This window comes from Urocitellus parryii, chromosome 1 (genome assembly GCF_045843805.1).
Source record: "Urocitellus parryii isolate mUroPar1 chromosome 1, mUroPar1.hap1, whole genome shotgun sequence".
NCBI lineage: Eukaryota > Metazoa > Chordata > Mammalia > Rodentia > Sciuridae > Urocitellus > Urocitellus parryii.
In genome coordinates, this window is record NC_135531.1 from 53,620,833 (window position 1) to 53,765,011 (window position 144,179).

General features: G+C 36.0%; 1 non-coding gene and 1 pseudogene across 1 annotated transcript; one reads left to right on the forward strand and one right to left on the reverse strand.

The window, feature by feature from the left end:
- Positions 1-57,557: 57,557 nt before the first annotated feature.
- On the reverse strand, positions 57,558-114,648 carry LOC113184237 (T-complex protein 1 subunit zeta-like; annotated as a pseudogene).
- Positions 114,649-117,971: 3,323 nt separating this feature from the next.
- On the forward strand, positions 117,972-118,079 carry LOC113184254 (U6 spliceosomal RNA). The gene has a single exon (XR_003300967.2). It is a non-coding gene; the product is annotated as a U6 spliceosomal RNA (small nuclear RNA).
- Positions 118,080-144,179: the final 26,100 nt, after the last annotated feature.

The window sequence follows — 144,179 nt, forward strand, 5'->3', positions numbered from 1 at the left end:
ATTAACTGGGCTGTAAGTGTAGGCAGGTAGGGTATGACTGGAGGAGATAAGCCACTGGAGGTATGATTTGGGGTTTATATTTTGTCCCTGGTGAGCAGAGCTTTCTCTGCTTTTTTGTTGCTCTGTCCATGTCCTGAGTTGCTTTCCTCCTCCATGCCCTTCTGTCATTTTGCCATGATGTCTTTTTTTAATGATAATTTGTTGTATTCTTATTTATGTAGTTCTATTACTATTTATATAAGTTTGAATTTTAGTGCACTAGTTTTGTTTCTGAAGGAAATTGTATAGTTACAAGTGATTTATAGATACTTGTTTTAATTTCCACATGTCTTATCAGTGTATTGTATTTGTACATAATGATGAAATTTGTTGCTACATATTCATACATGCACACAATATAACAATATAATTTGGCCAGTATTAGTCCTCAGCACCTCAGGCCCACAGCAATGAAGTTGACCATGTGTGGACTGAGAACTCTGAAATCTTGAGTGCCACATAAACTTTTCCTCCTCCGAAATTGTTCTTGTCATGTTTTTTGCTCATACCAGTAAAAAAAGCTGAATAATATATCTACTTCTTTCAGACACCCCCCACCTTCCCACAGTTACCATGCAGTCCATTTATATTATTAATCCATCAAAGGGATTAATCCTCTGACTAACTTATAATTCTCATAATCCTATCATTTATTTCTGAACATTCCTGTAATTAACACAGGAGCTTTTAAGGGATGCCTCATCTCCAAATTGTAACACTGGTCTCAGACCTGCATCACAGTTGGAATGACTTTCGGAACATCTGCAGCTCAATCAAAGCCCCTACTTTGGTTCTCTTTTCTTTTTCCTTTGCAAGTATCTTTCCCCGTAAATCTCCTGCTTATCTAATCTTGCCTTAATTTTGCCTTCCCAGTGGGCCTGCTATCTGCACTTTCTATAGCTCCACTCTTTACAGTTCTTCATGAATCTTCTGTCACTAATAGTGGGTGTGAAATACCTCTGGCCTTCATCTTCCTCCCAACTCAAATTGTCTTCCCCATGAACATCTCCTGGAGGCTTTTTAATTCCTATTTTCTTCCATCACCAGCTCATATTTTTCTTTCCAAAGCCTTGAGTTAAAGTCTATACTCTACATGCTACCATCGGCCTTTTCACTTGAAAGTCTACTCTAGAATTCTGTTTCAAAATGAATCAACATCAATGAGAAACATCTTCAAAGTGTGGCTGGTCCTGATCTGCAGATGTGTACAGATTGGCCTTGGTCAATCTCCCTAGTGTCCCTCATTAGTTGAGCACTCTCTATATAGATATTCCTAATCCTTACAACACTTCCATAAAGTGTGTAATGTTATTGTCTTCTTTTTATAGGTGAGGACAAAAGAGATAGACTATTTAAATAATATACCATGAACCTAAAGCTAGTAAATCCTATAGAATCAGGATTTGAATCAAGGCAACATGAGTAGAGAGAAAGCAGATAATAAATAGAAGAGGAGACTGGATCAAGGATGTTCTTTCATTTTAGTTGAGGAGGCTTGAGTTCTTCCTTCCTTCCTTCACCTAACTCTGGAGCTACTTTTATCCATGCATGCATTTATATTTTTATCCAACAAAGTGTGTGTGCTGGACAACATAATTTCCTATTTATTTATCTGCCTATTTGTTTGTTTGATCATAGAAAACAATCCACTGAGCTGCAGAATTCTCTGTAGCCCTTAATTTTTCTTACCTTCTCTACTCTCAGTTCTTGCATCTGAAGCATGACAGCTCCTGGACATTCTCAATTTGCAGCTGTATGAGCTCCATCTGATAACCCCTCATGATGAAAACATCTGCTTGTTTTTTATTCCCCATTCTGTGTTTTTAAACAAAAATAAAGCATATGCATAATATTAAAGCTGGGGCAGATGAATAATTTTATCACATATGTTTCTAGACACCATGCGTGAGCCCTCTGGCAGTGATGCCCATTTGCAGGGCAGGGATGGTGATGAAACACTTCAGGAAAGTCCTTTTGTGTCACCAGCCTGGGGCCCTCCTGACACCAAACACTTCAGAGCAGAGTTAGATGGAGCCTCAAGGATTTGTGCAGGTGGAGTGGAACAAAAGGACAGAAACAGCTGATCAGCTTTATATGTCTAGGCGGCTAAATCAGGATTAACCTTTTTGGCTTTTGTGCTGATGAGATTTAGAGAGCCCTGCACGTCGCCCAGCTCAGAAGCAGACATTTTGCTAAGTAAGATTTATACTGTTTCATATTTATTAGCCTAGATTTACACCATTAGTTAAAAAATAATAATGCCTCTGAATTGACATCTCTGTTAATTTCTTATTCTGTTTGAATTCATTGGATTGATTTGAAGACAAAAATCTTCATCAATTTATGTTTAAAGCTATGCATTAACTAGGAAAAATAAAGCAATACAGATTCTCCAAATTTGTTTTCCAGTTTATCTATGGATGATGCCATCCTTCTTCCCACAAGATAGTTAAGTACTGTTGGAACTTGTTTGTCCACTGTCTAGTGTGCAACAAGTGTGTACAATAGATCACAGGAATGAGGTCCTATAATTCTAAATTACTAACAATGAAGACAATATCAGGGTAATATTGGAAGTTTTACTATAAGCCAAACACTTTAATTTCCAAGCAATTGATTTAATTTTCCAAGCATCCTATATTAAAGTGAATAGTAGACAATGCAAACATGTTAGGTAACTTGACTTCAGGGAGCAGCAGAGTCAGCTTTGGATTCACATCACACATTTTGACTCCAAATTCAGTTCCTTGTTATTCTTATGTGTTTATATATTTACTCTGAAGCTTCCATTTTAAAAAGTGCAAAGACCATGAGCTCTAGAAGCAGAAATCCCCATAATCAATAGTACTACAGTTGTGTGACCCTTGGAAGTTATTTGGTCTCATTAAGCTTCTATCTCCTTATCTGTAAACAAAGGTAAATTTTTTGTATCTTTAATGCATAAAAGTTTTTATCTCCTACTTAAAAACATATTGAATTTCCCATGTAGCCATTCCTTCTGTAATCAGCTCACAAGACAATGATTTTTAACACACTGTCATTTTAGTGACCAGATGACATAGTGTCAGTAAAACAGTTAGCATGCTGCCTTCTACATGATTCTCTCTCATTTGATGGCATGGACTCTTAGCCTTTTTTCTTATTTGTTTGCTCTTTTGTTTTAGACAAGACAGTGGATGTTCTTGGTTTATAGGATTACATTTCGAAACCTATAGAAAATCATCTTTTATCTCACATTTAAAAATAACACTCTTTTAAAAAATGCCTCTTTGGATTTTGTTCTCCTACATCTTCTCTTGGAGTTCTATTATACACAAGCAAGTTCTCATAGGAAAGGAGGAAAAATGTTGATATTGGGCTGGTTGTATCTGATCAATATCCTCTAGCTGTAGGGGCAGTGGGACTTGGTTAATGGCCTTGTGTTATGTAACCAGCCTGGGGCACTTAAACCTTATACACTTATTTAAGGATTCTTTTTTGTTCCAATTTCCCAGCAGACAAAGCAGAAGTAAGCTTTGGGATGAGATTTTTAACTGTAATTTGAAAGAACTGAGTCCACTTTTGATAAGGTTCTTTGACCTGTGCTGGGGGGTTGTGGCATCAGAGAGAACTCCTTCATCATGACAGACTTAGGACTCTTGGCTGACCTGCACTTTGGAGGGGCCCTATATAGACCCATAAAATTTCTATCTGTAGGAAAAAATGTACAGCCAGTTTTCAGGCCATTTACAAATACTACGTGTGTTTCTAATGTGTCAATTTTGTGTATTTTAGTAGTTTCAGAAATAGTCCTGTCCATACTAAGGAAGCCAGCTCTCAGAAGAGCTGGTGAGTTCACACTTTGGAATATGCCCTTCCTGTCATGACTGCTAACATTGTTTTGTATTTTCTTCACATTTATTTAATGATTCTAGCTACCCCTTGTCCTAGGTAAATTAAATCTTTACTTTTCTACAAAATTATTTATGACTTTTTGCTTATATCATCTCCCTGGTAGACATCCAAGGATTGCATGTTTTTTGTTTCAAGAAAACTTGTGAATATATAACAATTGTCTGGCCTTGTAACATTACCATTGATCTTAGGAACAAATGACGCTTACAATGTCCTTTGCTCTCTGAATCAAGTCATATAATTTCCATCACTGTCAATGCAGCCCAACTGGAAGTGGAGAAAGAGAATACAACCATGTGCTGATTTGATATCATAAACATTTGGTTCTACTCACATGTCATGAATATCATCATGTTAAATATATTATTTACAAAGGCTTAGGCCCCATAGCCTGAGGATTTCTCTCTGTCCCCTTTATTCACCTTTGTGTTCTTACATGAAGGTTGGCATTTGTGCACAAATTGCTGTGAAAATGCCCATTAACACCTAGGGAAATGAGAAATGGCTTGGGCAGATGTAGGCAGCTGATGCTGATTTGGGTGAACAGCCTCTTTAAGTCAATGTCTACAGTCTGGAGCTCATTAAAAATCAGATTGTTCCATCACTCAGAACTTATCAGCTCTGTGAATATATATTTTTGTCTGAGTATATTTGAACCTTGGGAAAGATGTAAAAGGATACATAGTCAAATTTTAAGGTTCCTTATTGCAGGTGGCTGGGAAATTTTGCATATATGGTTTTATGTTGTTTGATTTGTTACACCAGAAACAAAGTACTTTATTGAAATACATATTTTAAAATACATATTTTAAAATGAAACAATGATTATGGGGTATAAGTGTGACATTTCAATATATGTATACAATGTGTAATGATCCAATCAGGGGATTTGGCATATTCATTGCCTCAGAAATTCATCATTTCTTTCTGTTGGAAGCATTGAAAATCCTTTCTATTTGATATTTTTAAATATTCAAAGATTGTCAACCATAGTTACCTTACTGTGCTATGAAGAAATGAGATCTTCCTATCCAACTGCACCTCTGTACCCATTAACTATTTTCTCTCCATCCTCCCCTCTCCCATCCCCTTCCCAGGTTCTGATAACCACTATTCTATTCTCCACTTTTATGAGATAACATTTGAGCTTCCACAAATCAATTAGACAAATACATGAGGTATCTGTCTTTCTGTTCCTGACTTATTTTTGTTTAGCATAATGTTCTCCAGTTCTATCCAATTGGTGCAAATGACAGAATTTCTCTCTTTTTTTGGTGGATAAATAATATTCTAGCATTTGGTGCATGATATTTTCTTTTATTTAAACTTCTACCATTGGACACCTAGGTTGATTCCATATCTTGGCTACTGTAAATTGTACTACAAGAAGCATGCAAATGCAGTTGTCTCTTCTACATACTGATTTGAATTTCTTTGGATATGTTCCCAACAGTGAGATTGATAGATCTGATGATTGTTCTCTTCTAATTTTTAGAGAAACCTCCATACTGTTTCCATAATATGTGTACTAATTTACACTTCCACCAAAATCATATGAAAGCTCACCTTTCTATTGTTAGATAAAGTGTATTTTTTAAAAAAACATCAATAAAATGAAACAAAATACAAAGTGCAATGCTGTAAGGAAAAAAGTTATGAAGTAAATCAGTGGCCTAAAGATTTAATGCTTCTACAATTCACCTATGGTTCTTGTTTAACTGCTTATTCCAATTCAGTAGGTCTGGGTGGAAGATCTGTTGCTGCATTTCTAACAAGCTGTCCTGTGATGCCAGTGCCACTGAGTAATCTGTGGACCAGATTTTCAATCACAAGGAATTAAACCTAAAAGTAGATAATAGGACTTGGAGTTCATCGTTAAAAACAAGTAGTGTTGCCATTATTCTTTTAATTCTGTATCAATTTCTCTTTTAAAAATTCTAGTAACTTTTCAAATTTAGACTAAATTTAAAATACTTTATCAAACCAGGCTAGAGCTAGGGTTTTGTAAGTAATTGGTTTCTGCAGCACAGCTCTAGCAAAATATTTCATATAAATGTTTCATTCTAAATTAATCAGCATGCATTCACTATAAAAGCATTTGCTTTAAAAGAATTAGATGCAGACCCTGTCCTCTGAGAATATATGCTCTTGTTACAAATAAGACTTAGAAATCACTCTTGCCTATAGAAAGTAGTGTTGTTTGTAGGTAAATGGGAGCCACGACAGCTGGAAATCAATATGACAGAAGAACAAGGGGCACACAAAAGAAGGCTGGGATTGCTAGGAGGGCAGCTGAACCTGTACTAAATGTATAGACCCAGCAGGGTTAGATGGTGTGAAAAAACAGGTTGCCTTTTAGATGAAGTCCTTGTTTCTACAAGGTGACTCCTGGGTACTTGAGAGAGGCCTAGTTTTTTCTAGCTTCAGGTTTCATGCAGCTGAAGTGGGATTAACTGCTGATTAGCCACGAATTGCTGACTAGGCTCAATTCTGTTCAGCAAAATCTCATTCTCCTCATCACATCCTCCCATTCAATTACTCAGACTAAAACAAGTATTTGGGTTGTGTCTGCCAGATGGTCAGCTTTCTTTTCTCTAGAAAAGCTGTTCATTAAAGCAGATTAAGGAGAGAAATACTTGGTAGGAAATGTATAAATAAATGAATTACTTATTATATCTTTGTGCTATTATTTGAAGATTCCATAGGGGAAATAGAAAAGCACAGAAATACTGTTCAGCCTGAATCCCTGCTGCCTTCAAAGCAGATTAGGCAGACAGTGTGCCAGACTGCCTGCATCTTTTGATACCACACTGCAAGCCTGGCTTATGGTGTATTAAGTTCTTGATTTATTTGCAGTACAGACTTGTTAGCAATATTCTATCCATTGTCATTATTCAAATGGTTAGTTTTTAAAAGTATTATCATTCTCATTTGATTTGTGAAGGTACATTTTGTTTGCACAAGACTTCATTTCAATTTAGAAGACCCAATCTTTTTTCCAATGGAAGACAAAATGTAATTTGTAAGAAATCCAACAAGAAGAAGGAATTCAATTTAGTTTTTCAGAATTGTGTTTATGCTATTAGGTTAAGGCCACTTATATTACTATATGCAATTAAAATACAACTAGTTGTCCAACAGAGAAAGGATGGATTTTTCTCATTTCCAATTAACTTAGGTGAAATGGTAACAGTTTCATTCAATAACCCAGCTAGGTTTGTAAGCAGTGACAGTGAGTATGTCAATATATGAGCATTTGCAAATCATTTATCACCTTATAAAATCAGTGAATTTGGAGTTACTTGAATTTTCCTTGAATGGCAAATTTTGATTCACTATATTTACTGATTCTATTTTCAGACTTACTTTGCCTTTTAAAATTATGTACAGGTGCAGGGTTTTGGACCATGGAGGAATGAGACTAGAGCTAGAGGTACAGATCCCAAGGGCAGAACTGCCCAGCACTAAGGAATCATCTCTGGGAGACAAAGACTTGGATTCAAATTCCATTCTATCACCCACTGTATTTTGATTGAATTGCTTAACTCAAATTTCTCACCTATAAAACAATGATCAAAACAATGTCACAATCTTAGAACAATAACTAGGTGTGAGATATGGTTTCAGACACTTTATATGGATTCCTACTTATTACTATCAATAGGAGCAACTTCATAGAACAGTTGTGGGGTGAGAGTGGGGGAAGATATCACACTTATCCAGTACCTCACAAATGTAAGTGGCTGCCAATTATGATGGTTGTTTGGTTGCTTTTATCATCAACATCATCACCATCTAAGAGTAGGTATGTTTGAAGGTGGGTGAATCCTTGCTCCTCAGTGAACAAGTCCTTCATACTGGAGCCTTCTCCAGAAGGCTCTGGCATATTTACTAGAGGGGACACTTGAACTATTTTGTATTTTAAACAGGTGATAGATGAGCCATCTGCCTTCTAATCCCTGCTACTGTGGAGGTTGAGGCAAGATCATAAATTTGAAGCCAGCTTCAGCAGCTCTTTCTCAAAACAAATAAAAGGGGTCAGGAATTGTAGCCCACTAGTATAGTGCCCTGGGTTCAACTCCCAGTATTGAACACACACACACACACACACACACACACACACACACACACACAAAGGTGGGAAGAAAAATACATGTCACCTGTCTATGCTGTTAGCATATATTTGACCTTTTGAAGAAGTGTACCAAGGTTGCCAATTTCATTGACATATTAATTCTATCTTTTTTATTGTTTCTTTTTTAGTTACACATGGCAGTAAAATCCATTATGACGTAATTATAAAAGCATGGAATATATCTTGTTCTAATTCAGTCTCCAGTGCCTCATCTTCCTCTCCCCTCCCCGACCCCTGCTCACTTCCTCTACTGATCTTTTTGCCCTCATTCTACTTTATCTCATCTTAGTAAACATTTTATCTTTTTTTTTCTTTTTAGATATACACAACAGTACAGTGCGTTTTGACATATTTGTAGATGATATGGAGTTACACTGGTTGTGTTATCTTTGTTTTGCTATACTGCATCTTTAGGTATTTGAAATGTCAACCACTGGTGAATTTTTTTGTCTTCACTTTGTAGAAGAAGCAAGAACTCATCACTCTTGAAAAATATATGTATTCCATTTTAGTTCTCTTACTTGCAGGTAAAGAAGGTCCTTTGGATAAGGTAAATCTAATTTAGGATAGAGAAAAGAGTGTGAGGAAGGACTTGGAGCTTTCTCCCACTATGAGGAAACCTGGAAATTACTCCATTAAAGACTGATTTTCCTCCTGCTGACCTAACAGCCTCAGAGGATTAAAGAACTTTACACACACACACACACACACACACACACACACACACACACAATCCAGCACTACCACCACTATAGTTAGATAGTTCACTTAATTAGCTTTTTAAAATGGGAATTTAATGGTAGAATATATTCAATATTTTCTTAAATGAAAAACCCAGTATCTCTAGAAAGGGAATATCATCAAAACAGAGAATCTTTAACATGCAGTTTCAAAATTGTTTTCTGAATAATAGAAAACAAATAAGAGATAGAAATGTTAAAAAAATCTCCTTCTTTTCACCACTTGTTTCAAAAATTTTTAGTTTTTTTCTTTTTAAATTATAATCACCCAACAGTCCTTTCAAATGTCACTTTTCAATTAGTTCTGTTGTCTCATTTATTTTCACTTTATGTTTCTATTTTAACAGTTCTATTAATAGGATCTATAGATACTTTTCAATATACAGCTGTGGGGATCTAAGTATTTTTATCTGTATTAAAACAAAAATAAGTGAGCCTGTACTTTTTTGACAAGGGATCCCTATGTCTAATTGACTTGCTGCCCATTAAAATAATGGGTTTCCTTACATGCATCCAGAGGAACTCTGCTCTTTCCCCTCTCCATTCCTGCCATCAACCTGCTCATCCATTTTTGATGTGACCATCACTTTTATGTGGAAGACTTACAAATCTACTTCTATGAACATGACTTGTCTTCTGAGCTGCAATTTCATGTCTCTCCTGCCAGATAACTTGATGGTCACATCAATGTGATACATCTAAAACTAAGCTCATTTTTTCTCTTAAAATCATGTCATAGTCTAGATTTCCATGTTTCTTTTCAATGTGTTCCCAATCACACTCTAACTTACAACTTCAGTCGTTAAGTCCTATGTCTTTCTCTCCCTCCCACCTCTTACATACCTCACAATCACCTCACAAATGCTTTTGTCCTCAACCTTCTCCTCTTCTCGTTTGTCATTTCAAACCATCATCATCCTAGACTTTGACCCTACTCTTCTCATGCCTAGATTGCTTGAATGATCTTCCAAATGAGTGATCAGCCTTCACTCATTTCTCTTTTCTCATCTCCCATTGTGTTAATGTACATGGTAAGAAGGTGACACTATACCTTGAAACTCTTGTATTCCCAGAAGTTTCCACAGTGCCACATTCAAATCTTGTTTCTTTCAAAAGAACAGCAGTTCATTTCTGATATTCACCATATGTCTCTGTTTACTAATCTGAAACTGAACATTGTTGCAGACTTCATTTAAAAATTGTATCTTAGAGTAATTAATTTTTTTTTTTTTTTTTGCAATTAGATGACTCGGAAGATAGAATTCTGAGTTTTTCCCCCAACTTCTAAATTTTTCAACTGTAAACCTCAATGATAAGCAGGTCTGTGTGTGCAGAACAATGTGGGAAAATGTATTATCTATCTACAAATACAATTTTTTACTTGAAAAACATTTAAATTGATCAAGAACATATTTTGAATTATTTTTTTCTATTTATTTAAATCATTCTAATATAGAGTTACAGATCCAACTGTAAAGAAAAATACAAACTTTTGAAGTATTTATTTTAGGCAAATATTTAAACTCAAGGAAAAAAATCATTTTGCCAAATGGTCTTTTCAAAAGTCCAGAGCAGGAATGCCTGAAGTTAGTCATAGTAGGATGCAAATAATTTACTAAGAGAAAGAATCATAGTCTAACCTTTGTCTTCTCGGTGAGAACTTGGGAAATTATTACATGTATCTTTTAAAATATTTGCCTAAAATATGTCACCTATGCTTTGGATATAAAGTAATAGATTTTATATGCCAAACATAGATGGACTTAACTTTAAAAGGCCTTTTTATTTATTAGCAAAGAACAATAACAAAAAAAACACCATCATCACTCCTAAATCAATAAATGAGAAACATCATAACTTTGTTACACTAAATTTAGATCCCAGGCTTTCCATTGCTGCTTAGACTGGTAAAGGAAAGTCAATGCTATTTTACTTTCTAGTGACTCCAGCCCCAAAAGTTATATACACATCTCATCATTGTGAAAGGAACTTTGTGAAGGTTACTGGATATATATCTTCAAAGAATACTCATTATTTATTTTTTGCACCCAGTGGAAATTTTAATTTGCATTTTATCTTCAAGATGTATGACTCTCCTGAGAATGTAGCTTACTTAAAGTAGGTAAATTTCTAGGTCATCATGGATAGCACATGTGGCCTGTTTTATCATCTAATTGAGAAGAAAAGATCTTCAAGATCTCTTTTGAATTTACTTTCAAAAGCAGAAGAATCAAGTGGAATAATAATTTTCTATCCAAGCCATGGATGCTTGGATTGTACCTCAATCTCACAGCAGAAACAATTTTCACTCAAGTTACCAACAACTTTCCAAATTGCTAAATCCTATGGACATTTTAGTCACCTTATGTGACTTCACAGTGGTTAGATATTTCCTCTCTTTGAAAAAATGTTATCTTTCGGTTTCATGTTCTCTTTCTTTTCAGTATTTCCTTTGGCTCTGACTGCTCTTTCCAATTCTTTAATGGTGTCTCCTTCTCTTACCAACCTATAATTTTTGGCTCAGTCCTGGGCCCTTTCCTGGTCTTACCCTAGGCTCTTTCTCTAGTCATTTTTATCTATTTCCTGGTTTCAGTACTAGGGATTTATAGACAAAATTTGAGCTGGGACAAAATATCATCTAGACAGTGGTTTTGTTTAATTAAACGTTTTGGGATAAGGAATCTACTCTGAGCCAGTTCTAAAGTGTAAGCAATTTGGATATTGGAAATTAACTCTCTGGTTCAAGTCCAATTAAAGAGCAAGTTTGAGTGAATCTGCTCTCTCCAGAACTGCAGAGGCATTCCAGGGCATGTTGTTGGGAAGCAAATGATATGATTTCCCCTTTTAGCTGGCCTTGGTTAATTATGCTAATTATTTAAAAAGCTGCAGGAAGGATGCAACTACTCTTCAGCAGGATGACTTAAATTTTACTCTGAGAGTGGGTTTTGAGTTGCTAAACAGAGGCAAGAAATGGGCTATTATAGCTATTTCTAAACCTATGATAGTATCCATACAAAAGAGGAGAGAAAAATTCACTGGGTGGTGCTAGAACTGGATTTAAAGTTGGAGAGAGATGTCTTTCAACTAAAGACTTAAGAAATAAGATTTAAATCAATGTAAAATGAGGTATTCATAGTTGATCTATTTTTTAGTGCTTATACCAGTACACTGAAAAATAGAATCCTCCCAAATTGATAAGTTGTACAACATTCCTCCGCTTGCTTCCCCACTCACCCATACTCTTTCCATTCTTCAATGCAACTGACTTGTGAATTTTTTTTGAGTGAATTAGTCAAAGCTAAAATATTAATTTATTAGAAACAGAAGCTGTTATTTAGATGAAACTTGTGCTGGTATGATGTTTCTGCCTATGCTGACATATAAAAATGCAGATAAAGAATTTTTTTTTCATGCTAGTAATTACAAAAGAGAGTGGCATTTCAGCCTGGGACATATGAACAGTGGACACCTGTTTTTTTATTGTGGAGATTCTCCTTGCCACAATGACCTCTGAATGCATTCTTCTTCAAGGTCGTTCCTTGTGGTTTGAAATCATGAACTTTCCAAGTTATCCTTGCAACCTTCCATCAGTGTGGTTTTTCTATTGCATTTCCTTGAAATGGCTGACTATATTAGCTTCAGTATTTGTTAAGGAACCTTTTAGGGGACTACCCTGAATACCTAAATGCTATTTTTAACATTGTTTCAAGAGGAAAACTTAGCTTAACTTTCAAGATCCAGTGTACAAATAAAATTTTAGGAGACAAAACCTTTTGAAACTCTGGATTGCTACACACACACACACACAAAGTTGCTCTGTATTCAATTCCTACTGAACCCCTATGATGGGCAAAGCATATCAGGAAGAAACAAAATAACTAGCCTGCGGGAACACATACTCTGTCAAGGAACTTATAATTTAGTGAAACCCTTAATAAGATCAAACAATATACATTTGAGTGCTAAATAGGTGGTGTCAAGTATACATGTTATTATAGGTCAAAACCTGTGAAATTATTCAACTGAAAGAATACACTTTAGTCTGTCCAGACTTGTCTGTGCTTAAACCATTTGCCATGTTCTCTCGTGTATCAGTGAGGAGGTGTACCTAGGAAATGTTTAACCATGATTTTCCCATACTGATACTGTGCCAAGTCCTTCTGGGAAGGTAAAAACGTGAGCTGCAAGTCTAAAATGTTTATGCTATTACAATTTTATATATTTACATATTGCATGTAACCAGTGTTTATTGATTGGTAGTAGTAGAAAAGGGTACCTTATGAACACTTTTTTTTTAGTGATAGATTTTTTTTTAAAAATGTCATTTGGATCTGTATTGATGACTTGCATTGGATAGAAGTGCACACAGTTATTAAGCACTAGTGGTCAGAGGTTTACTCCAGAGAATTTTCTCCAGGCTAACTACATTCTTCTTTTCTTCTTGTTCCTCTTTAAGGGGATATATAGCTTGCCTTTCTATAGCAGGGCCATGTGACAACAGGTTCATTATTATGGACTCTGGCAGGGCTGCCTAGAGGAAAAATCTCAAAATGGGTCAAAGAGATTGCCTCAATAGTTCCTCTTTGGAGTGCTCTTCCGAACTTTCAGAACATTTCTTGTTGGCATTTTCCACTGTGAATGTACAGGGGCAGGATCTATGTATTTAGGTCCTGCTTGGCTCTGCTGTCTTCCCCATAACTCTTTCGTAGTCACCATTCATTCTCTTTGCCTTTTTCTGACCTAAGAAAGTCCTGATTTGGCTCAGTCAGCCCTTACCCTTTTTTCTATGCCCACTTTCTTTGGCAGAGACTGTCCCATTTCCAGTCTCATAGAGAAGACTCTGGTTGGTTTAACCAGTCGTGGCAATCCCAGTTTGCTTCCCGGTGGCGAACAGCATCAGCTTGTGATATGTTTTGGACTAAGGCTATGTGAATGAAAGCATTCTGTATGCTTGCGGGAAAATCCTCCTTATTCTCACAGAAAGACACCAGAAAACATGACTTATTTATTCTCTAGGAATATTATCATACTTGTAGGTGATCTTTTTAAACTGGAGTGGGAATAGTCTGAGCATAAAGCCAATATGTGGACAAGAGCAGAGCTGAGAGAACCTCAAGAAACATAAAGGTAGAGCAGGGGTCATCAATGTTTTCTCTGGGAGGATCCGTATAACAATTATCTTAGTTTTTGTGGGCCATATGAACAGTGTTACAGCTACTCACCTTTTCTGTTGCAGCACAAAAGTGGCCACAGACAATAAATGAATGACCTTAGATTATTCCGAGAAAACTTTATTTATAAATAAACAAAAGGCAGCAGGCCAGGTTGACCTATGGGGATGTGGTTTGCTGAGCCTTGAACTGGAACTCAGCTTGGAAAGTGTCTTGAGCACCCCTATATTGTTATTCCTTTATATGCAAGAATAACATTTTCTAATTGATCAAGACAGTTGCATCTATGGCTTTTCTTATCACTTGAAGTCAAAGCATCCTCAAAATCTTAATATTGGACATTAAAATAAAAATTTTCTCCTCTGCTCCTAAGAATTGCCTGCATTGCAAAAGATGTCTTCTGAAAACAATGTCATCATCCTTGCTCTTTATTTCTGTTTCTCATGTCTCAGATCTTAGGATTGATGAGAGGCAAGCAGAACCTTAGGTGGTAGGAAGTCAATTATTCTAGGGTAAAGAAGGAGAATCCTAAATGCCATGTGTTAAAAGTTGCCTATATTGTTGATGCAACCAGACAGAGTGTGCTTGCTGGATGTGTCCCTGGTTGGTGTTTTGATTATCCTTCATGTGTATGTTTCCATTACCTTTCCTCAGGGAAAAACTGGCTGGAATTGCCTCAGCATTCCCCACTTGTGTCTCTCTTGAATTTCACAGGGTATTTGAAAAAGTTAATGCTTTTTCATTGGTGAAAAAATGCTTCTTTGAAGGAAGAATACTAGTGATTTCTTGGGAGAGACATCATTATGATGCTCTGTGATTTAAGTCCTTCTTGGATCGGTCAATTCTTGCCTCTTGCCTTTGTGTAAATTTTCATAAAGCAACTATAAAGTTTGTAATTAAATTCTTCTGAATACTTTGGAGTATACCAGGAATGGTTTAATTGCTTTTTATGGGTTATTGTTATACATTTCTTCAGGGGTTGCCTTTTTTGTGTAATTCCATTCTTTGGATTACATGTTATTTTTCTTAAAATAACACTTATTTTGGACTTAGATTTCTCTTTCTCTTATTGCATTTTAATCTAAAACGAGTGCATAATTTCCTTGAAGATTATTGTGTAGGAAGTCACACTACTAGTAATGCTTTTGATGAAAAGCTAGAAGAAAGGAAAACTAATATAGACATGATGAAAGAAACCTAGTAGAACTTTCAAAACTCTACAAATGTCTGCTTGAATTAAAGGTCTGAGAATATATTATTTTAAAACCCTGACTAATCTTCCATTCCAAGACTCTGGCTTCAGATTTCTTCACTCACCACTTCTCTACTTTTATTCTGCTCTTTAAGTCTTTCTTTGGCCCACTAGCTATTTGGTTATCTTGTTTTCTTGGATATAGTGTATCTCAGATTAAAAAGAAAATAAATGATTTTAGGCTCTGCTCAGAGCATGCCTAGCAAACAGCATATCCTTTTATAAGAATGAAAATTTTGCCAAGGTGTCTTCTCTCATGGGACTTGCAAAATTTTAGTTAACAGTTACTAGAAGTCCAGAAACAACAATCTGAAGACAAAGTGCTTAAGAATCTCTAGCATATCTTCCAATAACTTTAGAAGAGCACATACTTCTGCAATGAAACTGAGAATTCTTTTTTGATTTCATCTAGCTGAAGCCTTATTGTTGTCTCTCTGTTTATCCCATCTTAGAAACACATTTCTGCATTGACCAGGCAGATGGCGTAGCTTCAGTGCAGGGTGTGACTCAAAAATATAAAACAATAACCAAACTTCAAGTGTTATTCAATAATTGACTCCATATTTAAATCTGCAGTGAAGTCTATTTGAAAGATGACAACTTAATGAATTTGAATTTGGCCCATATTTTACCATGTCTTCATGTATACTTACACTTTCTTCAGTGTCACCTGTGTAACCCGTCTAATCACCTGTTAATCCTATACAGTTTACTTCTCACCTCAGACTTTCATTTGACTCTAGAAGTTCAATTTGGGTATTTAAAAGATATTTTTTTTGTGTCCATACTTGGTATGCTCAAGCATTCCTTTACTTCTTCAACATAGGAATATTTGAAATATTGTTTTGATTTATGATGAACTTCTCTACCAATTCTACAATCATTGTCACTTCTGGGTGTTTATATTGATTGAGTTTTCTCTTCATTATGGGTTACATCTTCCTTCTCCTGTGCTAAACTCTAAAACTTCTCCTTCCACAAGGATCTGGGCAGTCAGAGGGTTCAGTTCATTTTTCCCCTCTTAGTCGTCACTGTCTGGCTCTGTCTGTTATGAATCTCTAAAAACTTTGGTACATATATTTTGTCTGGTATTTAAAAAAAATTTTTTTTCAGTTAGAAAGTTGAATGTGGTATTCCTATTATCCCTTTTTGGCCTAAGACTAAAGTTTTCCACCCTGCCCCACCTCTAGCAAATACTTCTATGGTTTGAATATGAAGTGTCCCTCAAAGCATCATGTGTTCATGCTTTAGGAATATTCAGAGATAAAATGATCAGACTGTAAAAGCTGTGACCTAATCAGTGCATCCTAGCTTGAAAGGCTGAGTGGTTGTAGGCAGGTGGGGTGTGGTTGAAGGAGGTGTGTCACTGGGGACATGTTCTGAAAGTGCATTTCCCTGACATCCCTTCCTTCTCTCTCTCTCTCTCTGCTTCCCTCCTGTCATGACGGAAGCTGTTTTCCTCCTTCACAGCCATTTGTGCTGACTCATCTTAGCCCCCAAATAATAGAGTCAATCAACCATGGACTGAGACTTCTGAAACCATGAGCCAAAATAAACTTTTCTTCCTTTAACTTGATAGGTATTCTGGTCACAGTGACAAAAACTTAACATGTTATGCACCTATAATCAAGGTCAACCACAGTAAACTGGAAGACACCACCCTATTGTTTGATTATTTTAATTTTTTCCCTTCTTTGTGCATACCACTTTTCTTTTTTAGGCTGATGAAATCTTACCTACTCCACAATATAACTTTTATACCGTTTCCTCCCCTACTCTTCGTAGAGGAAAATAACCGACTTCTCCCTCTCTAGGATATTTCTGATTCATCTAGAGTCAGAATTTAAAAAAGTATGTATTCTGTAAACACCAGATGGTAAATCTTTTATACTTTGGGGGCTATTGTAGATTTTTGTTACATATTCTTATGTACTTATTTTTTAACCCTTTAAAAAATATAAAAATCTTTCTTAAGCGGGGTGCCAAACAAAAGCATGCTGTGATAGTCTACGGTTTGCTGATCTGTGCTTGGAGATGGAGATTCTTTCATTCAAGAGAATGCCTGAGTCTTTGAAGCAGCTCAATAATGATTTGCAATTCTTTAATAATGAATGTAAAGTCATCTGTAATTTGAATGCTTACTGTGTAATCGTGACTCTTCTAAGAATTAAGTAGGTTGTATCATTTGGTTTGCACAAAATCCTGTTGTATGGTTAGCACAATTCCATGAATGTGGCAGTGGAGGCATGGAGAAACTGGATTTTTCAGAGATGGTGAAGTTATATCACTTCAAGAAGTTAGGAAAGGAGTAGGACTGGGACAGAGGAAATATTATATGTTCTTTTCCTGGAGTATGCTCCCAGGAGGACAGTGTCTCTGAGATGGATGTACTCCACATCCCTGTTTCTGGGGGAAAGCAAATATAGATCCCACACATTGACACATACCTACTGTCTTTGACCTAAAAATTGGACAAGTTTCAAGAATAAGTAAATATAGCTGGTCACTTTTATGTTTCTCATGTATTTTGGAAAAAGTAACAAAATTGGATGATAGATTTTACTGTCTGAAAAATGAAGGGTCTTGGATGTATTATCATAATTTTTTTTCTTTTAAAATCTAAAGAACTCCTGTTCCTCTTTAAATAAAACAATCTCCTTTAAACAAAATACTTTGTCTTAGTTTTCTTCAAACATTACTTGTTTTAAGTAAGAAGCTGAGGGAACAGTATTTGAAGCCATACACAAATGCTTTGATTCCTCTTTTAGTATTTTGACTCCCCCCCAAAAGATGATTATCTTCATGATTTATGGAAAACATTACTTCATGGCCAACAGTTTGTGACAGAGTGAGCTAATATGAATTGATATTAAATTTTTTTGATGATGTCTTTTAGAAATCCTAACAGGCCAGACTCCCCAGTATAGTGCAATGATAACTCCAATAATCAATTAAACCATCATCATGAATGAAAATACACTCAAAGCAGCTGCCATTTACAATTAAATGATAATGATCTTTATAGGAAAAATTACAGTGGCATAGAAAGCACCTGCTGTCAAAATTAGCTTTTCAAAAAGCAGAAGCTATTTTATTGCCATAACTTTAAGCAATAATAATTATTAGGCAAATTTAAAGCAAATTAGTAGGTGTTTGGAATTTGATATACAATATATTTACATCAACAACAGTATTGTGAAGGCAGTTAATTTTTCCTGCTGAGAATTAAATGTGTTTCATCACATTTAATTAGACAACTAGGCTCTTCCCTGCACTGAACTCCACCAGCTAGAACACAGATGTGACATAGCTTCTGGGAGCAGGGCACCTGCCAAGCCAAGGGCCAAAGCTTTGAAATTATATAGCTGGCATTTTTTTCAGTCTCTAGAAATGATTATCCTTGACTTTTCAAGGTCAAGACGACATTACTCTTTCTTTCTAGCATTTCCTATTTCTTAAGTTATTGTAATTTTAAGCATTGTTGTGACTGCCAAATAAACAAAAAGAAATAAATTGAATGATAAAGAGAATGGTATAGTAGCAGCATAAATATGAACTACAAATAGGTTATTCCTCATTGGACACTGACATTTCTCACAAATATTAGGATATCTCTAAGAATTAGGGAAATTAAGTTGTAGATGTAGTTGTACATTCCTTCAAATACAGGCTCCTACAGAATGTCCTTTTCTGAAGACATGTTATTCCTAGTTAGTGGTTCAGCTTATGTCAGGTCTTCTAGCTGAAAGCTGAGAGGATTGTGTCTAAGTTGGTTTGGTAGAGAGAAACTTGGGAGGAGTTTGTGTTGGGTCCACATGTTTGGTTTACTGGGTATAAAGCATATACATTTCCATACATATGCCAAAGTTAGCCATCATGGTTGGGAAAAGGATGAGAACTCTTGTCCCTTCTTAAATTCAAAAAGGAATTACTCACTTATTTCATGCATATGCAGTAGCAGGTGAGCTGAGAGCAATTACACTTTTATCAGTGGAGTTGATCATTTGGTAACTAATGCATCTCTAAAGAGTTGAGAAAATGTGATAGGTAAGCTGGGTATAGTTATTTTACCTATTACATATTTTATTTGCCTACTTATTTTTCTGTTACACAAACATGTAGTGGCTCTCTGAAAGGGTCATCAATCAATGTCCATGTAATCTCAATCTTATTTCTTCAGACAGCAATGTTCCAGAATAGATAAATAATGGGACTCTAGAAGCAGAGAATGTATCTGTAACTGGGTGACCTTATGCAATTTTTAAACTTTCTGTGACTCACTTTCTGCCTCTGTAAAACTGAAATAATGAAACTTACCTCATAGGATTATCGTGAAGACTTAGTGAGCTAATCACTTATCCTTTGAACAATTCAAGGTTCATAATAAATACCTAATAGATGTTAGTCATTATTGTGATCAGTATGATTTATTTTGCATCTGCTCCCTTCCTCTATTCTCATAGTAATTACACAATCCAGGTGCCTGATAATTCTAGGTGGGTCTTTGGAGTAGTTCTAATGGACTTTCCCCTATCCAGGATCTTTTCAGCACAATTTACCTTACATTGGTGAAGAGTTTTAATATCTCCTTCAATAAAATTGAATTTAGAAAATAAAGTTTGTTTTTTTTTCCTCTTTCAATAATGGGATCAGACTTAAGGCCTCATACATGATAGGCAAGTGCTCTACCACTAAGCCACATCCCCCTTCCTAGAAATTTAAGCCTTTTACTCCTTTGGCATTTAAGACTACTGTTTTTCTTTTTCTTTTTCTTTTCTTTTTTTTTTTTTTTGGTACCAGGGATGGAACCCAGGGACACTTAACCACCAAGCCACATCTCCAGCCCTTTCTATATTTTGTCAGAGACAGGGTCTCATTGTGTTGCTTATGACCTCACTAAGTTGCTGAGGTTAGGTTTGAACCATCCTTCTCCCTCAGCCTCCCAATTCACTGGAATTATAAGTGTGTGCCACCACTGTGCCTGGCTGCAAGACCCTACTGTTTTTCCACTTCTGGGTCCATTGGCTCAATCCAAATTCACTTTTTGCTCTTCTCACTAATGGTCTTGCTTTCCCACCTCCTTGCTTTGGTGACGTACATGGTTCCACCGAAGGTACTATGCCCTTCTTACCTTCCACAGAAATTGATGTGTATAACTTTTATGATTATTTTTCCTTTCTGCTGTATATTTTAGTTACTTGTCTATATTCTTTAGTACTTATTGTAAATATATGCTTGATACTACTTTAAATTCCCTTCACATCTACACAGTACTTTGTTTATAGCCACTGCTTGGTACAAACACATTGACTGAATGAATGGTTCTCTGTGGGTCTCTGGACCCAGCCAGTGGCTTTCAGGTAGTAGATGCTCAACAAGTCTTAAAATGTCTTTAAGTTTTGGAAAAAAGAAACAAAGAAAAGTCTTATTTTTGTTTATAGTTAGGCTTAACATAATAAATTTATAGTTAGGCTTAACATAATAAATTTATAACTAATTTATAGTTAGGCTTAACATAATAAATCCTAACTGACTTTTTTCCAGTTAAAATTTTAAAAATCTAGTTTCAAGCTTGTACCAATCACAGCATTTGGGAGTCTGCATGGAGGGATGGGTCCAAATCCCCATGGCTTCAAAAATGAAGGTCCAGAGGGAAAGAGTGACTAATCCAACTTGCCCTTCAAGGTATTGAGAAAGCCAATAAAGAGTCTGTATTCTTGGGCTTGCATGTTTTCCTCTTGATTGTTCTAAAATAATTTCTTTGTGGTCTAGGAGGAGTAATCAGAGAGTTTGAATAAAGTCTTTCAAGTTTTAGCTTAATTTCTAAGGGGGAAAATGATTCACGATTTATAAGAGGTTAATTAGCATAATGGCACATCTTGAAGAATGAGACAATTCAGACTGCAGAATATTTGTGATACTTTAAAGTGGGAAACATTGGGAATGCTAGAAGGAGTGGGATAGGAGGATACTGTGTGCATAGGTTCTTCCTGGGGAGCAATCGCCCACACACTGCAAGAGTGAGAAAGACCACTGAACACCCACCACTTTCCTCTCTCATTATTACCTGTTTCTTTCCCTCTTTCTACAAGCGGCAACCAGTTACTTGCTCAGAGAAGGATTTCCTCATCTCTAAAATGTGGCTTATAAATTTTAGCTCATTGGATTTTTTAGGATTTAATAACAGACTGTGTGTGAAGCACCTGATGCAGAGAAGTGCTTGGTGATTATCAGCCCCGCTTCTTCTTCGCCCTCAGCCAACAGACAGTAAATGCATATGTTGTCATTGTCTGTTTTATGCCCAAAATGTATACGTTAGTAGTCTTCATGGCACTGAGTTCAAAGAGCCCTAGAATCCCTCTCAGTACAATTTCCAGGCAGCTACTTTCAATGAGGTAGAATTTACACATGAGACACAACTTATTTTTAATCTAGACCATAAGCTCTCTGAAAGGATAAAGGAGAGATGATTTTTTTTTCTACATGATTCACTACATCTGTTTGTTTAGTTTCTACTGCATCCAGTCTACCCCTTTGCCTTTCAACTTTTTCTTTACTTCCTATTTTAGCCATGCTTGTGATTTCTGTTTCTTTCCCCATATTCTAAAAAAGTGCCAAGAAACCAAAAATGTGGCTTACTGTGGTTTAGATGTAAACTTAAACTCTTCTGGAATGACTACCAATTTTGTTACTTTGGCTATTCTATTTTATCAATAACAAATAAAGCATTTTTCTTTTGTTCTAGAAAAAAATTAATGCATAACATATTTTTTCAAAGTGCAAAGACTGAAAAACAATTAGAAATTGAACATGATGTTGTGTGGACATCTTTTTTTAAAAATCAGAAATACTAGTTTAAACATATTCTTCTGAACTTTGGAAATTCCTTGTAATTTCTAATTACTAATAGTTATTCTAAACATATAATTTAATATTGCTTAAAATGAGGGCCAAGGGTCACTAGCTAGAATTTATTTGTAAAACTGGTACTTGAACCCTGTTTTGGATGGACCCAGAGTCCCAAGCTGTTAAATGACACATGGTAGGGCTTCCCCAGACCAGTTTCCTCTCAGTGCTGGCCCTGCCACTTACTGTGTGCCCCAGGTGTTAGTATCAAATTTTTCAATCTTCAGTTTTCTGATATGTAAAACTAAAGTAAACTTTTCTGCTTGTTAGAAAGATTTTGGGGAGATAATTCATAATCAGTTCTTACTGAACACAAATTCTGTGGCTGGGTAAAGGCTTAATCACAGAACTTAGCATTAATTTGTCCAAGGGGGGGAAAAACCAAGGAAAATAATTATGCAAATTTCTACTTGGTAAATAACATCTTATTTCCTTCTTCTGAAAGAATGTATGACCTTTGAAAACAATCTCAAAATAAACAAAAATTGCTTACTAAGCCAGTTTTTCAGATTCAGACAGCAATGAGAGCTTTCCTGTTATAAGTTGCTTCCAAAATGAATGACCACATTCAAGCTTTCTGCAACCCCTTTATGTGCAATATGCCTGAACTTGTCGGATGTATGACCTTCTTGGGGTGGCAGTGGTAGTGAGCAAGTCCATCATCTTTTGCAAGTAGAACACAGATGGACCTAAAGTGCATGATCAGAACATCGTGAAAGTACAAACCTGGTTACAGAGAGCAAAGAACTGACAAGAGGTTAATGGAAACCCTGGTATCATGTGCAATATCTGATTATGCACCTGCATGAGCCCTGGCTTTTGGGTTATGTAAGCTTTACTTTTGAATCCCCTAGAAGCAATCCCAGAACTCTATTCCATGTGCAGTCTCCCTTATGCTGAAGCATAAGCCTTATAAGGTCTCATTTGGATAGTATTGCTTCTTGCCTCGTCAAAGTTTCTCTTTCCAAATGAGCAGTAGAACTCAAGGCTGAGCTGGTAACATACAAGCTGGCAAGTCTGATAGCAAGATTTAGTGAGAGATGTAATGATTGATATTTTTACATTTGAATCCTCCTTTTCTATTTTTTTTCAATAATATAATTGCCTTTAAATATTTTATAAAAATCCAGGATTGTTGTTGAAAATTAACCCTAACCTGAGTAAACAATGGAATTGCTATAAACGTTTTACTTCATGTACCATTAGGGACATGCTTTAAATTAAACTGTCAGAGTACAAGGATATACATTAAATTGTTAAAATCATATATCTGGATGGAATTAGGATAAAATTAGAAGTGGAGTGAAGGTTTTATTTCTTTATATTACTTCAATCATTGTAGCAAGCGTATGCTATTATTTTTCATAGTGAAATTTTAAAAGGCCACTAAATTTTTAATATCAGTTATTTTTAGTTTTGAACCTTCATAAAATTATGATGCAGCTGAAGTGTGTAGTCTGTCTCCTGCTACCTTATTCTGTAAGATAGTATTCCATTTTCTTTTCACTTTACTGCTATTTTTCTATCAAAGTTTACTGCCAAAAAGGATATGAGAAATGCATGTACTCTTAAAAATAAAAAAAATATCAAACAGCATGCATTTTTGCTCCTCTAAAAGACATTTGTTACCCAATAAAGATTAAAGTCATAAGGTCAGACATGAAGAACTTCTTGCTTGAATTTCTGTTATCCATCAGTAAGAGGATGACAGGCATTTGGAAGTGAGGGAGGATTTCTGGTTCTATGAGGGTATATTATGTAGATCTTGAGGGTAGCCTGTTCTGCCCTGCACATAAACAGACTGCTTACTGGACTATGTGGTAGGATGATGCAAATGGTCATTCACTAGACCACACACACCTTTATGAAAAATTGTTGTAGTTGCTGTAAATGAAAAGTCATTGCAGAGATTTAAGCCAATGGGTGCCAAGGTATGCCTGAGTTTTATAATTATTACTCCAGCTTTTGGGTTGAACCTCCATTGCTGATAAGTAAGGATAGAAAACAGGTCACTTAGGAGGCTATTGAACAAATGTACTTAAGAGATGATGGTTGGGTTAGCAAGCTTTTTGTTTCTATGAACAAAATACATGACACGAACATCTTGAGAGAGAAAGAATTCTTTTGGTTCATGGTTTTAGAGGTTTCAGTCCTTGGTTGGCTGGCTCCAATGCTCTGGACCTGATGTGAGGCAGAACATTATGGCAGAAGGGCACAGTGGAGGAAAGCTGCTCAGCTTATGGCAGCTGGAAGACAGGAGAAACAGGGAGAGAAGTTGGGAAGAAGATAAATTCTTCCAGGGTACTCCACCAGTGACCTGCTTCCTGCAACCAGGTTTGACCTCCCAATAGTCTATTCAGCTATCAAAGGATACAGGCATCCATTTGCAGGGAGGTCAGAGCCCACAGAACCAATAGGATTTCCAAGAGCAATTATCAACATGATACTGAAGTTTCTGGCTTAGGCAGTTAGAAGGATGAAGTTGCCAGCAGCTGCCATAGTAACTGGCCTTTAACATTAAATCTCAACAGGGCATAGGTGAAAAGTTGGAAGGGGCCAAAAGTATTGGTTGAAAAAAAAGATGGTTTCCTGTTTCTTTTCCTGGTTCTGAGACATTACCCAGTTTCTTCCAATTTGTATTGATTTAGGTCAAATGAATAACTGTCTTGTCCCAGAATTAAAATACTGATGAAAATTTATCACCCTCTTTAATTGCTGAAAGTTAAAATTTTGCATACAGAGTCTTCAGAAGTTGTCTAATAAAACTATAGTATTTTGTATTCTGATGAGTATTCATACATGCACATGGACTAGAATTTAAGAGATTTAAGAGATGCTTTTTGCTCTCTAATATCTGCACTCAAGCAAATGTCTTCATCAGGCCTCAGAAGTTTAGGACTGCCTGTTCTTACCATTGTAGTCCATTAGCATTGCATTACTAATGGCTTCCCCTTGGTCCAAACTGTGTCAGTGTTTTTCCCATTTAAGTATCTCCTGACCAATTATGTATGGATGGCATCAAACTCACTGTAAGGTTTTATGTGTCATTATTTACTTTTATTACCTATAAAATGAACATTGCCTGTTTCTTGTCCACCTAATTAAAAAGAACATAGAAGATATTTGTTCCCTTCTTCTTTAAAAATTTTTCTTATCTGGTCATGGCTATAGGATAAATAAGTTAAAAATTTTTTTTTTCAAGAACATTATTGTACTTTCTCCTCAAAAGTCCAATGGCAGGAGAACATTTTGTGATCATTTTCTCTCCTCTCAGTCAGAGAAATCAATGGGAACCTTTGAATGGCTGTAAAATTTTCTGGAACAACTGTTAAATAGAATCAAGGGACCAGGGGAAGAGAATTGGGGAGGTTTTATGTTGCAAACATGTTAAAAACAGAATATGGATAAAGTATTTTTTAAGAATTGGTATAAAGCTGTTCTCTTTAACAGACTATTGCTTTTAGCCACTAAGTGATCTTCCTTCCTTTTCTTCTTCAACTATTACTATTCATACTAATTTCAATGAAATAAATAATCCTTACTAATTAACAATTTTTACTTTCAAGCATTCACAAGTTCTCTTAATGAATCACTGCAATATAAGAGATGATGGAATTGGTCTACTAGGATCTGAACACCATGTTGCCAAGGGAAAGGATGAAGTCAGCTTACTGTGCCTGTCAAGAAAAGTTGCAGATCATATTTGTCATTTCTTGCTCTCCTTTCTCTCCCTGTCCCTCTTCTTATCCATCACACACACATGAAGTATATACTCAATGGTAATTCCAAAAGGTAGAGTGAAGGGCCTTTTGAACGATGAGAGGAATACACCAAAGGAAGGCAAAGTGAGAAAAGGTTACTTGAAAGTGGTAGAACTAGAAACCTCCTCAGGTGCCTGTTTTTTCTGTGATAGTAGGAGCAAATGTGACTCCATTTTGTTTTATGACTTCATCCTGTAAAACAACCATGCCAAGTAGAAGAGTCATGACTGGAGCAAGATGTTCTTTTCCTTTTGCAATAGAAACCTTTAAGAACACAAAACTACTTAATGGGGTATTGTTTCTGTAACTAGGGTAACGGGGCTCTGTTTCTGTAACTGGGGTGACTGGGGTAACTGAGATTGGTTAGGCTTCCCTCCACTTGACTGCACTGTCCGGCATCTGTAACCTGGCTTGCTTGCATTGGCTAGACCCCCTGAACATCCCTTTTGCGGTTTTCAGGCTTATAAGGAGTGCCCTTGCAATTGTTCGGGGCTGATCAGGGGAACAGCTTTATGTTCTGGTCAGCCACCACCGGTGTGCTTTAATAAAGGCTTGATTCGATTATACGTGAGTGGTCTGGAAGTTAGTTTATGAAGCCCTGGGACGAAGCTTTAACTATAACACTTCAAAGAGCAAAGTGAGTAACAGACTTTCCCTTGACATGTGAGTATAAGAAGTTTAAAGAAGTACTAGAATATTTTACTTTCTTACCTGACAGTTTTAGGCAGGAGACCATTTTGTGACTATTTCCTCACCAATACAACATGAGTTGAGTGTCTGTGGGTCCCAGTCATGGTGCACGACTCTATTATTTTGTCATCATTAAAACTGTCAAAGCTTCTCAGTTTAGATAATGCATCATATGATTACTCTAACCGTAGACAGTCTGATCTTCAAAGAAGTTGAACTTTGATGCAATGAATAGGTTAAAAGTTACCTTAAGATAAAAGTTGCTAGAGACAGTTCCTGTGCAGCTGATAATTAGGCACAGGAACAAATTTTGACTAATGCAATGGTCAAATGTCTATAATCTTCTGACTTACAAAGCTACCTTACCAGGTATAGTTTGATTCTTTTTGTTTTTCTTCTCAATTTCCCCAAACAAAGTAAGAAGTGTGGTTATGAGTAAATGCATGTTTTATAGGCTGAAGTGGGGTGGTGTTATTTAATTATGATTGGAAGTGTGGATATTAGATTTCAGATATCAAAAGTTTTGGGCAACCAAGAGTCAGTCTCTCTCTCTCTCTCTCTCTCTCTCTCTCTCTCTCTCTCTCTCTCTCTCTCTCTCTGTGTGTGTGCATGCACATTTATTTCCCTCTATTTGAAATAAGAGGAGTATACAACCTCTAGCAATGGCTTATATTTCCATATTCAATACAGAGAGATGATTATTAAACTTACCTTCCTTCCATTAACAAGTATAAACTGGATAAAATATTTGAAGCAAGCTTTTCAAGCACTGGAAAACAGATAGTGCTAGTCTGTGATTCCTGAGAGAAGGAAAGATGAGTTCCATGTTTACTTTGGCTTTTAGTCGAGGGCACTTTCCAAATGATATAAAGGAGGAGCTCAGATAGAAAACAGCTGTTTTACTCGACAAAGGAAATTGCTTCAACATTTGGGGGTGTTGAAATAGGGTAGAATGTATGATGCTATTTAGAAAAGAAATTTCAGAAATCTGAATATGAATTTGAGCCTGTGGTTTACCACTGGTGTGCAGGTGAGACTTTACTAAACTTTGCAGAAATTGGTTGCTGATGACTCTTTCTTAGCTGAATTGGCATTCAGGAAATAGCATAGGGTTGAGAGATTCAGGATTGCTAACAATCAGACTGTAGAGACCTTACTGAACATAGCAAATGTTCAGTTGAGATGTTAGGAAGGCCAAGAAGGAGGGTGTTATAGTAACCCTAGATAGAGAAGGATCTCCTCTATTCCTGCCCTAAAAAAGCCTTTAGCAAATATCTTGGTAGGATAAAACCAGTTTACTTTCAACTAACTATCTTCCAAAAAATTAATTTGATCATCTTTAAGAGAGAACAACAAGATCTAGACTCCCAACAATGTAGCATCTACATTGTCCAACAAAAAATAGACATTATTTGACAAGTGAAAAAGCAAGAAAATTTAAATCATAACCAGTTGATAACAACAGACCAAAAGATGACACATATATTAGATTATTAAGCAAAGTTTTGATCTAAAAGACAAAAAAAACCACTTAATAAGTCAACATGTAAAAAATCAGCAGAGAAACAGAATTATAAAAATAACCAAATAAAAATACTAGTTCTAAAAAATTATATTGTATGAAAAGAAAAATTCACCGGATAGGCTTAGCAGTAGATTGAATTACTAGGTTATGAATTTGATGACAGGACACTAGAAAAGATCTAAACTGAAATACAAAATGATGAAAACTTTAAAAATGGACTTAGTCTTAATTACTTGTGGGAAAATATCAAGCAATATAATAATATGTATTCAAAGTCTCAGAAAAGAGGATGGTAAGGTCGAGGAAGAAAAATATTTGAATAAAACATGAACAAAAGGTTTTCAAATTTAATGAAAAATGTCAACATACAGATATAATAATTATGCAAACCCTATGTAAGGTACACATAAATAAAATAAAATTTTAAAACACCTTAACTAGTTGCTGAAAGTAAAAATAAACAATACATTTTTATCCAGAGGAGAAAAGACACATTATATAAATGAGAACAATGTTCAAAATGTTTGCCTTTTTTTTCCTGAAATACAGTGCAAGCCAAAATTACTTTAAATTAATAAAAGAGAAAAATTCAGCCTAGAATTATTTATGCAATAAAATTATCCTTCAGAAATTAAGGTGAAACATTTAAAAATAAAAGCTAAGAGAATGTGTCACCAGCAGACATTTAACCAAAAATGTAACAAGTAGTTGTTAGGCCCAAGGGAAATGATGTTAGTAAAAAAACCTCAGATATTTATGAAGGTATATATGATACCAGAAAAGGTAAATATAAACTATATTTTTCTTCATTTCTTACTTTATTTAAAATATAAATGATTAAAATAAAAGCATTAATGATGAATTTTAGGTTATAACATACAATGGTAAGATATAGGACAATAATAGTACAAAGAGCACAAATCATTTGTGTGGATGTGCATGATTTGAACAAAATCACCAGCCACCTTAAACAAACTGACATGTATGGATTTTTTGATGGTATATGTATCTAGCAACTTCACAGTAAACATTTTTTTTTGCAACAGTGATCAGAACATTTACCAAGAGAGCATATGTGAGTCATAACATAATTAATAAGAAATATCAAAAATTGACAATTTACTGACTACAACCAGCATTATATTAGAAATCAAAACTATATGATACTTAGGAAAATCCTTAGTAATTAGAAATTAGACAGCATACTTGTAAAGTGGTCAAAGAAAAATAAGGGATATTTTAATATAATCTTCTTACTTATATACAAACCAAACCAAACAAACAAACAAAAACCCAGTGGGATGCAGATAAACCAGTGATTACACTAAAATGTAAGGATTTTAATTCTTATTTTAGAGAACAAAAACTAGAGTAAATATATAAAAGATAGTATGTATAGTTGGTCCTTTTTTGTACATATGGATTCTTCATCCATAAATCCAACAAATCATAAATCAAAAAATATTTGAAAAATTGCATCTGTATGGAACATTCACAAACCCTTTTCCTTGTCATTATTCTCTAAATAATAGCATGCAACTATCTGTTTAGCATTTACATTGTATTAGGTATTATCAGCAATCTAAAGATATTTAAGTGGGAAGGTGTGCTTAAGTGTAGTACAAATACTACACCATTTTATCTAAGAGACTTGAGCTTCCTCAGATTTTGGACACTGGAGCACAGATATATGTGCATTATTCTGCATTTTCCAGAAAGACAGAAACATCAAGATATTATCCTCCCTCCTTCCCTCCCTCCCTTTCTCACTCTTTCTCTCTCTCTCTCTCCCTCCATCTATTTTCATATTGAAAAATTGGTAGAAACTGGGTGAGTAGGTACACACCTGTAATCCCAATGACTTGTATGGCTCAGGCAGGAATATTGCAAGTTTGAGGTCAGTCTCAGCAATTTAGTGAGACTCTCTCTCAAACCGAAAAAGACTAGGGATGAACTCAGGGGTTAAGTGCCCCCGGGTTCCATACTAGTACCAATAAATAAAATTAAAACATAGATATACGACAGAGGAATATTAGGAGAATTGGCTCATGTGATGATGGATTCTGAGAATTCTACCATATCTGTCTGTAAACTGAAGAACCAGGAAAACCCATAGAGTGACTTAGCTCAAATCTGATGCCCCCAGAACTAGAAAAGTCAATGATGTAACTCTCAGTCCAAGGCTGAATGTTTGAAGAATGGGAATGCTACTGGTACAAGTCACAGAGTCCAGAGGATGGAGAATCTGGAATTTGGATGTCCAGAGATAGGAGAAGAAGAATATATCAGCTCCAGGGGAGAGAATGTTTTCGCCTTTCTTCTGGCTTTTTGTTCTATCCAGGCTATCAGCTGATTGAATGGTACCACTCATATTAGGTGAAGATAGATCTTTCTTAGTCCATGGATTCAAATATTAATCTTTTATAGAAACTTCTTCTCAGACATACCTAGAAATAATGCTCTACTAGATATGCGGGTATTCCTTAATCTAGTCAAGTTTACAACTAAAGCTTACCATAATAGATATGCAAATATACAGATATAGGATATGGTATATATTATATGGTATGAACCTGGTTTGTCTCCTCCAAACTCATGTTGGAGTTTAATTCCCATTATGGGATTCTAAGAGGGTGGATAAACTATGGTTTATAGATGATAGGTCTGTGGGAGGTGATTAGAATTTGATAACATCACCAGGGTGGAGCTGCCATGATTGAATACTGATTGTTTTATAAGAAAAGAGATGGACCAGGGAGTATATATACCCATTATTTTTCCTCCTCCTCCTCCTCCTCCTCCTCCTCCTCCTCCTCCTCGTGCCAGGGATTGAAGCCAGGGGCACTCAGCCACTGAGTCACATCCCTTGTCCTATTATATATTTTATTTGGAGGCAGGGTCTCACTGAGTTGCTTAGCATCTTGCTTTTGCTGAAGTTGACTTTGAACTCCCAATCCTCTTGCCTTAGCCACTGGGATTACAGGTGTATGCTACTGAGCCCAGTTGTATATGCTTCTTATCTCTTGCCATGTGATGTCTTGTGCCACCTTGGGATTCTGCCAGCAAGAAGGCCATCATTACATGTGGCTTTCTGACTTTGGACAGAAACCACAAGCCAAAATCAACCTCTTATCTTTATGGCTTAGTTTGTGGTATTGTGTTATTAGCAACAGAAAACAACAGACTAATATGGTATGATATAATGGTATTATTTATATATATACACATACATATACACACACCCATACATATACATACACATAGATATTATATAAAAATCATTGTTCATGACAGGTGGAATTTGCAAGAATAATGCAAGGTTGGTTTATTATAGGAAGGCAGTAATGTTTACCACTATACCACTAATGTTTCCTCAAGGTTGGTTTATTATTGGAAAATCAATCAATGTAGTTCATCTTAATAAAAGACTAAAGAGAAAAATCATATATCCAATCTCAATATACTGAGTAAATGCATTTGACATATTCAATATCTATTCAAGATAAAAGTCCTCAGAAAAGTAAGAATTGTAGCACACTTCCTCAAATCTATAAAATTCAGCCATGAAGAACCTGCAGATAACCTCACACTTAATGAAGAAAGACTAAGTGCTTTTTCTCTCACTACTTCCACTCAGCACTGTCCTGTGGGCCCTAACCAGTGAAATCAGGAAAGAAAAAAAAATCATATGGATGGGGAAGAAGGTAATAGAAAATCTTTGTTAACAGATAAATTAATTTTCTGATAATCATTTGGAAATTTTAAAAATAATCACTGAACTAATGAGCGAATTTGGCAAAAATACATGATAGAATACTCACATTGTAAAAATGTCAACTTGACTTAAATTGTTGCATACATTCAATACAGTCCTAATTAAAAATCCTGGCAAGACTTTTTAATTGATGTTGAAATTGACAAGCCACTTCTAATATTTAGATAGAAATTAAAGCACTTAGAATAAAGAGAAAAGTTGGAAAACTGACATGATCTCATTTCAAGACTTCCCATAAAGATACAATAAATAAGACAATGTGATACTGAATTAAATTTAGACAAATATATTGATGGAACAAATAAAATTCAGGAATAGACTTGGAGTTCTATAATTAATTTATTTCCTCTTCTTGTTTATTTTTGGTACTGGGGATTGAACTCAGGGGCAATCAACAACCACTCAACCATATTCCCAGCCCTATTTTGTATTTTACTTAGAGACAGGGTCTCACTGAGTTGCTTAGCATCTCGCTTTTGCTGAGGCTGGCCTGACCTCCCAATCCTCCTGCCTCAGCCTCCTGAGCTGCTGGGATTACAGGCATGCACCAACACAGTTGGCCGAATTAATTGAATTTTAACAAATATTTCAAAGTAAGTCAGTATAGAAAGTGTTTTCAGCAAATGGTGTAGAATAATTAGATATCAGTAGGGAAAAATGAAATTCATATCATAAACAGGAGTCACACTGAAAATTAAAGAAGCAAGTCACAGACTGGCAGATGATATTCACCAAATGTGTATCTGACCAAGGTCTTCAATTCAGAATATATAAAGAATTTCTTTGATTTGAAAAGACATACAACCCAATTTAAAATTGGTCAAGAGATTTGAACAGACATTTTACAAAGGAAAATAAATGCGGCTTTTTCATATATAAATATATATATATATATATATATATAAATTTTTTGAAAAAGCCATCAATACAATTAGTCATCAGGGAAAGTCAGAGTAAAACAACAATAAGATACCACTATAACTATTAGATAGGCTAAAATTAAAAAGATTGATTATGGCCAGTTTTGCTGATAATGTGACATAAGTTACTTCTCATGCATTTCTGGTGGGAAAGTAAAATGCTGTCACCTCCAAAGGAAAAAAATGTTGCAGTTTTATAATATTTTTAATAAAGTTAAACATAGTTACTCTATGATCCTTTTTAGTATTGACCAGAGACTAATTAAAAGAATCATACCCCAAAAAGTGTTGTTCATGTATATTTCTAGCAGCTTTATGTTTAATAGCCTACTTCTGAGAATAAGCCAAATACCCATCAACAGCAGAATGGCTAACAAATTGTGGTATATTCATACAGTGTAACACTACTAAACACACACACACACACACATGCATGCTCATGAGAGAGAGAGAAAGTATCCAACTTTTCCAGAACATGGTGGAAAATATGTTGAAGCAAAGAAGCCAGAAACAACAACAATAACAACAACAACAAAGATAGAAAGAAAGAAAGAAAGAAAGAAAGAAAGAAAGAAAGAAAGAAAGAAAGAAAGAAAGAAAGAAAAGTACATATGAGTGGACTTTTTTAAAATTCTTAGTTCAGGCTAAATATTCTATGGACTTTGAAATTGGTGCTGTGCTTGCTGTGTTAAAGATGGAGATTTGGCTGAAATTGGGTATTAGGGAATTCTCAGGTGATGCACAAGATGGAAATCTGTATCTTTATAGGAGAAATAATTACATGAAATTATACACTTGTCAAAACTCACCAAATGTACAATTAGTGATAAAAAATGAATAAGTATCAACTAGTAATAGAAAAAAGTGGTCACAAGATTCTTCTGCATTCTTACCAAGTGTAGCAGAAAGAAAGGGCCCATCCTACATTAGGAGGGATGGGAAGAGAGAAGAGGGGATTTCTCGGCAATTGTAAGCAAAACGTCACTAGTTCAGCATGAAATACATGGGATCTATGAGATTTCTTGGCTGTTGGTCACTCCAAGTTGGCTGGAGTGGTGACACTGATTTGAGGTGTTTTGGATCAGTTGCAAGGTGACTTGGAGTTCATTTCCTCTCTGATTTACAGCTCATTTAGAAAAATGTTGTCCGGAACTAGTTTAAAGCCAAATGGTAGATTGAGCATTGGCCTTAAACCAAGCATCATCTCTCATATCCTGAGTTAATGTATTTGTGTCATATCCTTAACCTGTCTAGACTTCAGTTGTGGAATAATATAAATTCCACCAGATGATACTTGTCAAGAATATTGGCACATAGGAATGAAAAGGTGATGGGGGAAACACTGATTATTATTTCATGTGTATGAAAGTGAGTGCTGCCTCTCTCAATGAAATAAGATCTTCAAGTAATGGATTCATCCTGTATATCCACAGGTAATATTTGCTGGTGATTCTGGCTGGGTTTGGTGGAGTAACTGTATACCTGTTAAAACATTCCTATATTCTGATGCTTCCTCCGCATTTGTTCTTAGGATTTAGAGTTGGCCTTCCCTTCCAGAGAAGACATGTTCTTCACCAGGAATGCTTTCATCAGCCTTGAAATATACTGTAGATGAGATCTCCAGGAGGGTTTGATTTAGAAAGAACACTCAGTGTCTACAGTGTTTTCTATTTTTAGCCTCTTCTTATCAAAATACACCAAGACTCCCAGGATAAGAAGTATTTTTAAGTTTATATGGAACTAAACCAAACTGTAAACATAAAATTTCTTACTTGCTCTTCCCATCAGCCTCTGGGCTTTCTTCCTTTAGCTATTGTCTTGGCCTGGCATACTCATGGTTACCTTTTTGAGTAAATGCTGTTGTCTTTCTTTAAGATTCATCTATTCTGGAGCCATGTGGTTAAGCCCTGTGTAGGGCAGGGGCACTGTGTTTGATTCATGTTTGAAACCATAAGTATAGTATCTAGCACACTATGCTAAATGTGTGCTAAATGAAAAAAAAAAAACAGTGAACACATGAAGTAAGCACATTAATTTTTGAAGTTAATTTAGGCTTTCAGAAAAACATGAGTTTTTTTTTTTAAATTGACACATAATAATTATACATATCCATGGGCTACAGTGTAGAGTGTTTTATTTTAAAGAAAATACTATAATCATGCTATAAAGAAATTTTCAGTTTATACAGAGTCCTGTAGATTTTAAGCTATCTATTAGTAGTTTTGCTTTTGTATTTAAGAAGAAAGAACAAACATTTCTGCTTATGTGACATAACAGAAGTCACCTTTTATTACCTGCCACTGGGGCTGTGTGTCTAGCTGAGTTCGACTACCCAACAGAAGGGCATTTTCATCGACAAGCTAAGGAGCTTACTATGAGCACATAATGTTTATCTAGCTTTTGTAAAGAGGATTATCATGTCTAATTGAGACACATTGCCTAGTATGTAGTCTCAAGCCACATTCACGCTCAGCTGAATGACCATGTTTGGATACCCTAATTTTTTTTTCCCAGTAGGAATGGAGTTTTGAGGTTGATAAAACACCAACACTGTCTGTGGTTCACAAGTGTAATAGTTAGACATTTTGTGTAATAGTTAGACATTTTCAACCTCCCAGCACATTCTGGGTTCCTGGCTAGAAAAGGGGGAGCATGAGGTGGCTTATGGAGCCCTGGAAATGAAGACTGCTGGAACATTCATTGCCAGGTTAGGAGACACAGTTCTAGTGCTCTTCAATTGCACAGGTGTGCTTTCCTGATGAGATTCAGAGCTACACAGGGACTAGAACACTGTGTGTTTTTTCACTACTGTCTTCCCCACACCCTTGCACTTTGTAGGTAACAAGTAATTGTCCAGTGAATGTGAATTAATTGGAATAGGTGATGCACATTAAAAGCTACTTCCTTAATCTCGTCTTCCAATGCTACTCCTTGGCACTAAGAGATTTCTCTCATATTAAAAATGCTAAATATGTCGCATTTTATCTGGACAGTTCTTGAATCATTTACTTTTCATTTATTTTGTAGTTATTTTTAGAGTGTATTTAACCATATTACTAGATTGTCGATTTCTCATCCAGAGGAAATGTTCCCAATTTACCTTTAGTTTTTTTCTACAGTGCCTCTGCATGTTCAGCAGTCAGTTGGGTAGCTTGTTAAATGAATGAATTATAAGGAACCTTGTAAAACTTTAGGGGATATTACTGAGCCCTACTTATTAATAGTCAATAAATATTTTATTGAGAAAGCAAGGAATTTTACCTCCATTTGTGTCAAGTCAATCAAACATATAGTTAATAACTATTGCTTTTCTCCCTGGCTGTGGGTCATGTGGAGTTGAGGATGCCTTGTTTAAGTAGGATACACTGTAGGTAAACACATCCCTTTGTGAAATCCTGATTTCATTATTCAGAACTTCATTAATTGCACTGCCCTTCTATTAGACAAACATGCTGATTCTCACGGAGTGCCAGCAGGCAAAAGATTATTTTAATTACATGTCAATTTAGCTTTTGACTGATCAGCAAAAAGATTCCATTATTGAAGAATCAAATTAAGCATGTCGTCCAATGGACTTTGAGTCCTTGGCATCTGGCCTATCAGTGATGTAGGTTAAAAAGTTTTAGTATTGGCTACCACTCTGGAGAAGACTTTGGCAGAGAGTCCTATGAGCTTTCACTGATTCCTTGGACAGCCTCATTTAGCATAAAATTATGCATGCCTCAACCCTAAGAAAATTCATGGTGATCCATGTCTTCCTTGAGTCTTTTCTAAGTGAAACCTTGCAACACCTTACATTTGCAAGTAGGAGCAAGTGGTTTATCTTTCAGTTGTGGTCAAGTGGTGGGAATGGTCAGGACACATGGGTTTTGAATCATTTTTATTATTGTTATGGCAATAAGAATGAGATAAAAGATCTAAACATGAGAAGGAATAGATTTACCAGAATTCTTTTAAGTAGAACCAAAGCATAGAGAAAGTAGCAAAAGAGAAATGGGGTGAAACCAGAATTATGGTACCTCCTAAAGGCCAAAGGTACAGAGGATTTTAGGAAGAGACAGTCAATAGAGTAAAGGATTGCCAAATTAGTCCACTAAGACTTCCATAATAAAACGCCATAAACTGAATGGTTATAGGCAACAGTCATTTGTTTCTCACAGTTCTAAATGCAGGCAAGTCCAAGATCAAGCCACTGGTGCAGTAAAGGCCTGCATTTTGGTTTCTAAGTGGTCCTTGTTGCTGTGTCCTCCCATGGTGGAAAGAGCAAGGTGGTTCTCTAGTATCGTTTATTATATAGATATATAGATATATATATATGTATATAGATATAGATATATATTTAGTAGTAAATGTACACCATGCCCTTGTTTTATTTTTATTTATTTTTATATGCTGTTGAGGATCTAATCCAGTGCCTTACACATGCCAGGCAAGCACTCTATCATTGAGCCACGGCCACAGCTCCTGGTATCTTTGTATAAGGACACTGATCCCATTTTTGAGGCCTCTGTCTTCATGGCCTAATCATCTTGCTCCTTCTTGCAAATGTAAGGCGTTTCAAAGTTTTGCTTGAAAAGACTCAGGGAAGGCATGGATCACTGTCCAATGCTATCACCTGGGAGGTGAGGGTTTCAACATATAAATTTGGAGGAGACAAACATTCAGACCATACCAGTGACTTAAAGAATGCCAAGGATAAGGACAGAGAAAAGGAGCTGTTTGACTTGTCAAAAGGGGGTCATTGAAGGCCCTAAACTGTGCCACTTCAGCTGGGTGGTGAGGAGCAAGCTGGTTGTCAAAAGGTAATAAAGAAACAAGGGGTGAAAACATGGAAGCTGCGATGACAACCTACTCTTTCTAGAAACGTGGCCATGTTCTCTGGAAATCGTTTTTCATGTCTGTGACCTTTCCTTTTCCATTCAGATGGTCCTGCTTGAGTCATAAAAACTTTTCTTTTTTGTAAGGAACAGGAGATAACGTCCTGTATGTGGAAAATTAGGGCAAAGTTGGCAAGCTCTCCTCTTCCACCATCTTCACATTCCATTTCTTTATTTTGATGGTCCTGGATGATGATGGGCAGCTCTCTTTGGACACTAGAGCAACTTTATGGTTTCCACATGAAATGAAATATGATCTGAGTCCTTAAGTGAGCCAATTTTTTAAAATACCAAAATGACTATAAATAAGGGTTGGGTAAAGGTTGTGGAATCCAATTGAAAGAGCCAAGATTTGGGGGATGTGGTGGTGGAGGCAGAGGATAGTGGTTTATTTTAGAGCAGAAAGTGTATTGGTGCTGGTATTGACCTTGGTTAGATGGATGGCTTGTTTGTTGATACTCTCATAATACAAGAGGAAATATTATGATGGTGGTTTTGCTCCCGTTGAGCTCCTGGGCCTGTTGCCACACTGATGTAGCTAAGGGGGGCCGCCCAGTGCAGTTTTTATAATAATAACCTGGTGTTATGTTGCTGAGAGAGGGTTGTTCAACCTTTGCCCCTCAGATGCTTTAAGGATGCAGTAAGGGCAAGGCTGCCAAGTGGGGGGTCAGGAATCCTGGGGTCTGGTGACCATTCTGTATTATTTGCTTTATAACCCTCATCAAGCCACCCAAAATTTCTTCATCTTAGTTTTGTTGTTGTTGTTGTTTATAAAAACAAAAAATAATACATCCCTTTAAAAATACATCCCTATGTTTATACAGTGGTTGTATGATCAGATACAATATGTTAAAAAACCTTTGAAGGCCAAGAGAGATTCCATTCTTCAAGTCACTAAAAAGTGAAAGTGGAAGATAAGGAGGAGCTAAAGCAGGAATGACATTCCTTGTCCTTTCATTATCCTTTGTCCCCATAGGGGTAGCTGTGAGCCAGTCTTTATGGTGGGCTCCTAATTCAGGTGAAATGACTTCCAAATCTGGAAATTGAAATTCTGGGATTTTGTTTGATTTGTATAAAATGCCTTTCATGTGACCTAGCACAGAATCCAGGAAGAAGAAACCAAGGGTTGTAGTACTTGAATAATTTTTCTGCAAAGTAATCACTACCAACAGTTTTCTCAAATTTCAGTCATTTTTAGACCTTAACATTTCACTACTACTTTTTTCCTTTAAAACTCATTATTAGTAAATTTATGTTTCAAAATGTTTTTGTGCTTAAAAAATAGGGTCGGATATTTATGGTTGAATATGAGTTTGTTTACATCTCTAGTTTTTTATCACAGAATTGTCAAAATTTTATTGTTTGAAACTTAAAATAGGGCTGGGGACGTGGCTCAAGCGGTAGCGTGTTCGCCTGGCATGTGTGCAGCCCGGGTTCGATCTTCAGCACCACATACAAACAAAGATGTTGTGTCCGCCGAAAACTAATAAATAAATATTAAAATTCTCTCTCTCTCTCTCTCTCTCTCTCTCTCTTTCTCTCTCTCTCTCTCTCTCTCTCTCTCTTTAAAAAAAAGAAACTTAAAATAGATGACTATTAATAAGCACAAATTGAAAGTACATAGAGAAACATAATCCCAGTTCATGGTGTTTTACATTATCTTTTTTAATTTGAAACATCTCTTCAGAATAATATTGTTTGCTGCAAAGAAATATTTACCTGATTTTCAGCAATTCTTTAAATTTCAGGATAGTTACTTTTCTTTCACTAATTTCAAGGAAAACTGAAAGAAGTAATTCTATCTTAAAATCAGATATGACACATTCTTAAAAATTATTTTTCTCAGTGTAGTTAAATATATTCGTAGAAGTGTCTGTGATGTTTGCCAAATGTTAATGGTTATGTCTGGGTGATAGAATTTTAGATTACTTTTTTTTTCATTCTTCTCCTACTGTTCTTTACTTTTTAACACCAACTAGGTGTTACTTTTAACAAAACCATTAAATTATGTAAAAAGCATTTTATCAGTTTATGCTTCTACTATCATTGTGTGGGAGCACAGACCCTCTTATAATTTCACCATGTTTTTTAAATTTTTAATATTATCACTTGATGGCTGAAAATGATAATTTACTGTTTTAATTTATATGTCCCTAACTATTAGCTTGATTGGATATTTTTGCTGTCTTGATTAACATCCTTCTTTGGTTAACACAATCTTTTTCAACTTTTTTAGTTGTTTGTGGTGCGCAAGCTGATAGTGTGCTGGTAATTGAACTTAGGGCCTCATTCATACCAGGCAGGGACTCTATCACTAAGCCATATCCCCAGTTGCTTTTCTAAAATTTATCCTTTCAAAATGCCATGTAAATAGAATTGTATAGTATGTAATATGCACATTTTGTGATGTGGAAGAAACTTGAACTTCATGTCACAGCATTGGTTTTCTTTTTCTCCTCTCATATCCAATAACAGTATTCTACCTCCTTACCTTCAGTTTTCCCCTCTGAAGCTATTGGCTTCTAGAAACTCATTCTCATTTGAGTGACTGTAGATTTTGAAGTATACTAAGAGCATGGAAGGGCTATGGCCAGCATTGAGCAGGAAAGAAAATGAGCCTTTGTCTCAAGAGATGGGAGCAAAGAACCTCCAGAGCAGCATGGATGAGATTACCATTTCAATACCATCACAATCCTGCTCTAGAGTGTATGCGTGCCCAGAGACACATTCAGAAGTCAACTCCTCCCCAAGGCTCTTCATGACCAAACAACATGGCAAAGTTGGCAGAAACTTGAAGAAATGATTTCTTTCTTTCTTTCTTTCTTTCTTTCTTTCTTTCTTTCTTTCTTTCTTTCTTTCTTCTCTTTGATAAGGAAAGGAATAAAGGGTCCTATAGATATACCAGTTTTGTTTTGTTTTGTTTTGTTTTCCACCTGTGTTCAGGTGCTTGGTGTCCCTCAGTTCCATGATTGCTACTATGGAATAGTTCCTGCAATGACTCCAGGCCAGGGATGCCCACCTATGTCAAGGCTCTAGTTAGTTTACTTCCTTATGATTGTCATATGTTGAGAAATTGTCATTTTGCCATGTTAGATTTGGAGCTTTTTAAATGTAAACAAGCCCAAATCAGTTCATAGGAAATAGTTGCAGAATACAACTCAAATAATGAGTTTATAGGAGAGGATTGGGTAAATGTTAATATTAGGACACTGTTATAAAAGGTATCATCAAATTGTCTCACAAAATTAGGCTGTGCATCAAATATACTTTTTGATAACATTTTTTCTCATTTGAAACTTCCTCAATAATACTCCACAAGCATAAGAATTAAAATCAAGAATCAATAAATGGGATGGTATCAAAATAATAAGCCTCTTTACTACAAAGGAAACAATCAAGATCATGAAGAGAGGGCCAATAGAATGGGAGAAAATCTCTACGACCTGCCCTTTAGATAGAGCATTAATCTCCAGGTTATACAAATAACTCAAAAACCTTAAAACACACCCACACACAAACACAACATCATCATCATCATCATCAACATCATCATCATAATGCAATCAACACATGGACAAAGGAACTGAACAGGTACTTCACAGAAGAAGAAATATGAGTGGTCAAATATATATGAAAAAATATTCAACATCTCTAGCAATTACAGAAATGAAAATTAAAACTTCACTGAGATTCCATCTCACTCCAATTAAAATGACAATTATAAAGAACACAAGTAACAAAATAAATATTGGAGAGGATTCAAGGAGAAAGGTACTTTCATACATTGCTGGTAAGATTGCAAATTGGTGCAACCACTCTTAAAAGCACTGTGGAGATTCCGCAAAAAAAAAAAAAAGACTTCAAATGGATATATAATTTGACCCAGTTATCCCACTCCTCAGTATATACCCAAAGGTCTTAAAATTAGCATACTACAGTAACACAACCACATCGATGTGCATAACAGCTCAATTCACAATAGCCAAGCTATGGAAACAACCTAGGTGTTCTTCAACAGATGAATGGATAAAGATGAATGGATAAATGCTAAGTGAAAGAAGCTAGTCCCAGAAAATTGAAGGCTGAATGTTATCTTTGATATATGGATGTTAACCTACAACAAGAGGGGGAGAAGAGATGAAGAATAGAAGTCCATGAATTAGACAAAGGGGAATGAAGGGAAGGAATGGGAGAGAGGGATAGGAATACAGACATAACTGTCCTAGCCTTGTATTTGAATACATGAGCAATGTAACTCTGTATCATGTACAACAAAAAGAATTGGAATCTAATTAGAATAAGTCGTACTCCATGTATATAAAGTATGCTAAAATACAGTCCCTGTCATGTATAACTAAAAAAAAAAACAAATAAAAAATAAATAAAGATAATGGCACTTCTTGGGAACCAGCCCCGCCCCCAACAAAAAAGAAAAAAGCAAACACAAACAAGCAAATATAATTCCTCAAAACAAATCAGCAATATAAACAAAAAAGGAAGAAGCTAAGTTATCCATCTTCAGATGGCATGATCTTATACATCGAAATCCCTAAACACTCTGTAAAGAATCTCCCACAAATAGTCATCACACTTAAGAAAGTTGCAGGATACAAATTCAACATACAAAAATCTGTGGCACTTCTACACACTGTTAAGTAACTACGTGAAGAAGAAATGACACACAGAAAAAAAATAACATTTACAATGAAATTTTAAAAATTCTTAGAAATAATTTTAACAAGGTGTGAAAGATTTTAATACTAAACCATAAAATAAGTATTGATGAAATAAATCAAAGAAGACAGAAATAAATGAAAAGATGTTCTGTGTTCATGAATTGAATTATTATTGTTAAAATTTCCATATTACCCAAAGTGATGTACAGATTCAATCACTACCATAACTCCAATATCATTTTTTGCAGAATAGAAATACAATTGAAAAATGGTTAAGGAACTATTAAAGACCCTAAATATTAGCCAAAGGAATCTTAAGCAAACCAAACATACAAACAAACAAAAAAAGAAAACAAACCTGGAGACATCATACTATCTGAATGGAGAAACTAGAAATAAATCCACACATTTATAGCTAAATTATTATTGACAAACCTGCCAAAAACACACAATGGGGAAATGACTATTTCTTTAGTAGTTTGGGGTAAACTAGAATTATACACATAGAAGAAAGAAAATTGGACTCTCACAACATATACAAAACTTTAGTCAAAATAGATTAAAGGCTCAAATAGAGTACCCCAAACAGCAAAACAGCTAGAAGAAAGCCAAGGGTTAAAACTTCTTGATCCACACAATGATTATTTGCATATCACTCCAAAAGCACAAGCAAGAAAAGCAAAAATGGACAAATGGGTTTGTATCAAGCTGAAAATCTTCTGCACAGCAGAGTCAAACAAAATGCAACCTACAGAATAGAAGAATATATTTGCAAACCATTCACCTAATAAGAGGTTATTATCTGAATTATATAAGTAACTTAGACAACTCAATAGCAAGAAAAATTTTAAAAACCTGATTAAAAATGGACAAAGAACATGAATAGATATTTTTTCAAAAACAGACATACAAATTGTCAACAGGAATATTACAAAATGCTTAATGTCACTAGTTATTAGAGAAATGCAAATTAAAATAATGATGCAATATCATATCACACCTGTTAGAATGGCTATTATCCAAAAGTCTAAGGAGGGCTGGGAATTATAACCCAGAGGTAGAGCACTTGCCTACCATGCATAGGACCCTGAGTTTAATCTCCAGCACACAAAGATTAAAAATTAAGTAATATGTGGTGAGTTTGTGAAGAAGGGGTCTCTAATACACTGTTGATAGGATGTTATGGAAAACAAAATGAAGGTTTCTCAAAATTTAAGATAGAACTAAGTACAAAACTATCATATAATCCAGCAATACTACCCTGGGGTACATATCTAAAGGAAATGAAATTAGTATGTCAAAGAGGTATCTGCATTCCAAGTTTATTGTAACATTATTCACAATAGACAAGATATGAACTCAACCAAAGTATCCATTAATGAACGTATGGATAAAGAAAATATGAAAAAACACCCATACATGCAGTGGAATACTATACAGTCTAAAATGAAAGAAATCCTGTCACTTGGAACAACATGGACTAGCCTGCAGGACATTATGTTAAATGAAATAAGGCAGGCACAGAAAGACAAATACTATATAATCTCACTTTCTTGTAGAATCTTAAAAGGAATTCATAGAAGCAAAGAATAGAATGGAACTTTCCAGGGTCTGTGAGGGGAGTGGGGGAGATGTAAGATGAGGGTCAAAGAACACAAAGTGTTGGTTAGGCAGGATGAAAAAGTTCTGGAGATTTATTTATACAGCATGATTACTGCAGATGATAATAATAATAATAATAATAATATATGCTTGAAAATTGCTTAGGGAGTAGATCTCAATTTTTCAGCTTTACTGAGATACAATTGACAACAATTTAATGCATTTACTATATACAATGCCATTTTTTTGATATACCTATATATTCTGAAACGATTATCCTAAACCTGCTATTTAGCCTATCTAATACCTCCTAGTTGCTCTATTATTATTATTTTTGTGTGTATGTGTGTGGTAAGAACTTTTGAGATCTACTTTTCTTAACAAATTTCAAGTATTACATATAATACAATATTGTTGACTGTAGTCACCATGCTGTGTTCCCTAGGATTTATACATGTTATAATTGAAAACTAGTATACTTTGACCAACATATGCCCATGTCTCTGTTCCCCCAGCCCCTGATGATATTTTAAAAATTTTAATTCTGAGAGTGGACACTAAATACACTCACCACATACTAAATAATGTCACTATGTGAGGTGATATATATGCTAATTATCTTGATTGTGAGAATGATTTTACAATGCGTATGTATATCAAAACATCATGCTTTTACAATGTGAAATATACAATTATTTGTTAATTGTAACTGAATAAAGAAAAAAAAAACAAGATTCCAAAAAGACACAAAAACCTTAAGCAGCTCATGCTCAGTCCTTTCCCTATTAGTCTTCATTTCTCCCATTCCTACAAATATTTTCTTTTCTCCAAAGCTTTGATCTCAAATACATACTAAGAGGAAATAAGTGAATGGAAAGTAACATATGTAGAGCAGGTACTATGCCAGACATTCTCCCTGGTCTATTTTCTCCAATCCCTCAGCAAATTCTGTCCCTTCTTCCTTCCCAGTGTCTTCAGAATTCAGCCAATTCTCCCCATCTTCCTACCACCACCCTGGGCCAAGCCAGCACCATGTCCCTTTTAGATTACTGCTTTGGCTGCCCTAGGATGCCCTGCTTCCCTTTGTCTTCAGTTTAACCACAGGATGGGAACTAGTGGTTCATTTACAATAGAAGTCAGGCCACGCCTGCCTGCAATAAGAATCTGAGGAGGCTCCCACCACAGAGTAAATCACAAACCCCCTATATTGGGCTTAGAGGTCCTGCAAAATCTGCAGCCCTCCTATTTCTCTGACTTTATCCCCCAGAATCACTCCTTTGCCCACTCTGCTCCAGCCAGGTGGTGTCTTCCCTGTTGTGTGAAAAAGGCAAACAGGTATCTACCTCAGAACATTTGCACCTGCTCTTCTCTCTGCCAGAAAGGCTCTTCCATCAAGAACCTTCATGGTCATTTAGAGGTGTTGCTAATTACCTTATATAAAAATGAGTGCTTTGTAGCTCTTACCACCAGAGAATTTTGTATGTATTTATTTTCTGTTTCCTCACACTTGGCCTGCCCACTATTGTTTAATCTAAGAGGGTGGAAATATTGCTTATTCTGCACACTGCTGTGTTCCCAGCTGTTGGAAGAATGTTAGAAACAGAGTAGGTCTCAAACTGGCTATTTAACCTATAAATAGCTGTGGAATGAATGAATGAATCTGTACAAGCATAAAGAAAGGTAAACGTTTTCTCCTATTTTTACAAATGAGGTCAACATTGATCAGAAAGATACAGTACTCTGTGTACAGTCACACAACTACTAAGAGAAAGAAAAACCGACCCCAGGAAACTTTTGCAGTCAGGAAAGAAAAGACCTAGAACAATAGTGACAGAATGGTCTTACAAATGTATCATATATTATTGCCACATCTTCCCTAACATCTAGATTAATTTAAAAATCTTAATTAGGGTCAGGTAGTATATTACCCTGGAAGGACTGTTTCTAATGGAATTTCAGATGCATTGATGATTCTGCTGTGTGGCATCTTGGGGCAGGAAATAGCTATGCCCCTGGTCCTAGGATTAGACTTTCTGCTGTCTTCTACCTGTGAATTCTGGAAGAATAGATTATTAGTCAAACTCACTTGAATATAAAATCAGCTTATATGGCATTCCAGCTCTGAATCTTCTTTCATCTAGCTTTATAAAAAATATTTGCAGATGAACATTTTGTAGGCACCCTAAGTGATGGCTAATTTTGATTTTCAACTTGACTGGTTTCTTTGATGCTTGCCTAAGAAATTAGTAAAGCACTTCATTGTTTTAAATTTGTTCCCCCCCATTTTTATTGGTGCATTTAGTTGTACATGATGATGGGATTTGTTGATACATATTTACATGCATACAATATAAAAATAAATTTGTCCAATATCATTTCCTAGCACTCCCCCGTTCCTCCCTGCCTTTTAAACTCTTGATCCCTTTCTTCTACTGTTTTTTCTTTGATTTTCAGAAGATTCACCCCCACCTTTTGTTTCTATTTTCCTCTTTAGCTTTTGCATATGAGAGAAAATGTGTAGCCCTTGACTTTCTGAATTTGACTTACTTTGCTTAACATGGTGGTCTCTAGTTCCATCCATTTTCCTTCCGATGTCATAATTTCATTTTTCTTTATGGCTGAGAAAAAATTCCATTTTGTAGGAAAGATGGTGAAATGAATTGGACATAACTTTCCCATGTTCATATATGAATACACCACAGTGAAACTCTACGTAATGTACAACCACAAAAATGAGATCCTAATTAGAATAAGTTATATTCCAAGTATGTATAATATGCCAAAATATACTCTACTGGCCTGTATATGTAAAAGGAACAAATAAAAATATAAATAATAATAAATGCTGGAAGGCTGGGGATGTGGCTCAAGCGGTAGCGCGCTCATCTGGCATGCGTGCGGCCCGGGTTCGATCCTCAGCACCACAAACAACGATATTGTGTCCGCCGAGAACTAAAAAATAAATATTAAAAAAAAATTCTCTCTCTCTCTCTCTCCCTCTATCACTCTCTATTTAAAAAAAATAAATGAATAAATAATAAATGCTGGAGAGGATGTGGAGACCAAGGAATAATTTTACACTTATTGGTGGGAGTATACATTAGTACTACTACGATGAAAATCGGTTTGGAAGTTCCTCGAAAGACTGGAAGGGAACCACCATATGACCCAGCTATACCACTTTTTGGTATTTACCCTGAAGACTTAAAACCATCTTACTACAGTGATACATGCACGCCCATGTTTATAGCAGCACAATTAACAATAGCCAAACTATGGAAACAGCCTAGGTGTCCATCAATGGATGAATGAATAAAGAAAATGTGCTATATATACACAATAAATTACTCTTCGGGGTGTCTTGAGGGTGATTCCACAGATATTTGCCAGGTGGGACAGCAAACTAAGAGGAGAAGATTTGCTCTGAATGTGTGCAGCACTCTCCAATAGACCCAAATGGTAAAAAAAGTGAAAGAAAGAGGAAGCCCATACTTGCACGGAAGCTCTATTTTGCTGCCACCATCTCTGGAAATCAGACTCAGTTTCTTTAGTTTGTCAACAGGAACTCACACCAGAGACTCTCCAGGGAGCTTCTGGGCTTTCAATCTCAGACTGGAGCTACATCATTGGTCCCTCTTGCTTTGAGGCTCCGATTTCCTGGACTGAGCAGCTACTGGTTTCTATGACTCTCCAGCATGCAGACAATCATTATTGGACTATCCATCCTCTGAATGTGAAATGGATACATATGATTTGCTGGGGATATAGCTCATTGGTAGAACATTTGCCTAGCATGTGAAGGGCCCTGAGTTCTATCCCCAGGAATGAAAAAACAAAACAAACTCCTGACTATGTTGTATACCAGGAGTGGTTCTAGAGAAACAGAAGTGTAAGGATGGATTTCCTTAATTGTCTTTGTGGTTTCTTGAGTAAGTTTTCTAATTTGATTCAATCTAAAGTTGCTAAAGACTCTCCTTCTGGTACTATGAAGAGCACTACCATGCTTTCCATACATGAACTGTCTGAAGAGATATGCAGAGTAAAAGAATTTGAAACTCCTAATTCATTACTTGTGAGAAGCAAGGGATTCAGTGATTCTATACATGATACTTTTGAACAGTTTTGGAAAACCAAGAAATGTAATGATGTTGATTGGTTGCTTCTACCATCACTAGGAAAAACAATAGAGGAAAAGCATGACAAAACAATGATCAAAATGGTCTGGCTCGTGTAGACCTATTCAATAGATAAGATAGATAGTAAAACAGCGGCAAGCAGTCATGGCTTGAACCAGTTTTCAGACCCAGAACCCTTGAAGGGCAGAGGCCAGGTCCCCTTGAGGAAGTACTCTGATACACTAATGAACAGGTATACTGTTATCCCATCCTTTCCCCAAAGGGACCTAGGCTCTTTCACCAGAGTAACTATACATTGGAGGAAAAAGAAATAATCAGAACTTTTGGGGACTAATGCACATTGGCTCTGAACTGGCATCAATTCCAGAAGATCCAAAATGTCACTGTAGCCCTCAAATAAAAATAGAGACCTATGGAGACCAAGTATCAATGGGGGTTTTAGTCAAGGTCTGACTCACATTGGTTTGGTGTTCCCCTGAACCCAACCTGTGGCTGTTTCTCTAGTTGTTCCAGAATGCATAACTGGAATTGGTATACTTAGCATTTGACAGAATCCTCACATTATTTTGCTTCTCTGCATTTTTCTCTTCTTCTGTCTTTGCCTTCTCGGAATCTGCTCCTTCAACTGGACATGAAAAGTTATCAGCTATAGATTAAATAGAAGGTGGGAAGATTATTGAAGCCAGGCAGAACTTGAGCAGAAGATAAGAGAGGGGAGATGAGACTGGACTCTCTTGTTAATTCCTCTTCTACACTGTGTTCTCTCAATATTTCTGTGGCTCAAAAGGAGCTCCCCGGGACACCCAGGTGGAAGGGGTCTCCCTCCTGGAGAAGCGAGTCTACTCTGCCCTGGCTGCAGCAGTATGCAAGCTCCCCCAGACACCCAGGTGGGAGAGGTCTCCTGCCTGGAGGGGCGAGTCTTGAACTTCACATAGGGCAGGATGGTTGCTCATGCAGGGAAAATGTAGGGAACAGAAAACCATTCTGTCATATATCAACGATAGAAAATTATAGGTGATTTAAATTATATTTAAAATTTTTAACCAATGTTAACCTTAATTAAATTATAACAACTCAATTTAGTTGAAATAATTTTTTGTTTTTCAAGGAATATTTAATAAGGCAGATAACGTGCTTATCAAACATATAATTTTATGTTACTGTAAGTAAAAAAAAACATCCTGTTCACTGGGTAAAAATGACCTGCTTTATGCATGTACACTCGGTGCAATTAAAAACACTGTAATTATAATTTCACACCATAATTTGAATATGTGCCCCATCTTTTCTTTTTTTTTTTTTCATATGGAGAAAAACATTACTTGAACAATCATCTGAGGCTTGGACAAAAATCCACAGCTATATCCCTCAGGGTAATTCTATAGTCTTCAAGGGAAGAAGACACAAAGAAAGCTTAAATTTAACCCTTTAGAGAGGAAATTCCAGATCGCATGATCACATCCACCAGGAGAATGTTGGTGGCAATCATAGTACAGAAGCCAAGAAGCTGTTTCTTTACACGGTAGTTATCATATACATGTATTTCTGCTGCAAACATCCACTTCACCTGTGTTCAAGTCCAAGCCTTTAAGTAAGCTGACCCGATTGTGAATGTTCTACTTGAATCTTTTTATTTATTTATTTATTTTAGTTGTGAATGGACACAATGCTTTTTTTTTTTTTTAATGTGGTGCTGAGGATCGAACCCAGTGCCTCGCTCATGCTAGGCAAGCTCTCTACAACTGAGCTACAACCCCAGCCCCAAATCTTTGTTTTTTTGTTTTTGTTTTTGTTTTTTTTTTAGTTGTAGATAGACACAATTTCTTTATTTTATTTATTTTTTAATGTGTTGCTGAGGATCAAACCCAGTGCCTCCCTCAGACATGCTAGGCAAGCACTCTACCACTGAGCCACAACTGCTGCCCTTGAATCTTAACTAATTTTCTTAACGGACAAAACCAGAGTTCTGAGCAAGAACCTTGGGAATAGTGAGCAATGTATCAGCCTGGACTCCAAGTTGGGCCCTGCCCTTACATTGGGCTTGTATTTAATCACTGCTTTACGGCCACTTCCACTGCACCAGCACCTGCAACCAACCACACAGCCATCATCGATAGCATTTGTTTGAGGGGAGGTACTCTACAAGGGATTGAACTCAAGGGCACTTGACCACAGAGCCACATCCCCAGCCCTATTTTGTATTTTATTTAGAGACAGGGTCTCACTGAGTTGCTTCCCACCTTGCTAAATTCCTCAGGCTGGATTTGAATTTACTTTTGAACTCACCATCCTCCTGCCTAAACCTCCTGAGATGCTGGGATTACAGGTGTGTGCCACTGCGCCCAGCCCCATTTGCCGCAAACTGCCCGGCCCCGGGCCGGCTGAGTCCCGTTCCTGCTGCCGAGCACTGCCTGCGGCACCCCTGCTGAGCGATCCCCTGCTGAGCTGTCAGTGCGCACGGGCTTGCAATCTTGCAACCCGGTTGGGCACAAAAACACAAGCCAGTCAAACTGAGACAAAGTTTTATTTAGAGAGAGGCCGTGTGCGTCCCCTAACAAGTGGGTCCGCCACGTGTGTGTTCTACCTGAGCCGGGGGGGTTTCCTCTTCCCCCGGAACACCCTCCTACCATCCTTTCCCAACCAATGGGAACTCTCCCATTACAAGAGTGACATGAGTAACCTGAGTCCTGAAAATGGGCCCAGCTAGACAGCATGAGTCCAATTACCATATGAATGTGAATTGCTGGCTGGCAGTCAATAAAATCCAAAGGTGCCTGTATCAATATTTTTGCTGTGGCTCCTAACATCTGCCCCCTACTGTTTAAATAAACAACAGGCAAATGTGGCTAGGGACCGTGCCTGTTAGGTATGTCCAATTCACATATGGTTCTTACCCGTCATGGGAAAACTGACCTTATTGCGTCAGTCTCCTGGCTTAGGTTGATACCACTGTAACCGAATCATACCCGTCACTGACTACCGGTCCAGTATATAGCCATACCTGTGTAATAGGCCTATGCACCAGTGGGGGGGTGAGGTTCTTGCCTCACCTCTGTTGGCCCCCAAATTTAGACCATCACTAGCAGAAGGGAGAAAGACGCAGAATTGCCACGACACCAAGCCAATTGACGGCTCCTATGGAAACACTGGTGACACATCGGCTAAGATATTTAGCACTACCAGTTCGCTGTATCAACAAATAGAACACAATGTATACAGGTGATACATAGTCCAGACAAGTTGTGTAAGCAGTTCAAAGTGGAGGAGTCTATCAATATGTCCATTTCCTCCCAAGGTAAATTAAGTCCTTGATTGAGCAGTCTTATTGAGTTATTTTGATTGATGTATCAATTTATACAGTTTATAGTGATAGCTATCATAAAAGTTGTAGTTTGGTCTTAGTCTTCACCGGCACTGGGATGGAGATGGGAATTATGGCCATGTTGCTAAAGAGACATTATCCTGAACAGAATTATGAAATATAATGAAAAGGAAAGGTGAAAGTAAACAAACATATCTGTTAACCACCTTTAAAAACAAAATTTAATAACAGCTGTTTACCTAAAGTAAATTAAACCATATAAGTCACGTGACTAAATTTTTTTTTTTTTTTTTGAATACTTGTATCTATATATACATGAGCGCTCCTTATAAATGAAATATGGACATACACACATACAGACATACAACACAAAACAGCATACATAACATAGAACATATAAGACAATAGTAAATAAAGGCCTTGTAGCTATAGCTAGGTGAAATCTCCATTGCAATGTTTAAAAACTTTACAGTTAAAAAATAAATAAATAAATAAAACACAGTCAAAAAAAAAATAAAACTGATCAGAAAAACATTAACCTAGGTTTGTATGAGCTTAAAAAATAAGGTAAAATAAAATAAAATAAAATAGAACTTTATGATGTGGGAAAAATGCAAATAATAAAATAGATATTGAAAAAGGCACCGTGGTAAATCACTGTCGCAGATGCAAGAATAGCCAGGCTGGAACTCTGGATATCAGCTGTTATGGATTTGAGTCAAATCATCTTCTTTTTCTGTAGAAATTGTTTTAGTTAATCTCTCTGGAATCCAAATTGGTTGCTGTTCCTCCTGTGGAAAAACACAGACGGAGCCCCGACTCCAGACTATTACTGGGTCCAGACCTTTCCATTGTCCTGTTAGAATATCTTTCCAAAGTACCTTAGGCTTATGTACATTTTTCGGATACATATGTCTTTCCGCAGCACTAAGTCCTGATGAATCCAAATTTAGAAAGTTTAGAGTAAAAAGGGTTATTTTAAGTTTATCTTTGGGGGATATATACCCCTTACTAATTCCCTCCCTTTGCTTTAATAAGTACATTTTAATAGTTTGATGAGCTCTTTCAACTATGCCTTGTCCCTGTGGGTTGTATGGGATTCCTGTTATATGAGTAATGCCAAATGATGAGCAAAATTGTTTAAAAGACTTGGAGATGTAACCAGGACCGTTATCAGTTTTTAACTGTTTAGGAACACCCACAGTGGCAAAATTTTGTAAGCAATGAGCTATAACATCTTTAGTTTTTTCTCCGGGATGAAGGGAGCCCATCAAAAATCCAGAAGAAGTATCAACTGTAACATGTAAATATTTTAATTTTCCAAATTCTGGCAAGTGTGTGACGTCCATCTGCCAAATATGATTAGGTATCAGTCCTCTAGGATTGACTCCAAGATTAACTTGTGGCAAAAATGTCACACAATTTTGACATTGTTTTATTATATGTCTGGCTTGTTCTTTAGTTATTTTAAAACGTTTTTGTAAAGTATTAGCATTGACATGGAACCTTTTATGAAAATTTATAGCTTCTTCTATTGTGGAGAAAATATGTATGTCATGTGTAGATTTATCTGCTAGTTCATTACCCAAACTAAGGGCTCCAGGCAATCCTGTATGTGCTCTGATATGTCCTATAAAGAATGGATCCTTTCTATCCCAGATTAGACTCTGTATAGCAGAAAACAAAGAGAAAACAGTAGAGGAAGGAGAAATCCTACCAGCATCTTCAAGAGATACGATAGCATTAACTACATACTGACTATCAGAAAATAAATTAAATGTAGAATCTTTGAACATCATAAAAGCTTGCAATACTGCATTGAGCTCTACCTTTTGAGCTGATTGTTTGGGTACTAAAAATGTAAAAGTTTGATCAGGAGTAACTACTGCTGCTGTACCATTATTTGACCCATCAGTGAATATATTTGGAGCATTTATGATAGGGGTTTTTCTTGTCATTTTTGGAAAAACTACAGGATGTTTAGACCAAAAGGACAACAAAGGATTAGATGGCAAGTGATTATCAAATGCAACACTAGATTTACACATGATTATTGCCCAAGTATTTAACTCATTAGCTAACTCATCAATTTGATCCATAGTATATGGAGTAATAATTTTATTGGGAGAAATCCCAAACACTCCTTTTGCTGCCTTTATTCCTTTGAGTATTAATTGCCCTACAGCCTCAGGATATCTAGTAAGAATAGTATTAGGAGAATAAGACAAATGTATCCATAATAATGGACCTTCTTGCCAAAATACCCCTGTAGGAATATTTTTTGTCGGTAGTACAATAAATAATAAAGGCAAACTTATATCAATTCTATCCAAATGCATATTTTCCATATATGTTTCAATGATTTTTAATGCCTTTCTAGCTTCAGGCGTTAACATGCGGGGTGAATTTGGATCTGATGGACCTTTTAAAATATCAAATAAAGGTCCTAATTCTCCTGTTGGTATGCCTAGATAAGGCCTTATCCAATTTATATCTCCCAATAACTTTTGAAAGTCATTAAGTGATTTGAGTTGATCTACTCGTATTTGAATTTTTGGTGGACGGACCATGGTTGAGGATAATAGAACTCCTAAATAATTAATTGGAAGATTTAATTGTACTTTATCTATTGCTATCTCTAGATTATAATTTTTTAATAAGTTTGTAAGCGTGGCATAACATTCTAGCAATGTGTTTTTATCTTTATGTGCCATTAACACATCATCCATATAGTGAAATATCTGTAGTTCAGGGTTTTGAATTCTAAGTGGCTGGATTGCTTTATCAACATAAATTTGGCACAAAGTTGGGCTGTTAGCCATCCCTTGAGGGAGTACTTTCCATTCATATCTCTGATCAGGACCTTCATGATTCAGTGCAGGGATAGTAAATGCAAAATGCGGACTATCCTCGGGGTGAATTGGAATTGAGAAGAAACAATCTTTAATATCTATAGCTAGAACATGCCACGTTTTTGGTAAAGCAGACAGTTGGGGAATCCCTGATTGAGCAGGTCCCATAATAACCATCTCATTATTAATGGCTCTTAAATCTTGTAATAATCTCCATTTACCAGATTTCTTTTTAATAACAAAAATGGGAGTATTATGGGGAGATACGGAAGGTTGTATATGTCCTTCCGCTAATTGCTGTTTGACCAGATCATGGGCTACTTGTATCTTTTCTTTAGTTAGGGGCCACTGAGGAACCCACACTGGTCTTTCTGATTTCCAAGTAATTTTGATTGTCTCAGTGGCCCTTTTTGAAAACCCAATCCATGTTTATCTATCTCTTGATCTACTTGAATTGGTGCTGTTATATCTTGTTCTTGATCTCTTAATCTCTTTTCTTTTCTAAAGCCTTGTTTTGCCCTAGTAGTGGGCGCGTTAGGATTGACGTTATTTGTTAATGTCAATCCTAATTGATCTAGGACGTCTCGTCCCCATAAATTTATGGGGAGATGGTCCAATACATAGGGCTGTATAGTTCCTTCACATCCTTCAGGATCCCTCCAATCTAATACCATTGCACTTCTATGGGGATTAGTTGCCACTCCTAGGCCTCTAAGCGTTTGGGTCGCTTGCTGTAATGGCCAATGTTTAGGCCATTCCTGGCGAGATATGATGCTGAGGTCAGCGCCTGTGTCCAGCAGTCCATTAAAATCATGCCCTTGAATATTTAATTTTAGCATAGGGCGAGAATCTAAATTTAAAGATAGCATAGCCCAATCTACACCTGTGGAGCCTAATCCCTTGGAACCTCTTTCTACATTACAACTGGAAAATTTATCATGTAGGCTTGGTATTATTAATAACTGTGCTATTCTATCTCCTGATGAAATTACTGATATACCTCTTGGAGAACTAGCTATGATTTTTATTTCACCCTCATAATCGGGATCAATTACCCCAGGACTTATCATAAGCCCTTTAAGTGTAGAAGAACTGCGTCCTAATAATAAGCCTACTGTTCCCTGGGGAAGAGGTCCTTTTACTCCTGTGGGAATGATTTGAACTCCCATCTCTGGAGTTAATACTGCTCTGGCAGAGGCACAGATGTCCAACCCTGCGCTCCCTCTAGTCTGTCTGATGAGGGATCTGATGGATAATGCGTCCTGGGCACCACCTTGATGGTGCTGCTGGGTTCCTCCATTGCCCCGTATATTTGTGGTTTTGGGCCCCGGGGCATTGGGCCCTCCAATTCGTTTTTTGACAACGGGGCCTGATGCCTTTCTCCACGATATCGTGGGTAGACACTTGGTCTTTGTCCATTTTTTGATAACGGAATACCCTCTATGGTGGTTTGAGAATGGCATTCATTAGCCCAATGTCTCCCTCTATGGCATCGTGGGCAAATACCCGGGATTCTACTCTTTTGATACCTAGCTTTGTTAAACCCTCCTCCTATGGGGCAATTTCTTTTAAAATGCCCTTCTTGATTGCAATTATAGCATGTTTTTGGCTTGGTACTTAAAGCCTGTTTTACTTCAGCTGCCATGACTTGTCCTTGTTCATTAATGTCTCTACATAATTTAATATATGTGTTTAAATCTTCCTGTTTCCACGGTCTAATGACCTCTTTGCAGCAACGATTTGCTTGATCGTAAGCCAGCTGTTTTATAAATGGCATTGCCTGTTCTGTATTTTCAAATGTCTCAGAGGCTGCTTCAATAAGTCTAGCTACAAAGTCAGCGTAGGGCTCATTAACTCCTTGTATTATCTTAGATAGTTGACCTTGAAAATCCCCTTGTCCCTTTAAAGTTTTCCATGCCTTAATTGCATTTATAGCGACCTGAGCGTATACGCCAGGATCATATCTGAGCTGTTGCATCTGTTCTTGAAACTCCTCTTTTCCCAGTAACATCTTCAGGTCTCGTTCAGGGTAACCTGCTTCTGCATTTCGCCTAGCTGTCTCCTTGCAAAATTCCTCATTGGCAATTTTCCATAATAAATACTGTCCTCTATTTAGCACAGAATTACACACGTTAGCCCAATCTGCTGGTGTTAAGTTCCAGCCGGTAATAGATTCGACCATACTGACTGTGAAGGGAGCGGCCGGGCCGTAGGCTGCTACAGCTTCCTTTAATTGCTTTATTATTTTGAAATCTAAGGCACGGTAAACTCGTTCTTTTTCTTCTCCCTGCTCAACTACAGGGCATGCTAGTTTTTGGGGTCCCGCCTCAGGATTCCGTTCATCATCTATGGAGGCAGGTAAAGCTGTTGGTTGAACTATGCCCTCTGGTGGTGGAACGGAGTTAGTAGCAGCCTCCCTATCTGACGACCGTTTTTTCCCTGAGCTTGCCTTGTTCAAATTTTCTTCTATCTGACTAGCTTGAGAGACCTTTTGTTTTGCTTGACCTAATATGTTTTCTGCCATGGCTTGGACCTCTAACAATTTACTTAACAGTTTTTCGGTTTGTTTTTTACTAGATTCTAATCTACTATAAAGGTAACGTAACCCAATAAGATAGGATAGAAGAAAGCCAAAACAGAATGAAACAGAAACGGAGAGGAGGAAAATGATTATGTCAATTTTCTCTCTCTCAGGGCCGAATAACTTCAAACCTTGAGTCAGCCATTTATCCCAACTCGTCTGGAAAAATTGTAAGGCTAGAGAGCCTGAAATAAGAGCAGAATAAATCAAAACAGAAATACCCATTCTGTCGCCTTTCCTTAGGGGCGAGTGATATTACTCACCTTTAAGTTTTGGGCGTTCCCAGTACAGGGCCACCAAAATGCCGCAAACTGCCCGGCCCCGGGCCGGCTGAGTCCCGTTCCTGCTGCCGAGCACTGCCTGCGGCACCCCTGCTGAGCGATCCCCTGCTGAGCTGTCAGTGCACACGGGCTTGCAATCTTGCAACCCGGTTGGGCACAAAAACACAAGCCAGTCAAACTGAGACAAAGTTTTATTTAGAGAGAGGCCGTGTGCGTCCCCTAACAAGTGGGTCCGCCACGTGTGTGTTCTACCTGAGCCGGGGGGGTTTCCTCTTCCCCCGGAACACCCTCCTACCATCCTTTCCCAACCAATGGGAACTCTCCCATTACAAGAGTGACATGAGTAACCTGAGTCCTGAAAATGGGCCCAGCTAGACAGCATGAGTCCAATTACCATATGAATGTGAATTGCTGGCTGGCAGTCAATAAAATCCAAAGGTGCCTGTATCAATATTTTTGCTGTGGCTCCTAACACCATTGATAGCATTTTTGACCACCCTCAAGCCATCTCATATTGCACCTTTGATTTGAGTGTGTGCTTATTTGGTCCTTTGACTAATAAAGTGACAGAACAGGAATTGTTACATTTCTCAATAAAGGTGAACTTCTCTACTCCCAAAGTATGCTCATAGACAAGTTCTGCATGTCCCAAGCAGTTAGGATTTAGGTCATTAAGAGAATTCAAAACTACCCCACTGCAAGCAAGAGTCAGCCCTTCCATATTTCTCCATTTAGCTCTGCACAGAGCTACTATGCCTTTTTTGCAAGAGCAACCAAAGAAAATGGGTCAGTTCCCTTTTGGTTAATAACAACAACGCCTTTATCTGAGTCATCACAGACTTTCTTTTTCACTTCTACTATTTTTTTACTCTATTTTCAATAAATTTTCTTTCAGCTTTTACTAGTTTCTCTCTCTCTCTTCTGTACTCTTGTAAAAAGAAAGAAAGAAAAAGAAAAAGAAAAGCCAAAATTCCCTTCTTTTTTTTTTTTTCAAACTCCAGTGACACATTGCATGTGAGAATGTATGCATTCTCAACTCTCTTCTTTATGTCAGTGTGGCAGGCCCCCTGGTCCTAAACCAGCCCTATGATTAAGCTTGTATCAGTTTCATATTTATATTTTATATCCATGATCTCAACCATGAATAGGTCAATAGTCTCATCTTTTTTTTTCCCAATGGTCAAAATGGAATGCACTACAACTTCTGTTAGGACATCTGCCAAGTTCAGCAGCAACTTTTGAATGGAGAGATGCTCTGGCCCCATCTATAAGTGTCTCCCTGTCCATCTCTCTGCTTACTTTCATTTGCTCCAAAAACTCAGAAATGTAAAGATCTGCCTGTTTGAGCCGCTCTATGATGACAAGGACGTGGTACCCTCACCAGTGATGTCATCCTGGGAAAGTTATGCTCAATCCATTCTACTATCTTTACCATTCCCATCCTACCTCCTTTCCCCCATTCCACCCTGTCCCAATCACACAAACCTCTACTACTCCCTCCCCCTGCATGTTGTGAGGTAGCATCCTCATATGTTTCTAATGAATTCCTTTTCTAGTACCTATATAAAAGGATTAGCCATGAATGGAAACAGAAGTGTTATGTGCAGTTATTGCATTTCCATGGGCTTTTAATGGAACTATTTAGAGGAGTCTTGGTGCTGGGGGATGTATTATACAGACATAACCCAAGCAGACTGTGACTCTTCTAACCTAACATGGTGAAAGGAAGATACTGGTGCACTTGTTTTGATGGCTTTTTGACCTTTTGGGACTTCTTTAGTTAGTTGGACTGCTGCTGATAGGCACCTACTGAAAGCACAGAACATACAGACCATGGAGCAGAAGGATGCCTGGAGCTTGACCACAAGTTGGTCAGCATATTTGAATGAAGGGGTTTCCTGCAGTTAGGCCTCAATCCAGGAAATACAATAGTGGGAAATGATGATAGTAGAGGTTGATATTTCGTGAGCATTCTCTGCATTCCAGGCACTGGCCCAAAAATATTTTTTATTTTACCTTATTTATTTCTCATAAAAACTTAGAAGGAAATATAGAGAGGATAAATAGCTTGCTCAAAGTTACTTAGCTGGTAAATACCAAGCATGAGGTTGGAAATCCAAATATTACTCTGTATATATGCTTGCCACCAGCTGACTACTACCTCTCTGATAGTCAGGACTTGAACATCTGTGCAGAATCTAGACAGGAGTCAGGTGCCACGGAGGCGCTCTGGACTCTGTTTCTCAGTTTCCGCTCCAGGCACCTGAGGCCTCAGCCTGCTGTCTAATGCTTTTCTGCCACATAGAGTCATCTCTTTCCTAATCAAATGTTTTTTTTTTTTTTTTCTGATGTCTGTAAGTAGAGATTTAGAAATAAACCTAGCTGGAAGGGCTCAGAACTTGGAGCTCCATAGTAAAGTCTCAAGGTATAGAAAATTGCCTATTTAGAAGTAGTTTCGATTTCCAGCTCAGCAACAGATACCTGGACCTCAGAGGAGGAGATGCTGATCCATTGGGTCAGGTATGGAGACATATAACTTTATGTATGTGTAAAAAATTTTTTCCAAATAACTTTGATATCCATCTGAGGTTTAAAAATTCATAAAATAGACTCTGGAGAAAGCAAATTATTCTGGGGGAAAAAGAAAAGAAAATCATCACAGTGTATTTATGTTCATTAGATAAAGTGATAGAGCACTTCAATCACTTAATCCTGGAGCACAGGAGGAAAGAAACAGGCGCTAGAGCAGTTTACTCTCCAAGCCTTATGTTTAATTAAGAGTCCTGAATAGTTTTCTGTTAGCACATAATTGACATCTCACAAGCACCCTATAGTATGGTTTATATGCTGTTATTAAGCAGATGAGCACAGAGGGTACACATCTAACTCTGCCCAAAGAGTTCCCAGGAGATGACCTTTATACAGAAGTCATAAATATAATGAGTCCTTCCTTACCTGGACACAAAACTTGGGAAATTTTAGAACCTGAGTGTGAAGAAGTGTGTTTTAATTATTATTATTTTTATTTTTTATTTTTATTTTTATTTTTTTTTAGGTATTGTGAATTGAAACCAGGGCTGATTAAAATTCAGCCACTACCACAGCCCTTTTTATTTTTTTTTTTTTTGTTTTGAGACAGGGTCTCACTATGTTTCTTAGAACCTTGCTAGGTTACTGAGGCTAGCCTTAGACTTGAACTCCTCCTGCCTCAGCCTCCAAAGTTGCTGGGATTACAGGTGTGTGTCACCATGCTTGGCTAAGAAGTTCATTTTGGAAGAAATCATACAGCTCAGTGAACCAGCTCCTTTTGTTCCATTTGGCTAAGATTCCATTCCATGGACCACAATGCAAATCACCTTCCACACTTTATACTTCCCCACCTTAGCTGCTCTTCAGTCAATTCCTCAGGTGAAAGCTTACAACAAGAAATTAAAACCGGAGTTGCGACAGACTCACTGGTGTACTTTTATTCATCTTTTGTATATGTTAGCTTCATTCCATTATGAATTGCATTTGCCATTCTTAGTTGCTGATTGAGTTATCAGATATTTGACACATGAACACAGTTCAAAAAGATAAAATCATACATATATTCTCACCTCCCATTTTAATGAGGTAATGTCTCACCCTATTTGCTCAGGTTGTTTTCTTTATGAAGGAATATCCTGCCTCTAGCATCTTTAAATGTTTATTAGGGAAAATGCTTTGCAAATACTGATTTTACCCTGACAAAAATAACATTCCTTAAGAACTGCAAGAGACCTTAGGGATCATACACTCCAACTTCTTTTGACAACTGAGTGCTGAAGATTCTAGAAAATAGGCAGGGTTTGGGAACATGGTAGAGGTGGCCACTTGACAGTGCTGGTTTTCCTATTGCTAATTGGCTTCTGTGCTTTATCAGCAGTGGTCGCAGTGTTAGGAAGGGGATAAGGCTCCCATGTTGATCTTTAGAGTGTGTCATATCTTTTGGCCCTGTCTATACATCTTCATTCCCATAGCTGCTGGTTAATTCTTGACCCTACTAACCTGGACAATAGCAGTAGCTTCTTTTAGACCTTCCTGCCTTCTAACTTATACATTCCTCCCCTTAGTATCATCAAATCTATTTTGAAATCCCTGATGTACACATATCCATGTGAGTTTTCTTAAGAGGTACACAAAAGAAGAAGAGGAACTGGAGTCTGATTAACAAAATCATGAGCATGACCATAAACATAATCCCTAGCATTTATTGAGGGTTTACCATGTGCCAGAATTTGTCCTGTGAGGTTCATGTAAATTATCTCATTAAATTATCATAGCACCTCTACGATACAGTTAATATAATCATCTTTATTTTAGAGATGAAGAAGTATAAGCACTGAAAGAACAGATGATTTGTTCAAGTTTCTCAGCTGCTGTGTTGCAGAGCTAAGTTTTGGTCTTGGGTCATTTGCTTCCAAAGGCTGTGTTGTTCACCACTATGTTGGGTTTTGATGGCCAGAAATGAAAGAGCAAGCTCATTTGGGAGTTCCATATTTTTGTTATTCCTTAATAAGTAGTATACTCTGTCAGATTCTTTGTCAGTCTTTTGCGTCTTTTCTGTGACTTCTGTTTGGAAATTATTTTGAAATTGAATTATGTGTAGCACCAATATATTTCTCCATCAGTGCAATGTCATAAAGAGTAGTTACATTTCCAGACCAATCTGTTATCTATTTAAGCTATTATATAAATCCTCTCATTTGTGATTAAAATAGAAGAGAAAGTATAATGCCAGAATACAGCTAATAAAAATGAAAAAGAAAAAAAAAACGAATGCCAAATGTTATTGTATTTTAATCTGAAACAATAGTGCTTGAAGGAAAGGAGGATGAGAGAGGAGATAGAAACTTTGAGATTTTATATCATGTGTAAATACTTTCAACAGCTTGGGAGTTAGTTGCTTATTTTATCCAATTGCATTTCAAATTTAAAGATTTTGCTTTGATTTGATATAGTTGTATGGGTATAATGTTTTTGAACTTTGAGCAGTCCAAAATAATAAGAACTTTTGGTTACCCCTTTAGTAATCCATTTCCTTCTGCCATTAACACAATCCAATATGGCGGATGGAAGGAAAAGTGTGCAACCAGCTAGAAGAAGCTGATATTTCCAAGGGGCATTTGTAATTTAGCAAGTACTTTGTCTTTCTCTGATATAAAGTATATTCTTTCAGGTTTGAAATGGATTAGCCATGCTTTTGAGAAAATGACATTAAAATCCTTTCATAGAATACAAAAGCAAATGCTTTGGGTAATTATTTTTTTCACAAATAGCATTATCCTTTCTCTTTTCTTTATTTTCAGGCCACTGCTGAGGTACCTCTGCAGGGCCTCTTCTTTTAAATCTAGTTACTCCTGAGCTCTTATTATAGGGGAATGTAAAGAGAGTTGCAAGAATGGTTTCAGATAAACTGCTGTGAATTGTGCCTGGGACAAGTTTGCCCTGCCCGGTTGCTTAGGCTCTGCCCTGTTCCCATTCCACTTTCTTATATTTTGTTTCTTTGTTTCATGACACAGTTAGTCACTGGGGTGGAAGTAAGTTTTTTAGCCCCTGTAACAGAAATTTTGCTTCCTTATTATCCATGGAACTGGAGTTTCAACTCAACCTTGGCTGCAGGCAGGAAGAAGTCTTGGATTTGACATTGCTAAGGGAGTTAGAAACATTGTTATTTTCAAAACATGTCACAAGGTCATTGATTAAACACTAAAGCAAGTAACTCAAACTGAATCAGTTTGAGAGAACCCTCCCTCGTCTTGGACTCCCATTTTGGCCCACATTAAATACATTTGATTTAAAGCTTACTGAAAAGTAAGGGTTCCAATCTCAATAGTCAGCACCACAGATAATAACATAATTTTCTCCAGTTTGTAAAAGGAGGAATAATGGACCTGAAAAAATTGGATTACTTTTACTTTCTTTGCCTAGCAAATGATATTGGCAAAATTGATTTAAGATACCTAGTATTTGAAGTGTTTGTGGTATAATGCTTTGTAAACCCTGCTTAAGTGATTCTCTTTGAAGTTAGTCCTGGAATTGCTTTGTTCTTTGGAGATGCCGAGATAAGCTCCTAAATGGACATCTATTCACCAGAGGATATGACATCTAACTTGCCTAAAGTTCTCAGAGACATGATAAATACCGTGACATCCTATTTATTTTTATTTTCTACTTAGAACTGCAACTCTGAAATATTCCTGTGAAACTAACTGTTCAGTTGCATCACCCAATTCAAATCAGTGGATGCAAAGCTTTTTCTCCTGATTTCTAGATTTATAGGTCCCAAGTGAACTGAAATTGATGATTTTTTTTCTGCCAAATTGCAGTTTGAAGAAGGTACTTTTGAAATTTTGTAAAGTAACATTGCAGAGAAGTTCCTTCTGGTCTTTTTCTTAGGATATGGTAAGCCATTGAGGAAAACATGGCCGGGATATCCTTTTACTGGATAAATACTAAAATATCCTAATTTCACACTGATGTTCTTGAAAATTTCTATAATTTATATACAAGAAACTTGAAAAACACTAAATATGCTAACTTTTCCTCTAGTATGGATTGGACATAGGATTAAACATGACCATATTTAAAGTCATTCAAAGTATATTTTATTAGTAGAAGTAAAATTAGAAAAGACTATTTTCTTCTTTCTTTCTTTTCTTTTCCTTTTTTTTTTTTTTTTGCTACAGGGGATTGAACTCAGCAATACTCAACCACTGAGCCATAACTGCAGCCCTATTTTGAATGTTATTTAGAGACAGGGTCCCACTGAGTTACTTAGTGCCTCACAGTTGCTGAGGCTGGCTTTGAACTTGTGATTTTCCTCTCAGCCTCCAATGCTTCTGGGATTATAGGTGTGCTTTCTTTCTTATATCTAATTTGCTAGTAATGATAGAGGATGAAATGTAACTTTTAGATAACATAAAAGAAGTTTAATGAAAAATATTTTCAATAATATTTCACTACTTTCCTCTAAAACTATTCCATTAATACTCACTAGAGAAGCCACTTAAAGAAAGAAACTTGCTTCAGGGAGCTTTTGTCATAGAGTGAAAGTGGTTCTGGTGGGTTGGGTAGTGTGAGTCCTGTTCATAATGAGAATATCTGGAGGCAGAGACACAAGGATGTATGTTGGTGAGTAGCTCAGCAGGGACACATCTGGTTAGCAACATCACATTAATTTTCTCAGGGAAAAGTGGAAAAAATATGTAAAGGCAGTATAAATTTGCAAGATAGAAATGTGAAGAGGAAAGATGCACATTCAGAATCAGGATGGTCTCTAAACCATGTGGCCTAGCAGTTTCAGAATGGTCTGACATCTCTGAACCTGTCTTTCCCACTGTAAATACAGGCAGCAGCCATTTGCTGTGAAAATGAAATGAGACACTTTCTATGAAAAGCCTTTATACTTTCTAAAATCCCATTCCTTTGCAGGATGCCTTCTAACTTTTGTCAGATACTAATTTATTTAATGAGTTCATTTTTTTTTAAAAAAAGTGTAGCTTTTAGATGAATAATGAGAGGTTTACAGAATTGAGGCCTGAGATATGAGTACATATGTATAAGGATGACACCCAGCAGCCATCGTTACCTGTACTCCACCATGCTCTCCACATGAAAATATGAGGACAATTAGCCCCAGGGAGATGAGGATGAAGCTAGACTGTGCCATTGGTTAACTGTGTGATGTTGGGATAATTGCTGGACTTCTTTGAGACTTTTTCTATTCTTTCTAGAGGTATAACCATACTTTTATTTCAGGTTATTTTGATGATTGACTAAAAACTATGTACTTCATATGCAACGTTTAGCAGACAAAAACAGCCCATGCATATAAGACTCACTATGTATCAGCATGGTTCTAAATACCTTAAGGATATTAACTCATTGAATTTTCATATCACAACAGGCCAACAATATTTTAACCACTATTTTACAGATGTAAAAATGTAGGCACAGATATTAAGTTGCTCAGCATCAGGTGTTTAACTATTACACCATTTTGGTACTGTGGTCTTTCTATTAAGGAATCCAAAGGTTAGACTTATGAAACATGTTTTTAGAACACTAATGCCTTTCTCATATACAAAATATCTTGAATTTTGCAGAAACTTTTTGCTGAAATTTTCTTAACATAATGATTTAGAATAGCATTTTTGTGGTGCAGTAATAAATAAGATACAACAGATTCATGGTATATACAGATTTTCAAGTTACACTTGAGTTCTTACATATACAAGCTGAGAAAAGCAAAACATTTTTAAACAGATTAATTACCAATGCATGTTTGTATTATCATATTCTTAATTATGCATTGTCTTGGAAATTTCTTTAGTGCTGTATAATTTAAGGATTTCAAGTAAAAGTTACTTTAGTAATTGTTTTTGTATATTTGCAGAAGTGGGCTGAAGTTGAAAGAATTATCTATTGTGTGAATTTAAGCAAGCTCCATACACTCTCTGAATGTGGCTAGTATTTTAATTTGCAAAGGAGGAGGTAAAATACTTCCTATGTCTACAGTGAGAATCATATGAGAACATGGATGAACATCTTTGGCACATTCTCAGTTGCTTTCTAAATGTTAAGGATCATTATTAGTGTCAAGGGAGTTCCAGGATTTCATGTGATTGCTCATTAAAGTGCCTAGAGACCTGGAATATGAAATGCACTTTTCTCAATCCCAGACCTTGGCCATTCATTCAAAATATCATCCCACTGGAAATACATGAAACAGACCACATTGCTTAACCGATTCCCACGGGAAATGTTGGATCCTCAAGAGAGATGGTTTCTATGGATCAGATAAGGGCTGGCCTAGTTCACCTTCAAGATCTCAACTTTCAGAACTTAGAATTCTAAAATTAAAGTGGGAAGCTCTTCTGGAACTTAACTGAGACTGCAAATTAAAACCTTGAGATTATTTAGTATCAGCATTTTATAGCAGAGCATTTGCAAAGAAAACCAAACATAATCACCGCCAATGTTTTAAATAGGCTCCAACTTTCCACAGGAAATGGGGAACTCTTTCATTTTAGCCATAGGAATTGGTATTGTTTATTTCCTTATCCATATGTTTCATGTCTGGAAATGTCCCAAGATCCTCAAGCCCAGCAGGCCATCCTGTCCCCTCCCCCTTATATCTCTGAAGTCTGTTCTTCTCTTCTTCTTACTGTTCCTACAGGTTCAAACCATTCTCCTCTTCCTTGGTGTTTCTCCTCACACACTCCCTGTTCCCATCTCCTAATCCTCCTTGTTCCTCTTTTGCAGAGTTTTAATTATGTGTGCATGTGTATTCACAACTAAAAGCACTATGAATTAAAGTCACCGACTCTAATTCTACCATCTTTCCCTTCAGCACCAAATGACTTTCACATGGGGAGGTGAAAGAAGCAGTAGAAAAGGTGACCTACTATCAGACATCAGTCATTTTGGATGGAACATACAACTTTCTCTTTCCAACAAGAGCCCACTTTGTCCTCCCTGGAGGAGCCCTTGCCCATCATTCCTCATGCTTTTTACCTTCAGTCTGTTCTGGCTTCCCCTTCCTGACCCTCTGTGACTCTCCTCTAGCCTTCCTTCAGTCCTCTCCACTCCCTCTTCTTTGAGGCTTCCTTGCTGGCTGCACATTTCTCCTTGTGACTCTCCCAACTCTCCTTACTTCTGTTGCCAGTTTAGGGATGATTCATGATTTTTGTATCCAAAATATGAGTTATAGTAAAAAAAAAAAAAAAAAAAGATCTCCCCGGTTTCCTGGTCATTTGGCTGAGATGTCCACTGTCCTGTGCCAGAGAATGGGACGGGGAAAAGTTGAGATTCTTGCGAGCCTTTGTACTGGTTCACTGGCTGGCTTTTTCTGAGTTTTCCAAGTGTGATGTGGAAGTCATGGTCTGAAGCATAATATTCTCTTTTGGTTATTCTGTTTAGTTCACACTCAAAATAAGGTAAACATGTCATATTTTTGAGGTTCTTGCTTTCAACTAAAAATTGTATTAACAATGCTTGATGAGTCAAAATTCCTCATTTTCCCTTATTAAATTATTGTGCATCATTGGTGTCTTTCACTTTCCTTTGGATAAGATCACGTTAACTCTTGGTATGGTTTGAAAGTTGTTTTTCTTTCTTAGATAAAAGTCAGTGTTTTTTTTTTTTCCCCTTTTGCTATGTCATTTCTAATTATCTCCCTTTTGCCCTTACTAAGACCACCCAGAATAATTTTTTCTCTAGAGTGTTTACAACTTTCAAAATCTTACATATCATAAATAAAAAACGGCTGGGTGGGCTGGGGATATAGCTCAGTGGTGGAGTGCCTGCCTAGCCTGCATGAGGTCCTGGATTCCATCCCTAGTACAGCAAAACAAACAAACAGAAAAGGAGAGGCTGGATTTATGAACTCTGTGAGTACGTACAAATCATCAATGAAGGGTGAATAAGTGTGGGGCAGGATGAGTGAAACTGCTTTGGACATGATTGTTCTTATTGACTTAAGCAATTCTTGACCCACTTGTCAGAAAATCCCTAAATATTTAACATTGCCACATGTTGCTTTCTGTTACATCCTCTGTAGGACATTGCTAATATCCGTGCGAGGAACCATTTCAAATTCAAATTATGAATTTATTCTCTGCTCACATTTTAACAAATGGAAAAGGCAATTTTACTGATCATGTTTAGCTCAAATGGTAGGACTTGAAATTTTTCATTTAAGCAGAGACCTTGGAAAATATATTTTTTCAGATCATCATAATTTGTTTGGGCATATTAGGATGATTATGAAAATTTGTACCATGAATACAGCTAATGAAAACAAATTGACAGAATCAGAGAAGATGTGGCAGACAGGGAATAATAAAATTGCCTGTTTACATAAAATGTAAATATGTGTCTGAGGACCTCAGTAGAGTCTTACCATTAGTTTTCTCAATAAATGCCTCCAATTTACTAGGTTTAGCACTAAGGCTTCATATGAAAATAAATAACAAACTAATTTTGCTTTTTTTAATAAATGCTTACTTCATGCAAATCACAATACTAAACAACTAGGCATATACACTGAGTTATACTGAGTATAACTCAGTATATAGATATGGTTATTATCATCCTTATTTTACATTTTTGGAGATGAAGTGAGATAAGAAAACTAGCTTAAGCTTAAGCTTCACAGCAAATTAGGCCAGATATGAATGCACTTCTCTTAGGGTACAGATTCTGCCCTCCAACATATTGTTAACTTGGAGGAGAACTCAGCTGTGGAGATGGCATCATCTTTCCCTGTGGGAAATGGACTTCTTTTCCTTGTTTCCTTTCTTGTCAGGATCCATTAACCTGGCTCTTTTAGGGAGGGATGGAAAGTCTTTACAAATCTATTTCAAATACATCTCTTTTTGTTGTTGTTGAATGTACTGGAATTTAGTGCTCCTCTCTTTTATTATAAAGTCTTCAATGATTAAATCAGTTTATATCCCAATGAACCCCATTCTAATTGAAGATGAAGTAAAGATAGGCATCAGTTTCTTTGCAGGTGGAATGAGATATAAGAGAGTAATGAAAGTGATGTTGTAGACGAATAGTAGTTGAACAACAGTGGTATTTCAACACTTGCAGCACTTGGGGCTTAAGCAAAGTCAAGATTCTGGTTGATGTTGTTAATGGAGAAGCTGCAGTCTGTGATAATTCTCAAAAGGTAGATGTTTATTCTAGAAAATTTCAAAAACAATGTTTGACTGTCATATAGAATTTTATAAGACTGCTAGGATAAAATCTGGGGGCGATGGAGAACAATGGCATATGTAAGTGGGAAAAAGAAACCACTAGAGAGAGTTATTGATGTAAAATTGACTGAACAGGGCAATAGTGATCTGCTTGGTTAATTATAGCAAAAAAAGATACACATTATTAAATTTCAATTGTTTTGTTTTATACTTGGTGAATATAATCTAAAGTTACATACTGATAAAGAACAGATTATTTACTTGCAAAAACCATGATAACTCCATATTGTCTGACGAGGCTCAGTAAATGATTTATTTTCAAAGTCATAGGAGAACTACTGGTGCCTTGTTCTGTTATTTGCCATAAATAGAAAAAAAAAGTTTGTATTTCTTTGCCTTCTTTAAATGAAACATATAATTCCTTTCTAAAGCAGAAACAATTGAAAACTATTTTGTTTCCTCAAAAATTACTTTAGAATTGAGGGCATTAACAAACCCACAAGCCATGAGTGAAAAGTGTGGGAGAAAATTTCTGGCTAATAAATGTAAGTCAAAAACTTTGAGTCCCTCAAACTACCCATGTGTTGATTAAAGCATCTTTGGAAAGGTAGAAAGATAGTAGAAAGACATTTAATTGGAGTTTCCATTTTACTGAGCTACCCTACACATGCTATAAAAGTAAAAATATTTGCACTGATTTCTTTTGGCAATTTCATTAATAAATTAGGAGGTTTTATATCTTGGAGTCTAAATAGGGTGATTTAAATGGTAGCTTTTTCACTTATTAGTCTTGTGTCTTTAAGTTAATTTAGTTAATTTTTACTTACTTATTTTTAGCTTTCTCATCTGTATAATGTATTCAATGGCAATGTATTCCTTGCAGAATGATGGTAAAGATTAACACACAAATGCACGCATGTTGCTTAACAAATTGTTCACGCGGAAGAAATGGTACTTTTCTAAAAAGATAGCACATCTTTTATCATTATTATTAGCACTAATAAGCTCCCGTAGTTTTTAATTTGTAGTATGTAAAAACTGAGCTAAAATATGTTATACTCTCAGGTGTATACGGAAAGTTAGACGACTTGCTAATAAATTTTAATCTTTAGCTAATTAGTTTTCAATTTTAATCTCATGGTATATGAAAAGAGGTGATGCAAAATTAACACAGTCTGAATCACACAGCGTCTAATATCTTATCCAAATGGTTTTGAATGTGAAAACGAACTGATGTCCAGTGAGAAAAAGGACAGGGGGCAGATAAAAGGCACCTGTGAGCTGTGCCAGCCTCCCAGGAATGTCCAGGCTGGCTCCCATTTGCTCTGCGTGGCTGTGGCACCTCTCCTTGGTGCCCCTTTCTCAGTTTCAACTCCATGTTAGCTGGGGATTTATTTCATACGTGCAGGCTTTACACTTGACTCACTCTCAGAACCTCTCTGGGACCAAATACTCTCCAGTTTTACAGCCTTGAAGTGGCAGTAAGAGGTTTTATGCCCTGATACCACTGCAGCTCTCAGGCACATGCCCGAAGGAGACGAGATGTTGGATTTTTGGGCAGAAGCAGGCAAAGTGTTCACAAAGTCTCCAGAACAATCTTCTTCAGGGGGTGCATTGCTTAATAACGGCCTGGGAAAACAGAGGACTGGGCTTAGATAACCCAGCCCCCACATGCTATTTTAAGATACTTAATATAAATGCTCAGATTCAAAGGGGCCCATCTTTCAAAATGGGAAATTCCTTCCCATGTGGGTGGTCTTGAGGACTCTGCTTTAGGATGGGAAACTTGTCAGTCCATATTTCTATCAAAAATTTCCTTTGTTGCTCATTCTCATCTCATTAGAACTGCTTCCTGCCTATCTCCCTCTAATATTTCAGTGGGTAGCCACGCATGAGGACTGTAGGACCAATTGAGATATGGATGAGGGTTTACTATAGTCCAGTGTTTAAAAGAAGGACAAAGCTCCTTTTAAGAACTGTTTTTAACCTAACTATCCAATTGGCCATGAGTATACTTTTCTGACATCTCATGTGGAGCCATAATCCAACCCAAATGATTTCAATCCGTATTTGGTATATAGGGTACATGTGAAATTTTACACTATGCATTTCAAACGCATGGGACTAATTTTCATACTGAACAGATGTAATCAAGTGAAACAAATTTCAGCAGTGCAGGGAAGGTAACAAAACAACTGTCTAAATTCAATTGCTCTCTTCCATTTTTATCCTTTTGGGTGGTTTCACCAGGAACATAATGAGCTAAGCAGTTACTTGATTGACTGGTAGGAGAGTTCCTAGCCATTACTAGTAGTAACTTACATTCCTTTGTCAAAAGTCAACAGAGCCTTGTGGACATTCCAAATAACATTGAGACCATCTTCTGCATGAAGCTGTTTTCCTGTAGAAAACAGCAAGAGAAACACAACAGAATGAAGGGTTTTCTTTAAAGGATTAGGTAATTTGGGACTTAAGCTCATATTTTAAAATTCATCTATGTGTAGGATGGCCATATGTGTTAGTGTATATTTGTTTTCCAGGTGTATTTATTATTAATGCTTCTTGTGACTCTCAAAGTGCCTGGCTTTATGCATCATACTAATAATAAGGTACATGGAATTCTGGAGCCAAGCAATGTCTATGCAAATTTAAAATCAATATTAGAATATGTAGGATATGAAAACCTGGCAGCAAATATGGCTTGTAGAATCACTAATGTTCTCAAAAGTTTTATGGTAATAAATGTTCTTTTGCAGCTGACTAGCATCTGGGTATTTAATCATATTCTTTGTGCAAAGCTTGAATTAATCATGGACTAAAATGTTTGTTTTTTAATACTTAATTTTATTCTAAACAGAGTGAAAATATCTTAAAAAGCAAGCATAATAAGAAAAAAAAATCGAGGAAAAATTAGTGAAGTGGGGGAGTAGGTTTACAAAAGTAGGAAGAAGCCCAGGCCATATCTATTTCTTTAAATGTATGCTTTAAAGTTTGGTAGCAACAGGCCAAAATTTTGTTTCTGAGCTTCCTGGCAGCCAAGGAAAATAAACACGAACAGTTACATGAATCACAGTATCCACAGAGATGAAAAAGTGTAAGGGCTATGGGGAATGTTCATTTTGTTCAAAATCAGTTCTAAGTGCAATGGAAACCAAACCGTGTTTAGGAAAACCATCTCTCTCTTAATGCCCTTCCCCTTTCTTTGGCAGCCCTACCAGGGCAATTCCTCTCAATTTGTCCTCCAAACTCTTGCTCATGAAAATTTGATATTTCCTTGCATTCTTTTTCCACTGGGGCATCAACTGGGCAGAGTATAATAGAAAATTTCTTTGGGTAAACCTCAGCATTCACTGAAATAATGTTCCAATCAGAGTTCCATTTGCATCTGAATTAACTTGACTTTGTATCTGTTTCTGTTTCTGTGTCCCCTTAAAAAACCTAATTCTACTTCTAGGTCAATGCATTGTCATTCCTAAGTAAAAGTGTTTATCCATTGTTATGGTTTGGATATGAGGTGTTCTGCAAAAGCTGGTGGGTGACACAATGCAAGAAGGTTCACAGGAGAAATGATTTGGTTGTGAGAACCTTAACCCAATCAGTGAGTTAATTCCCTGAAGTATTAGGGTATGATTGGAGCAGGTGAGAATTGGGGCATGGCTTTGGGGTAATATATATTTCTATCTTGCAAGTGGAGTCTCTCTTCCTCTGCTTTCTGATCACCATGATGTGAGCTGCTTCCCTTCACCACACTATCCAGCCATGATATTCAGCCTTGCTACAGCCTGGAGGAATGGAGCAGGCCTTCCATGGGAGGAGATCTCTGAAACCATGAGCTCCTAAACCAACTTTTCCTCCTCTGAAATTGTTATGGTCAGATCTTTTAGTCACAGCAGCAAAAAAAAAAAAAAAAAAAAAAGCTGACTGAAACATCCTTTGAGGTCGATGTCCCTGTTAAGTGAATATCCATTTCTTGATTCAACTCATGCACATGAATCACGGTCTTTCTCATCACTCCCTTGTCCATGTGGACCACATTTCCAGTGCTTTAGCCTCCAAGATTCTTAATCCCCTAATGGCTCTTGCCTCCACTTCAGCAGCTCAGTCCTAGGGCCTCCTTCCAGAATAGTTTATCTTGTGAAATCATAGCTATCTCACACTTTGTGGGGGAAAAACAAAATGAGAGGAGGGGGGAACACCTCCAATCTGTATGTCAGTCTTCCTTTTTCTGTAGATCTTTCCTTCCAGTTCCCTGAGACCTTCAGTGATCTTCAGCCTCTGTTGTGTCTGTCAGCATTTCAGAGGTGGTGTTCCTTCTCTATTTCTTGTTTCACTCTTACTGTGCTCCAATTTCTAACTCTCTCCTCAGTGCTCTCTGCCCTATGTCCCCATTGTGTTTCTGCTGCACTGTCCTCATAACATCTAGCTTGGGATCTATCTATAGAACCCCAACACCGCTGGTGCGAATTTTTCTCCATTCCAGTGTTTGCACTGATGTTCCTAGCAATGCCCAATCTCCAGCGTGGTTGAGATGACTCGTTTATCTGTCAACGGTCATCTCTTGCTCAAGTTCTTTTTTTGGTGGTGGTTCTTTCTCCAGCCACACATCTGTGAGCAACTTGAATTCAGCAACTGGTCCAGGCAGTCAGTGTTGTAAATATTGAGCAGATGTTTGTTGAATTAATGAAAACCTCTTTGTGTTTGTCAGAGTTTTCAAAAAATAGCATTTTCTAACCTGTAAGTAGATTTTGGAGAGCACCTTATTTCTTATTCAAGAAATTATAATAGTAAAGCAGTACATTGGCACTGCTACTATACATAATATGCATATGCAGATAGTGAAAGGGCCACATCTGTGTCACTGTTGCCACCACTGCACTGTTAGAATACCTGTGTGATCTATGATCTCTTGATATATTTGTAGCAGCAGATAAGCAAACATAAGTTTGAGAAGACTCAAAAGTATATAACTCCAACTTTTCAACTATGCATTATATGTAGAAAGGTAAAATATAATGCTGTATATTTGTAGATAGAGATATATTTAATTACAAGTTTTCATGATTTTGGAAATTATTGTTTATGGAAGCCTACACTCGATTCTCCACACCATTGCTATACATCCTTCAGCAGTATTTCAGTTTACTGTACCATTAAATTCTTATCAGTTTACAACTTCCTAAATGTATTTTGGCTTCTCCAGATGAGAATTCCATTTCCAAAGCAGATTAGAATTTGCAGGGCCTACCCATCATGAAAGGATGTGACCCAGGCAGATTGAAATCTTATTTCTAGTGTCTACAACAGGTCACTTCTACCTCATTTGGACTTTTGAACTTCCGATCTGGGACTCCAAGGAAACTGATTGGCATCAGCTATATACAATTTCCCTCTTTGGAAGTCCAAAATCACATAATATGGGGGGAAGGAAATTTAGTAACATGCTAATTCTCCTTTTGTGCTCCACCTTTAGTGCTCAGCTTGTTCAACTTTCTCTTCTTTTCTTCTTTCATTGGATGTGTGTTTCCTGTTTATATGAACTGGGGTGATCCCGAGGCCTCCACAGGCAATAAATCTTACAGGGCAAGGGCAGATCAAGACAGGAAAACATGCTTCCCCCAGTGTAATTGACAAGGCAGCTCTGGAGCCTGCAGTAGTTTTTAAGTTTTTTAAAATTTCCAATGTGGGTGGTACACAAGGAAGGACCAAGTACAACAGACCATTTCTATCTTAATTCTTGTCAGAAAAATCTCTGGGAAGCAGACAGGAGATTGTGCTAAGAATAGAATCACAATGATTTTATAAGTACAATTTAATTGTGAATCAAATCAGGTAGATTTCCAAAGCTTCTTCTTGCTCCTTTTATTTGAATTCTCTCAGACAAAGTATGGGGAAAAGTGCCTATTTGATCTGAAAAATGATTTTCTCTGCTTTTTTTGATTATTTGTTTAATTTACTTGAGTATTACAAACAACAGAATGTTAGGATTGAATTGAATTTTCTAGTTAATATTCTTATGTTATACACGAAGAAACCAAGGCCCAGAGAGATAGTAGAACTTTCCTTAATGAATAGGCTTCCATACTTTTTCTTTCAGCTCTAATTCTTTTTCATTTGTGTTTGCATCTCTCACCTGCTCCTGTCCTTACCCCTAACACACTTCCATATCCTCAGACTAGGATATATATTCAGGATTCATTGGCAATAGCAGGCCAAGCATAAAGCTGGGGTTCCTGATGGGCCCAGAAACAGCACGTGCACCCCCAGCTCACCTGAACACAAAAGGAGACTATATAAGAAGGCCCATCTGGAATCCCTGACACACCTGCTGGTCTCAATGCAGGCTGCCCCACATCCAGTTTCTGGGGAAGAAATCCAGGGACTTACAAGAAACGTCTTTTTTTTTTTTTTTAAGCAAGTAAAGGAATGAGATGGGTGAGAGATGCATAGAAGAAAAAAGTACATATGTACAGAAAATTATTCAAAGAAAGATAAGACTGTCTAGTGACCAAGTGGCCCAGGGCTGGGCCATAAATCTCTTAACAGCTTTTCAAATTCTGAGGAATCTGTGTTTATAAGTCAGCTGAAACACCTGCTCGAGTTTCACTTTTGGGTACTTACATTCTGCAGAATTTAACTTGAGTTTTAAAGGGTGATGAGTGATAAATGAAGCTGACCCTGATCCCTACTGAGTTTTTCAAATTAAAGAAATTGAATTTTGCACAGGTAACATGTGTTATTGCTAAAGTATTGGCCATCAACTTCTCTGAAGTAGAGTAAAAGATGGAATAAATTCATTATCTTTCCACTTGCTATTTCAAATTGGCTATAGGCTCATATGTTGCAAAAATAATGCTGAGAGGTCCCCTCTACTCTTCAACCAGTACCTGGTCCCCACTCCCCATGGTATCATCTTATGTAACTAGAGTTCATTATCAAAACCAGGAACACAGCATTGACATAATAGAAGTAACCAGACTACAGATTTTATTCAGATTTCACCAGTTTTTACCACTGCTTTTTTTAAATACATTTTTTTATTTGTAGGTGGACACAATACCTTTATTTAATTTGTTTTTATTTTTATGTGGTGCCAGGGATTGACCCATTGCCTCACACATGCTAGGCAAGTGCTCTACCACTGAGCCACAATCCCAGCCCCCAACTACTTAATTTTTATAAATAGTCTAAGAAAATATGGCCCATGTATATGTTCATGTAATCACCAGTACAACCAAATTACACACCTCTTTCCTTCCCGCAGAGGCATCTCTCATACTACCTATTTATAGTCACTTTCCACTAACTTTTTATACCAATGAATATACCACGTAGCCCTTTTTCCTTATTGTTCTTCCTGAGATGGAAAACATTTTGTATTCCAGAGAAAATGATAAAGATTCTTTTACTTTTAAAAAATATTATTAAAATGATATGAAATTTTCTATATGAGATAGATAATACATATCATGATATGATATATGTTATGATGTAGCTCACATTACTATTATAATTCTTCCACAAGTTCAGAAAAACTCTTTGACGTTATCAAGCCTTTTCTGTTTATTGGTATAGGAGGCAGGATTGTAAAGGGGTGAGAAGTAATGCTATAGTAGCCAAGTCATGTAGGACAGATTATTCATCTTATATAATACAAGTTTAATGATACTCTCTCTGAGAAAGGGTTTAGTAAGTGCCAAGGCTACCAAAAAAAAAAAAAAAGTTTAAATATCTCTCAGAAAAGTGACAACAATCCACCAGGAGAGCTTCCCATACGGAGCAGATCTGTCTCCTGCCTCCTTTTTGCTTAGCTTGGCTCACAAGATATTGCAGTGAGATTGAGAAGAGATAAGTCAAGACAAGAGAAGTCAGAAAAGGAAGAGGGATAGGCCCAGTGCAAAGGTACAGCAATGCATACTTAAAACACCAATCAGATCCTTTCTGGACCATGTTGTCTTCTCAATTTCAGCACCAGAAATGGGATATTGCTCTATGGTTTCCATTTTCTTCTCTGTAAAAATGCTCTTCCTTTTGGAGGAGTTGGCCAAGACTGCCCATCAGGGCTGTCCACCACCTTGGGAAGGCTGTTCATGAAAAGAAAATCTTCACTTGTGAGCAAAGACTCTTTTACTCAGTTTAGAATCGCTCCTGATAGGCTCTGCCAATCAGAGCACCCTGTCTATAGGTAGGACGTTGGTGAGGTGCAGGTCTCTGAGGCAGGTAGTCAGTCAGGTAAAGACCATGATAAAGGTCTCTGTCCAAAGCAGGAGCAGGAAAGCAGAGGCAGGGCGTTCTCTTCCCACTCATTATTTTTCCTCTCATGTGTTTCAGTGCATTGGATAGATCTTTTTAGGTGAAAAAAATACATAGACTAGATCCAGTTGTATCTTTTCAGTTTCTTTTTGAGAAGTTCTATTTGTAAGAGTTGATATTTTGTGACTTTTTCTTTTTTCTTAGAGGTCTTCCAAAGAACAAAGAAAACATTTATTTATTTTTAAGAGACAGAATGAAACTTACTTTGTATTGTAAATATTATATTGGTCCATCTTGGTCTGCTTTACAAATATAGAATGCATTATGCAAACTCTGAGATGTTATTTTCTTTTATCTTGAAGCATTTTGCTTTTTCATCATCTTAGAAATTATTTAATAATTGCTTACAAATTCTTCCTGGGCCATGCTGAAAACAAATGATTGAATAGCCTAGAGGAGTAATGTAATGGTCAAATAAATCATCACTACTTTAGCTTTCAGAGTTTTTTAAAAATTGTTTTTCTTAAAGCATAGTATCATCTTTCAAGAAGGTACAAAAGAAGTCAGGAGCCATCATTTTTACTGTTTGTTTAATTATTTATTTATTTATTTATTTATTTATTTATTTATTTATTTATCTTTTCTTAAATATAGTTGAGAATAAGAAATTTGATTTTTCCCAAAATGGCAAAGAGAAAAAATTGATAAAGAAAGTTCTCAAAATTAGTAGGTGAATCGGAAGATAAATGCAAGAAGTCAGCAGTACTTTCATAAATTCTAATGATGATTGTGAAATTGATTGTTTAAGCAAAACCTCAGGAGACTTCAGATAAATTTTCCAGAACTCAAGAATAGATGAGCAAATGACACATTCCAAAGGGCAAAATGAAAACATTGTTTGTCAAGCAAAGGAAAGGACTTCATTGGACAATATTTTGCAACCAGAATCTAGATCACTCTCTTTTGCCAAAAAAATTACTCACATTCTTTCTTTGTTTATAATGTTTGTGAATCACAATTTAGTTGAGATCATTGATAAATGGACAGATAGTCATGTATACAAAGGTGCGTAGAAAAAATATGTGATGAAGTAATAAAAAAAGTACTTGGGTTAATTATTGTACTTGATATTTATAAATCCAACAATTTAAGCATTTCACGATTATGAAGCAAGAATGACCAGTCTCTTTTCAGTAAAATTATATGCCTTCAGTATTTGTAAAGTGTGACATTTTAGTGATTCAAGTGCATGAAAAAATCAAAAGTAGAGCAAGATGCAAACTACCAGAGATGTATTTAAATCTGAGTGAGACTTTATTAGTTTGATACATCCCTGATTCAGGCATAAAAGAGATTAAATAGATACTTGCATTCAAAGGACATTGAATTTTCCCCTTTTTCCTTTCTTCTTATCACAAGTTCTAATAAAGTTTTTTATCACTAGACCTTTATTCTTACTTCTACAGTTATTCATAAAATGACACATATATTAAATAAAAATGGGTATTATAAATATTCTAAATAATAGTTATGTCTATTTTTATGATATATTTTAGGTTTAATGGGATTGTTAAAAAGCAATGCCTATTTAGTGTATACTGGGAGTCATGGATATTATTGTCTACTATCCTTATTTAAATCTGGTATAAAATTTGAGAACCAGGATGACATACATTGTGAAAAATATTAGCCTGAATCTGAGACGATGTGGGGCTCACCCTGGTTTTCTGACACTATTTTGTGCTTTTAGGTGAAAAATTTAACTTTTCTGTGAAATTATTAGGTAAGAAGATTTTCCTGTTTTGTGCACAATGAAAGATATAGTGTTGTTGAACTGTTTAAAGCCTAATATATTTTATGAGCCATAATCATATGTGATTTAAATCTCTTTCTTAAATTATTTTGTTGGAAATTGAAGCATCATCTTTTTTATAAGCTAATCTGTCTGTCAGCCATTCATTCACTTAGCCCCTAAGCACTTCAGTGTCTGGACCATGTTAGCTGCTGAGGAAAAAAAAAAAAAAGAAATAAGACCTTGTCCTTAAAAGTGAGATGTGTAAGAAGTAAATTCAGCAAAAATGTATAGGTGTTGTGATATAAATCTAAGATGTGGAAGAAATCCAAAGAAGGGAGTCATGGGGTGTATCAATAATAAAAGTGGCTATGCTCAGTACAAGGGTCAGGGAGAAAGTGACCTTGAGCTGATGTTCACCCTAGCTAGTAGAGTAATCCTCTTCTTTTACTATGTGTTACATGTTATCTCTCCCTGGGCAACTAGGAATCATAAGCAAACAGAGCCTGAATTTGCACTAATGAGAAGTAAAGATCTCTGTTATTAGATATAGCACTGAAAGGAGAGATTTCTAGTTCCATTCCTTTATTCTCAAAACAATATATTCTGGTTTGGGGGTCAGGAGAAGCATCAAATACTGGATATGGACTCAAAGCATACGTTGCATTCTTCAAAATAGAATTCTAGCTGGGCACAGTGACACATGCCTATAATCCCAGAGATTCGGGAGGCTGAGGAAGGAGGACTGAAACTTCGAAATCAGAGTGGAAAACTTAGCAAGAATCTGTGTCAAAATCAAAATTAAAAAAATAAAAAGGACTGAGGATGAGGTTTAGTGGTAGAGCACCCCCAAATTCAATGCACAGTACCAGGAAAGAAAAAAATAAAATTCTTATCTTTCAAAGCACTGTCTCTCATCTGACATAACTGAATCTTCAGGTAGCCACAATATTATTTCTTCTATAGACACATTCATCACACTTCTTTTGCTGTAAATTGGTTTCTTGCATACAGGAAATTTTGTGTGAGATGCTGTGAAAGTGAGCAAAACATCCCAAATCCATTGTTGGCTGTGGTGACGCAGAAGTATTGTAGGTTGGTAGGAAATACCCATATTCAGAATTTATGTCTATTGCCGTGGGGCTAAATTTTTGTTCTTTCCAGTTTTAGAAGAAGTACAAGGAAATCAATCTTCCACTAACTGCCTGGTGAAACGTTCCCCCTGGGTATGGTGTCATATCAGTGGATTGTTCTTATGTCATCCATCTTTTACTGGATGACTAGGCATTCAGCAGTAACAGTAACAAGATCAGACTTGATGAAAAGTTCTTCAGTGGTTTTAAAATTTGTCCACAAATTCTTTGCTACTTCTCTCTTCAAGAGGTGGAGACTAAATTCCCCTCACATTCCAGGAATGTGAAATGTACAAAATGATTTTAGCCTAATGACGAGAAAGTGTAGAAGTGGTGCATTTAATGTCTAAGGCCAGGTTGTAAAAGAGATCTCCTTGTATCTTTGCAGAGGAAGGACAGAGCCATGGTGTGAGAACAATCAAGCAGCCTTCGAAAGACCCTCATCAGCCTCCCACCAACAATCAGTGTGAACTTGTCAGTCATGTGAAGAAGTCACCATTGAAAAAGATCCTTCATTTTTTTTTTTTTTTGGTCAAAACTATTGACCAAAATAGATGACTATTCTCTTCCATTTTCAATGTGATCTTATAAGAGACCCTGAGACAGAATCACACAGGTTAGACATTCCCAAATTCCAACAGGAAGAAATTCCTTAGAATATATTATGTACTTTCAAGATGAAATTCTCTTTTTAATATATAATTTCAGATTATAACAAGAAGAAAGGGACTCCTATTATTTTTGCTGACTTCTTTACATTCACTGTAAGGGTGAGCAGTGGTTTGTTTGTGTGCTCTTTCTCACATCTGCACAATTGCTTTTGCTTTAGCAATTGACCTCAGAAATTATTAAAAAAATATACAGAAACAAAAAATTATTACAAACAACAACAACAACAAAACAAAACTTGTGGTGAGTTGCCTTAGAAATGCTTCTATAAATGTTCAAGAGATAAGAGTGACTCCTTCCTGATGCTTAGCTTCTAGTTGGTGGGGTTTGAATTCATCCACAATTATGCATTCTCATTATGTGTCACAGTTAAAACCCAGGGAAAGCTGTTAGAATGAGAGAAAACCCAGGCTTTGCTGCTTTCAAAATCTGCCTATCTCTGGGGATTCCTGTCTGTACTTTGCTGGGTTGTGCTGCTGAGAAGTTTGCCATGCTCTACCCAACATATTTAGAGGGAGATATTTGTGTAAGGCAGATATGGTCCTGCAAAGGTTGTCTTTCTCAGAGCTGTTGGTTAAGACTGATATTGCTTGAATCTCCACTTGGATGACTTGAAACCTGGAGTTCATTGATTGCTGATCTTGGAGCAGTAGCGTCTAAACTTTACCATGGGTAATTATGGGTGAGGTGCTGAATAAAAATGTCTCAAAATGGTTTGTTGAATGAGGATGCCACCTGATCCATTCTCATCAAGCATCTCTAGGTGTTTCTGATTCAAATGATCTTCCCATAAGCCACGTCTAGAGAAATGTCCTACAAGATTGTGTGGTCTGCACCCCCATTTCAGTAGTGATAAAAACTGAATCCAGAGCAATGATTAGTGCCATTCTAAAATATTCACATCATGTCTGGCTGGAACTTGACTCTCCTGACTTCCAAATTAATACTTGCTCTTAAAATGACAATCAAGAACCTCACTTTTTAAAATTAAAAATGGAAAAATGCATGATTGTAGGCATATAAGATTATTCTTTCAAACAACAACAAAATGTTGTTTGTGACAAGAAATAATGAAACTGTGGATTAGCATGTCTCAAACATCAAACACACACACACACACACACACACACATACACACACACCTGCCCACGTGGAAATAAAGTACAGGTGACAGGTGATTCCAACAAAGCGGGGGTCTCAGAACACAAACTGCAAACCATGTTTACACTGTTTCCCAGGAAATTAAAGGATGTGATAGACACTTGTTTTCTTTTTTTTTTAAAGAGAGAGTGAGAGAGGAGAGAGAGAGATAGAGAGAGATAATTTTTAATATTTATTTTTTAGTTCTCGGCGAACACAACATCTTTGTTGGTATGTGGTGCTGAGGATCGAACCCGGGCCTCACGCATGCCAGGCGAGCGCGCTACCACTTGAGCCACATCCCCAGCCCTAACACTTGTTTTCTTTACTATGAATAAGTCTTAAACTGAACTTATTATTATTGACTCTACTTACTGCTATGGAGACAAAAACTCAAAACGATGTGCCTGGTTGGTGGTGATGAAGACTGCAGTGCCTACAGGGAAGGGGCTAGGAAGCTGCCCCAACTTTCCTTCCCACAGAAGCCAGTTCATAGTCCCATGAACCCAATGGTTTATTCATGTCTGCACTCAGCATCAGAGAATACGTTTTTTCAAGATGATACAAGAATAAACCTTTCCAACATGGATTTGAGATTGCAAACTTAGGCATATTGATTTTAAATCCGACAGCTCACATTAGTCCACAGCTACCTACAGCTAGGCATAATCACCTGGATACTCAAGTAGACTGGAGATAGCTGTAAATAAACACCCTCAGGACTGAAAGTAATGAAAGTAGAACAGAGAGCAGAAGTAGGATGGTTCACACCTTAACCCTGCTCAATGAACTAGTATATGAAGTACTAGATGGTGTACAAAGTGACTACCTGTAGGACCATTGCATGGTTTTGAGGAACACTTAGACTCTGTATACAAATTGTCTCCTCATTTTGTGAATTCATTCTAAGTTTTAATTTGAACTCTAGAGTAGAGTCTTACTTTCATATTTCAATTTTTGGTATTTGGGAGAAGAGAAAGTTACTGCGTAGAAAAAAAAACAGTATGTTGTAGTACCTAACATAACTTAATTTAAAAAAGAAAAAGCATAATTTGCCAGTATGAGTCCTAAATTTTTGAGATTTTATAGCTTTTTAAAACTTATGAGAAATCTTTACTATTTTTCATTTGTTTATTCAATCACTCTGTATGAAGTACCTGATTTTATGCCACCCCTCTGCTAAGGGTTCAGGGCAACAATGGTAATATTGCTCAAAGTAATAACCTATTTTCATTTTATTAGCTAAAAATATTGTATAATGTACCTACCTTTTCTATTGACATGCAATTAATAATAATTTTGCCTTGTGACTGTTAGGCAAATAAGTCTCATTAGTAGGACTGGCTAAACTGCTAGGAGGAATTGAGGCCAAAATGTAATTGTTTGGTGAACTAAAAAAGTAAACACCATTAGTTCAAATGTTTTCTTGGTCCAAAAAATGAAATTCTCTACTTTGTAATAAATATTTTCCTTTAGTCGTGTATTTTTTAGCCTGTTCTTTAATATTAAATTCAATTATCTGGCTAAGTGGCATTTCTCTGTATAATTATATTGCTGTAGTATAAGCCATAGTATTATTTTGCCATAGGAAAGGACAAAAGTGAAGAAGATTGATGATTTCTATTTTTCTTAAAAAACTGAAAGAATTTAATGCCATATTGGGTTCTGTTTTCAGTATTAATTTTTCATTCTACAGTCTATGGGGGGAATTCATGTGGCAATAATTCCATGTCATTTTATAAAATTGTTTTTTATTAAGCCCACTGAATATTTGCTTCCCCAGGACAACATTTTTTCTTTTTTCCTCCTACCAATTTGTCGGACAGTAAAACCAATTGAGAATGGAGAAACTTAGGTGGAGAGAGATATTAAATCATGTTCTCTGGCATTCATGACCCAGTTATGACCACAATAGGTGAGGACTTTTTTTCGATAAGTTATATTACCATCTGATATGTATAGTATAGAATATTCACAATGTTGAAATGTTCTCCCAATTATATAACAATATATGAGATTTAAGATCTTTGCAAGTTATGCCACATAAAGTGGCTGTTTGTAGTAGGCTATGAATATCTATATGCATCTATAATTAGTCTAAAGTTTTACTTGTTGTGATTACATTGGAATGAATGAGACACATTTTCTTCATGCTACCCTGAATATCTGTCTGCACATTTATTGCCTGGATCATATTTACTCATTTGTTGCCATTTCTACTAAACCTGTCAGTGTCTTATTAAAATAGAAAATCTCCATATAAAGTAGTATCATTGAATATCACTCTTGGGTTAGTCAGGCAACTTTAATTGGTTTAAGGTTATGCTTGAAACACGTAATACTCTTTATAGTTTGGATTCTGCTCATTTCAATAACAGAACTCTTCTGATAACAGCTGCTGAGTATTGGGGTAGCAATCCTGCCAAACCTCCACCCCATAGCACATGGGTTAATAAGATATTGATAATTATTTGTAAAGGTCATTATTGTTTTCAAAGGACTTGAACAGATATTATTTCATGGACAGGATAGACATGCAATGCTAATTAGGGAGGTAATGTATACCAGGCACCCATATAGATCTTAACTATTTAACTTGAGCAGGTACAAATTTGATTTAAGCTTTGATGATTTGCCCTATTGAAGGCAGCTGGGAGACATGGAAGAGCCTTTACAAGCCTATCTTCATGTTTTCCACCATCAATTCTATCCCTTTTACAGGGTTCACTGAATAAATATCATTGGGTTTTCCAGGTCATTCATTTCTCTCATTTCTAATCTCCTAAAACATTCCATTATTTTATACTTGAATATATATGGTCATTATTATGCAATGCTTATAAATTCATGATCTACATAGTTTATTCCTGAGGAATGTCAAAGGCCAATGTCCACAGTCGGTGGAAGTCCTTTCTTTAAAGGGGCACATGTCCACTATTTCGTCTCCAAATTCTGTTCTCTTGCTTTTGCTGCCCTCATACAACACAATTGTCCCAACATATTTCTTTTCAACAACCCTCCCAACACATAGCCATAAGAAAAGTATGTGCTTCTTGTCAAAACAGAGTGATGGACTTTCTCTTTCACTGTAAATAAATAGAAACCTGGGGGGAAAATACCAAGTAATTCATTTTAGACATCAGACAATAGGCAGGAATGTGTCGCATGAGAGAAGAGAGACAAACAAGGTAATCCCTCTGACCAACCCAGGTTTCTGTCAGTATTCAGTGTCTCTCACCCAGAGAGAGAGGACCCAAGGAAAACATGTTATTTCATTGAATTGAGGTGACAGAGAACAGAGTTTGTAGAAACTGGGCAGCTGGTGGTGAAGCAGAGTGCCAGAAGGTAGAAAGCTTCTTAAAGAGAGCTCCAGAACTCTGCATAGAGGGTCCTGCAGTCTTTGGGTTAAAATCACACATGTGTGAGTATACAGGGTGAAACTCCAGGATGAGCCAAACAATTTCAAGGAGTCACATTAGGCTGGGAAACATTTCATTTTTAACCAATCAAATGCAGAGACTCAAAAGACACCTAGAACATTCAGTAGATGCCCAAAGTTTCACACTTCACAAGTGTTGCTAAATTAGACCTGCCCCAAAAAAGATCAGAAACAAATCTTGGAAGAATTAAATTGACCATTTCAATTAACCACTTGAAAAATTAAAAAAAAAAACACATTATTTAAAGGAAGACAGCACAATTCAGATACTCAAGAATATAGGGTCCATAGGGCAGCATCCAATTCAAAATTATTAGAGTTTAAAAGCAAAATTATTTGAACAATTATCAGGAGAAATTTCAGGTATTATAAAGATACCAAGAAATGGCAGAGAGGATGGAATTAGCAAAGACTTTAAAAGAGGCTTTTTAAAGCTCTTTTTAATATTTCATAATTCAAAGTAAAACAAAAACTTGAGTAATGAGAGATATAAAAAAGAAACTTGTGAAATTGCTAGAACTGAAAAATATATGCACAAATTTTAAACTTTACAGGATGAAATGACATAATAGATACTAAAGAAGAAAAGATCAGTGAACCTAAAAGCAAAATAATAGATCTATCCAAGATCAAACATTGTATATAGATACAATTCAATAATTATAAATTAAGCAAACAGTTTAACAATGGTCAGTATTTCACACAAAAAAGATCTACAAATCACAATGAAAGATATTTATCATTAGTCATTAGAAAAATGGGGTATATACCCCAAAGACTTAAAATCATCATTATACAGTGATACAGCCACAACAATTTTTATAGCAGCTCAATTTACAATAGCTAAGCTATGGAACCAACCTAGGTGCCCTTCAACAGGTGAATGGATGAAGAAAATGTGGTACATATACACAATGGAATATTACTCAGCCATAGAGAAGAACAAAATTATGGCATTTACCTGTAAATGGATGGAATTGGAGGCTATCATGCTAAATGAAATAAGCCAATCCCCAAAACCAAAGGCTGAATGTTCTCTTTTGATCCATGGATGTTAATACACAACAAGGGGGAGGGGAGAAAAGACATTCATTCGATTAGACAAAAAGGGGGATAGGTATAGAAAAGAAAGTAGAATGAATTAGACATAACTTCCCAATGTTCATATATGAATGCACTTTCAGTGAAAGAATGGGATCCTAATTAGAATAAGATATACTCCATGTATGTATGATATGTCAAAATACACTCTACTCTCATATATATCTAAAAAGAACAAATAAAAAATAAAAGTTAAAAAAACTACAGTGAAACACTATATCCACACCTTTTAGACAGTCAAAACAAATAACAACAACAACAACAAAAACTGACAGTAATGTGTTTCCAAGGTTTTGGAACAGTTGGAAGTTTTATCCCTTGCTGCTGATACTATTAAATGGAATAGTCAGTTCAGAAATTAGTTTGACAGTTTCTGATAAAGTGAAAATACACTCACTACATAATCAAGAAATTCCACTACCAGATACTTATTTTCTGAAAAACATATGTCCCCAGATAGCACACATCTGAATGTTAATAGCAATTTCACTCAAAATAACCAAAAACAAGAACAAATATCAATCAAGAGATGGATGAACAATTAAACTATAATATATTGATGCTTTAAACTTGTGTTAAGAACACTTAACCCAAGACCTATCATCTTAACAAATTTTTAAATACTCAACATATTATTATTGACTATATAACCATATAACCTACGTATAGCAGAACCCTAGAGCTTATTTCTCTTGCTTTACTGAAACTTCATGCTCATTCATTATAAACTCCCCATTTTTTTCTTCCCCCAGACCCTGGTAACCACCATTATACTCTCTGATTCTACGAATTTAACTATTTTTGATACCTCATGTAAGTGGAATCACACAATTTTTTTAATGTGTTCAGGTTCATCTACATTGTCAAATATTGCAGAATTTCCTTCTCTTTAAAGGCTGAATAATATTTCATTTTAAGTATAGATCATATTTATATTTACCTATTCATCTGTGGATTAATGTTTAGGTTTTCTTCTACTTCCTTACTAGAAGAATAATACTTTAGCAGCCATAGGAGTGTTGATATCACTTTAAGATCCTGATTTACTACCCAAGAGTAGGGTTGCTAAGTCATATGGTAGTTTTTGGTAGTGCGATTTTTAATTTTTTGAGGAACTGCCATACTCTCTTTCTTAGCAGATGTACCATCTTTAATTTTCACCAACAGTGGGCAAGTGTTCCATTTTCTCTACATCCTCACCAAATCTTCTTGTATTTTGTTTTTGTGATAATAGCCATCTGACAGATATTAGGTGATAGCTCATTCTCATTGTGGTTTGAGTTTGTATTTACCTGATTGTTAGTGATACTGAATTTTTTTAATCCACTTATTGATTAATGAGTCTTCTTTGGAGATAAATCTACTCAAGTTGCTAGACTTTTTTAAAAAAAATGCATTATTAGTGTTTTTATTTTTTAATTTTTTTACTATTGAGTTATAGGAGTTTGTAGATATTGTTATTTTCACATTCCATAGTTACTGTTTTACTCTGATATAGTAGGATACTACTCAGCTTTAAAGAAGAAGAAAAAGAAGAAGGAGGAGGAGGAGGGGAAGAAGAAGAAGAAGAAGAAGAAGAAGAAGAAGGAGAAGGAGAAGGAGAAGGAGAAGGAGAAGGAGAAGGAGAAGGAGAAGGAGAAGAAGAAGAAGAAGAAGAAGAAGAAGAAGAAGAAGAAGAAGAAGAAGAAGAAGAAGAAGAAGAACTACTTTAGAGGATGAGCCCTAGATATCTTGGTTGAGATTAAAAAGAAAAAAAGAGGATTGATGCTACTAATAAGCCTTTCTTCTACCAGATGCAATGCAGTTCTCATCTCCCTAATGTTTTTGAAAATAGTGATTATTCTTTTTTAAATATTTATATTTTTTGTAGTTGTACACAATAACCTTATTTTATTTATTTATTCGTTTATTTATTTATTTATTTTTATGTGGTGCTGAGGATCGAACCCAGGGCCTTGCATGTGTGAGGTGAGCACTCTTCCGCTGAGCCATAACCCCAGCCCTGTGATTATTCTTAATAAAAGTTATTTATGTTGGCATAGAAGATGAATAAATTCCTGATATACCAACAACTTCAGGAAAATCTTGAAAAAACTTGTGTTCATTGAAAAGCCAGATTCAAAGGAGAATGTGATTTATGTTTCCATTTATAGGAAATTTTAAAACAGACAAAACTAACCTCAAGGAGCACAAAACATGGCAGTGATTACCTGGACCTGGTACTACAAACAGACTCAAGAGGTTGCTGTGGGTTGATTGAAGTGTTTAGGGTAATGGTAGCAAAGGTATATACATTTGTTAAAACTGGTTCAGCTGTATAGTTGCAATGGGTATGTTAATTGGATGAAAATTATAGGCCTTGTTGAAATGGATTTTAAAGCTTTGAAAAAAAATCTACCAAACATTAAAATGAAAATATTCCTTGGCCTTTGCCATGGTAAATCCCTTGATTCATGAACCCCAGTTCTACTTCTTCACGATTCTCTGCTGTGAAAGTTCAAGCCCTTCCGTGGTTTTATGGGAGCCTCTTGAATGTTGGGGAGCGGAGTGGGCAACACGCATAGCTCTAGCTGGTCAACTCTAGCTGTAAGAAGCAAGCAGAGTGCCAGAAGAACTTGCATGGTGTTTTCATTGGGTCATAGCTGAGATATTCTTATTGATTACTCAATTTATAAATAGCACACAGATTCTCTTTCAAGGACCTTATAGTCTTCTCAAGAAGAAAAAAAAATATCATGGAAAGTGGCCCCATACCAGAAGTCTAGAGTGTCATGTGAATTCAGGTCCATTTACAAATAAGTTTTGATATTTCATTGTGCTTAACATCCGTGTTGTTTCTTAGAATAGGTTTTTAAATTAGGGAAAGGATACTTTCTAACTCTTCTATATAAATGTAAGCACATAACCAAACTTTAAGATATAGATAGTGCTCAATAAATTTTTGATGATTGCTTGATCAGTATTTTAGCCTGGGCTTTGACAAAATCCTGTAACAGAAAACCTAAATAAGTATGACATTAAAAAGACAGGTTTCTTTTTTTCTCCCCTATACAAGGTCTAAAGATGGGAAGTCAGGGCCTTAGTTGTCAGGGACCCATGCTCCTCTTAATTCTGCTGTCTCATCTTTTTTTTAATATTTATTTTTTAGTTGTAGTTGGACACAATACCTTTATTTCACTGATTAATTTTAATGTGGTGCTGAGGTTGGAACCCAGGGTCTCAAACGTCTGAGGAGAGTGCTCTACCACTGAGCCACAAACCCAGCCCCTGCTTTCTCATCTTTGACACCTCTCATCCATTTTTAGAATGGTCTAAGATGACTAGTAGGACATTACCTTCTATCAGATGCTCATTCTAGTCAGGGAGAAGGGGTTCTGTATTAGTGGAGAAGGCTACAAAAGAACACCTCCCCAGGGCATCAGATGCCCATGAAGAGCTTTCCCCAGAGCTCTGTCCAGCTGCTTTCTCTTCACTCTCATTAGACACTATTAGTTGCAGAAAGACTGGGAAGTATAATATCTCCGCTGGGCATTGCCTCCCTGGATAAAAATCAGAGTTTGTAAGGAAGAGGGGGAAAATATGCAAACTAAATAATTAGCTAGCAATCCTCTCCTCCATCTACTTTTTAAGTACATTAGCTGCCAAAGGCTAATGTGGTTGTCATCCATACCAGGTGGTTATGATTTTTGTTTGACTTTAATCCACTAGGGGAAAATTGTCCACCCATCAATTAGACCCCCAAATTGGTACATCAAGAGGGACCCTGTTTAAATAAGGCTGCCCAATGAATAATTATGTTTCCCAGGAGTTTGTCTTTTTATAAGGTTCTTATAAGTTTGATAATCCTCTAATCAAGTTTTGAGCTATTACTGAATAATTCCCTTTCCATAGATAAAATAATCCTATTCGTAATGGCAAATGGTGGAATTCTTGAGGTCTCATGGGTACTTTTCTAAAACTGAGGTATTTTTCTTGGCACATAAAAGAATAGTTTTAATGGAGTGCAAATAAATATATACACACACACATACACACATAGAAAAATGTACATATATACACATATTCATTATATCTATACTCATTTTATATATCTATACACATTATATATATGTATGTACGTGTTGTGTATTTGTGTGTGTGTGTGTGTGTGTGTGTAGATAAAGAGAGAAACCTTAAAAATAAAGAGTTGGCCTATGGGGTATTATAAATGACACAAGTTAAATTGAGTGCCTATTGGTCTCTAAGATTTTTACACCAAATTGTGAGTGTCAAAGGAGAAAGAGATGTTTGAGATTCCTGAGAGAAGTGTCTCTGTCAGAGAAGTCTGACTGACCCTCTTGTCAATAATCCAAATGGATAAATTTCCCTGCAAAACCAATGAGACAAATGTGTTTCACTGTAATTTAGAAGCCCTAATTCCACTGGTGCTGGAGATAGTAATTAATGTTAGTTACCAAGGTCCCAGCAACACTGAGAAGATTGAATTATACCTTTATTGGTCTCTCAAACAGGATGATAGGCCATTTTTCTAAATCTTTTTGATTGGTGGCAGGAGGAATGTTGTTCCATTTAAAAGCACGGCCATTATCAACAATAATGGAAAGGACAGTAAATGGCACCCACACCTCAGGCATCTCATCATGATACAGTTTTTCACTACATCAGCTCTGTGGCAGGTGCTATGCTGAATGAGGTTTAAGTATGGCTTCTGCCCTGTGGCCCAAATCCATTTTGCAGCTATTATTCTGTTTGTCAAGACTAAATGACCAATTGTGTAGTTAGGTTCTTGCCAGTGCATTTGTCTGTAACAGCAGCATCCGTTTTTTGTTTTTTTTTTTCCTGATGAGTGGTAAGTACAAAATTGAACAGGAAGAGGAAAAATAAATGAATCATAAAGCCTGATAGAGGCCCTTGAAAGTTCATTTCAAGTGCTACTAAATGCTAAAGGGGAACATATTTATGGTAGTAGAGATAGATTAAATTGATTAAATTGGTAGATAATTGGAAGGTATGTGGGAAAATTGAATGAGTGTAATAGATAAATAGCATAGTACAAATGGAACAAGTTTCCGATGTCTAAATTGGGTACAGGCAACACTTATGTCATCTAGATGAAGAGAATGCAGTTTTCTGGGCCAGAATGTTTCAGCCTGTCACAAACATCTGGTCTGAAGCATTTTTAACTTAGCAATGCCTTTCAGAAGAAATACTGCAATTAGGCAGAGGAATGAGAGAGTGCAAGATAATGGGTCCTATGAAAAGGCCTAGAGACCATGGCCTCACCTGATCTTTCTAGGAGAGAGGACCAAAAGATGGAGTTTGTGCTTATTACCTTTGAATTGTGGCATGCTATCTACAATTAGTGTCTTTGTTAGTTAGTTCTCCATTGCTGTGACAAAATACATGAGATAAACAACTTATAAGGAGGAAAGATTTATTTGGGCCCAATGTTTCACAAGTTTTGATTCATGAGACATGGCCCTGTTATTTTTGGGTCTGTGACAAGGCAGTACATCATGGCAGAACAGCATGGTAGAGGAAGATGCTCACCTCATGGTGGCTAAAAAGCAGAGAGATAAGAAAAGGATCAAGGGTCCCAACATTTCCTTCAAGTGCAAACTCCCTATAACTGAATTTATTTCCAGTAGGCCCTCCCTCTGAGAGGATATACCACCACCCACTGGTGTCACAGGTGAGAAACCAAGCCTTTGATACATTTGGGGGTCACCTTCAGACTATAACAGCACCCTTGCTGGCATTAACCAGAAAAAAATTGTTTCATTGCTTTTGTCCATATCTGTTTCTCCATTTCTTCCTTCTTTCCTCCTTTCTTCCCTCATCCTTCCTTCACAATTATTTCCTACAAAAAAAATGCTGTAAAACAAATGAAACATTTTTTAAAAAATTAAAATCATAGTAATTATCAGAAAGGTCAAGATATTTATATTTATACTGGAGAAGATGAAAGTAAAGAGAATTTGTTATATAGGAAATGAGGTGACAAGTGGCACATGAGTCATTGGGAGTACCAAATGAATCCTTTTTCTCAGAGGTGTTTTAAAATGTTCTTTGAGGAATGAAACAAAATGAAGAACCACGAGACTAAGTGTTGTAACCACCCGCCTTCCTCCTTTGTGCTCTATAAATATGTATTAGACCTTTTTTTTTTCCAAACATGAGGCTGACAGATTAATGATGACTTTGTTACCTATGTCTTCTGGTTAAGCACTAGTGGACTTTCAGCATTTTGTAAAAGGTGATTTTTCTCCAATAGCACTGGCTTTTAGTTGAATGAGTGCTCTGGTTAAGTGTTTTGGTATATGAATTTGAGTTTCACAGTGTACACTCAGCACTAAAACTATCACAGAAACGGCTTGATCACTTAATTTGAACCTGTGAATATTTCAGAAATTTTAATAATGCAAAACAAAAAGAAAAGCCACTAAAATCAGCCTGGTACTACATATATGGAAGCTGTGGGAAATGGAGCTGCATCTATACTAAACCTAGGATTATGCCTTGAAATTGTTTTAAAATAATTCCCTGATAGGACCTTATGATTTCTCTCTTTTTCATAGAGGTTCAATGAAGAATATAGGCAGAAGACAAGGACAGGACAGAAGAAGCCAAAGCCAGACAATTGAGTGAGGGTGATACTGTGTCATCACAAACATCTAGAAAAACTGGGCTAGAATGTAGAGTAGGTAAACTTTATGAATACTACATAATGAGGGAATGTCCTGTTTCTTTCTCCTCTTTTAACTTATACACCTCCAGGATAACCACCCCCCCATCAATTTTTGCCTTGAGCAATATTATCATGGACCATGAAGTGGTTATCTTCTCTCCTCTTTTGGTTTTCTTTGTAATGGCAGCATGGCAATCTCTCTCTCTCTCTCTCTCTCTCTCTCTCTCTCTTTTATCCCCAGTGAAGGTGTAGATAATGTGACTATTGACCAAGAATAGAAAGAATCAATACTAGAAAAACTTTTCTCCTGGCTCAATAACTTAAGCTGTAGTGGCTGCTAACTGAAAAGTACATGGTGCTTGGAGAACTCATTCCACTGTCTGGGGTGTGAATGGAAAATTTTTAAATTTTCAGGACAAATGCAGTGTTTTTAAAAATTTTATTTAAAAAATGAGCATACATTAAAATTGCCCTTTTGGTGTACAGCATTACAAATTTTAACACATATATAGATTTATTAAATCACCACTTGAAATCAATATGCAGAGCATTTGCATAAATCCCAAGGAAACACACCCCCTCATGCTATTTTTTTATTTCATATCTTCCCCTAGTCCATGACCACTGGTACCCTCTAATCTCCACCACTAAACTTTTTATTTTTGAGAATGTTATAGAAATAAAGTCAAAGAACCTGTTAACTTTTGAGACTGGCTTCTTAGACTCAACATAATGTCTTTGGTTCATGTATTTTGTGGCATATATTCATAGCTCATTGCTTTTAATTGTGGATAGTATTCCATTGTAAGGATGTATCTTTGCAATACATTCTCTTGTTGAAGGAGATATATACCATCCCATACTCCATTCACTTTTTGAAAGGCACATACCATTTTTTGGCTATTACGTATAATATTGCATTTAAGGTGAAATGAACAAGCAATTACAAGTTATCATGTGAATATAACTTTCATGTTTCTTTGGTAAATACCCAGGAGTGAGGTTGCTGTGTTATACAGTAAGTATGTTTTAAACTGCCAAAATCTTTATCTGGAGTGGGCATACTAATACATATGAGCAATACACAAAATGTGTTTCAGTTATCCCAAATCCTGCTGGCATGTGGTATTATCAGTATATTTTATTTATCCATTTGATAAATGTATAGTGGTATCTCATGGAATTTTAATTTGCATTTCTCTAATGGTTAGTAATGCTATGCCTCCTTTCATGTACTGAATTCCCATCCTTAAATAAATTCTCTTTGGTCTTTTGCTCATTTTGAAATTTAGATGATTTTATTTGCTTATATATTTTTAAAATGACAATGTTTATATAATGTGATGTTATTATTCTTATATTCATAATGGAAAGATTAAACCAGGCCAATTAATTCAACATCTTACTTACTTATCCTTTCCTCATATTGATAACCTTTAGAATATCTTCTTTAAGATTTTGCAATTTTTAATAAATCATCATCAACCACAGTCACCATTCTGTGCACTGGATCATTAGAACTTTTTTCTCTGGCCTTTGAAATGTTGGACTTTAGACTAATGTCTACCCTTTTCCTGTCTACTCTCCACCTCTTGCCTCTGATTACAACTGATCTACTTTTTATTTCTATGAATTTTACATTTTTACATTCCACATACAAAGGAGATCATGTGGCAATTATTGAATTTTTGAGAGTTCTTTTTATTCTTAATACAAGTCCTTTGTCAGATTTGTGATTTGTAAATATTTTATCTCAGTCTGTAATTGTCCTTTCACTCTTTTAACCATATCTTTGGCAGAATAATAGTATTTAACTTGACGGAGTTCAATTTATCAACTTATATTTTTATAGATCATACTTTTCAAAGTCATTTCTAAGAACATTTAGTTTGATGAAAACTTTTAAGAATATTTTCCTATGTTTTCATCTGGAAGTATTGTAGTTTTACATATTCATCTTCAACTACTCTGAGTGTAATGTCTGAAGTGTGGGTCTAGGTTCAATTTTTGCCCATGGATAGCCAATTGTTTCAATAGCACATCTACATTGTCATCATAAACTGTTCTTTATCTTTGAATTGGTTTGATATTTTTGTCAAAACCAAACAGCCATTATTTGTATGGATCTATTCTGGACCCTCTACTATTCTGTGCATTGTTCTATGAATCTAACCCTTCAACAATAGCATGCCAATACCATATAAGTCTTGTTGGATAGAGTGATTTCTACAAGTTTGTTTTTTTTCAATATTGTTTTAACTGTTCTAGTTTCTTTACCCTTTCATATATATTTTTTAAATCAGTTTGTTCACATTTAACACATGATACTGCTGGAATTTTGGTAGAATTTGCATTAAATATATAAATCACTTAGTTGGCAATTGACAGTTTTACTACATTAAGGTTTACAGTCCATAAACATTGTTTATTTTTCCATTTATATAGGACTTATTTGATTTGTGTCATTGATATTTGGCACTTTATAATATGAAGACCTTGAACATATTTTTAAAATATATATACTGAAGTATCTCATAATTGGTACTATCTTAAGTGGTAATATATTTAAATTTTGATTTTCAGTTGTTTGCTCTTGGTTCAAAGATACACAACAGATCTCTATGTGTTGATCTCATAAAATGGAATCTTGCTAAATGCACTTATTAGTAGTATAGGAGGATTTTTAAAAGGGATTTTGTGAATCAGCATAGAAAGATATCCGTAGGAAAGAAGCAATGATGAATTTGTTCAGTGGAGTGCAAGGACTCAGGAATCTCATTGTGTATTCTTTAGAAACATTAGATCAAAAATCTCAAGAATGACAGTGTTCTCTAAACTGTGAACTACCTTTCCCTATTTCCAGGTTCCTCCTCCCTCTATTCTCTATTAAACAGCACTTAATTACCTAAATTTTCAGTTATTTCTACATGTGAACATTGAAGTTATGTAATACCATTTTCCATTTCCTTTGCTCAAGAATATGCTAGAAGGGCTTAGACTTGATTTGTTCCATTAATGGGAAGTTCCCCATATCCTCCAGCTCTTCTTTGTTTCTTTTCTCTGGTTATTTATAACATGCTAATTGTTCTCTTTTCTTTGTTTCTCCAGGAAAGAATTTACTTTGATTATAACACACCTATTTTAGGGCAGTGCTTAGTTAATATGAGACAGGAGTTTGGAAGAAAACCGAAGATGATCTTGGAAGGCAGCAGGCAGGGTATTAACACAGGTAGGTCTCCTGGCAGCACAGTGTAACTGTGACTCATTATACCACAGTAGGTACCTAGATGCTTTTCATCTGTGAGACACAAAGCTTTGCTAAAGGTGAGTTGAATAGAAGCATTTGGGTGCAGTAATGTTTCAAGAGAGAAAAATAAAATGGAGAATTTTAAATTTTACATGAGAAGAGGTAGATTGCATTTTTTCCTCCCACCCATGCACACTCTATTAAAATATTGGGACAATTTTATAAATGAAATAAATGCTTTCTAAGAGGTGTCCTCTTATTAGGGAAAGTAGAAAACCCAGTCATCGAATGCAGCTTAAAAGTTAATGATGCATTCTACCTCCTACTAAGTACCCTCCCCTAAATCATAACCAATTAATTTACTTGTTATAAAGATTTAGAATTTCTATACAACATCATGGAGGCCCTATATATTCGAATAAGAAATACTGAGTTACCTTACATCCTTGGAGTGTAAAGAAAAAGCAATTAAGAAGAAAAGTGGGCCGTCTGTAAGGCAGAAAGAGGATCCAGAAAAGAAAGTTCTGGTTATTGAGAAATAAATTTTAAATGCTGATGAAGAACAGACACTGACATTATTGAAATGGTCTCATGGCACAGTTGAACTGGTGCTCCAGCCCTTCTCAGCACTGAGTTAGTAGAGGGTCTAGTGAGTAGAACCAGGACTTGCCTGAAGATTCAAAGGGCTTGATTTGTAAAGCGTGATTGACAGAATGAGCCAATAATTGTTTTTCTCAAACAAAAATGAAGAAAAGTAGTGATCTAGAATGAAGGAAAAGCCTTAATTAAGCCTGTCATAAAAATATTTTTTTCAAAAAGTCAAAAATACTACAAACTGGAAACAAACACACAATTATCTTGTGAATGTAAACAAATACAGCGACAGAGAAAACCAATGGATTATAACCAGAAATAACTGACCTCAGACTTTTAAGATTACTTTAAAGACTTTTGCCTTTTGCACTTTGCTCTGGAAGAACTGAAAGTAAATTTCAGTGACCTGTGTAAGAATTCTGTCTAATGCTTTGGTATCCTGAGAATTTGCCCTGAGGAACACGTGATAGAAGCTGTCCAACTCTGGTCATCACTTCTCAACTCGATTTGCAACAATTACACTTTTAATACCGAAGAGTGTCTTTCTTCTATTTATACTCTTCTGACTTGATTGATGTAGGAACACAGAAGTAAATCAAGTCTACATGATAACTCAATCCCAGTGCATGTGCAACCAAAACGGCCTTGTGAAGAACACAATGTTCTCTTCTGTCTAATGTGCAGCAGAGTATGTGAAATGAGTCAACTGTTAATGGGCTGAAATGTTTATTTATTGAATATGAGTCCCATTTTAACTGTGGAAACATACCTAGGGGTTTTAAGTTTCTCATATTAATATCTGTGTACATTCTTGCATGGGAGTATTTCTAGGTCAAATTAGCACATGCAGGCTGAGATAGGTGATATTTTAAAGACCAGTGTAAATGTCAGTAAACAGAACAGCAGAAAAGACAAGGTACAATTCCATAACGATTCTAAATTATTCAGACTGGCTGATATCTGTTTCAAATTTTAATATATTTTTCATTAAAATCTCCAGGGCAATTCAATGATCTACCCACATTGGTAGCTTCCTAGACATGTGATGTGATTTTTTTTTTTTTTAGAAAAAGAGAGAGAGAATTTTTTAATATTTATTTTTTAGTTTTCAGTGGACACAACATCTTTATTTTTTTAGTTTTATGTGGTGCTGAGGATCGAACCCAGAGCCCCACGCTTGCCAGGTGAACGTGCTACCGCTTGAGCCACATCCCCAACCCTAGATATGTGATCTTTTCCTATCCCAGTGCAGGAAACCATCTCACCTCAGTTTAAACCAGTGAGTCTCAATGTACCTTAAATTTACATATAAGATGAATTAAGTAAAATTAAGAAAATGTAGTCAATCTTTATAATTCTGTTATTTTCTTATTTATATATTCAGATTATATGCTTATTTTTGAGTACTAAAAGTCATGTTGGAAAATAATAAGATAAAGATAGTAGTTGGGAAATTTTTAATGTGTTTACATAGCACAAAAATATTAATCATTTATGTAACTCCTCTGATAAGCTCTTCTAATTTTGCAAAATTTTGAAGTATGAAACCCTGGCAGTCATTCACTCAAGTCATTATGTGGAAGCAAAACTAGCTCTTTTAGAGAATGAACAAATCAACTGGCATTTTTAAGTTTAGAAAAAAAAAAAAGAATATCTCTAGCATTCCTATGAAATGGATAGAGGATTGATTAAATAAAGTATACTTGATTAGAATATATATATATTTTTAGCCATTCTTAGATGTTTCTAAAAGAAGAAGATTAATGGGGCTGGGCTGACCTTCCTGTGCCTTGCCTTGCTAAGCAAAGATTCTCAGCTGTATGAAGAATTTGTTTCCCTGAATTGTGCTTTCTTTCAAGATTCTTGGGTTCCAGGTCAAGAAGATCTTGGGCTTCCTGGGCCTTGAAGACATGGCACCCTCACTGGCCATACTGTTTTTGAGGGACCCACTGATCATGCACAATTCCATTAACATAAATTAAATTTGGGCTGGGGATGTGGCTCAAGCGGTAGCTTGCTCATCTGGCATGCACGGGGCGCTGGGTTTGCACCTCAGCACCACATAAAAAATAAAATAAAGATGTTGTGTCCACCGAAAGCTAAAAAATAAATATTAAAAAATTCTGTCTCTCTCTCTTTCTCTCTCTCTCTCAAAAAAAAAAAAACCCATAAATTAAATTTATTGGTAGCTGCCTAGACTAAAATGAATGTTACCTCATGGATTATATCTAGTTTCTAAGGTCTTTATTATTCTTTTGGGATTTGATATTCATTTGTCATTGCAATTTAAGAAATAAAAGGCCATGGTTAAATGCTTCCCCAAAGACTGTGCTCTAAGAAACAACAAATCTTGCTAGCACTGTGTTTGTGCTACTTCTTCTTTAGCAGTAGCATTGCTCATCCCACAGTGGGATGAGTTGAAGCTGATGTTTTAATTTTGCAATCCTAAGATAAGAGATTCTTGCCATATTTTCAACTCTTCACCATTGTACTAAGTATGACAGGTTTTGTAGAGAAGATTTTTATTCAGGGAATCTAAGACTCTGTGTTTCCCTATAGGTGATTATTTAAAGAACTTTTGGGACTTATATATAAATTTAAGCAACAGGTTCTATAGCATTAGGATTACCTTAAAACATGTGTGTACACATGAAACTGACTGAGCCTATAATACTTTATTCTTTTAATATTTATATTAAAAGCTATAATTTTTTATTATTTTTTATTGGTTATTCAAAACATTCCAAAGATTGCAGAATCACATTGGTTACACATCCACATTTTTACATAATGCCATAATAGTAACTGTTGTATTCTGCTACCTTTCCTATCCTCTACTATCCCCCTCCCCACCCCTCCCATCTTCTCTCTCTACCCCATCTACTGTAATACATTTCTCTCCTTATTTTTTCCCATTCCCCTCACAACCTCTTGTATGTAATTTTGTATAACAATGAGGGTCTCCTTCCATTTCCATGCAATTTCCCTTTTCTCTCCCTTTCCCTCCCACCTCATGACTTTGTTTAATGTTAATCTTTTCCTCCTGCTCTTCCTCCCTGCTCTGTTCTTAGTTGCTCTCATTATATCAAAGAAGACATAAAAGCTATAATTTATGGCATAACTTTTCTAGATACTATGCTAATTTCTAGGGACAAAATAGTGAACTAGACTTGGTCCCTGCCCCAAATATTGCAGATCTTTCCAAATTTTTGAGGTCATAGATATATTTAAACATTGGTGGTTAATAGTTCATTAATAAGAGACACAGAAGAGTCATTCAACATAGTCTCATATACTTAATGCTTATGTGCATAATCTGTATTTCATATCAAAGCTACCGAAACTCTCAGCAATATTTCTGGTGCAGAGTCACCAAGAAAACCTGTGCACTGTGAATTTCCACAAGCTCACATTTATCATCCGTTTGTCTATGCTACACAAGGTGGAACCCCCAGTGCAAGGAGAAGAAGCTCAGCAACCCAGAATCCTACCAGCAAAGTCACGAGCCAGCTGGCAGGAAGAACTTGGATGTGAATCTGCTCAGCTTAAGATATGAGACCAGAAAAAAAAAAAAAAAAAAAAAAGTCAGTCCTGGGCTGCCTGCTCCAAAAGGTTTTACCCAGTTCAGTTTTTAAATTTCTGTTTTTGATTAACTAAACAGATGCTCCAAATCATATCTGCTTTGTTTAGTGTAAGATTTACTAATGAAGAAGAGACGAGTTTTAATAGATGATTCTCAGGATTATAGTCCTTTTTGCTTGGTTAAATAGATGCTGTGCCCTGTAGAGCCTGCATCCCATGAATTCTCAAGTTCAGCATCATTAGTTGGAAGTATGACAAATATCCTAACAATAGACAAAGGTCTTCCTCACAGAAATGTGACACCATTTATTCCAAAAGCCCTGTCTTTTGAAGAAAGTGAAAGGCTCATTTACAAATGTAAATGATGGTTTTCTTTTGTTTATTGAGAGGTAGTGTTAATTAGGTATTGTTATTGGATATGTATGCACATGCAAGCACAGGCATAGACATATAAAGTCTCCTTTTTTATTTGTGAGAAATTCAAAATTACATTTTTTTATTTGTGAGAAATTCAGAATTACATTTTGTAAGTTGGAAACTCGGTGCTTCCAAGATTATGGATTCTGATGAAAAATAAAAGTCATCCCTAAGTAAGGGTCTTTCCATAATCAGTGATTTGGACTTGAGATAAAAACTAATCTTCCTATCCTTTGGGTGCACAGAGTGTATAGGCAAATCAGGCTCTGCTTTTATCTATCACTTTATATTCCTTTTTTTAAATTGCCTAGTCCAGAGATTTGGGGACTTCACTTCCTATAGGTGCAAAGTAAGTACTTGTGGCATGTTAAAATCAAGAACCTGGCTTCGCTTTGAAAATAACATGTACTACTAACTAGCATGTACCAGTTTTAATGTTTCTGATTTTCCATTTATGGTGATTATAACTTATTTGGAATATTGTTTTTCCCAACAAGAAATGTTTTAATAAATATAATGAAAGCTTCAGGTCTGATTATTTAGTTATCATAACATGTTCCTGTTAGAAAACTCAGCACAATATTTTGCTTATGGGGGTGGCTTAATAGACAATCAGGTAAGGTGATTCAATGGACATGTCATAGTTATGATTTTTTTTTGCAAGGCAACTGGGCTTAATAGAAGGCAAAATTCTTCAACCAACATAAACTTGGCAAATACCTTTCTTTCCCACAGCTTCCTCACTTACTGCAATAAAGGGAGTGTGAAATCCTGAGCAAGCAAATTAATTTTACAAAGCACTTAGAAGCTGAATTTTAAGTGCCAATGCAGACCATTGGAAAATCATATTGAGGGCTTTAAGTGAAAATGCTACTTACTGCCCAGTTGCAGCCAACTAAAATAGTGTTATAACTGACAAAGAGTTGGTCAGACTATTAAGAAGAAGATAATTCTCATAGGGTAACATGATGAATACAGGGTGACATGATTCCTACATCTTGATTCCATATTGTGACTGTCCATTATGACATAAAGTGCATCATCCAGACTCATTTTTAAAAAAAATTGCTCTATAAATTTGTTTGGAGTCAGCAGAAGGGGTCCCCTGCATTCACAGATTATCTTCTAAACTTTATGCTTTTTGATATAATGGTCACATAAATTATCATTCAAAATTTTGTCTGGGAAGAATATGGAAACAGACAAACTGCTGAACCAGTGGGAAGACTGGCCACTGTACTTACAAAGAACCTGAAAAGGGGACAAGGTGTCTCTGATGGAAGAGTGACTGATGGTCTCTTCATCAACCTCTCTGTGTGCACAGGAAAAATTGTTTATTGATGTCTCTATTTTCCATTTTTTCTATACATGATCCTGTCCAGCCAGCAGCAAGATACCATAGTGAACTTTGAAGGAAATTTTAAACTGAGATCTTTGCATTTATTTGTTAATTTTGCAGCAATATTTTTTGAGCTTCTGAAGAAAATTTTCTCTCCAAGAGAAGCTAGGGTTTTCAGCCCACATTTACCAGAGTGTAATCAGTTGTGAAATGTGTCACAGTGAGAAGCAAGGTATGCAAATGAATAATATATGATTTTTGTATAAATTCAGATGAATTCAGAGTTGTTGCTATAATGACATAAGTCCCACTAACTTTCATCTCAAAATATTTTCTGAAAAACAGATTGGCTTAGAACTTAACAATCTATTTTATTTTCAAAAATCTGTTGAGTTGAACAGTGTCTTCTCCATGAAGTCTCTGGATTGTGTTTAGAGAAAAAGGTAGATAATCCATGTCCTACTTATCTATTGCTGCATTATTGTCCATTCTAAATGTAATGGATTAAAACAAAACAGCATTTATTTAGCAATGGACTCTTCAATTTTGGCAGGGCTCTGTGGGGTAGCTTTCTTCTACTGTACCTAGAATCAACCAAGTTAGTGGAAGTCTTGCTCTCTTGTCTAGGGAAGGAGTATTAATTGTTGTGGCCAGAGAATAGATTATGGCACATTGTGTTTTTCAACAGTGGCCATAATTCCATTTCTGGTTCCAGGTGCTTGTTCAGACACTTAGTATTCACCCATTGAAAAGTGGAGTGTGTGTTTTCTTTCCTTGGTTCTGGAAAGATACTAAATGCTCTAACCAATAGAGTGTGGCAGAATTCTTATCAGCCAGGACTTCAGGGCCAGGCTGCAAATGATAACATGGCTTACCTTTGGACTCTCAGGATGCTTGTCCTTGGAAGCCCTGGCCACATGAGAGGAAATGGGTGTTTGGTCAACAATCCTAGTGAAATTCTCAATTAACAACCATAATCAACTCTCTGAGTAGATAAGTCTTATTCCAAGCCCTAGGTTCTGAGCCTTCCCTCATGATGGCATGTGGAACAGAGATGAACTATCCTGAGTACTATGGTTTAGATATTAGGAGTCCCCCAAAAGCTCCTGTGTGAGACAATGTAAGAAGGTTTAGAGGAGAAACAATTGGGTTAGAAGAGTCTTAACCCAATCAGTGAATCAACCCCTCAATGAGAAGATTGAGTGGTAACTATAGGTGAGCAGAGTGTGGGTGGAGGATGTGGGTCCCTGGGGCATGACTTTGGGTTTTTATTTTGTATCTGGTGTGTGGAGTCTTTCTCTCTGCTGAGCTGCTTCCCTCTACCATACTCTTCCTCCATGATGTTCAGACTCACCTTGAGCTTCGAGGAATGGATACTGCTGTCTATGGATTGAGACCTCTGAAACTGTGAGCCCCCAAATAAGTTTTCCTCCTCTATGACTGTTCTGGCCAGGTCTTAGTCATAGCAGTGAAAAAGCTGACTAAAACACCAAGGCTTGTCCAAATTGCAGAGATGTAAGATAAACAGGTAACTGGAATAGATAATTGCAACATTCTGCTTTAAAGATTAAAGACAGGATTTACTCAACATTTTCTGAAGATCCCAGAGATTACACTGAAATAAACTTCTTTTCATTCATCACCCCCTGCTTATATATCTTTCCTGTATAATTAGAAAGAGATATGGGTCTCTTTTCAAATTTCATTCTTTTCCACCAAAGCACATGTTGACTCAACAATGCTAAAATGATAATCTGCAGATTTCTGTTACTTCTCAATAATCGTAACCTCTAGTTTTGAATGTAGGATAATTACACAACAGTCTTACTATACCAGTGTTGGTAAATTTCAACATTTCAGGGCTTTAGTGTTAGCCTGAATCCAACTTAGCAATCAGACATCATAGAGTCCATAGGGATATTATTTGACAGTGTGTAAAACATGATTAATCAAATCAAGATTCCCTTAAATACAATTTTCCTATCTTCACCAAATCCTATGACCATACACATTGGCATAGTTTTGTTTCTGAAATGTCATTGTGCTGTGTCTATTCAGAAAAAAGAAAACTCAGATAAATATGATAATGTACACCTTTCAGAGATGATAAATGATAATGCTGTAAATTTTCTACAGATTTATAATTAAAGAAAAGTTTTCTATAGATGTGAGCCAATATGTTATTTTGTCTTCTCAGTAGGTTTTTAAGAATCTTCATTAAAGTCCACCTGGGAAACTTATTCTCAAAGGACAACATTCATTGGAATCCTCTACAGGGTGCAAGTCACAGATTGCTGTGGCTCAGGCCTAGGGTTTTAGATTTAATAGCAGAGTGAAGCTTACCTATTTGTGTTTTAATAGTGCTGCTGGTCCAGGGACTGCACTTTGAGAACCAGATCTAGATGAAAAAGACATAGAGCTGTTGTGTAGGTAAAGTTTTTTCAAATCTCTAATCCCTGAAATATACTCTAAATTTAAAAGTTTTGAAGCCACCACATGACAAAGTAGTTTTCACTCACCTAGGGGTTAGATAAGCCATTTCTCTTAGCCACATTTCATCACATATTGGGGCAAAGTACAAGAAGAAACAAATTAGCTCTTTCTGTCTAAATGTCATCAAGTTTTAAACGGTTCCTAAAATTGAGGATGTGTTGTGAGAGTTATTGCCAGCATTTCCCACCAATAATCAACCAGAAAATTTGGGTAATTTTGACTGCTTGATTAAAAAGTAGTCAAAAATTCTATCCCCAATATCTTCGCCATAAAAAATGCTATAGATAGAATCAGATTATTCTGTGATTTCAAAGACTCTTTTTGTTCCTGTCTAGACATCTTAGACACTTAAATTTCAAGAAAACTAAGTGTTCTTAGGAAAATAGGAAAGGACGTCTCCGCTAGGCTTCTCAAAGGGAGCAAGTCAGACATGACACCTGAAGATTTTCTTTGAGTATTCTAAATATTTTCAACTTATTGGACCTAATCGGCCCCATCTGTGGGACTATTGGACTGCTTTGGAATCATTGAGGTCTTTCTGGTCACACATTTTTCCACTGACTCTTTCTCTCCTCTGTTCTCATGTTGGTTGTTTCTTTCTAATTGAAATGTTTCATAATTGAATAATTTTAGTTTCCATTTTTCATTGTGGACCTCCTCACTTTGCCTTATTAAATGCATTCTTATGAATATATATTTCTATTATTACTTTGCTAAGTGACTCATTTACTTTTTTTATTATGAAAGAAAATCCATATTCATGGTTCATTTCTTTGTGGAGAAAAAGACAAAAAATATTATTGGAAAAAAATTAACGTTCCAAAGGCTATTATTAATAGATATTCAGTAAATATTGAGATAATTTTCTTTATAGTCATATGCCTGTACACATATATATTAACTAAATACATATGGAATATTTCAAAATATAACCTTTAGTTTATATTTTAAAAATATAACCTTTATTTTTTTTAAGGTTATATTTTGAAATGTAAAGAATTTTAAAAACTAGAACATATAAATTAAAAAGACAAAGAAAATTATAGCATCCATAATACTATATCCTCTCAGATATCATCAGAAATTTTTATATGAATATGAATTCATAATTCAGAAAATAGAATTTTCTTCATATAATGTTCTGATATTCTGTTCTACTTAGTATATTTGCTACAATAATTTTTCCATATATTTCGTTGGATAAATTCTTATTAAAAGGATTCATATAATAAAATGAGTATATTCTTAAAAAATTCTACAAATTATTATCTAGAAAGTTGTGCTAGCTTATTTTCTCACCAACAGTGTGTGAAGGCACTTCTCATTCTTGAGCATACTAAGCTTTATCTTTTAAAAATTTGAAGCATTTTAATAAAGTAAAACTTAAGACTTGTTATGCTTTGTATTGTATTCCTTTGTTTATAAACATTTTTTTCATGGGTGGGTTAACCATTTACATGTTATTTTTCCAAATTGTTTGCCCATAGCTACATCTATTTACCTATTTTTATGTTTAGTGTTTGCTTTATTTGTAGGTAAATCATTATATATTAAGGATATGATTCTGAAAATCAGTTTTTTTAGTTATCTTTTCAACTCTTCGGAATGTGTTTTTCTAAATGTTCATATTTTTATGATGCCAAATACAAAAGATTACTTCTTTAAAAGAAACTTTTATTCTGAAGAGATTCAGAAGAGTTTTATTATTGTTTTCATCTGTGAATAGCACTCTATTGTTTTTATTATTCATAGTTTTAAAGAAACTATTCTCTTTCTTTTGTTCATGAATCTTTATGCTCATCCCCAGGATCAGTATTTACATCTTGCAGCCTCCCTTAGAACTGTTCCCTGTGCTTCCACCTAGACATCTCCTGGCTCTCAGATGATCATCCATCATAATAATCTAGTTTATCTCTTAACTTAAACTTATACCAATGGAATAACACTGCATATGCTCTTTTATTTCTGGTTTCTTTCACTCAAAATTAAGTACGTAAAAATCATAGTGGTCCAAGTAACAGTACTTCATCCTTTCCTTTTCCATTTCTATGTAATATTTAATTTCTGTTATCAGGAATAAAAGGTCTGTTTACAAGGATGAAACGGTTAATTCATTGAGAGGACATAAAAACCTGAAACATTTAATAAACTATTTATTTTTATTTCAAAATACACACAACAAAAGCTTATAGACTCATGAGAACAGAGAAATCCATGATTAGAGTTAGCTATTTCAATATCCCTTCTTACAAAGTGGTAAAATGAAGAGAAACAATAAGAAAAAATATAGAATAAACAACACTATGAACCTAATGAAATGAAATAATTCACTTAACATCAACAAAATAAATCTTTTCAAGTGCACATAACACATTTAACAATATACACCCTATTTTGTGACTTGTAACAAATTTCAATAAATTTTTGTGACTTGTAACAAATTTCAATAAATTTAAGGGGTTTCAAGGTGTACATAACATGTTCTTTCACCACAGAAATCAATGATAGAAGGAGAAGGATAGTCAAAATATTCAAATGTTTTTCATCCAAAACACACATTTCTAAATAACCCACAAGTCAAATATAAAATCCAAAGGGAAATTAGGAAGTATTTTGAACTGAAGGAGAAGAAGCATTTTTAAACTAAAAGTGGAGGGAAGCAACTAACATAGATCAAAGCAGGAATCAATGAAATAGAAGAGAAAAACAATAGAGAAATGTCAGTCTTTTCAATGGTTATTCCCAGGTCGGGGTCTTTGCTTATCTGGGAATGGCTTGTCCCTCTCTTAAACTTGATTTCCCTATATTGTTTCATGTCCATGTTTCTCTGAGATCATAGAAACATACACTGGAAAACTACACAGCAACACTGGAAGAAATTGATACATACAAAGTAGCTTCATCTCAATAATGCCCAGTGAAAGAAGCCAGGCAAAAAAAAAATATTATGTGCTCTATGCTTCCATGTATATAAAATATTAGAAGACAAACTAATCATTGGTGAAAAAGCAGATCAATCATTATTCAGAAATTGTGGAGCACAGAAAGGAGGACCTGGATTACAAAGGGACAAAAGGTCATTTCTGGGATGTGTGATAACACCAACACTTATCAAATATACTTTAAATACTTGAAGTATGTATGTATGTAATATACCTTATTTTTTTAAAGTGGCTTTTAAAAAATTTAAAAATGGACACATTTTTGGCCATAATTGTGGCACATGAGTTCATAATTATATGCACAATTAATCAAGGCATTATTTCAGAAGCATAGGTATTGGGGAATGGCAAGGTACATGTTTAAGAAGGAAATTATTTATTTATATCAACTCATAATACAGGATCAGTGGAGATGAAGGAGTGGGGTCCAGATTGGCAGAACTAATTTTTATAAAGAAGACAGAGTAACTCTTACTTTTTAGTATTCTTGGAAAAGTTGGAAGATTTTGTTCTTCCCCCAGAAGGGGCCATTTAATAATCCCAAAGCTGGTGCATATTTAGACCATACTGCCCACTCATTCCTTCTCTTCATCCAGAAAGCAGGATACAATTAGTGAAGCCAGGAAACTGACTAAAGACTGATAAAGAGGGCTTTGGGGGTGTCCTCCAAATATTGCTTCCACAAATATTGCTTCATACCTTTAACATGCCCACAAAATGTATATGCCAGAAACTCATAAAATATGAGTTTCTACCCTTCTTAGCTCTGAGATAGATGTGTAATAATAATTAATATGTGATGAGAATTCTTAGAGCATGCTTCTATTAGAAATTAAGGTGAAGAGAGACATCTGAACCCAGCAAACTCTTAAATTAGCATGTGAGCAGATGAATTACCTTAGCATAAGAGATCTGTACTTTATTACTTTCCATTTCAATCTCTAATTGATTGTTTTCCCCTAATTTTCTTAATTTTTTTATTAATTAAACTTATTTTATCAATCAACCTTATCTTAACAGAAACAAAATTTTGATTTTTGAGAGAGAGAGAGAGAGAGAGAGAGAGAGAGAGAGAGAGGATTTTTTTAATATTTATTTTTTAGTTTTTGGCGGACATAACATCTTTGCTTGTATGTGGTGCTGAGCATCGAACCCGGGCCACACGCGTGCCAGGCAAGCGCGCTACTGTTGAGCCACATCCCCAGCCCTGATTTTATTTTTAAATTTAATAAAATTATCTTGGGCAATCATCAAATCCTGCGTATATGTCAGGGTAACTGTTTATTCTTGTAGCCACTCATTTGGCAAATATTTATTATGCTTTTATTACATAGCAGTTGTTTCATAATCAGTTTTTATTGGTGGGTACTTAAATTGTTTCCAACTTTTTACTATTACAAACAAACTGCAAAGGATGTTTGTGTGTGTGTGTGTGTGTGTGTATGTGTGTGTGTGTTGGTGTATGTTTGTGCTGTGATTTTTGCTTGTCTGCAGTTTTTCCTTTAAACATACTCTTAAAAATAGAATTGCTAGGTCAATGAATATAAATATTTTAAATTTGTATAGGTACTGCCAAATGTCTTTTCTGCACTAAGTGGATTTAGCTGTGGAATGCATCTTTTACATTGACTGGTAAAGGACAAATTTTAGTGGAGACATAGGCTGAAGCCAGATTATGGGGATTCAGGGAAAGGAAGAAGAGAAGGCAGCCTGTGAAACTCTACGGAAGTTTAGTGATGATACTGGAGTATGGAGGCCAATTTCCTTTATCTCAAATGAGGGCAACTTTGCTGGGAAATGTGAACTTCAGAACCCCAAGGAAACTGGCTGTGGCCTTTGCTGTGACAACATGACTGCATTACAGGTCAAGCTTGTCTTCTCAGGCTTATTCCTTCATCCTCTGAAGGGTGCTGATCTGGGGTGATAAGTTTCCTGCAGCTAATCTTCATCTCAGCGTCTCTTTTCAAGTGAAACCGACTTCAAACATCTGTCAATGTGTGTTTCATACAAAGTACCTTCTAAATTAAGGTATAGACTTTTCAGATGATCCAAGATCAAGAAAATTGATTGTCAATAGGCCTATCCTTCAAGAATATTTATTTTTCTTTTTTAAAAATTCCTTCAAATGAATGGGAATGATTTGTATTAGTCCACTTTCCATTGCTATAACAAAATACCTCAGGCAGACATTTTGTAAGATAAAAAGAAGATTTACTTAGCTTACATTGTGAGAGGTAAAATTCCAATATCATGTAGCCTCATTGGTTCAGCTGCTAGTGAAGGCCTTCCTGGCTCTCTCATGACATGGTAGATGACATCATGATATGAACAAGTGAGAAAGGGAGAGATCACACAAGGAGGATTCAAAGCCAAAGAAGAGATTCAGGAATTAGACTAACTCTCTTAGAATAGCTGGCCCTTTCAGGAACTATAAACCTGAGTCTCATAAGAACTAACTTTATCCCTTCTGAGGGCCCACCCCTAATGACCTAACCAACTTCCACTAAGCCCCACCTCTTAAGGGTTCCACCACTTCAACACTGTCTCACTGAGACCCCAGCTTCCATTACATGAACCTCTAGGGGACAAATCACATCCACACCATAGCATGATTCTATGTGGAAGCACAGATTTTCAGGGAGAAAGAAAGAACACTCCAAAGATATACAGGTGGGTTAAAATAAACATTTATTTGAAAAGAAGGCAAGCAATAAAATAACAATGCATTTTGGGGTTTATAACTCATGCAGAAGTAAAATATGTGAGAATAATAACAAAAGGTAGGAAGGGTAAAAAATAACCGATAGTAACCACTAAAAATAATGCAAAATGCTGACACAGAAGGATCACAAGTTCAAAGCCAGCCTCAGCAACTTAGGGAGGCTCTAAGCAACTTAGGGAGACCCTGTCTCTAAATAAAATATACAAAGGGCCAGAGATGTGGTTCAGTGGTTAAGTGCCCTGGGTTCAATCCCCAGAACCAAAAACAAAAAAACAAACAAACAACAACAACAACAACAACAACAAAATTCAATAGGGGAAATAAAATGGATAGTAAAATATTTTCTTAATTTAAAATAAGCAAGGAACCCAAGAATAACAGGTCAAAAAACAGATTAGATAAATATCAAACAGAAAGCAAGATGGTAGAATGAATCCCAACTATACCAATAATTACATTTGATATAAATGGGGTAAACACTCCAAATTAAAGAGTGTCTAAATGGATTAACACACACACACAAGCACCTGTGCACACTGGCATGACCAAATGTATACTAACTAAAAGAGACTCACTTCAAATACAGAGACTCAAATAACGTGAAGGTCAAAGATGGACAAGGCTATATCCCACAAACACTAATCAGTTTGTCCTTGAGATTTTGCTCTTTATCAAGGTGGGATTTTTTTTGCAGAGTTGTAGGGAGGGGAAGGAAAGGAAGAACAGAAATTAAAAGTGAAAAGAACAAATAAGAGATGACGGAAAAAGCTAGAAAATAGTAGGAGAAGAGGGAGTGGAGATAAACTAGAGAACAGGAAAGAGAGAGGATTTGGAAAACTAGAGGGAAAGAGATTGGAGAGGGGAGAAGAGGAGGAGTAGGGTAGTAGAAAAGAATACTGAAGGACAAATAGGATGAAGAAAATTACTGCTATAACTTTCAGATCCACCTCTCAACCCCTGACAGTCCCTTCTAATATGGCCCACTCTCTAACTTGTTCCTTTTTATTTTTCTAGACATTACACTTTTCAATGTCCAACTTTTTTAATGAGCAAAAGGGCCTCTGCTGGATCAGAAAAGAGAACAAAATGCTTTTGATGTACCAGGGTGACTCATCAAGTTACTGTCATGCCCCTTAGCTGTTCCTTGGGAGTGCTAGGTGGTCCATGACAGCCACAGGGCCTGCACTCAGTTATTGCTGGGGGAGTCTTCTATAAGTGACTTCTTCACTACAGGGACCTTTATATGAATTTTATGAGAAAGTCTCAAATTTGAAACTATGACCACTAACAACACAAAGCCACTCATGTAAAGGATTTGATTAGAAGCAGCTGGTCCAAAAACAATACTGTCTCAATATAAGGCCTTCAGTGAGAGTCATAAAAAATAGTTAACATTTCTTGGAAGGAGAGAAATTACTTGTTGAAGATTGTTGTCTTAGATTTTCCACAGAATAGAGATGCACATTATAGGGTTTTAAAACCCTCCTTACAGTGAAGTTGTCTGCGTCATTTTGCGTAGAGTATGTTAAATATTAGTTCAAGAAACCAAAGGGAATCAGTATTCTCTTATGAATACTGAACTATGCTGTAAGTATTTTCCCTTCACATATGTGCTAATTATACCTAAAGGTGTTAGTGGTGGAAAGAACAAGTCTGGGACATATCCCTGTAGTTTGCCCCATGCATGGTCAACTTTGCTTGTCTAAGCATGACACTGTTTTCTCTGATTCCTTCAAACTGTCCTTGAAGCATCACCTGGTCTGTGCCACCCATCAAGTGGGCATGGTGTGAAATTTCTAACTTTGTGTGTGTGTGTGTGTGTGATATAGTGCTCTTTAGTAATCTGATAATTTCTTGAACTCCTTATCAGAATAATGTTATTGCTTTATTTTAGCTTACAGGAAAAATTTGAATACATAAAATAAAATACAAAGAACTATTTTGATGCTCAGTTACCAAAATGCTTTTTAAAATCTGTAGCTTACTAGTAAATTTGCTTCCTTGAAAATAAACTAAGAAGCTGGGTGCAGTGTCACAGGCCTATGATCACAGTGGATCAGAGGCTGAGATAGTAGTATCCCGAGTTCAAAGCCAGCCTTAGCAACTTAGCAAGGCCTTAAGCAACTCAGTGAGATCCGATCCCTAAATATAATGTTAAAAAGGGCTGGGGATGTGATTCAGTGGTTAATTGCCCCTAGGTTCAATGTCTGGTGAAAACAAAAAACAAAAAACAAAAAACAAAAAACAAAAAAAAAAAAGAAAGAAAGAAAGAAATACCCACCAGTGGATTTTTATAAAAAACATTAGATTCAACTCGTCAATGAGCATAAATAATTTATTTGTCTGCATAGTTGGCTATGACAAGATATATAATTTATATATTTTATACTGTTGACAAAGTCCCAATGATTATTGCAATTGGTGGTACATTCTCCCGCACTTTACTTTTCTTCACAAATCAAAGAAATACTAATTTTTTTTTTAGAGATTAATAAAAAGAGAATGTAATTTTTTTTCCCATTCAAGTAGAGTCCGGGTTTGGGACACTGGAAAGGTAACTTGACTTGGGGAGCATAAAAATCTGGTACCTACTGATTTTCAGCAAAAGCAACTAAAAGAACAGACAGAAGCAATAGTGTTAAATATTTCTTTAAGGCAAAAGAATTCCCCATAGTAATAAATAGGTAGAAAAAAATCTGAAGCTCAATATTAAAATCTGTATTAGATTAATAAGATCAATATTACTAGATATATTTTTGGCCTCTGTTGCCTTTTATCATTCTTTGCCTTTTTTTTCATTCCTTTATAAAAGCCTTCCCTTTCACAGGTGTGGTCTTCTTAGTAGCAGTAAAAATTTTAACTGAGATTTTCAAATTTGTAATGCACTATGGAATTGGTGGATATCTGATACGATAAAAATGATATATATCATAATATGTGTTAGTTATATTGTTTCTGTATTTTTTTTTAAAAAAAGTTCCCTTTCCTGAATCTACAAGATGGATTCTATATGTGGATTTCTGTGTAGATCAATAAGGAGTTGGATGCAGCAAGCCCCATATGGTGAGGTTCTCTCTGGCTGGGAAGCATGAACCATACAGTCTCAGAAATCTGGGTCTGCAGCCCTTAGGTTTGCATAAGATCTGAGCTAAAAAGGAAAAAGAAAAAAAAAAAATCAAGGGAACAGAAGCCACAGACAAAATGCAGAGCTCAGGTCAGACCTGGTCCAACAGCAATTGCCCTTTCCTTCTCTGCTGAATTGTGATGATGGCAACCAGCCTTTCCCATCCATCCTGCAGATGTAAAAGTTAGTAAGCAGGCCTGGAGAGGGACTGAAGCACATTGAGAACAGCTGTCTGCTGAGAAGGTGGTGCAAAGTAGGGTAATATCCCTTTAAGGTGTGTGTGTGGGGGGAATCTTTCAGAAAGAAGAATTCAGAAGAGGATATAATTCAGTAACCAAACAAGTCTTATCAAGTTTTAAAACATACAATTTAGAAAATTAATGGTTAGAAACTCAGTGGGGCATGTTCATCAGCAAAATGCTACAATGTTTGAAACCGTATCCCCTGTCAAGCCCGGCAGGGGCCTATCATTACAAGTCTAGAGGGACACCCATTCCTAACTATATCAATTCTCTTAAAACAAAAAGGATTCCTTCTCTAGTTTTGCTTTGCTTTCCCAGTCGAAACTGCAAAGAAATTAAGTGGGCAAGGAGTTCATTAAATTAATTTTCTTAATCTGAGGGCAAAGTTTTTAGATGCTGTCTGGTAATAGCCCTGGAAACCAGCCCATGTGAGGGCATTTAATAGGATCATTGGTATAGCTTATAGCCTTCTATCAGAAGGTCGCATCTTGAACTACAAAATAAGCATTGTTAATAGACCATCTGGGAAATGCTGCTGTAAGTATTTGTCAAATTGACTGGAGTGGCACTGAGTTGATTCACATACAGGGTGGCCTTGCCAAGTAAGCCACACTTTACCTCACCACAGAAGTTTTCAAGAGCTTGTTCTCTCTTTGCCAACACAGTTAATCCCCAGGGAGGCCCATTTGTTGACAGCAACAGCTCCCTAAGCTCACAGATCCCAGGCTCACCACAGGCACACAGGATTCTGGAGTCAATGTGGCCTGGTTCCCTGCAGAGAGCACCAGCAGCAGCCAGGGACATTGCATACTGATATGGTCTATCTTCTCTGGTCAGTGACCCCAGAAAGGCAGGGGAAGGTAGGACCATTATGGGATATGTGTGTTCCACCATGTAAGAGAGCACGTTTCTTCTGAAGACGTAAAAACCAATCACTTTTTTGTTGTTCTTTTTAGATATACAAGACAGTAGAGTATATATTAATATATTATACCTACATGGAGCACAGTTTATTCTAATTAGGATCACATGATGTGGAGTTACACTGGTGGTGTATTCATATATGAACACAGAAAAGTTATGTCAGATTCCTTCTACTCTTTTCTATCCCCACCTCCCTGCCTTCCCTTCTTTCCCTCTGTCTAATCCAATGAACTTCTCTTCTTCACCTCCTCACCCTCCCTGTGTGTTAGCATCTGCATTTCAGAGAGAACATTCAGCCTTTGGGATTTCCAAGCCAAGGACTCTTGTTCATGCCAGTGCCCAGCAATCCAGGAGGTGTTTAGGTAATTATCTCATTTTCTGTAGAGAATCCTAAACGTATTCAGAGTTATCCTTAGTTCTGACTAAACCTCTGTCTCTGGTGACATGCAGCCCTTAAGGCTGAAAGCCCCTCGTAGAAGTTCCTTCAGGCTGGCCTTGCCTGTGTTACTTTCACAGGTTGCATTCCAGCTCTGGTTATGCACAGCCAGGTCAGGCGCCTTGCCCTCAAATCCAACTAACTGCTGAGGTACCCTAAGAGTGGAATTGGGGATCATGGGTTGCACTCCTGCAGGTGATCTGAAATATCAGACTTGTATACAATGTCCTCAGTGCATCATCCTCTTATGATATGCTGGCTGGGCCGTGTCTTGCTAAGCACCACTCAGAGCTTTGCTGGTTTGCCTGTTGCCTTCAATGAAGCCATGTGATGTACTTACAGATCACTTAGTCAAGCAACATGGTCTCTCTTCACAGAAGTAACCGAATATCTTACGTTTCAATAACTCTTAATTCTCCCGCTGAAGAACAAGTCCTTAGAGCGCAGAGTCACGCTGCTCTGTAGGTTGTGCAGGTTCAGCTGAGCCCATTCAGGGGATGAGCAGGAGCCTGGAAGGATTGTTCTGGCCTTGGCACAGACCCTCCCACAATGTGATAATCCCAGCAGGCCACGCCTGAGGTGGAGGCCACAAACCTTCCCTGCTTGGGAGTCAACTTCTGACCTCTTGCCCCCCCTCCCACAGAACTACTTTGTCCAAAATGCTGGCTGCTCAGTCATAAATTATTCTTTAGTTAAGAGGTTTGGCTCCTGTGTGAGTTACTGTGGTTTGAAAAGAAAAGGGGGGGGGGAATTAGAACATCACAGTTTAGCCAAGACCCAAAACCTAACCAAGGTAAAGTGGAAACAGGCTGAGAAAGGTCAAAGTAAAAGGCAGGGAGAGGGGCTTTTATTTGCTTGCTGTTTAGAGTTGTGCAGCTCATTACTTGTTGACAAGATGATTTTCCAGAAGTGTCTTTTCTGTAGTTTTGCTTCTCAGGGGAGTAGGCTATTAAAAATATGCATTTTTTAGGGACAGATTATTTTCTTTGGATTCTCACAGTGGCTAGAAGGATTCCTGTGAGCCCTCCAGCTGCTTTACTAACACACTCTTAAATGGGCAGAAACAGGGTAGGGACCAGAGTCCCCCGGGCAGAGGTTTCCCTGAGGTCCGCAGAAACCATATCTGTGAGCAGAACGAGAGGAAGTGGCATAGTTCCAGCCGTGTGCCGGAGAGGAGTGCTGGAACACTGACAGCTCTGCTTGGCTTTGTAGACAAAACTTGCTTGTGATTGAGTAGTTGTGTCCATGGGTCACCCATCATTCCTTCCTTAAAAAGGAAAACAAAACTTAACATGATGTCCAATCTAGCTTAGTGCTTTACTTTCATCTCAATCATTTTTAACATTCCCTTTACACAGAATAAAGTCTTTTGAATAAAAGATGCACAATCTCTCTAAAGCCTCTCCCTCCCCATTTCTCTCCTTTCTATATCTCTGGTTGTGTGGGCACCAGGAGGCCCACCAGCCCCTGGCTTGCCCTTCAGTGTCTGGTCTTCTAGGCCCCGAGCCTTTTCCCTTGGTGGTGCTGATTTCACCAGCTCCATGTTCTGCAGGAGAAGTGTGGCCTGTTCTTTTAGGTTAAAATATTCACACAGAGCATCAGCCACCTTCTTCTGGCTGATTTGACCTCCTTATATTTCTCACTGGCTCTGAAGCAGTACCCCCTTGCCTTGACCTCCCCGCTAGTCTTTGCAAGATCTTCTGGCCAGACCCTGGTAGGTGTCTGACAGCCTATTTATCTCCAAATTCATCATGTGAACCACTTGGGCACTTATATCAGCTCAAGACTCAGCTCCGGCACCATGGCACATGACACCAATAACCAGACATCTAGCTCCTGACCTATGCATGCATTCCTGATGCCTCTTCCCGATGCTTCCATCTTCTTTCATTACTGACTATAAAATGATTATTACTTATGAGTGTTCTGTGCAGGGATGCCTGGTGGCCTGAGAGTCAGCACCTTCTCAGAGACCAGAATGGGAGGCCATGCAAGAACCAGCTGGCTTTCTCCCCTACCTGTGGGAACAAAGCCCAGAAGGGGCAGGGAGGAGGCACAGGTCCCACTACCTAGGTCTCCCCTTATGTTCCTCGGGAAAGAGAGAAGAGATGTGGTGTTCCTTTACTTTCTTCTCCTACTTTGTTCTAAATAAGCCTTAAACAAGGGTACACGGAGTGTCATCTCTTCTTTCACACAAGAAAGTGGGAACAGGACCCTCTAGCCTTGCTCCCATGGGCTCTCGGAATATAATAGAGAAATTCAACAGGCTTCTCTTTCTAGAGAGCCTGCTTTTAAAGCTATACTCTCCCACAGAAGAGAAATGCCAGACCTTTCCTGTGAAAGGTGTGTATTTTTCATAGCTTGACCTTCAGAATAAAAAAAAAATGGCAATGAAATATCCATTAAAGGAGAAAGTACAAATGAACAGTTTAATATTTGCTGAAGTATTTTCAATACTTAAACCTCACAAGGCCAGAATGGCCCAGATGCACAACTCTGGGGGTAGGATTATTGCCTCTGGAGTTGTCCTATGAGTCACTGTGATCTGCTTTTGTTTTAAATGCATGTGTCCATTTGGGGCGAGATATAGGTGGAAAGAAAGTGTGCCAAATGGTAGAACACCTTTTTTTTGTTTTGTTTTAATATGAAATGCTTCACAAAGGATGAGGCAGTAATCAAATTCTTAGCCATGATTTTCTTAAAATATTTGCTCCTGTAATGGAGGAATAATCAGGAAAAACAGTTTCATTCAAGTTAAGGGGCAAGAAGCTCTGGATAAATACATTTTGACTGTCCTGCTCTTTTATCTTCTTCATCAAGAATGCCTGCATGCGTGCTTGCTTTGGCAGCACTTATACTAAAATTGGAACAATACAGAGAAGATTAGACATGGCCTCTGTGCACAGATGACACCCAAATTTGTGAAGTATTCCATATTTTTTAAAAAAAAATACCTATACACAGCACCCATGACCACTAACGTCTCTTACCTATGAGGCCATTCCTAGGACAGGATCCTGATGCTTCTCTGTTTCCATCTTCTGTATAAACAGACTAGCTTTCTGGGTCTCAGTCTTCTTTTGCTAATTTCCCATGAAAACATAAAAAATGTATATTAAATATGTGACATGCTGAATTGTACTCTTTAAAATGGTGAGTTATGTCAATAAAGCTATTATTTTTATCTATTTACTTTTTGGTACTGGAAACTGAAACCAGGGGCCCTTAACCTCTGAGTCACATTTCCAACCACCCTTTAAAGTATTTTATTTAGAGACAGGTTTTTACTCAGTTGCTTAAGGCCTCACTAAGTTGCAGAGGGACCTTAAACTTGGATCCCACTGCCTCATCCCCAGCCACTGGGATTACAGGCATGAGCCACCATGCCTGGGGCAAAGCTGTTCTTATTTAAAAAGTGGAGGGAGGGGGAAGACATGTAATCATCCACACACAATATTATCTTTTGCTCATTAAAAGCATAAGGGCCATATCTCATGAGTTTCTCTGATCTTGGATTTCCTTACTAATCCATAAACTGGAGAAATCCCTCAAAATTAATTCACATCATTCATTTATATGATTTTTGATGCAGTCAAATACATTTTATGAATCTGGTGACATATTCAACTCCTACTTTAATAAGCACTTTTTTTCTGTTTTTTTTTTCCACTAGAATAATTCTTCACTTAAACACTTTGTAAATATATCTTTTTCATATTAGTGCCATCTTTTTGTCTAGAATAAATTCATGAGTAAAATTGTGTGGACTACGGTATATATTTTCAATTTTATAAATATCGCCAGAGTGCTTTTCAAAAAAGACTCTGAAAATTTACATTTCTACAAGCACCACGCTAGATATTTTCCTGTATCTCTATCAAAAATAGGTATTGTACTTTTTTTGACAATTTAATGGATATAAATTATCTCATTGCTTCAACACGATTGAATGTTTTTAATCGTCTGCTTTCAATTGACTGTATCTACTACCTCAACATCTATTGGTTTGTTTTCCTTTTTATTGTTCATTTATAAAACTTATTTGCAAAATAGAGACATTGACCATTTTTCTGTCCTATATGTTATAAATATTTTCCCATCAGGATGAGAAATGCTTCAATGCATTCCCATGTAGATACAGGTGCTAAGAATCAGAAGGATTGCATACTCCATGTTTCTCTTTTTCAAACAAATTTTTAAATTTTAAATATTGGAACATAGCTATATTTTCTAATCAACCATACTAAATGTCTGTGTTCCCAGAATTGGTAAAAAAAAAAAAAAAAAAAAAAAAAAAACAGTCTTCCCCTCCTCCAGGATTGTATATATATAGCAATTTTAAAATATATTTATTTATTTTTTAGGTGTAGATGGACACAACACAATGCCTTTATTTTTATGTGGTGCTGAGGATGGAACCCGGGTCCCACCCGTGCTAGGCGAGCTCTCTACAATCAGCCACAATCCCAGCCCCTATATAGCAATTTTGAAAGATTTTGTTGTTTTAATTTTTACATGGAAGTCTTTAATACATCTGGAAATTTTTTTTTTTTACATTTGGTATAAATTACCAGTCCAACTTAATTTTCTTCCAGATGGATAACCCCATACGGATTAAACCCTCTCTTTCTACTGTGTGAAATATCACCTTTGTCATATATTAAACTCCAGTTTATACTAGGATTTATTTCTCTTCATCCTCTTTATTCCAATGGCCTGTCTTCCTATGCTAAGATTGTAGTCTTTTGTTTGTGGTAGCTTTATAGAATGCTTGCAGTAGACCACATTCCCTCCTCAACATTCTCAGTGATCACCTTTAGTTTACTTTATTTCATGTGCACCAGGATAAGGAGTCATTGCAGAAGTCATACTGCTGGAGATGGAGAAGACAAGGGAAAAGAAATACTGCAGAATAAAAGCTATCCGTAAAAAGACATAAAATGTAAGATAAAACCCCACTCCCCTCTTGTACTTTATCCAACTCCATAGAAGATGATGGTGTGAATGTTAGCATGGGCTACATTATCAGCATGATGATATTTCCAAATGAGCACCATAATGTTACCCAGTCACTATGGTTATGAGAAAGTGTCTGAGATCTCTGCCACTGGAAGTGAGTTTGATCTCTGAATGCAGAAATGAGTGTAGTTGGTAAAATATGGCCTTTTGAAAGGGGAATCATCTTTTTCTCCAAATGATCAACCATACTAAATTATTAACAGCAGAGCTGGACATTGTTTTGGAAGTTAAATATCCTGATGGACTCAACTCATTATTGCACATTTGTATTGCACTCTGAAAAAGGCTAAGTGCACAAAGAAAAAAAAAGTGGCTTCATGGAAAAGCTCGGATTTTTCCCATGTGTGAACAGATCCTTTCTGCCTCAGGAGTTTTTATTTACACCAGCCCTCCCAAGGGTCCTGCCATCTGCTCATTCTTTCTAATGGTCTCATCATTCTATGTTAAGAGTACAGATTTACATAATTGGTTATTCCTGATTGGAGTAGATGTGTTTTAACTCACTTTGGGAAATATGCAGTAAAAAAAACAAAAACAAAAACAAACAAACAAAAAGCCCTCACATTGTAGATTTTTCAGAGGAGTTATTTTTTTTTCCTTTCAAATTCTTTTTTTTCTTTTCCTGATGTTTCTTCAGTCTTTATGATTGTTTTCCTTATTTAGTGAACTTGATTATATTCTCTGTGAAAATATTATAGATTTACCCCTTATCCTAGCCAAAAAAAAAAGGTGTAATTAGAAGCCACCATCTAATGAATAGATTTTTGTATAGACTTTGTGATAGAAGAATGGCAAGGGAAGATTTAATGAAGTCATTTTAGCAAATTGTATGTGAAGTTTCATTGGGTTATTGAGGTGGCTTATAGAAATACGATGGTATAGAAAAACCTGAATGCTCACTTTCTCTTTTTCTTATTGCATCATGTATTAGGATGAGATAATTATGTTCCTCCCATCAGGGTGGTTTATGTATAATTCTTCTGGAAAAAAAAGTAGGTATCATAGATTAGGTTTTTATAATTAGTTTTCAAATGTTCAAATTAGAATTATCAGGAAGATTTATATAAGGTGGAATTCTGGATTGTTGATGCGAAAGCAGCCTATCAAGAATGTTATGTGGGATGAAGGTTTCAAATGACAAGTGATTTGTTTTTAAGCAGAGCTTCATCTGCCCTCTGAAACTACATCAAAAGATGAATTTCAAGCCCTCTTGGCCAGCTTTTCAGAGGATATTTTTATACAAAAGCTTCTTAATTGGTTGTCAGTAACACCTAGTTCTTTTCTGTTCATAAAATGTGGGAGAAGAAAAGAGGGACATAAACTCAACAATATGATTGTGTTGGGAATGATAGACATGGGCTTTGATTCCACATCTGCAGACTTGTTACTAAAGGAAAGGAGTCCCCCACACTTCCCCTCATCATTATTCTAAAACTGGTGTCAATTCAAGATAAGAAGAAAGTTCTAAAATTTAAGATTATTTTAATATCAAAGGGAGATAATGAAAAACGCATTTTTATCAAAATTATAAGCTTATGTTTTCTTTTTAAATTAAACTATATAAAAAGTCAATTCCTAAATTTTAGCATAGAAACTCACAAAGAGTATGGGCAATGTTTATTTAGCCAGGGATTGGGGGGGTCATAATTAAGTGTTGTGTTAATTTGATCTTGTTTAGAATTTGATCAAAAGGAGTATGATACATGAAAAGAGAAAGGTCTCTTTCTAAAATAAAAACCTTAGAAATCAAAGTCAAATAAAAAACAATTTTTAAAATTTGAGTCAAAAAGTTTTGGAGTGAATAAGACAGAGATGGAAAGAATTATATGACAGGAGCTGAGCATGGTGGTGTATACCTGTAATCTCAACAGTTTGGGAGGCTGAGCCCGAGTAAAGATTGTTGGAAGCAGCAGAGAAGGCTGAGTCCTAAAAAGGCCAAACAGACAGGAAAGAGAGCCGTCTACAGCTCTGCAGGGATCACACTGAGAGCCCATTGGGATGAGAAATGCTTCAATGCATTCCCATGTAGACCCAGGTGCTAAGAATCAGAAGGATTGCATACTCCATCATGCCTTCAGACTCAGTCTTTCAGAACTTAGTGTTAAAGATGTGAGTGTGGAAGCTGGGTGTGTAGCTCAGTGGTAGAGCACTTGCCAAGCATGTTCTAGATCTTTTCACCAGCAAAACACACAAACCCAAAGAGATGAGAGCACGAGAGAGTATAACTTTCATCTCTCATAATGGGAATTTAGTTGACTTACAGACAATAAAATTATAATGTCTCAATAAGAGCATAGATTGAATTATACTGACTAATTATATAAAAATATAAAAAAGAAAGTGCAGGGAATGGGAATGAATCTGCAAGATAGGTAGACTTTTAAAAGCTTAGTGCATTTAGCTGAAGCCAGAGAAGAGGTTCCTCTAACAAAGACATGATTCTATTATCCTTCTCCTTCTCCTTCTCCTTCTCCTTCTCCTTCTCCTTCTCCTTCTCCTTCTCCTTCCTCCTCCTCCTCCTCCTCCTCCTCCTCCTCCTCCTCCTCCTCCTCCTCCTCCTCCTCCTTCCTCTCCTCTTCCTCCTTCTTTTTCTTTTCAGTACAAGGACTGAGCCCAGGGATGCCTTACCATTCAGCTACATCCTAAGTCCTTTGTGTTTTTTTCATTTTGAGGCAGGTCTCACTAAATTTCTGAGTATCTTGGTAAGTTATCTAGGCTGGCCTTGAATTTGTGATACTACTCCCTTAGCTTTAAGTCACTGGGATGATAGACATGTGCCACAGCACCCAGCAAGGATCTAATTCTTTCTCTTTCAGAGCTGTTTTAAAGCATGGTCTGCATCAGCAGAATGGCAGGAGTTTTTAAAAGCTCCTTAGGGCCTCTGACTCCACACTCTGCTATAAAATCCTCTGCTGCAGGAGCTGCCTTCAGTGAGGCAGCAGCAGTTTTTCTTCTCTTTCATTTTCCTTGCTCAATTTATTTATTTATTAAAGCTTTTTTGTTGGACCAGTCAGAAGTATATATATATATATATATATATATATATATATATATATATATTCACATATATTTATATATACATATAAATAAATGTCTGCTTAATTTTATTTGCTGCTCCAAATTTCAATCGCGTTTTATCGTTTTATCCTCTATGTTTTACTTGTGTTAACTTAAAGCAGCATTTTTATTCTCTATGTTTTATTGGTGTAACCTATTGTCATTTAAATTGTCCCTTTATTCTCCTTTAATTTTTTTTTTACTCTGTCTGCTATTATTAACTTCTGTTTTAATCATTTTCTCCATGGCAGTTTTGTATTTTAGTACATTTTTAGTTTTTATCCTCTAACTTAAATTTTATTTATGCTCCCTATATATGTCCCTTATATATAATTTTCCCCTCTGACATGTCTTATTCTGCTAGTTATTTATATCTTTTCATGATTTTAGAATGTATTCCTCTTACTCCTCAAGATTTTCTCTATAGTTTTCCCTTATGTTTTCCCCCCTTCTCTTACAGATAGTATGGCTTGTTTTCTAAATAGCAGTGCAAGAAACACTGTTCAGAGCATGACAGCAGTGGAGGATTGGAAGGTGAGTTGAATGGGGGTGGCAAGTTGAGGTTTGTTGATAATTATGTAATATTTTTGCAGGTTACAATTATTATGGTCTTAATTTTTAATTTAAGATTTTGTAAGTAAGGAGTTGTCTGTCTGTTCAGGAACTGGAGCAGCCCCTCAAAGTGATTTTCGTGGAAAATCTTGGATCTGTTCATAGGTTGACAATTGATTCAAGTCATTCTCATTTAAAATAGGGGAGAAGTATAGAAAAGTTGAGCTTTCAATTCTCAGAAAAAAGTGGCTGTGCGAGGCTGAAATTATAATAGAGATTTTCTTACACAAAATCCTTTTTGATGAGCCATTTTTAAGCAACATCTAAAACATGCACAGAGCATGTCCATATTGAAGAAAAAAGAAGTTCTATGAAAACACTTACAAAACTATTCAAGTACAATCTGTGTTACTTAACAAAGAGGATATGTTCTGAAAAATGCAATCTTAGGTAACTTCTTCATTGTGTGAATATCATAAGCCTACACAAATCTAGGTAGTATACAGAGCCTACTACACACTTGAGCTATGTGAATCTTCTGTTACTTCCAGACTACAAAATTGCACAGCACATTAAAGTACTGAATGATATAGCAATTTCAGCAAAATGGGAAAGAATTGTGTATCCAAATATATCTAAACAGGTGTTTTTACAACAGTGTCACTACAAACACCTAAATAAGACATTGTGCTATGACACCATGGTAGCTACAACATCACTAGGTGATAACAACGTTTCAGCTCCTTAATAACTTAAGGGATCACTATTGTACAGGCAGCACATTGTTGGCTAAAATGGCATCACCCAGAACATGAATATATGCTATTTATTAGGGCATTTTGTTTTCTTCTTTAAGTATAAACTATGTATATATTGAAAAAGAAGTTGGTCCTCTTCTTCCAGCAACATGAAAGATTAAACTCCTGGGTCTTCCTGCTCATTTCAAATATAGAACATTCAAGATAAAATGCATATTTTAAAGTATTTTCCAAAAACATTTTTTTTGGGAAAAAGTCTCCAGGATTCAAAACAAAGGAAAAAAATGCCCAAATGGCATAGCCATGAGATAACGACATGGTGGCTTTGTAGGATTTTAGTCCAAGATACAGGATCAAATATTTGAGAATAATAATTTAAAAACATTGTGCAGAGATTGGAGTTGTAGTCTTAGAATCTATGTTTATAGATGTCACTGAATAGACTTGTTTAAAAAGAAAGGAGAATGAAGTATATAATGTGAATTTATCAATAGTTTCTGAGGAAGAGGTAGGTTGAACCATCATAATAACAAGTGTTATTTGTCATAATAAATAAGCCTTTTAAAAGTCAGTTTCTAGGGTTGGGGCTGTAGCTCAATGGCAAAGAGCTTGCCTGATATGTATAATGCACTGGGTTCGATCCTTAAACCAGATAAAAATAAACAAAGCAAAGGCATTCTGTCCATATACAATTATATATATATATGTCAATTTTATAAAGTTAGAAGAGGATTTGGGTACAAAGATGGAGTAGTATAATTTTTAATGTTCTTGAGTCCCTTTATTAATGCTGACCAGAAACTAGGATAGTCACAGTGAATTTAGCTTAAAAACAAAAAAAGATAGTATTCACCATTACATTAGGAAACAAGATTCCAAAAGACATAAATTAGAGAAAGTGAGAAGTAAAATATGAGTGGACAAGCAGAAAGAAGCAAAAACCAGGAATATTTCAAAATAATCAGCAAGTGTCATCACAAGCCCACTGAAGAATAGCAGCTGAAGGTAAAAAAGGTTTTAGTCACACCAGTTTCAAGAAGGGTACAAGGGGTGGAATAAGGTCTAAAGGGGCAGAATAAACTCATGAACATCGAAAATGAAGCACAAATTTAAATAAAACTGACAGGAATATAACACAAATTAGGCAGAACAGTGACAGTGGGAGCACAATGTGAAACCTTTTATAAAAGTAGAGGAATAAAACAAGAAGAGTCAGAAAGTAGGAGGAAATCATTATCACTTCATTTAAACTATAAAGAAGGTTGGTGATGCTAACAAGCAGTTATTATGTTCCAGCTGCTCATCCTATAAATTAAGGGAACCTGAGTTGGATCCCATGTAAAGTTATGAGAGAGAGAGAGAGAGAGAGAGAGAGAGAGAGAGAGAGAGAGAGAGAATATGAATTACACTAAAGTCCTTATCAAGAATTGAAAGTAGAAAGGTATAAAAATATAAAAAGGATGACTTGAAAATGTAATTTTTCAAAATCAGCAAAAAATTAATAAAAAAAATTGGTGATAGAAAAGAGCAGAATAAACAAGAATGATATAACTCAGACAAGAGATGATAAACATCAGGAAAGAAAATAATCAAATTAAAAAAACACTTCAGAAATGAGAACTCATTTGAACAAAACAAGAATAAATAAACACACCAAATAACACCTGGAAATAAAAATAATGCAGGAAAAGAAAAGAAAGAAAGAAAAAGTGAAATTAACAAGACAGGCAAAGAAGGCCCAACATGCATATATTAGGAATCCCTGGAAAATACAACTAAAACAACAGAAAAGAACAACTACCCCAAACTGTAATTCAAGAAAATATTTTTTAATTAAAATCAAATCAAAAACATATGAGAAATTTGAACATTTATATGTGAAAGTTTGCATTATGTCATTTAAAATATATACAAAACAAGGTCACATTATAGTAAAATTACTAGTCTTAAAAGAAAAAAATAAAACAAATTGATAACCAAGCAAAATGACTAAAAAATTTATCAAGAAGATAAATATGATGTCATCAAACTTTTTGATGGTTAAGTTGCCAGCCAGAAGACAATGGTATATTGGAAGTATATTGGAAGATAGTAAGAGAAAATGTGAGCTAACTAACCAAAATGATTTTTGGTCAAAAATTTCACACAGTGTTAGGAACATGCAACAATTTAGCAAACATTATTTTCTTTCTGAGGAATCTTCTAGAGAAAGAGCTTCTGGAAATAGTAAAAAAAGGAAGTAAAACTGAAATAAGTACTGGTGATGAGTGCAAGTATACATTTGCATGTAGAATTGCAATCAGATGATGATTGAAGAGAAAGTATAGTATGTAATGGCTACATACTCTGATAATAAGTACATAATACAACTGTCAAAATATTACGGACAATAGGGAAATATATGAAAAGTGAAACAACTTACCAACTATTTTATGGTTATTATTTGGGGGTAAATTAATATTATTTCAAATAATATATTGGAGGAGATGCAAAGAAAAGAAGACATTATTGCCTCTTAATATTGCTCATAGTTGAAACCAAATCAAAAAAGGGGAAGGGTTGTTATATAGCAATATACACACAGGCATATATACATACATATATGTTTATATACATACTTACATAATGGAACATTAAGAGATATATGCATGTATAATGGCATATTGCTACCTTAGAGTATGTAGCAATCTAATGACATTATGGAAACAAAACTATCAATAGTATCAAAAAATAAAATGTGGTAAAAAATATCTGATAAACAAAGCATCTATTACCACAATAAGTATATCATTTTATGTAATCAAGTAGCTTTAAGTATCTACTTTTTCAAATATATATATATATATATATATTTACAATTTTATCACATAAGGAATGAATGTTCACAAAAATTAACAGTTGTATAAAAATCCATGAATTCCAAAGATTATATATAATATTGGACCATTTTCTTATCATGATGGAATAAACCAGAAATAAGCAGAACTAATAAAATGAAAGCATAAATTAAAAAGCCTGAGAACAAAATACTACAAAACCAAAAACTATGTTTATGAAAAATAAAACAAAATAGATAAATTGTATGGTTTAATAAGTATCCCCCCAAAGGCTTCTGTATAGAAGGATTGGTCGTCAGGCTATGGTGTTAGGAGATGGGGGAAGCTTTAGGAGGTGGGCCTTAATGGAGGTTATGTGATTGGATGTGTGTTCCAGAAGGGGATATTGAGAATCTGGCTCCTCCTCTTCCTTTTTTTTTCTTTACTTTACAGCTACCATGAAGTGAGGAGTTTCCTCTGCCATACTTACTCACCACAATATACTATCTCATTACAGGGCCCCCTACCAATGGGGTCAACTGATCAAGAACTGATACCTTCCTTTGAAACATCTGTCAAAATAAATGTTTTTAATAAGTTGTTCATCCCAGATATATTTTGTTATAGTAATGGAAAGATGACTACCAAATAAGCTACTAGCTAACTAATCAATAAACATGGGCAGAAAGTGTAAGTACACATAATTAGAAAAGAGAAGATACAACCACGAACTCAGAAAACAATATGATAAATGTAGGAGACTACTTATCATAACTCCATGGAAATAAATTTTAAAGCCTAGAAACAGTAGATTACTGTTTAGGAAAAAATACAAAGTATCAAAATTAACACCAAAGGAAACAATCTACACAGACAAATGACCTTATAAAAATAGAGACATAACTTCAGGTATCCCATAAAAGAGAACCATCTCCAGGTAGTTTCATGGGAGAATTTAACTAAGCTGTTCATGACAATAGGATAATAATGATACTTAAAATATTTTAGATCATATAAGAAAAGAGTTTGGGGTTTGGTTTTGTTTTGTTTTTGTCAATACTGGGGATTGAATCTAGCTGTGCTCTAGCACTGAGCTGCTTCACTGGCTCTTTAAAATTCTTGTAAAATTTTAAGACAGACTCTCACTAAGTTTCCCAGGCTGGCCTCAAAGTTGTGATTCTACTGCCTCAGCTTCCTGAGTCACTAGGATTACAGATATGCACCACCATGCTATGCGGTAGAGTTTATTTATTTTTTTTATAAATCAAGTATTACATACATTCCCAAAGATGACATAGATTATATTAGAATATAACAGAGCAATTGACTTAGCACATATTGACACAAGTGTTTGGAATAAAATTAATTATCAGTAAATAGACTTTCCTGCTACATGAATAAAGAGGTATGAATGAGTAAAGTTTATTTAAATAAAGCAAAGATGTTTTATTGTCAGAAAAAGATATTTAAATTCATCATACCAATGATTTTACTTTATATAATTACATCATCATTTACACAGATGCAGAAAAGGCCAAGGAAAAAAGGTCCAACAGCACTTACATTGAAAACACTCCAAAAATGGAATTGGTGGCTATTTCCTGAAGATGTTAAAATGTTAATAACATAACCCTGACCTATGATCCAGAAATTCCACTGTAAGAGAATTCTTTACACATAGGCCACAAGACATGCATTGTCGCATTGTTTGTAGCAGTAAAAACTGGAAATAAGCAAAATAATCACCAAGTGACATTGTGAGGTATTCATTCAATACAGTGCCACACAATAGTTAATATGAATTAACTAGCCCTAAATGGACTGGCTATGCACCTATCTACTAATGTCTCTATCTGTGTAACCTGGGCAAATCTACTTAATTTCCCTAAGCTTTTGGTATTTCTATCTGTAAAGTAGAGATAACGGTATCTCCCCTGCAGTGTTGTAGTAAGAATTAAAGTTAGTATACTGTACAGATTTTTGTACAATGTAAGACATGGCAGGCACCCCAGTGATGATTATCTCAGAAGTACACTAGCACTGCCAAGTTTACTTAACTGAATTACAGCAGGCAGACTAAATAGAGCTTTAATATTAAGGCAGAAGTGGCCAGGTTCTTTCCGCTACGTTGTCTCAGCTGAGGTCCCCATCTCATATTGCTTAAATTACTGTAACAAGCTCCTATCTGATCTTCCTGGCTCCGCTAAGTTTCTTCTTATCAAGAGTTTTTCAAACCACGGATCATGTCCCATTAGAGGGTTGTGAAATCAATTTAGGAGGCCCAAACCAGAAATTTAAACAATGAAATAGATCAGAAAATATTTATCACACACAATGCAACTGAGTTTTGCCTTGTGAAACTACTTTGTTGTTGTTGTTGCTCTATTTCTATGTGTGTACAGGGTTGCCTTGACATTTACTCTGGGTGATGGAGTTTGACAGTCACTGCCTATGTCCATTTTCTGTAAGTCAGCTGGAGTGATCCACTCAGATACAAATCTTATTATGTCACTTTCTGATTTCCTCTTTAATGGCTCTCAACAGCTTTCATAAGGAAGTTAAATTTCCCTAGCACACAAGTCCCTTCATGATCTTAAGCTGTTTTTCCAGGTTTGTCTCTCATCTACTCCTTCCAGATTCCCTTAGTGGGCACCATGGTAATCTGTTTGTGGTTTACTGGAGAAGTTATCCTGATGATGGCCGACATGCCTTTCCACAGGCCCCTTCCCTTGGTTGCATGTTTCATACTTCTGTAACATTTCTTGTTTATGCTCTCAAAGTCAGAGCATGTCTGTCATTCCCTCATGAAGCCTTCCCTGATGCCCTGTTCCCTCTGAACTCTGTAAGTGGCATGTCATTACAGACCGGTATAGTAATACTTGTTTCCATGTTATTTTAAAGTTATTAACCTTCCTTACCACTAGGACTTAAGTTTCTTGAAAAAATGGATTGTGATTTATTTAAGAACCCTCAACTGGCATTAGAGGAGCTGACATCTCCCAGGAACTCAGTATGTGTTTGTTGATTGATTGATTGGTTGTGTCTATACATGGGTAACTAATGAGAGATCCTGGAACACCTAATGAAAATATTTAGAAGGAATATTTTTCCCTAAGTTCAAAATTTGGCCTTAATTGCTACAGGAGTTATTATGTTTTATGGTCAGGCAGAAAGAAAAGAACCATTTGGATTCACTGATAGAAAAAACAGATATAAATTCAATTGCTTTTTAACATTATATTGTCTTTATCTATTAACTTCAACACTATGCTTAGGAAATCAATGTGTTAGTGTCTTTTACATATAAAAGAAAAAGTTACTAGTGCCTGAAAGCAGCTGCTTAAATAATGTTCATCTCTGGAGCTGCTTTTATGGCAGTCTCTCCCCACACATCCTTATTAGGGAAATAAGTGTGTGGGGTGATAAGTCTTTTGAGTTAGAAGATATGTCAAATCATTAGTTTTAAAAGGAGTGACATATGGTGGGCAAGGAAGATTCCTTTAGATAAGTTGCATGTGGATCTGATATAAGTAAAATTTACTATTACTCTTCAAAGGTGGATTTTGGGGGTTTTAGGCCATTTTTATTTTATAATTTTCCTCTTCCTGCTTTTTGATCTTTTTTATGGTTAACAGCTTCATAAAAGTAAGGCTATAGGAAAAAAAAAACAGGAAAAATTCAGTGTCAAGTTTCTAATGTTGATAAAAATGACAGTTAATTATTAATATGTGTTGGGAACTAGACTACATGCTACATTTGCATTACCCCATTAAATCCTCATACCAATCCTAGAAGCCTAAAATGGGAGAATTAAAATTTAGAAAGTAAATTAGATTGCCACAGTTACATAGTTCAAGATAATTTCTTGCTTCTTATTTTAAAAATTGGCAAAATTCATCTATCAGTGAGAAGGTGGAAATGTGGTACCAAATAGAAAATCTGAATTTATCTTTGTAGTTGCCTTCTCCCAAAACATCTTCCTAGTCTTGGATTATGGGTGGCACGCTGGCAATCGATATCATACTGTACTTCACATTTTTTCCTTGTCTGATGAACTTTGTTATACCATTGACAAATTAATGAAAATTCAGAAACTAATAGCGTGTCCATGTTTTGGAATATTTAGGGATATATTAAGCAAACAATAGAGAAAGTTAAAAATTCAATTAACGAGTTACAAATGTAAATAAGTGTAAATAAATGTTCCAACTTTATAATTAGAGATATAATTGTCATGAATATGCAAGAATGAGAAAACAAGAAATGTACTACTTAACTACTTAACTCTCCCTATAGAGATCAGGGAAGACTTTTTGAAGAGACAAGACTTGAACTAAGGGTTGAGGGATGAATAAAGGATTTTCAGTAGAATTCTTAAAGGCATGTTGAAAAGTTTGGATCCCACCGCAGCAGGGGCCCTAGAAAGCAGCCTCAAAGAACACATATCTAGAAAGCTGATAAAAGCATTAGCCAAGCAACCAGGATAAGAGAAATGTGACTTCCCAGACATTTCACATTCCCCAGACTTCAAAATCTGCTTAAATGACAAGAAATGAAGTTGCTTTATGAATATTTGATGTAAGTTTGATGGTGGAGACTGAAGTAAGTTTTGGGAATGAAGAAATTGGATGACTATTGTTCTAAAGTCCCATGTCCCTAATCCTTACCATTTTTTTCAGACTGCATTTCTTTCTTTGTTGAGTGAGGCAGGGTCCTATAATCCTATTACTCTGAGCATTTACAATATGTTCCCAGACAATGCGATAAGGATTATCCTTCTTCTATCCTGCACCCCTCCTCAACTGCTTTTGAATCCTTGACAATAGCATCAATCAGAAGACCAAAGGAAGATCATTAATTACCCTTGAACTTCTTGGAAGTACTAATTTGAGAGAAAGCCCTAAAGGACCTTTCAGCTATTGTTTTGGAACACACAAAATATTGGAAAAGGGTAAAATCAAGAATAGGGCATGTTTTACTTTTCCAGATCTGCTTGGCACAAGTGCAAAAGAAACCACAGATGGAAGCTCACAGATGGAAGCCTGCTGATCATACAGCTGTTTCTTTGTTGGTACAGAAAACCAATTGTGGGTGGGAGCAATACAGGAAGAGACAATATTAGAATGCGATGGCATTTTAATTATACCTACCATAATTCTAATGTTCTGTTCTGTGGTGAATTGTTTGGGGAGTTGTCTTGAAATTAGAATCTGATCCTACAAACTTGAATCAATTAAAGTAGTACTGTTTGGAAATATAGAAAAAAAGCCAATTTGAAAAAGATTTTCCAGTTATCTTTCTTTGTAATGTTTAGACTTCCTCCAGTGACTTTTAGGTTGGACAGGAGAAAGGGAGGGAGAAGGCCATGAGATTAAGAGCCTCATCTCTGTTCCCTAGGGATATTCATTGAAGAACATCCTGAGCTCCTTGAACTATTTAAACTGTCTCTGAATACTTCCAGAGAAGCCAGTCATGCTAGACATGCATTCTCCTTGCCTGAAAGAGATAAGTAATATGACTCTAACCTAGTGCTAGCATCCCTTTTTTCCAGGAAAGGAAACATGAGAGCCAAATAAGTAGGTCACTTAATGAGAGTCATACTCAATTTCATTTCATAAGTATTTATGAGCCTGCTAAATTCCAGGCATAGGGGAGAGCAAGGGAGACACTGTTCTTGCCCTCCTGGAGCTTGTTGTCTGATAGATTAAAAACACACATTTTGAGCTCATGAATTAATTATGTAGGGAAGTGGGTAAATGCAAAGTTAACAGTGATATGAGAGCATGTAAGAGTCCGGACTAGAAATAGATGAGGAGTCAGCACAGCTCTCTTGGACGATTTAAGGTTCAGATATAGAACAGAGCTATAGGCAGTGAGGAAGATGAAAGAGCTTTCATGCCAGAAAGAGCAGAAGAAGCAGCCTGTGTGAAGGCTGAGTGACTGACAAGAGTGTACTTGTTTGAGGAACTGAGAGGACTGGAGTACAGGGGCCTCACACACGAGGCCAGAGATGCAGGTAGGGATTGAACTGAGAGAGCCTGGACACCATACAAACTACACCATACAAACTACACTTTGTTATCAGAGCAAGAGAAAGCAAACATTTTTAAAGAGGAAAGCAGCATGCTCTGGCATGAGCAGTTTTAGAAGGTCACTGTGGTGATTGTGTTTGCAGGTTGATTTGGAAGGTGGTAAGTGTGGAAGCAGATTTAATCAGGAGATGCTGGAGCAGTGGAAATGAAGAGAATTTCACAGACTCATGAGAGATTCAGGAATCCTGTCAACAAGGTTTCGTGACGAATTAGATATGAATTATGAAGGAGAAAGTGGTGTAGGAAGAGAGCCAATGAGTAGACTGAGATGATTCTTTTATCTTCAAATGCTTCAAAATTTATAAGAATGTATGTGTTTTTACCTATGTACTTAGAAACAAATAAAAATATAAAACGTGAAAAAAATATAAGATTAAATAAAAACATCCATGTGCAACACTTAGTACCTGATGAGCAGCTAGTGAATGTTAGTTGTTTAGAGATAACGACCTGGAGCTCAGAGAGAGGTCCAGTAGACGTGTGCACTGAACAGTGTGTTTCTAAGAGGAACAAAAGTCGGAGAGTTGATGAAATTGTCTGGAGAGAGCATGTTGGCTCTCAGGAGAGCCAAGAGTTGAGCTTTGAGGAAGCTCAACTGATAAAGCAGAAATTACTGAATCATCAAGGGGGTCTTAGAAGGGGGAGCCAGAAAGGCAGGAGGAAAACCATCCCTGGGGTCAAGATGAGCAGGAGTTGGAAGCAGAAGTAAGCAATCTGGCATACAATTGCAAGCTCTTATAAGTGGAAAGCTGCAAAGCAAGCTTTAAAAAAAGCTAAACTGGAGCCTTGAGGAGGCTCTTTGGATAATCAGGCCACAAGCTTTGGTCTCAACTGTCTGAATCTTGGTTTTAAATCAGATCTTGGCTTCTGTTATGGAACCCAAGCCATTTGGTTGGCCATCTGGAATTTAAATCTATACTTCTTATGGATTCTCCATCATGCTATTTAAAACTGAGTTGATAAAAAGATCTCACTGATGTCATAGAGGAAAGCAAAAAGCTATGAAGAAAAGAAATTTCCTCCTGTTCACTCTTATTTCAATGCTGACCACTTCATAACCCTTAATTTTTTTCAACAAAAATTTTTTGAATTATCATCCTCAGTTTTTTTTCACCTTAATTTTCTTTTTTTCATATAAACTGATAGTGGAAAAATATGATGGTTTCTTACCATCATAAAAAAAGAGATCAGTTAATGTTAGAGTAGAAAGTTTAACAAAACTTCTTCCTTTTATGTACATGGAAAAATCCCAAGAAGAGAGGGGTTTAATTTTTTTTTTGCTATTTTTCAATTACATAGCCTTTTACTTTAAGGCAATCAAAAAATACTAGTTTCTATTAGGAAATAAAATAATTAATCCTAATTGCCCCATGGAGAGACTGGGGAACCAAAGAAATAAGCAGTCAGAGCGCCAGATTCTACCCAGATTATGAGCCAAGGGAATGATGGTTCAGCTGCTTTAAACAGTTCATCCAACTCCACATCAGTTCTATACGCTCAAGGTGTGTGAGAGGACAGGGTTAAGGTCTGCATTTTGCACCTTAACCTCATGCTGGCTTTGTTTTGAATTCTAGGCTAGTCATTGACTTTTGGGAACATTGCTTTCCTAATCTGTGGCTTGGTGATCACAGTCCTGCCATCCTTGCAGGCTGCCAGAGGAGTGACTAAGCTCTCCTCCACGGAACAGCTCTTGGTAAAGTTCTCAGCGCCTAGAAAATTCCCATGGTACAGCCATGATTATTAAATGTAGGGATTCTCTCAGGAGAATTAATCTGTTCATTTTCATCTGCCCCACATTAATTTCACAGATGGTTTACTATTCTCCCTGATCTTCTTCTCCCACACTTTAGTATTACAAACACAGCAGTTATGACTTCTAATCAACAAACTCAGTTATGCCAAATAGATTTTTTAATTCTTTTTCTCAATGCCCACCTTGATTTGGATTTTGAAACATTATTGGTCTGGGAAGGATACACACTTGACCACTATCAATTCAGAGATGTCTTTCCCCTTTCCCCACTCCTTTTTCTGGTGCCATAAGAAAATGTGTGAAGCATACATAATTCTGAAGCATGAGAAGGGGGAACTTTGGTGGCTGTAGGGATAGCTCAGTGGCAGATGGCAGAGCACTTGTCTGGCATGTGCAAGGCCCTGACTTCAATCCTAGAAACACACACACACACAATTATGGTTTGGATGTTAGGTGTCCCCCAAACGCTCATGTATGAGACAATGCAAGAAGGTTCAAAGGAGAAATGATAGAGTTATGAGAGCCTTAACTCAATCAGTGAATTAATCACCTGATGGGATTGATTGAGTGGTAATTGAAGGCAGGCTGTGGCTAGAGGTTGTGGGGCATTGGGGGCTTGGCTTTTGGGTATGTATTTGTATTTGGCAAGTGGAGATCTCTCTCTCTGCTTCTTGATCATCCTGTGGTCCTCACAATCTTCCACCATGATGTTCTGCCTCAACTCAAGCCCTAAGAAATGGAGTCAGCCGTCTAGGGACTGAGACCTCTGAAACCATGAACCCTCAAATAAATTTTAATGCTCTATAATAGTTCTGCTTGGGTCCTTTCGTCACAGCAGTGAAAGAGCTGACTAAAACACACAAACCAAAGAAACAAAAAGAAGTGAGATTTGTCCATAAATGTGCAAGGAGTGGTTTCAAGGTCCGTACTATGGCCTTTTCTTGATCTTTGTCACCATTCCTGGTCCCACTGGGTCCTGTTCTTCCAAGCAGTTTTCCACTATGTCTCATGTGTCTCCTAATGGCTGTTGCCAGGACACAGGGCTCCTCTCTTGGGATACAGGAGTCAAGCTTTCTTCTCAGTTTCTGTTACTTGGTCTATATTCTAAGCTATCAAATTCTCCTGTGATCTTTGGTTTTAAAAACATAAAAACCAAAGACTTGTAAGTTACTCTGCTCTCTTTTTTCACCTGTCACATCCCTCATTTGTAGTGGAAAATGCAAAGCCAACACCACACCTGGTGGGGGAAGAGAAAAGGAGACTATCAGAGAGGAAACAACCAAAGGTCAGGATCTCAAATGGCTGTCCTGCCCCTCAAGTTTACAGATATATTAGGAAAGTTAATGTTCTCAACCATGGAGTACACGGAGGTCATAGGTCATAAATGAAATGTCATGCGGAATTTATCATATATATGCAACTCAGCAGAAAGATGTTTTAAAAGTGCAAGTTTTGTTTCCCATGAAATGGATCATGACTGTACATACTGACTTAAGGCATTTTAAAACTCCTTCATAAGTAATAAAAGAAGTTCCATTATGCTAACTAGAGGAATCTTGAAGTTAAAATTGACCCACCTATTCCTCCCATGTTCCCTCTCCCTATCCCACAATGAATCAGCCTCCTTATATCAAAGAAAAAAATTGGCATTTTTTTAGGGGGGGGGATTGGCTAACTTCACTTAGCATTATCTTCTCTAACTCTGAATAGACAAACTCTAGATAGGGCAGAGGGGTTGGAAGGGAAGGGAGGGGGTATGGATTAGTTAATGATGGATGAATGTGATGATCATTATTATCCAAAGTACATGTATGAAGACACAAATTGGTGTGAATATACTATGTATACACTAAGAGATATGAAACATTGTCCTTTATATATGTATTAAGAATTATAATGCATTCTTCTGTCATATATAAATTAAATAATTAATTAATTTAAAAAAATTGACCCACCTATAGCAAAGACACACAAGGCCCAACATTATACGTGCTTTGGAAAAATAAACTCATTTTCTCTGGTGTTTGTGTTTTGATCGAAGGCCTGACTCCATGCTTTTCAGCATTACAAGAATTTTTCTTTACTTATTCTTGACCCAATAATTCTGAAGAATTTAGCAAGAGGAAAAAAAAATGTTTACCTTTATCCCTATGGTCCACTTTCATAAACATCGCTTTCCTGTTTACTTTTTGTATTAGAAGTAATTGGAGGGAAAATAATTCAAAATTTGGTTTGTAAAGGGACAAAAGGAATCGGAAGCACTATTTACCTACTTGACTGAAGCAGACCTTGGTAGCCATCTGGTACACCATGTTTTTGGGTAATTAACATGCATCCACATTTCTATTTAGTTTCCTTTTTGAAGTGAGTCTGAAAATGTGTTTTAACAGACTGCCTGAAACACAAAGGAGCCAATGTTCAAAAATGATCACACTCACTCCCTTTCAGAAAACAATGAAAAATAAAAACCCAAACTTTGTTTTGCCACCAAAGACAGAAGCTGCCCTGATAACTGCCAAACACTCAGGGTCCCAGATGAAATTTCTTGTTCTCTTCAGTCACCACATTTGGTGAGCAATGTTGTAGGCCCGAGTCCCCCCTTCCTTCCCATCAGGCTTGTCATACAGAGCCTTCAGGGGAACATTTACATGATCAAACGTTCATGGCTACAGTTATGCAGCACCATTCACGGATTAAATTGAATCTGGATTAGTTGTCAGTGCTTAACAGCTTGAGTTTGTTTTCTAAGTGAATTTATCATAATCATAAATTCCAGTGGATCAACCTATTGGATGATGGCTCTGACTGCATGTTGGCAATACACATCGATTTAATCTATAGGGAGAAAAAAAAATTATTCTTCCTGGCATAAAGCCTTCCAGGAGAAATCAACACATAGGTCACATAAACAAGTCTAAACATTTTTTTTTTTTTTTTTGCTGAGAGATTTTACTTTGCAATATGTCAATGCAATTGCTTCATCCACGAAATATCTGAATGTATTTTAAGTCAACCTGAACAGATAGATGAGATAACTCAGGCTGTCATGATGAATTTGAGTGAAAATATTTATTACATGTCTAGAAATTGCAGATGAAAATATTAGTTAAAGGGTAAGGGTGAGAATTAAATGAAATTTCGCTGTAGAACATTTATCTCACAGCATGAACCTTGAGAACTAAATCTGTGGCTTCTAACATGGACTGATATTTAATCATTTGCTTCATAAAATGAAGTAAGGTTAACTTATTTGGGGTGAACACAAATTATTCTTAATTTAAAGCAATTGTTTATTTTAGATGTTATGTAGATTTCCATATACTGGAAAAGAACTATTCTAAAAGTGTTATTAGAGTACTCTTATACTGATGAGAAAACTGATATTTAGAAACATTGAATTACTTACTCATGTTTACTTGTCTAAACTGAAATGGAATTTAGTCCCTCCTTTTCTCTTGTTTCTCCTTGAGTTATTTTATACTTGCCATGATTCTGCTGTTGAGACATGTTCCTGAGTACAAAAATGCATGACATTATAAAACCAAAATATGATTTATACTGTACCTGGGAAGAGAGAGTTAACAATATAAAAACATTCCAGGTGAGGATACAAAAAACCTGGAGTACTAGAGGAGTGCTTACATGTGGAGGAAAGGTCTTAGAAAGTTCCAAAGACCCACAAGAACAGTCCACAAAAGAAGAAATATCTAGCATTATTTTTTCATGGGCTTCCTCTCATCAATTAAACTGAATTCTAGTGGCACCAGAGAAGAAGCCACAGTTGGAGCTAATGTGTAAAATAACTCTTCTTTTATGAGATCTCAACCAAATCTCCTACAAAAAAAGGAAATTCTGAGGTTAACATGTCTGTGCCACTCCCCCACACCCACCTGAATCTTCTACTGTTATATACAAAATGCCACTGAAGGGTTTAGTCCTTCCAATTGCTCCTTAAATCCTGAAGAAGTCCTTCCTGTATTACAAATCATCAAATAAAAGAGCTTTATAATCTCTTCCTTAGTGGAGGCAATGCATTTTACTTCTGCAAGCTAATATTCATAATAGAAGGAAATTATTCTGGTAGCTAATGTTTTAAATCTCTCATTCTAATATCTTCAAACATTTCATCATTTCTTGACTTAGTGGAGAAGAAACACAGCTGGTTTTCCCTTGGCCTGTAATAAATAAGTTCTCATTTTTCTTAAGAGACTAACATGATCTAATTTTTTTAAAATTTATTAAATGGTCCATTTTTGAAATGTGTGTGTGTGTGTGTGTGTGTATACACTAACATATATAGTTATATATATAGTAATATATATAGCTATATATATAGTATATATTGCAGAATAAATGTATGCTTATTTACACATGAACACACACACACACACACACACACACACACACACACCTCTTCACTTAAGAGTAAGCTGTGCTTTTATTTATTATTAATGCTCTGCTCATAGAACTAGTTGACCTAAGAAGAAATCTGTAAGACAGAAACTAAAGATGAGTGATTCTTGGTGGTGCTTTCATTGAAAAACTACGTTGTGAAAATAGCTACACTGCTAAAACTCAAGTCTGGGTTTTAAGCCAAGTCTGCCAAGAACTAGCTGAATGACCTTGGGCATATCATGAAGACTAAAATCAAAGGTGTTTTCCTACCCCAATAGTCTTTAACATTGTTTTCCAGATTTAATGCCCTGAAATTCTTAAGACTTTATGAAAATGTCACTAGACGGGGGAGGGTGTATCTCAGAGAGAGATTTGAGTGAACCATGACCCAGGCTTCCCAACTCCACTTCAAACAAGCAGCACGGTTTAATCTGCTTCCCATATTGAGTTTAAATTTCCCATTTCAAAAGTTTTAATTTCTGCAAATGTCTGTCCCTAAAAAAAAGGCAAGTTTAGCTACGTCATAGGTAGGTGTAATTTAATCAGGGGAAAACAGTGTTTTTTAAACCATGTTTAATATAAAATGTAATATGAAGAAAATTGCATAATACTGTAGGTATATTTTGAACTTTGTAAAGCAAATATTATAATTCCATCAAGTCATGAAATTAAACATTGTAGAACACAGAATTTCTCCTATATCTTTGAGTATTTTGTCTTCATTACTCAGTAATAAAGTAACTATGACCCTGACTATTTTCTATTCTTTCTTCATAATTTTTATAGCCTCTGTATAAATGCTTAAAAATAGATTAGTTCTTCCTGTATTTTTTTTAAATCTATATATAAATAGAATAATATGGTGATTGCCATCTTATGACTTCCTTTTTCCTGGCACATATTTGAAAGTTTATCTGTATATCTTTAGTTTATGCGGGTCCATTTCAATGCAGTATTTTGTTGTAATAACATAAAATGCATCATATATCCATTCTACTAATGATGGGCATATGGGCTTTTTTAAAAAGTTGGTAATTTTGTGAAATATTGCTATGATAATTCTTAAACACGACTCTTGGCATGCATAATCAAACACATATTTTAGATGCATATGTAAAATTGCTAGATGCTAGTTTAGTATTATTGAATTGCTAGATCATAGTTTAGCATGCATTCATTGTTTCTAGACAATCAAATGGTTTTCCAAAGTTGCTGGAACATTGTACACTCCTGTTAGTAGAAGAGTTTTTCATGGTTGCACCTTCACCTTCATTAAGGATTGTCAGATTTTTATTCTTTCTCAATTTAATGGGTATAGTTGTACCTTATCATGATTTAACATTTTCGCTTTCCTAATAACTAATTGTGATCAGCTCCTCATTTCCTTATCAGTTACTAGGATTTCTTCTCTGTGAAGTGCCTCTTCAAGTAATTTACTTTTTTTCCCTTCAATTTGTCTACTTTAAAAAAAATTGGATTCCTGGTATATTTAGAAAATAGGGTGTTTGTTCTTAATATATTTCAAATGCCTTCAAATAACTTTATGATTTTCCTTTTTACTCTTTTTGTATGTGATGTCTTTCAATGAAGAAAAAAATAATGTTTCTGCCCACATATTATTTATTTATTTTTATTTGTTCTTAGATATATACGACAGTAGGGTGCATTTTAATATATTGTATATGCATGGAGTACAACCCATTCCAATTTTGATCCCATTCTTGTGGTTGTACATGATGTGGAGTTACACTGGTTGAGTATTCATATATAAGCATAAGAAAGTTATGTATGATTCATTCTACTGCCTTTCCTCTTCCCATCCCTTCTCCTTTCCCTTCCTTCCCCTTTGTCTAATCAAATAAACCTCTATAATTCCCCTCCTTATCCTCCCTTGTTATGGGTTAGCATCCACATATCAGAAAACATTCAGCCTTTGTTTTTTGGGGACTGGCTTATTTCTTTTTCTTGTTTTAATATTTATTTTTTAGTTGTAGTTGGGCAAAATACCTTTTTATTTTGTTTTATTTATTTTTTATGTGGTACAGAGTATCGAACCCAGAGCCTTGCACATGGTAGATAAGTGCTTTACTGGTGAGCTACAAATCCAACCCTGATACTGGCTTATTTCACTTAGCATCATATTCTTCTATTCCATCCATTTACTGGCCAATGCTATGATTTCATTCTTCTTTACAGCTGAGTAAAATTCCATTGTGTATATATATATACCACATTTTCTTTATCCATTCATCTATTGAAGGGCATCTAGGTTGGTTCCATAGTTTAGCTACTGTGAATTGAACTGCTGTAAACATTGATGTGAATGTGTCACTGTAGTATGCTGGTTTAAAGTCCTTTGGGTATAAGCTGAGGAGAGGGATAACTAAGTCAAATGGTGGTTCCATCCCAAGTTTTCTGAGGAATCTCCATACATGTTTTCCTGAGTAGTTGCACAAATTTGCAGTCCCACCAGCAATGTATGAGTGGACCTTTTTCCCCACATCCTCGCCAACATTTATTGTTGCTTGTATTCTTGATAATTGCTATTTGGCTGAAATGAGATGAAATCTCAGTGTAGTTTTAATTTGCATTTCTCTAATCACTAAAGATGTTGAATATTTTTACATGTATTTTTTGACTATCTGTAGTTCTTCTTCTTGAAGTGCTTGTTTAGCTCCTTTGCCCATTTATTGATTGGTTATTTGTGTGTGTGTGTGTGTGTGTGTGTGTGTGTGTGTGTTTCTTTTGGTGTTTTTTTTTTAACTTCTTTGTATACCCTGGAGATTAATGCTTTACCTGAAATGCAGATGGTACAGATTTTATTTCATTATATAGACTTTCTGTTCATATTCTTGATGGTTTCCTTTGCTGTAAAGAGTCTTTTTAGTTTGATGTCATACCATTTATTGATTCTTGATTTTACTACTTGAGCTTTAGCAGTATTTCCTAAGCCAACATGGTGGAGATTTGGGCCTACTTTTTCTTCTATTGGGTGTAGGGTCTTCGTTCTAGTCCTTGATCCACTTTTGAGCTGAGTTTTGTGCAGGGTGAGAGGTAGGGGTTTAATTTCATTTTACTACATATGGATTTCCAGTTTTCCTTGCAACATTTGTTAAAAAGGCTATATTTTCTTCAACGTATGTTTTTGGAATCTTATCTACAAAGAGATAACTGTATTTATATGGGTACGTCTCTGTATCTTCTGTTCTGTTCCATTGTTCTTCAGTTCTATTTTTGTGCCAATATCATGCCATTTTTATTTTACTATAGCTTTTAGTATAATTTAAGGTCTGGTAATGTGGTGCCTCCTGCATTACTTTTCTCGCTGTAGATTTTTTTTGGCTATTCTGGGTCTCTTATTTTTCCAAATGAAATTTATGATTGCCTTTTTTGTTTCTATGAATTACCATTAGAATTTTAATGGGAATTGCATTACATATGTATAGTGCTTTTGGTAATATGTCCATTTTGACAATATCTGAGAACATCTGAGGTCTTTCCATTTTCTAAGGTCTTCTTCAATTTCTTTATTTAGTGTTCTGTATTTTCCACTATAGATGTCTTTCACTTCTTTTGTTAGATTGATTACCAAGTATTTTGTTTTTTGTTTGGTTGTTTTTTTCTTTTATTTGAGGCTATTATGAACAAGATAGTTTTTCTGATTACTTTTTCATCAATGAAGAAAAATGTGATTTTAATATTTTAAATGCGCCACTCTGCTATATTGGTATCTTCTTTAAGAATGATTTTGTATATATTCAACCAACAAGGAATAAATAAAAAACTTCTCAACCTGATGAAGGGCATTTACAAAAAACCTCCCATCTAGCACCACATTTAACACTGAAAAATTGCATGCTTTCTAACCAGGAATAAGACAAAGACATCCATTATTGCCACTTCTATTCAGCATTGTAGTATGGGTTCTAGCCAGGGAAATAAGGCAAGGAATTAAAAAAAAAATCATCCAGATTAAAAAAGGAGTAAACAAACTTATCTTTATTCACAAAAGAGACAATTTTGTATATAGAAACTAAAAAATACAATAATAAACTTAAAAATTAATAAACGAATTGAGAAAGTTTTAGGATTTATATATAAAAATAATTCTTTTTGGTATGCACTGTTGATGAGAAATCTGAAAATGTAATTAAGAAAAAAATTTCATTTATAATAGCACCAATAGAATAAAATTCTTAAGAATAGATTCAACAAAAGAAATAGAAGGCATACCTATAAAACTTTATTGAAAGAATTTTTAAAGGCATGAATAAATAGAATATTCATGAATTGAAAGATGTAATATTGTTAAGATGGGATGGTGGAATGAAATTGATCAAATCATCCTTTGTATGTATATGAATATACCACAATTAATTTCAACTTTATGTATAGCTATAAAGCACCAATTTAAAAAAAATACAAATAAATAGAAAGAAGAACAGTATAGTAGAGGCCAGAGAGGAGTGGGGGAGGAGGACGGGAGGTGAGAGGAGAATCAGGAGACTGAAAAGGACCAAATTATATTCCATGCATATGTGAATAGGTCAAAATGAACCCAGACATTATTTATAATGATAATGCACTAATAAAAACATG